The sequence below is a fragment of the Psammomys obesus genome, unplaced genomic scaffold (assembly GCF_907164565.1).
Source record: "Psammomys obesus unplaced genomic scaffold, mPsaObe1.curated_primary_1811, whole genome shotgun sequence".
NCBI classification, from domain to species: Eukaryota; Metazoa; Chordata; class Mammalia; order Rodentia; family Muridae; genus Psammomys; species Psammomys obesus.
The window spans coordinates 14,951,531-15,095,709 of NW_026596034.1; positions in this window are offsets into that span (position 1 = coordinate 14,951,531).

Consider the following 144,179-nt stretch of genomic DNA (forward strand, 5'->3'; position numbering starts at 1 on the left):
ATTAGAGGGGGATACAAAGTAAATAAAATGTAATTAAAAATAATAATAAAAAAGATCCACTTTCATCATTCAGGGGGTTCCCAGTTGAAGTTGCAAACATCCCCTTCACCATCTTTAAGTGTAAGCTGGGAACAGAGTGTGTTGAAATTGAGCATGGTTCTCCACACAGAGGAAGCTGCAACCTAGACTCTTTAACATAGCTTATTAATATTGTTTCTAGCAGGCATATTTTGGGGAAAGACTCTTTTTCTGTCTGTCTCTCTGTCTCTGTCTCTGTCTCTGTCTCTGTCTCTCTCTCTCTCTCTCTGGTGCAGGGATTGATTCAAGAAACTGCTGGATGCAAAGTACATTCTCTGCTATTAACCATGACCCACAGCTTCTGAAATAAATTGGTGATATTTCCAATTCTAAATTTAGGACATGTCTTTGCTTTTAGAGGATTTAAAGTCTTCCTTACTGTCTTCTTTTGTTTTGTCAAGTTAAATAATAAACTTAAAGCATGTCTAACATCAGATTTTATATTTTAATTATTTTATTTTTGAGGTAATATAGTCAAATTATTACCCCTTTCCTTTCCTTTCCTTTCCTTTCCTTTCCTTTCCTTTCCTTTCCTTTCCTTTCCTTTCCTTTCCTTTCCTTTCCTTTCCTTTCCTTTCCTTTCCAACACTCTCCTTTCCTTGCTCTCTATAAATTTCAAATACATAACAAAATTAAACAGGAATATTTATTATTTTTACTTTTGGAGTAGAATATAAAAAAGTTTGGTGTATTTTCTAAATAATTTTTTGCACCTGGGATTAGTTTGAATGTGTTTGATGTCTAATAAATCCCTCTGTATGTTAAATCATATTAATTAAGAATTCCACAGCCTTATCAAAAATTATATTTAACTCATTTTATACATTAAAGTAATTTAAGTACAATCATTATTAAATTAAAAATTAATGGACATATTAGTTGAAATAGCATGTTTATTATATTCATTTTCAAATAAAAGTGTTTTTTTCAGTTATTTTTTTATTATTTTTTATATTAATCACAGGTTATTTACTTTGTATCCCAGCTGTAGCCCACTCCCTCCCAATCCCACCCTCCCTCCCTCATCTTCTCCCTGCCCCTTTCCAAGTCTACTGATAGAGGAGGACCTCCTCCCCTTCCATCTGACCCAAGCTTATCAGGGCTCTTCAGGACTGGCTGCAATGTCCTCTTCTGTGGCCTAGCAAGGCTGCTCCTCCCTTGGTGGGAGGTGAGGGGGTTGTCGAAAAGCTCGCCATTGAGTTCATGTCAGAAATAGTCCCTGTTCCCCTTACTAAAGAACCCATTTGGATACTGAGCTACCATGGGCTATATCCGAGCAGGGGTTCTAGGTTATATCCATACATGGTCCTTGGTTAGAGAAACAGTCTCACGAAAACCCCTGTGCCCAGATACATTTGGTCCTTGTGGAGCTCCTGTCCTCTCCAGGTCTGACTAACTCCCTCTTCTTTCATATGATTCCCTGCACTCTGCCGATGGTTTGGTTATGAGACTTAGTATCTGCTTTGATACACTGCCAAGTAGAGTCTTTCAGAGGCCCTCTGTGGTAGGCTCCTGTCCTGTTACTTGTTTTCTCCTATATCCAATGTCCATCCCATTTGTCTTTCTAAGTGAAGATTGGTCATCTTACCCCAAGTCCTCTTTCTTGTTTATCTTCTTTAGGTGGATAGATTTCAGTATATTTATCCTATTTTATAGGTCTATATAAGTGAGTATATACCATGTGTGTCTTTCTGCTTTGGGGATACCTCACTCAGGATGATTGTTTCTAAGTCCCACCATTTGCCTGCAAATTTCATGATTTCCTTGTTTTTAATTGCTGAGTAGTATTCCATTGTGTAAAAGTACTACAATTTCTGTATCCATTCCTCAACTGAGGGATATCTGGGTTTTTTTATAAAATCTTGAAATTTATAAATTGAGTTTCTAATTCTGTGACATATTGCCTCCTGGAACCAATAATCTCAACTCATGCTCCAATGCCTGGAGAAAAAAAAAAAAAAAACATTAGGAAATAATATTATGAGTACTTGAGTTCTATAGATGGACTTAAATCCATATGTTATCATTAAATACATATATTTAATGTAAATATTAAATACATATATACACAATTTTATTATTTTACTTTTTTAATTAATTTATTTATTTATTACAGTTTATTTACTTTTTATCTCTGCTGTAGCCCCCTCGTTCATTTGTTCCCAATCCCACCCTCTCTCCCTTTTCTCCCATGTCCCTCCTCCAGTCCACTAATAGAGTAGGTCCTCCTTCCTTTCCATCTCTCCCTAGTTTATCAGGTCTCATCAAGACTGACTTGTATTGTCTTCCTCCGTGGCTTAGTAAGGCTGCACGCCCCTCAGTGCGAGGTGATCAAAGAGCTGACCACTGAGTTCATGGCAGAGACATGAACTAGGGGACCCACTTGGACACTGAGCTGCCATGGGCTACATCTGTACAGGACTTCTAGGTTTTCTCCATGAATGGTCCATGGTTGGAGTATCAGTCTTAGAAAGGACCCCTGTGCCCAGACTTTTCTTTTTCACTACTTATGGAACTTATGTCCCCTCCAGGTCTTCCATCTCCCCCTTCTTTCATAATATTCCTAGCACTCTGCCCAAAGATTGGCTATGAGTCTCAACATCTGTTTTCATACATTTCTGGGTAGGGTCTTTCTGAGGCCCTCTGTAGTAGGCTCCTGTCCTGTTCCATTTTCTTCCTCCTCTGATGTCTATCCTTTTTGTCTTTCTGAATGAGGATTGATCATCTTATCCAGGGTCTTCCTTCTTGCTTTGCTTCTTTAGGTGTAGAGATCTTACTAGGTTTATCCTATATTATAAAGGTAATGTCCACTTATAAGTGAGTATATACTCTGTGTGCCTTTCTGCTTCTGAAATACCTCACTAATTGCAGATAATATGATAGTATACATGAGTAACGCCTAAAATTCCACCAGGGAACTTCTACAGCTGATAAACATCTTCAACAAACTGACTGGATACAAAAAAACTCAAAAACCAACCAACCAAACAAACAAACAAACAAACAAAAAAAAACGTCAGCTCTCCTGTACACACACACAAAAAACAAATGGGCTGAGAAAGAAATTAGGGACACAACACCCTTCACAATAGCCACAAAGGACATAAAGTGCCTTGGTGTAACTCTATTCAAGCAAGTCAAAGACTTGTATGATAAAAATTTCCAGTCTCTGAAAAAAGAAATTGAAGAAGATATCAGAAGATGGAAAGATCTCCTATGTTCATGGCTTGGCAGGATTAACAGTAAAAATGGCCATCTTACCAAAAGCAATCTACAGATTCAATGCAATTCCCCTCAAATTAGCAATGCAATTCTTTACAGACCTTGAGAGAAAATTTTTCAATTTCATATGGAATAACAAGAAATCCAGAATTGTTAAAACATTTCTCTACAATAAAAGATCTTCAGGAGATATCTGCATCCCTGATCTCAAGCTGTACTATAGAGCAACAGTAATAAAACTCCATGATACTGGCATAGAAACAGGCTGGAGGATCGATGGAATCAAATTGAAGACCCAGAAATAAACTCACACACTTATGGACAGCTGATTTTTGACAAAGATGCCAAAACCATACAATGGAAAAAAGATAGCATCTTCAACAAATGGTGCTGGTCTCACTGGATAGCTACATGTACAAAAATGAAAATAGATCCACATTTATCACTCTGTATGAAACTAAAGTCCAAGTGGATCAAAGACCTCAACATAAAACCAAACACACTAAAGCTGTTAGAAGAAAAAGTAGGGAAGAGCCTTGAACTCATTGGCACAGGAGACAACCTCATGAAGAGAACACCAACAGCACAGGCTCTAAGACCAACAATCAATAAATGGGACATCATGAAACTGAATAACTTCTGCAAAGCAAAGGGAACAACTTATTCTTAAATGCATATATTCTCTCAAAAATTAAAGAAATAATAAAAATAGGGAATCTGATTTTAGATATTCTTTAACTTTATCCTTTTAATTTGAGAAATCGAAACAATACAGTAAGGAAAACTTTAAATTCACTGAAACCCACATATGATATAACCTATCCTATATTATAACTCATTGTCCCAAACAAGAAATGTGCCTCTGAGTTTCCATACTTAGCGATTCTATTATTTTAATGAATAATGGCTTGGGGAAAAAAAGTCCTTCATTTCTTCATTAGAGTGATTCTAAATGCCAACCTTTCCAGGAGAACATTGACAAGAACAACAAAATATCAGCAGTGAAGAAGGTCATACTTCCTCCAAGAAGATCATACGTACTAATGCTTAACAGTTCCACCAACTGTGAAACAATTATTCAAATATGCACTCATGGGGCCATTCTCATCCAAACTACAGTGCCTGTCATCTGTTATGAAATCCACATATCCATTCGGAACCACACAGTGGCATATACGTTTCATCTCAAACTGATATTAAAAATCTCAGAATACAACACTGCTTGATTTATGCTGCTGATAAAAAGTGGTACAAACGGAGGTATGAAACTGTTAAATGAGGCTTGGACTTTACACTGACTCTTAGTGCAAATGACCCCTCAACTACATGCTAGAGTTTTTTGAATATATAGAAGCAAATTTCTAGAATTACTTTATCCTTTATAATTTATCAGGGTTTCTTGGCATTTACATGCATTCTCCATCCTAACTAAAATATTTGCTCCCATTTCAAGAAATTATCTTAATTATATGTTTTTCATAAGAAAAGGAATATCTGACAGACTATTAAAATAAAACTAAGTCACACAAGAGTCAAAGAAAAGGATGTTTAGTGTTTGAAGGACCCCATAAAATGCAAGAAATATGAAAAGCAATTTTTGTATATGTGGAATTTGGAAATTTGAATGTAAATATTCTATTAGTCTACTATTTTATAGAAATTGACTATGACTTTCTAGATAGCCAACTGACAGATAAAACAACACCCTATTTTTTATTTATCATCTATCTTATAACCTCTCGACACTGATTTTTTTCTTGTAGCCTATGGTCTTCTTAACTATTTCTCATAGGCCTCTGCAAAGTTCTTAGAGTTATAAACTATGTTAATTTTTTTCTCTATTCAGTCACAGAAATAAAGGGCTCAAAACTGTAAAGTTGCCAGAAGTGATTAAGTATTCATTGTCTTACTTTTTTTTAACAAAGAGGAGATAATAAACTATGCACAGACATAGAAGGGCACATTCCATGTGTGTTACTACATGAAAGAAAGTACATGAAAGAACTGAGTTTGAAAAGAATACATGCTATAAGATTCTAGTTATGAAATATTCTAAGAACAAGCAATACTACAGAGACAGAAAACATCAATGCTTGCTAGGAGTTCAAATCGAGGGGAAATGACAGTTGAATAGTGAAAAACCAGGGGACATTTAATGCATAAAAATATGCTGTAGGAGAGCAAAATGAGGAATATATGATACCATGCTTTCTGAAAACTCAAATAACTTTAGGACAGAAAGAGAAAATCAAAATTAACATAATTTTAAAAGTCATTTTTTGATATGGAAATTTCAGGGGGAAATACAGATGGTTACAGCTGAATTGATTATATTAGCTTGCATGAAAAAGTCTCCCTGAAGTTGGTATAGACAGCTCATGTGCCTTAGTAACAATGGAGGTGAGTGAAATATTTCTGGCAAAAGAAACTAAACACCAACATTCTACTCTAAGATAGTGATTATATGCCTTGAATGGCAACATTCAGGAAGCTGAGGCAGTGGGATTTCTATGAAAGCATAACAAAGCCAGACTTTAGTGAGATAAAAATACCAGTAAATTAATTAAGCCATTAAGTTCTTTCCCCTGGAGGTATTGTCAATGACTCTGAAATTTAACACGTGAAGATGGAATTAAATAATTATATAAAAATATGTAATAATGTCATAACAGGTTCCACTTTGTTTTCATGGAACATTAGAAGAAAAAAATGGCAAAATGACCTTTGTGCAATAAGTATAGGACACCCTATGTACCTACCATTAGCCTAATATAGACAATGATGACTGTACATGGAAATAGAGGTGTGTGATTATAAGCAAGTAAGAACACACCACACCCATTTGTTACATTTATCTATCAATCATTGATGAAGCGTGGCTTCTCTTCAAGCCTATGAATTTTATTTTACTTTTTAATCTTGCCTTGGGTTTATTTTTAAAAACAGTATAGGACACTGATCGTCTGTAAATAGTGTGTAGGTAGGTGTGTCACACCAGTCCATCTGTCTTCATATTGGCAGAAGCCTTTCAAATGGGGCCTTCAGAGGGGCCTGGACACCTTTGGGAGCCTGAGCTGGAGCTGAATCCTCGGCTTTAGCTGGACCTGCGGACACTGCCTTGGGCTTTGGTTAGCAAAGCCTATGACCCTTGGCCATGTAGCTTCGAGTCCGCTTCCCAAGCTTGGGGTGAGCGATGAAAGGCAGATGGATGAGTTTGCGGCTGGGGCCCTTTGGCATCTTGGGTAATGGCTGTAGGCTTCCCAAGGGCCTTGATGGCCTCTGCTAGCACACTCACTGCCTTTGACTTGTTTGCCTACATCTTCTTCAGGCCTTTCTTGTTGTGCTTCTTGGAAAAACCCATGTTCCTTGAGAACCTGGGGTCAACCCCCTAAGATATTCATATCTTTGTGACCAGGGTTTCTTGATGCCATTTCTGTGCCATTTGCAGGACTGGTCATATGTGGTGTGGTTCCTGGACTTGGCTATGCCTGCATGGTAACTCACAGCCCCCGCAGTGTCTGAGACTGGAAGAGCAAACCCATAAATATTTAATCTATATGTTTTCAGTCAAAACAGGCACCATTTCTCTGTGTGTACATGATCTGATGTTGTTTATCGTACTTTCAAATACTTTCATCAGACACGTTCTGATGAGCTTTCTGTAGAATATCTGAGTGGAATCCTCTGCATATCCCAGATTTCTGCATTTTCTAAGAATTCTCATTAGCATTACTTGGCCACACTCCAGCTGTTCTATTCTCCCATACTGTGGTTCTGTCTGCTGAGCCCACGGAATCTGCTAAATCTTGTCAAACTCTCCTTTCACTGAAAACTAGGAACCACCTCAGTGCATTAAATAGGAAAACTATTAAGGCTTCTCTCATACACATTATGTCTTTCAGGGATTCACTGTTGCATGATTATCATGATATAGAGGGAGGTAGGCAAGGAAGGAAGGAGGCTACCTTACTGTGTGCACATGTGAGGGAGCAAGAGATCAACTTCAGGTGTCTAACTCTATTGCTCCCATCTTGTCTTTTGATGAAGGATCACAGTGAACCTTGAGATCACTCCCTTAGTGGAGTAGCTGACTGTTGAACTCTAGAGAGCCTCGTGCCTTCACTCAACCCAGACTGGGGTTACAGACAAATGCAACAGTGCCCTACCCCCTTTTAAGAGTAGATGCTGTGGATTTAATAGGGCCTCCTGATTCCACAGACAGCATGTTGCAAACTGAGCCTTCTACCTGGATACAATTCCTTGATATTTTGAAAGCTACTATCTCATGTTTATTTTTTTCTTTTAATTTTATTTATTTTTAGTTACTTGTGTTAAAAGCCATTCTAGTAAAATCACCACACATATATCAGACACACTTACATGTGTGTGTTGATGGTGGTGGTGGTGGTGGGGTGTGTGTGTGTGTGTGTGTGTGTGTGTGTGTGTGTGTGTGTGCTAATGGTTCCAATTTAATGGTGCCAAGGCCCTGTGGCTTGGTAGGTCATAGACCATAGGGGGGAAAATCTAATACTATTCTGCTAAGCAGACACAGTATTAGAACAATTACTAATAAGCTATTGTTATACAAATAGTTAAGTGTATAGCTCAACCCTCTTCAAAGAAGCTTCTTCCAGTAGATAGCAACTAGCATAGAAACCCTCAGTTGGTCAACTCACAGTGAATAATAAACTGTGGCGTGATTAGCCTTAAAAGAGGGTCACAAATCACATGTCAGCCTTCCACACACCCTGTACTGCTCAGAAGTCTTCATGAAAGGGGAGCTGGAAGATTACAAGAGATAGAAGTGGTAGTTATCATCAAGGTGACAGGGTTTTCAGGAGACAGCAGTACAACCTAATGTGAGAAATCACATCGATTGTGGCAGTATGCACAAGAGCTTTATCCAGAAAAATTCCAGCGTGGAGGGGAATGCGGGAGCGAAGTCCAACCTCTAGCTAGGAAGCTGTAGGCATTTTATGGATTCTTCAAGGGGAACAGTCTATTTTCCTTAATTGTGTGAACCCTGGTGGGTAGACCACACTCGAGTGCTGGCCTCAAACCAAGTAATAGTTAAACAACGTAAACTAGACTCAACAGAATTTTAAAAACCATTCCCAAATTTATAATTTTTATTTCATGCCTAAGATCTCTCTGGTATCTAAATGAATTTTTGAATACACACATGTTATTTTTCCTAAGTAGTAAGTAAAAAGTACCTCACATTAATGAGCTCATAAGGCATCAGACATAGAATAAAAAAAAACAGAGTAAAATCTCCATATGAAAAGAAAATCACTATTTCTTACAAGCAGTTCCTATTGGTATTCCACCCAGTCTTGTGGAAGAGTAACTTATTCATTTTAGCCAAACTTCTTAAAAAAATGTTTCATAGGTAGAATGGACAGAATTAAAATTTCTATGACCCTGTGTGAGACATTTCATGTTTCAGATAGGTTTAATACTTGAATTTGCTCAAGCATGGATCATCATAATTTAGCAAGTCAGGAGAAACATATTTGTGTCCTTAATCAACCAAAATTTAGTAGTAAATGTATTCAATGTCCCTAATTGATTACACTTGTACAAGTATATTAAAAAGCAACAAGCTACTCTACTCAAAGGCACAGCACAGTTTTATATGATGTGTATATGATTTAGAAGATCCACAGATACAACAATCCTCAAAGAGATGCTCCAAGCAGACTTACAAACTGACTGTTTGTTCCTGATCTTGTTATTTCAAAGTGACATCATGAATACCACTTTACGTACAGAGTTCATTAACTCTTTTGTGAGGCAAGTTGATGATAACCCTTCTCATCCTGTCCTTTTCCTTCTTGTTGGGATTTTAATCAGTAACTGACTAAGTATGCAGGACAAATGCCAGTTAAGGGAAGAACTGCAATCAACCCCTATTCCAGTTTCCGGGCTTTGTCTTTGTCAGTCTCTAACAACTCGTAAGTGGGCTAGATGCTGTGTGTCTCCTCAGAAGCTGTTAAAGGGAAGCAGTTGCGGATGTTTGATGAATTTGTATTACTGTGACTTCCTTTCTCCCAAATGTGTTGTACAGTCATGCAGTCAACAGTAAAATGTGTAAGTGCACATAAACGATCCTTGTATTGTGAAAATTGCAGAGAAAGACAAGCAATTATGCCAGGGAGTACATTAGGCAATGCTGTCTCACTTAGTTTCAGAGCCTCGGCTTTATTCTGTGTGTTGAACTCAATTTCCATATGACTCAGAAGACATTGATCATTACTAGCCTAAGTAAATATTCGTTTTGATTGTCTCAGCAGGCAATCTTCATGGTCATATTTTAACTCCTCCTGCAGGCAAAAGGGAAATTGATAGATATTTTGGCTAGTCTCTGCCATTATAAGACAGACCCAGCCAGGTGTGGAATAATAATAGCATGTGGGGAAAGGCTTTGTAAACACTAATTTACATGGCAGAAGTAATGCAATGGGTTCATCATGTATTACCAGACAAGGACTACATAGAGATAAAGTTGTTAAACCCATCCCAGGAGTGGGTAAACTGAAGTTCAGAGGGTAGAAGGCACAACCATATTCTAACAAAAATATCATCTGTGAGCTGAGAAGCATGATTTGTTTCCCTCACTGATAATCTGAACATGAAATAATTAATTAATTTAGTTTTATCCCCTCTCTGCCTCTCAGTCTGTCTGTCTATAACCCCTGTCCTCTTCCACTTTTTTTTTTATTTCATTTCAATAAAGGCTATTTATAACATAAGAACATTGAGACTTTCCTAGAATTTTATTTACAATTGTCTTCAGCCTAATGTTGAACCCCAGTTCTACTACAGTACACCTACCTACTCCTGTATACCTTCCTGACTGTCTAAATCCTCCAGAACACTGGAACATTTTCCAGATTGCTGCTTTGCCTATGAACACACCAGACTCTAGATTCCTTTAAATCCCATGTCTTGAAAACACCTTCTCTCTAACTGTACCCCATCCAAAGGCTTCTCCTAAGTCATCCAGATCATGTTGTCTTGTATAACTTTTCTAAGTATTCAAAACGACATACCTATATCTTCTAGTAAACTTTGAGATATTAACAGTCAGACAAGGACCTCATTATCTTTCTTCTTTTCTTTCCCTTAAATGTGTTTCAGGAAGCAGATTTCCTAATCCCGAATCTTCACAGATAAGGGTGTTAAAATCCTGCTTACTCTCAGTGTTACTACAGAATTTCAAAATCACTATGGATATTCATCATAAAAATGACATAGACACCAATTATTTCACACATAAATCAAATAAATGCAATTTACAGAACGTCCATTTTACAGATAGGAAAATCTAAGTCATTCTGCTTACATGCTTAATATTCATTGAAAATCAAAATTATGTAAAATACTTATTTAAATATTTTAATTAGTAAATGTAGTTTTCTTCTATACACAGCTTCAGTATTTATAAAAACTTTAAAACAGAAATACATGAGTCAATTTGTTCTGCTTTCTTGTTTCCATTAGCTATGGATGGCAATCAAAAAGCGAAGTCACTTAGTAAAGCCCACTCTCTTATTAAGTAGTGATGGAAGCAGAATCTAAATGAAGGCCTTTCTGAGTGTATGGCTTATAGTCATCTCAAACACCAAAATATAAATATAATATACAACTTGCAGGGCACAGTGTAAAATGTCTGCATGCCATCACATATCTCCAAACATGATAAATCTGTGTGTAACTGCATAGAGTGATAATTACTGGTTTTTTTTTATGGGTTTGGGGGAGATATGCCTTTAATTTGCTACCATTGCAAATTCGTACCTCTATCTCTTCAAATGATTTTTTTTTCTCTTCATTCTTCTCTGTTTGTACATAGTTTCCCAATTCCTATCAGGATTAGTGTCCGTTGATGAAATAATGTTCCTGGTGGTTCTATTCCATCATGAGTTATTATTCCTAGAGGCCATCCAAACAAGGCTACCAAGTATCACATTTTGTCTAAATGGATACTAAAGCCATTTAGCATAAGCTAATTAAAATTTGGATGTCCTTCATAAGCACACCACATGATGGATGGTGATGAGTTCTACCATCATTACAGAGCACATTACTTTTGTAGCTGTGCCTTATAGAACATTCCAGAACAATTTATTTTATCTTCATGAGCATGTAGAAACATACTTCTGTTAAGAGACAATGCTTTTAATAACAAAGCAAGGGATTTTTCATTTCCGCACTGAATTTGTTTTCAATGTTTCCGGTCCCCTGGGTCCTTTTTTATGTCCCCTGTCTTCTTGTTGTCAAAGCGGAATATAGGAATCAGAACAATTCCTGAGACTGTAATTATAACATCTGTCCGATCAAAGTCACTATATCTCAAAGACTAAAAACAGGCTTTAGAGGACAATCTCAATGATTACAACCTTGTCATTTTTTTTTTAGGAAGATTGTATTCATTACATTAATCTCTCAAAGACATCACAAATTGCTCATGCTATTTTTAACCACTGACTTTGGTTAGACATCATGTTAGTTACAGAGAGAGCTACAATTTTTAAAGCAGAAAATTCTCCCCTGAAGAGCGTTGGCTTTGGTCTCCCCACCGCTCTTTAAGTATATTACGGACTATGTGGGTTGAAGTGATGTCGATTTTGCTTGATGAGATAATATTCTTACAACTAGTGTGTTGATTCACCCCAGGGTCGTTGAATTACTCACTGTCATAGATGACCATGAACTAATAGCAGAGGCAAAATGACAAAGTATGGCTTTTGAAGTTGATGCACCTTTTCCTGGTGCTTGGGAAGTTATGGTGGAAGGATCACGTGCTGAGCAACTTGGTGGGGCATGAAAGTGGCTGCTGAGATGTTAAGAAATGCTCAAAGCAAGGGGACTTATTCCATTACTAGAATCCACAAAAGACATAAATGCTTGATAAGAGTGACACCTTACTCCAATTTAGAGATTTAAAAGGGTGTAGGTAGAAAGCTAATCACTTAGCTGTGAGAGTCAGGACACTTGCTTTACCTTTCAATATTTGACACTTTAATCTTTTAGCAATGCACTTGGTTGGGCTTTGATCAACTCTTCTTGCTTCTGACTCTTCTGAAATCTAAGTGTTGCAGTGTCCACTTAACAAGTCTCTAGTATTTCTTTGCTGCATGCTGTTTTTAATTTTTCATAGATACTTGTAGCTTGCTTACTTGTATATCTGATTACCTTTACACCGTTCTTAGCATGCTGCTGGGATTTAAACACCATTCTCACTACCAAAGAACACATACATGGGGATGCTGTTGGTGGAAATGTACCTACTGTAGGAAGATTGTGGAACATGAACCTGCAGGCCAAGGTCGCCTTTACGTAATCTGCTGTGAAGAAAGATAAAGCCAAAACATAATAAATCTATGAGCAACTCCAGATGAACGTAAACAAATCATACGCTGTTTCAAATGTATTGATACCAGCATGTCATCTTGTATATTGAGTTTAAACTGTGTCAACAATCTATACCATGCTCTAAATTTTTCTCTGCTGTAGTTTATAGTTTGAGTGTATTCATTAAAAGTTTATATAATACAAAATATGGCTCCTTTCATGAGGTCTGTGCTTTCTTCAAGCTGTTGTTTGTCTGTTTAACATAATTTAATAGTCCTTCATCAAGGCCTGTTAAGGAAAAATTTTCTGTAACCATGTATTTGACTGACTGACAAGATGCTGGATTCCTTTTTCCGAAGAATGAAAAAAAAAAAAGAAGCACATTGCTAAAATAATTTTCTAACAAGTAAACAAATGTAGAATGACACTAATATATTTAAGTAAACAGAAACTCTATTAATAGTTTTTCTTTCCATTATTAATATGTAGTAATTGGACTAAAGACAAGGTACTATGGTACTATATAATATTATTGTGTAAATATTGACATGAATTCTTTTTTAATTTGGCAAGGGAAGAAAACACATTCATCCATAAGTGGATTTGGAATTATTAAAGAGAGAAAAAATAACTTAAGCTCTAATTTATCTATTAGATAAAGAGAGTCAGCAATGAGAACAGAGAAGTGGCACTCTGAGTAGAAGTTTTGGTGAAAAAAACAAATCTCTGACTTTAAATCCACTATCAACAATGTTCATTTTAAAATGCCCTTAAATGGTGTGTTTAAAGCTCTGATTTGTATCAGGCCTTTTAATTCTCAACTTCTTTCTTCCACCTGTCATTCAGGAGAGATACTCATGTTGGAGAAAAGCAGGGTATGAGAAAACAACAACCTGGATTCTTAACACTGTAACCTGAGCTTCAGACACACAGCAATTCTCGGTTTGAGTGAAGACGGTGCTGACCTACGTGATGGGGCCCTGGGAACTATCAGGTGCTAAAGCTAGTTTCCACATAGCTCTGGGTTGGGAGGAGGTTGAACATGAAGATTCATCCTAGAGATAATTGCAGTACATGAGAGTTATACCTCCGAAGGAAGATCCTATCATCAGCATGGTGATTGACAGTAAATTATAGTGTGGTTGATGATAGATATGTAATTACATTACAAATATTTATCTCCAAAAAATATCCCCCCTGAGTCACTTCTCATATGATGTGCCTTCCCTGGCTTGCCTTTCCTTCAGGGAGATAGTTGTGATTGGAATCAAAATCTATGCTAAAATATCAACAAAATAAAAAGCTTAATTTTATTAAAGCTTGATAATAAGCTATCCCCTCAGCAGAAGGGATTTCTTCAAACTTCATAGTTTGCATATAAGTAAAGCAGCAATTCATAAAGATGTGTGTTTTTGCTGAAATTCAAAAGCACTGAAGAGGAATTGTATAGATAATTTTGCATTTAAACCTCACTTACCAAACATCTGCTGTTTGCCTCCATGATCTATCATACCTTTTATTTTTGGGTGCCAATACACTCAGCACCAAAGGACTTACTGAAGATATGTTCTTACATAACGAGGATGATGATGATGAAAAATTAAGTTCAATGAAATAATCTCTTAAACTGTATCAGCAACCTCCTAGATATACCTCTCTTTTTAAATCTAATCATGTTACCCTAACTGCATCTTTATAACTGTCTACCTAAATCATTGAAGCAGACTTTTGATGTTTGTGTCTCTAATTGACATGTTTTGCTATTATAGACCATTCCCCTATGGGCAAAGTATTTAGGTTCAAATCATAAAGTTGTATTTTCATTGTTTCTCTACCTGGTTTTCCCCAAATATTTGAATAGAATTTAATGAGCTTCAGTTTTGGTGTGATGTACAGAACAATGCCATATGAGGTTATGATTTTCAATCCAAGCTTATAAGTAAAAAAATCTTGTAATTGCTGGTTCTCACCTGGTACTTCATCTGTAAAATAGTATTATAAGTGGGAACAATTCTTATATTGAAGTCATAAATAAGAAAATTTTACAAAAAATTATCCTCAATCATATTCTTATAAACGTGCATACTGTTATTTAAATGCATTCCAATGTGATCCAAAAGTCCAGGTGTCATTTGTTGGAGTTGTTCACCCATCATACATCAGCTGTTTGAAAGAAAACTGAATATTAAACATAAACATGTTTTAGTGTGAGAAATTTATGGGCTTGTGACTGAAAAGGGAACGTAGCAGGAAACAAGCTGCTAATAGAAAGTAGCAGGCTGTGTCCTCAGTCAAGCGCATCATGCTGCTGCAAACTATCTCCTTCACCATTCTGCTCAGTTCTTGTATTTCTTCCAGGAAACCTATGCAACTGGTGACAGATCACAGAGATGACCTGGTAGGCAGGATATTCCTTCATGCTTTTTGTTGTTGTGGTTGCTTGCCTATTTGTTTCTTTTTTAACTATAATTTCCTTTCAGTGAACAAATTCAATGTATTTCTCAGACAGCTAGGGCACTAGGTTTGATAGTTACCTCTTATTCATTTAGAAATTAAGGACTTTTTGAAGAAAATGCCATTATAAATTTAGTGGTCACCTTGCCAGACTAAATTCTTTAAAATTAGAAACTAATGTGATTCCCTTTGAGATGGCATTTAGAGGTATTTATAGGTAAAGGAAGAGGGCCAACAGAGGAAGGTGGTACATTTACTTATCATTAATTTTTTTATTTACATTATCACCATCTCTAAAATCTGTTTACAGTTTCTATACTTCCCCTCTATTATGGAATAGAGGCACCATCCTCCTTTGAGTATTGGGACAATAGATATGATTATTTCACATATGTCTATCCTGGAGCATTCCATTGCAAACCTGAATATATGTTCTAGTGTCTGTGGGCAAAAATAAAAATTCTTCCCACCCACTAACATAAAAAATGCAGATTGTTTAAGAGTGCCAATTCAAATCTGGCTTACGGGTAATAACTTTTCCTTGGACTGTGCCTTTATGATGTGACATTGGGAATATATGGATAAGACTCAGAAAAAGCTCCACAGTTAGATCTATATGTCCTGCCAAAGTACTTACTATTTTCAGTTGCCTTTTTATACTCCTTATGGTACCTCACCACGTTCCAGCCTTCAAGTCTCACGACAGCTATTATAATAGCTTCCAAAATGGGCTCTTGCTTTTGGTTTTGCATTATAACAACAAGTTTTTCTCATGTCCACTGAAGTGCTGCTTTTAAAAACATAAATCGATGGTACTAGGTCTCTGTTGAGATTCCACTGGTTTTTCTGAATTAGTTACAAAATATGTGTGTGTATTATATGTACATGTGTATATATACATATATACATATATCACATTATGAAAGGAAGCTATTAAATTGCAACATCTGGCTCTGGGTCACCCCTCTAATCATGTTTCTTGCTTTGTATCCATTGTTGACAATCTGACCCTCTTTAGAGCAGAGTTTCTCTTTGGAGGTTTTTTTTTTTTAATAATATTTATTTGACTGAACTGTAAGGGAAATTAAGCAGGTCAGTTAAAAAAAATAGGGATTCTGCTATGGCAAATAATAGTTTCTCACTGAAGCGAAGTTTCAGTCATTTTACAGACAGTGAATTGTACCTTTGTCTGGAGAAGACCATCTTGCCAGGTCTCTATGGTGTAGACCGTTGCCTCCTGTAGTCTGTTGGCATCTTTCTTTCTGCCTGAGTCCTGGCTTCTCCCATGCGACATGTGGAGAAGCTGAGCTGCCAATACATGCAGAACCACAGCCTTTGGATTCTGTCACTGGAAATAGTTGTTGCCATACGATTTTATGCCAAAAACAAATTTAAAACACACAGAGAAAATTCTAAAAACTGATTCACCCAAATAACTCATATAACTATTTTAAATTAAGTGTAGTGTGGACATCTTCACCAGCCTGAGAGATACAGCTAAAAAATTGGGGCTGAAATGAAATGACAGGGCTTAGATGACAAAAGATGATGAACTAGGTAGAAGAGAAAGGAGTTTCTCTTCTGAACCTTAAACCACTATCCTTTCATTTGTCAAAATTCTAACCCTCAAACATCAACCTTTATATATTAATTTCCTATTTATTATTAACATTATTATTTTATTTTTACTATTTATTTTGCTTGTGGTTCAGTGGATGGAATGTCTTGTGGCCAGAGGATGAAGTGGCTGGCCACATGGTACTCAGTTAAGAAGCCAAGTGAGATGAATGCTGGCAGTTAGGTAGGTTTTTTGTTTTTGTTTTTGTTTTTGTTTTGTTTTGTTTTGTTTTGTTTTCCTTTTTCCTTGTTATTCAGTCAGGAACCCTCGTCCTGTAATTGTGCCACCCATTCAATATAAGCCTACCAATATTCATTAGGGATCTCCACTTCTCGGTAGCACCTTTCTAGAAATGATCTCAGCACCACAAGTGAGGGGAAGCATAGTGGGTGATTACTAAACTAGTTAAACCGACAATAAGGATTAACCATCACACTCTATAAAATAACTTTGGAAGTAATTTGGCTCTTACCCATAGCTTATTTGTCTCCTTTTCTATAGCTGATGATTTTGTAGTTTCTTATTACTTGTTGGGGTTACTTTTTCTATGTCAAAAACTGAATTAGAATGAAGAGTAGAAACAAATTGGATTAGAACATTTCTACTCTTAAAGTAAATTCTTAAATATATACTTATATGAATGAATGTTAAACATGTGTGTATATGTGTGTGTGCATATGCTTGTGTATGTGTGTGTATACATGTGTGTTTGTGTGTCTCTGTGTGTATTAGGACCTAATGTGGTGGATCAGTGGTTGAGAGACCATATTGCTCACATAGAGCACCCAAGCTTGGTTCTAGAATACATATCAATTGGATCCTAACTTCCTATTACTCCTGTTTGAAGTGATCAGAAGATCAAGTTTGGCTTTTAAAGACACCTGAGCTCCCTTTCACATTCCTACATATGTTATATGAAGACACAGAACATATAATTGATTAAAATATAATATATCTTTAATAAAATAAGAAATATATAAATCAATCATCCCTAAATGTTACACTTCCATTACTGTTTCAAGTTTGGTTTTAGTAGATTTTTTTTTTTTTATTAAATACACTTCATTCATTTTGTATCCCCCCTGTAAGCCTCTCCCTCCTCCCCTCCCAATCCCACCCTCCCTCTCTCTTCTTCATGCTTGCCCCTCCGCAAGTCCACTGATAGGGGAGGTCCTCCTCTCCTTCCTTCTGATCTTAGTCTATCAGTCTATCAGATCTTAGTCTATGTTAGTCTATCTTAGTCTATCTGTGTTCAAATTTTCTGGTTCTGTTGCTCTCCTTGTGGAGCTCCTGTCCTCTCCAGATCTTACTATTTCCCACTTCTTACATAAGATTCCATGCACTCTGCCCAACAGTTGGCCATAAGTCTCAGCATCTGCTTTGATAGTCTGCAGGGCAGAGCCTTTCAGAGACCCCCTGTGGCAAGTTCCTAGGTTGTTTCCTGTTTTCTTCTTCTGATGTTCATCCTCTTTGCCTTTCGGGAGGAGGATTGAGCGTTTTAGTTAGTGTCCTCTCTCTTGATTAGTTTCTTTAGATGTACAGATTTTAATAAGTTTATCCTATATTATATGTCTATATGAGTGAGTATATACCGTGTGTGTCTTTCTGCTTCTGAGACAGCTCACTCAGGATGATCAATAAACACTCATCAGTACAAATACTATCTATAGTTTTTATTTTGTTGGCATATACTCATTTATTTATCTGTATATATGAGTATGGGCATCATATCCCATGTCCTATTTGTAGAGGATCAACTTTCCAGAACTAATTCTGTCCTTTCAATGTATAGGTTACAGGGTTTGATCAAATTCAGGCCCTCAGCTTTGTCAAAAGGCACTTTTAAACAGTCAGAAATCTTGCCAGACCTACCAAAATACTAAAAGTCATTTGTACCTTGAATTATACCCTTATGAATTTATTGAGCATTACTGATGATCTAATTATCCACATGTGTGTATAAACCCTTCTAAAAATTTGAAAAAACTCTATTAACAGAAATATATTTAATGATAAGACAAAACATCAGTTTATCAAAACTGTTATACTAGAAATCATTTTACATGTTTGGAAGATAATATGGCATATTTTATCACTAGTTTTACATAGATTTATATTTTAAAAAGATTATAAATGTGTTTTATATAATATAAATATAATGTGATTTATATTTTAGAAGGATTATAAATGTGTTAACGTTACTTTTCTCATTCCTGTGATCAGTTCTCTGACAAGAAGCAACTTAAAGTAGGTAGGTTCACTTTTGGCTCGTGGTTTAGGGGTTACAGAATATCAATCATGGTGTGCATGGCATGATGGCCAGAGCATGAGGTAGCTGATCACATTGCATCTATTATCAGAAAGAAATAAACAGAAAGTGGAGTCCAGTTATCAAACTACAAGGCACACTTCAAGAGACTCACCTCCTCCAATGCAGCTCTACCCCCAAAATGTTTCACAACCTTCTAAAATTGCACCACCCACTAAGGGAAAAGTGTTCAAACATATATGTCTATGGAGAGATATCTAACATTCACAGTAAGCTACACAGGAAAGACTAGAAGGCAATAAATGAAGAAGGAAAATTTGGATCTTCACTCCCAACTTCAATTAGTCACTCATTTTTTCCACAACCAATCTCCCCTGATAGCCTCAAGAAATTATTCTAATTGATGACCTTTTTTGTTCCTGGCAGTTGTAGCACTACCTGATTCCCATGGTCGTAGCATTCCAAACCTCAAGTACAACAGAGAACTAATGGTAACTTGATCCATACATACTGTAGGTACCATAAATGGCCACAGGCCTTGGATGTATCATGAAGATTTTCTAAAGAGACTTTTAGAATCTCTTGTATTAGAATTCTACATCTATATTAACAAAGTAACACAAATCAGGTGATTTGCAACTAGCAAAAAATTATTACCTTACAGTTCTTGAGTGACTATTAAAATCAGGGTAACAAATAGGGATGCACTCTCTGAGATATGATTAAATCTCTTTCTTTCCCCCTCTTCCTGACTTTGGGTGCTGGCTGTTAATCTTTGGCAGTTATCAACTTGTACCTGCAGCACTTCAGTTATTTCTCTAATGTCACATGGCATTTTCTCCTGTTTATTCTGTCTTCATACAGACAGTTCCTTATCCCTTAAGAACCCCAGGGTCATATTAGGTCAAGGGCCACTCTCATGTCTTTCTTACATTGATTATACTTCTAAAGACTCCATTTCCAAGATAAAGCTAGTCTAACAAAACCCAGAAACTAGTAGTTGCCTGTTGTGGAGATGTACATTGACTCAAGACAACCCTCACTGTATAAGCACATGATTTTAGAGAATGTAGTTTCTTTAACTATGTTAACTTTGGCTTCAGAGAAATGAGAAGACACAGAGATGTAAAGATTGTGAAAAATTGCTGCCTGGTGATACCCACTACCCAGAGAATAGATCAAGTCTCAGTCATGGATCATACCCAGAGAAACACATACTGGAAAGGAAATGGGTGCAACAATGAACTAATAACAAAAAACCATGTCTAGGAACAACCAGAGAATTTTAAGTCACATTCTGTGCCTACAATGGTAGTGAGGAAAATTAACTATTTAGTGTGAATAGATGGCAATTAATTAGTCACTGCATTACAGAGTGTATAAAGTAGAGATTGATTTTTATTCACTTACTTATGTGAAGTAGAAGTTTCTGGTGTCTTTGAAGACTCAGTTGAGTTATGTGATGTTTTGCTCAAAGCTGTCTTGTGAGAGGGGATGTGAATTTCTGTTGGTAGCTGGCTTTTCAGAAGGCACATGTTTTGCTGTGAGCTGTCTTGTGTAAGGGTAGAGACTTTGGTCAGCTGAGAACATCCACTAATGGACTCTGAGGAGAGGAGCTATATTGAAGGCCATGGAGTGAGACACTGCTTTTTGGATAAACATTGCTGCACTTATCTTCATTCTTCAACACTTGACTTTGATAAAGAAACATTCTAGATAAATTCTTGCAGCTTTCACTGACTTGTTCAGATCTTCTGAATCGTGCTGATTTGTGTTGCGACTTGGTATTGGCCTTTGGACTGGACTGCTCGAATTAGGACAACGAAGAGTAAACTAATCATAAGGAAATACCAAAAACAGGTCTATAACACCTTTACCTAATAGTCTTTTTTCTCCCATACCTCTGGTCAGTGGATGAAAGGGAGGGATAAACATTTAAGAATGCTAAAAGAGTAGGTTAGGTGAAAAATCTAAGCCTTCACTTATGTGCCTTAGATTCCACATTATTAATTGTAGTAGTCTACCCGTACCTTTTAACATCTCTGAGTCTTGATTGTCATAGCTTTGAAATAGATTAGCTATGTGTTGTTTTGAAAGGCAATTGGGAAAGAATGGTACTTGGGGCAGACAAAGAAAACCTGAAGACAAACAACTTTTGCTTTGGAGTTCGTATGCTGCTCTAAAGGCCTTCTAAATATTTTCCTTTATTTGTTGACTATCTGAAGCAAGAGCCTTTGGTCTTTCTGAATCTGACATCCAGCTCAGTGCCTGAGATACACATGACACTAGGTTGGCATTAATTGGATGTGTTAAAGAAGTAAAGACTCAAAAAAACATTATCTCCACGGTTTCTTATTTAATAATAATAAAAAAAACCAAACTTTTAAACTGATCCAATATGTTCAAAATTATTTGCTCCCATTATTTCTGAAACAGAAATAGACAGAATGTAGAGCCATATATTTAAAAGGTGATGGCATAAGAGTAAAATTGAGGGAAAGAAAGCTAGTATGGTTAAAACTTTCTATCCACAAAGCAGTATAACGAAAACTCCCACAGCTGTCAAAATCTATGAATACTAAAGTCCTGTATACAACACTGTGTGTAGAATTTGTACATGACAGATGCACATCTTTCTGTGAAGTCTAAATCACTTTTAGATCACTGATGACATCTAATACACTGAAAACAGTTGTTATGAAAGGGTTAGACTAACTTTGTAACCTGTATGTCTTCTAAAGCCTATAGTTTTGAGTTTTAAGTTCAGGTTAAGCTAAAGCCTCTTAGTACCTTTCCAGAGAATGGAAAATTGTGACCCTATCTATGAGGACATATAGAAAAAAAGGCAAGCAAGCAATGACCTTCACTCAGCAAAAAGAAAAACTCCTGTCTTTGAGATAGCATTTCTTAGCAACAAACCTAGACTTCTTCTGAGTAGCTTTTGACCTCCAGCCAAAAGTCTGTAGCCCCTAATCTTCAAGGATGAGCTAACCACCCCCACCTTCAATTGCAGCTACATCCACACTTGGCAGGACTGGCCAAGCTTGAGCACCTAAGACTAACCAATTATCTTACTTTATAGCTTCCTCGTCCAATCCTAAATTGCCAAGACTGCAACTTCAAATCTCCCGCAATTTTTCTTTTAAAAACCTAAAGGCCTTTGTCTCCGGGTACCACTCTTTGCTGACCGGCAGGGGTGACCCCATTGCGCAATGGTTAATAAACCTCTTACTTTTGCAACAAGTCTTGGTCTGGGGGAGTTTCTGGGAAGGGCACGATCTTGAACTCCTGAGCTGTGAGACCCCAGGTCTTACAGTTACATTCTTCTCTTTATGGAACAATGACAGAGAGAAAACTTGTCTGTACATTCTGAAACAGGCTGTTATCCTTGTTTTCCATTCAAGGTTGGTTTTGAACTGAAATGCACGAAGCCACCTGTATGTGAGCTACAAAGAGATCCTTATAAAGACTCATAAATTAAATGGATATTCATGTAAAAGGGCACAGACGTAATGGAAGCTTGTTTCCTTCATTGCGCAGCTTTAGTTAGACAAGATGCCTACTTTCTGCTTCACCTGTTTCACCTGCTGCAGTATTTACAATGCCACTTGCTCTCTTTTCATAAATTTCTGCGCAGGTGAGCTCAGAAGAGGCATGGGGAGGTTATTAAGCAAGGCGGAATGAGAGTTTTCCAGTGTTCATTCCCTATACCCCAAACCCTTACTTTGAAAAGACTGTGGGAAATTGACAGTTATTAAACTGCAGAAGGGTCTGATGTGCCAGGTCAATGGAGGTCATTTGCCCATTGGGCCTGCCATAGGGGTCCCATGGTGGGGAAAATCAATACACTTAAGAACAACTGGAAGTTAAATGCTTTTCTGTGACCCAGTCTAATGGCTCTAGCTGGCTTTGCTCAAAAGATCATCTTTCCCTTTCACCTGACTTATCTACTTATTTTTTTTTTTTTAAGTCAGTATCAGAAAACAGCTTTCTAGGATGTTCATATAAGAGAAAATTTTGTTGCTAGGACAGGGTCAGATGGAATCATTGCCATCCTGAGACTTTCTCCTTGATACTCCCATCTCCTGAAGGACATGGTAAACAGGAAGAGCTATTCAGTGATGCAGGAGAAAGTGAATTGTTGCTGAGAGCTTTGAACAACTTTTTAGAGTTGTAAAATTACGTTATAGTTGTTACTTACATAGTCCTTGCATCAGTCCCACAAAGTAGATGTTCCAGTGTTTGCTTTGGAAACATGAACTTTGCTACAAAGCCTTGTTTTGAATTCTGTCTTTCTGCTGTGTCTATTATCCTGTGAAGAAACAACCTTCCTTCCCAAAGCAAAAATAAGAAAAAATAAAATAAAATGAAACCATCACTTGTTGCCTCCTGTGTGATTGCTAACTGTTGCTATTAGCAGCCAGGGAAATATAAATATACTAGCTACAAATTTTCTAGTCAGTTTTTGATCACAGCTAAAATACACAAAACAGACAACAGTGGTAAGTAACTAGGTGTACATAGCTCAATGTATTTGCAAGAGGAAAAATGTCCAAGGTCAGTAGAGCACTAAATTAGAAAATGCACATCAAAACAAAACAAAACAAACAAACAACAGCAACAACAAAACGTCTGACACATCTACCTAAGCTAAGGACTGATAACCACAGGCTGGGAGGAAGTATCAGGTTCCCAGAAGCCACAGCCTTGACTCTTGAGTACCAAAGAGGCTCTGCCAAGTAAGCTTTTGAAAAAGAATATAGAAATAAAGCTCCTTTCATCCTTTCATTGGGGTCTCTAAGAAAATCTTGGTTTGGTCTGACTTCCCACAGTTCTTGTGTGGGAACAACTCTTTTATAAGAGATTTGACTTGTAAGGTTGGCTAGAACAAAATGCTACAAATTGAATGGCTTGTAACAAGGGAAATGTATTTTCTCATGTTTCTGGAGACTAAAAATTCAATCTGGAAGTACCAGTAAGGCTATATGTTCTCTCCAAATTGTCTAGGGCATTCATCCTCCAAGGTTCCACAACTAAACTGCTGACAGAATGTTCATCTTTCTTGGATTATAGAAGTATCACTTTCATTTTTTTTTCCTTCTTTTCTATATCTTCACAGAGTCTTCTCCCCTGTGATATGTTATCTGTTTTTTTTTTTTATCTGCTTAAGACTTACCTTTATCTAGTCCTGGTTTGATCAAACCTAGAAAGACTTTGCTTTCAAAGGAGTTTATTTTCACAGTAGCAGTAAAGGGAGTGTGTGTGTGTGTGTGTGTGTGTGTGTGTGTGTGTGTATGTATGTGTGTGTGTGTGTGTGTTTGCATGTGCATAGGTGTGGTGCTAATTAATTCCAGTGCTACTACCATTGCCACTAGAGCAGTAATGAAGCAAGGATTTGAATTAAGTCACTGTGACCTAACTTTCATGTGACCTGGATGTATTGGGCTGCCTGTGTCCTGACTAATTGGAATTTAAGGTTTGCATACTTGTAATGTTTTAGCCTACCTCCTACTGCTTTCTGGCAGCTCCCACAGTAGATATGTAGCTTCCCATCCCCCAAGTCTCCCCTCCTGCTGCTCTAGTACTCACAGGTTTTTTTTTAATGGACACTAAATCCTCGCTGCCCTCCAGCCACTAAATCAGAATCTTAATAGCATCTTATTAATTGTGTAAAATATTTTTTGAAACAAACCATATAATTTTGGTAGGATTTTTTTTTTTGCATTTTAATTAAATTCCCATTGATTTGGAAAAACAGATTTATTGAGACCTTAACAACCATGCAACACACATAACTGAGTTGTTAAGTCTCAATAAATATTTTGGGGGAATCAATTGACTTTTGATTAACAACAAATATCTGCTTTAATAAATCTCAGTGAAATAAGCTGTTGAGTATAGATAGACATTTTAATTAAGCTGGGCTTTTATATTCTTATACCTAACTGCCTTGACCCAGAATTGCTTATCTAAGCCTTTTACTTGAGGGGGGGAAAAGTAAAAACAAAAGAAAGTCTGTTCCTTGGTTTTAACCCGGTAAGTGAATAAAGGTCATGCCCCTTGTGAATCTGCATGAAGACTGGATGAAAGCCTCTTAGGACTTGAGCCTCCTAGGATTTTCTTATTTTTAACAAGGTTTTCTGTGAACATCCTTCCAGGATTATTTTAGCAGTGCAGCTCATGTATGTTTTCTTTACTTATACAACTCCAAATCCTGTCATGTAATAGTGAGCTTTCTTTTATCTCAGAACAATAATCCAATCGTGATAGCTAATGAAAGAGAAGCATCATTCATGTCACCACCGTTGTGTTCTTGAATCAAGACCAGTACTTAGTATACATCTTTTTCCTTACTTAGTATATTTTTATTTAGTACGCAATACTCACATCATTGTTAACTTATAGATCTATTTTATTCATTTTATCAGTGCTGTCATGTCATGTCATATTCTACTTTACAGCTTGAACTTGAACACCACATCCCTTTCCAAGTTCAATACACATGGAATACTGATGATAGGCATGTCACTACAGACATTCTTAGGATTTTAACATTCAACCAGGAATAGATTCCTCCACTTTCATGTAACTATTTTTTTAAATATTAGTTACAGTTTATTAACTTTGTATCCCAGCTGCAGCCTGCTCCCTCATTCCTTCCTCCATTTACCTTGAGAATGCACAGCTGTATTTCCCAAAATCTTGATCTTTACCCTCATGTTGGATATTGATAAACTGGTGACACCTTGCTTCATTGGACATAAACAAAATGCACCCAATACATTAAAAAATTACAACCTTAGAGTCATTTGTACAATGTCAAAACTCCAAAAAAATGTTGCAGCAGTATCTACAGGAGAAGAAGAGAAGCTGAAAATGGCTGAAGCCATAGTCTGGAAACCTCCTGTGAGAAAGGCTAAGCACAGAGAAGAGGATGTTTGCTTGTCTTCACTCAAGTGAATAGGACTCAAGTTATTTAGCTTACAGGGAGTAACTATAATGTATTTATAAAGATATAAACATAAGTGACTATGTAAATGTGCACTGTATTTGAGTCTCTATGCTTAGCATTAGCAAAAATTTGAAGTTTTCTAATTGGTTACATAAAAGTAACACTTTAACTTAAATATTGCTTACAACTTTTGCATTAAGATTTAGATAGTGTACAGAACATATTTTAAGTCAAAAGAAATATTATGTTTAAGCAATAAAGTTTGGATCTTAGAATTTCTGACAATATGTAAAATATCTTTTAAAAATTCTTCTGATGAATGTTACAGTACTGAGTAGAATTGTAACAAGATTCTGGAATGGATAGATATTTATACAGCTGTATCAGTTCCATTGTCTAGACCAATCATTTAATATTTTGCTGGTAGAAACAAAATTCTTTAAATATCTTCACTGATATGTTTGGAATGTCTCTCCACCTCCTCCCATAATCACAGGTTCAGCCCTCTCACCCAGCCTTGAGATTGCAGACTCAGTATGCTTTGTATTGCCCAGCAAGCCTTGAGTGTATGGCCTTAAAAATTAAAAAAAAAAAAAAGAAAGAAAGAAAGAAAGAAAGAAAGAAAGAAAGAAAGAAAGAAAAGAAAAGAAAAGAAAAAAGACTGTCTCACAGCTGCTATCAAATGCTTATATCTCTTACCCACTGGTGGAATTTTGTTCCTATTTCCCCCTCTGTACTGGGATAGTTTAGGGCATGAGCTTAGGCAGATCTTGGGTATTCTTCCACAGTAACTGTGATTTCATATAATATGTCTGGAAACCACACCTCTTGGTGTTATTTAAAATCTCTTACTCTTAAAATCCTTACACCCTATCTTCTATGAAAGTCTATAAGCTTTTGGGGAGAAGGCTATGATATGTTTGTCCCATTTAGAGCTGAAAATTCCAGTTTCTTCTTCTTTGAATGTTGTCCAGTTAAGTATTTCTATATTAATTTCTATCTACTAAAAAAAAAAAAAAAGAAGCATCTGATGAGGATTGAGAGATACCCTGATCTATGAGTACAGAGCAATTTGTTTAATCTTTTATTATCATAATTATTTATTCATTCATTCATTTATTTATTCACTTTACATCCTTGTTCTAGCCCCATACTGCCTCCCCTCTCAACCCAGCCTTCCTTTTCCCACCCCCTTTTCTCAGAAAAGCAGAGCTCTCCTTTTTCCATCAAGCCAAGTTCATCAAGTTTCATCAAGACTGAGCATGTCCTCCTCAGCTGTGGCCTGGCAAGGCAGGCCTGCCAGGGGAAAGTGATCAAAAAGCTGCCAAGTGAGTCCCTGTCCAGTGCAGTCCCTACTTACCTTACTAAAGGATCCATAGGAGTCATTTTAGTGCTATGCTCATTTAGTAGAATAATATAGTATTGGGTTCTCCTCTAGAAACTATGTACTATCTAGCCACTGGTTCATTGCCCTTCTAATAATGTGTCACATGTGGGTTCCATCTCATAAAATAATGTTCCAACCTCCTCCATCCCCCCCCCCAAAAAAAAGGAGAGTGGTTGGTTACTCCCATAATATTCATGCCAGTAGTAAACAAGCAGGTATATCTTTTCAGTCCAGTCATTCTGTTAGGTTGCAAGACTTTCAGCTGGGTGAGATTGGTGATTGCTTTTTCTCTAGTAGCATTCAAAATACTATCCAAGCACTGTGAAAGTTAACACATAGACATGAAAATTCAAGGTGAGCACCATCTTGATTTCGTCATGTTCTGTGACTCAATTATCTTCAACAACAGGATCTTAAAAAGATCTAAAGGGCATGAGAGAGTACTGGCAATATCCTCTTTTTCTTGAGCTGTCTATACAACCTCATTGGCCAACAACTCAAAAAAGAGGTAGCCTATTCCATTGACCTAGGGAATAGTTAATATGAATTATTTAATTGGGATATTTTCCTCCTTATTTTGAGATTTTAACTTACCAAAGTCATTAGCAAACATTTAAAACACACACAGAGAGAAAGAGAGACAACAGATTATAGAGTAGGAGTGTAAAAAGAATAGATATCCACTGCTAGTGGGATTGCAAATTTGTACAACCACTCTAGAAATTACTGAGAAGTCTTCTCAAAAATCTAGAAATGGATCCAGTATCTGATCCTACTGTACTACTCTTGGGCATATATGCAAAGGACTACTTAGCTTAATACAGAGATGCTAGCTGTCCTATATTCATTCTTTTTTAATAATTTTTATTTTTATATTAATCACAGGTTATTTACTTTGTATCCCAGCCATAATCCCCTCCATCATTCCCTCCCAATTCTACCCTCCCTCCGCTATCGCCTTCCTGCCCCTTTCCAAGTACACTGCTACGGAAGGTCCTCCTCCCCTTCCATCTGACCCTAGCTTATCAGGTATCTTCAGGACTGGCTGCTCCTCCCTTAGGGGGAGGGAGGAGGCAGGTCAAAGAGCCAGCCATTGAGTTCGTGTCAGATTCATTCTTGCTCTATTAACAATAGATAGGCAATGGAAAGAGCCCTGTTGTCCATCAGTTGTTGAGTAGGTGATATGGTACATTTAAACAATATATTCTAATTCAGCTATTAAGAAAAGTGAAAAGTTGAAATTTGCAGTTAAGTGGATGAAAGAAGAAACAATCATTCTGTGTGAAGTAATGCATAAGTAGAAAGACAAATGTCACCTATGTGTTCTCATTTCTGGGTGTTAACTTTAAATCTTTAGTTATGTCTGTTGACCTTAGAATATATATCATTTTCAGGACTTTAGTAGATGTCACGGGGATGAGAGCAGTTTCAAGAGAGGGGAGATAGAACATCTGGATATGAAGAGTTAAACAAAAATAAAGGAGGAAGGTGGGAGAGGAGTGGACAGGATTAAACAGGAAAAGTGGGGGAAATAACTAACATTAAAGCCTTTTCTTGAAAAGGCCACATAGAAATTTACTATTATAGAAACTTCCTAAATAAGTATCATATATAAAATAATTTTAAAATGATCATTAAAGAGAAATTCTGTGAGAAGACTTTTTTTTCCCCAGAAGCTAAAGCAGGTAAAGATTGCCTTGTCTCCACTAACTGATATTCCAGGTAGTTGAGTCAGTTCTCCAAGGTCATACAACTAACATATAAACAGCCCAGGATATCATGGTAAGACTGACTGTGCAGAATTATCTTCTAAGTGCTATCCATTTATCTCAAGAGACATAGCCCATTTACCTAAAACCCCAGTCTCCATCCTTAGTCCCTTGAGTCGATAACTAGGATTGTCATTTGATTTTACTTTTTCCTGTGACATTTTTCTTCCTCATTCCCTTATCACTGCATCTCTTGATTGACAACCCCTAAAAGATTGTGGAAAAGTCTCCCCTTGAATTTGCTAGCACAATCTACTGCCTGCCTGATATATGTGTCTGTTCAAAACGTGGTGCAAATGTTTGGTTAAAGATAATGACCCAGTCTAAAAATGACTGTGATAAAAATGTCATGTAATTTTCCAGGGTGACTTTGAAGAAAGGCTTGCCATACAAATGTGGGGGGTTGGAGGAGTCAGCTATTATTCTCTTCTTTGATGAACATTAAATTACTGTCTTCCTAAGCTCCAACATTGCTAATTTCTTTTTTTTTTTTTTTTTCTTTTGCGGCAGGCCAAAGCAATTCTTGAGTCTTTCTTAAGAAAACAAGTCCCTGGAGCATAGTTTTCTCCCAATCTACTTTTTCAGAAAAGAATAATAGTTAGTGATAAAGAATGAACTCAAGTTGAATTATGTTGGAATATCAGTGTTATGTGTGTGTGTGTGTGTGTGTGTGTATTTAGAAATATTTGAGTTCATGCCCCTCAAAAAATATTAGATTTGTATAGTAAGAATTAAAAAAAACCCACAATTTCCAAATTACCTGTCATGAATAGTAATGCTTCTCAAATGTCAGTCTGAATGAGGACAGTAGTTTTGAAAACACAGAATGGGGGCTTGCCAAAATTCAAATTTAGTAAGTCTTGGTTAGCGCTTAGGAACCTATATTTCAAGAAAGATTTTTGGTTTGTTTTAAAGTAGATTAAGCATACCATGGTTTGAGAAACCCAGGCTACAAATAGACAAACTTAACAAGAGAACAGTCATTCATTGAGTGCTAAGTGCAAAGTGCTGTATTCCATTGTACTCTGCATTTGGCACAATCACTGCATTGTACTTGGTTGAGAGCATTGCTTTCCATGCCTCTAGCCTTTTTATTCCACTTCCTGAATTGTTTATAACTGTGGATAAACTGAATACCTTGTCCTCCAAGACTCTGTAATAAGCATTCCTGTTTTCTGGTGCAATAAGCCCAACAACAGGGTGCCAATTCTTCTGGAAAAAAGGTACTGAATTTTCCAAAGCAATTAGACCCAAACTCCTCACCTATGAATGACACAGACAGTCTCCAACACATTATAATCTGTATTTGTGTATGCTTTTTGTTAGCTTATTTCTACATTGTAATATTTGAGAAAGTATATTTTCTTCTTCCAACCCAGATGTCTCCAGCTTTCATAAAGATTGATTAGTTTTGACTCATGTTTGGGAAATCACTATGCAAATTTTAAAAAATGACTAAAGCCCCATTAATATTAATATACTATTATGAACATTATTATTGTTTTTTCCAGGGTCTTATTGAACACACAGGCAATGACTGAGTCAAAATTATACAGAAATCAAATGTTGTCTTTAAGTATCTTATTTATCCTTCCTGAGGGGTAATATTTGTTAGGAAATATACATGGTTGACTGCAGACACGAACAATGTTCTCTCTGAAGGTCAGCACATCTGATGAGTGGCTCAGTCTAATTAGGTTAAGCTTAAGGTGATAATGTGTGGATTGTCAGCAGTAAGAGCATTTATTCTTGCTTTCTTTCTTTTTTTTTTTTTTTTCTAAACCCGTGTCCTTGGAAACAGGCAATTAACATGCTGCAGGGAAGAGCAGCCTAGACAACTGGAGATTGAATTGAAAGGCTTTCCCTCCCCTGACAGAGCAGAAAGAGAGGCTGAGTACCTGACTCCCCCTACAAAGTCAGTGATCCCTGTAGCACTTTTGATTGGAAACTTGTGAACCTTTCCAATTGCTCATGTACATATAAATGGAAATGCTGAAAGAACTAGTTAAGAGTCTAGCTGAGAAAAACTGATGGAAGGTGCTCAGCTTCCATTGATTGTAATCAGCTGTCTCTAGAGTTTATGACTCCCACACTTTTATTTATAATATTTTTTAAAACAGTCGTCAGCAGTGTACTTATGTGAATGTACAAATGTACAAAGTTGAAGTTGTATTGAAAAATTAAGGTTTAAAAATAAAAGCAATTTCTATTATTTTTTTAGAATTGTTTTAGCACAGCGAGCTTTACAGGAAGCCTTACATAAAAATTGAAAAAAAAAAAAAAAAAAACCTCACAAAGTTAGTTTACATTAAAAGTGTTGAAGAGAAAAGGGAAAGTGAGGGCAGGGGAATCTCTGAGAAAACAAGCTGGAGGCCTGCCACAGGGTAGGCTACAAAGAGAGTATGGGATGTCTCTAGCTAAGCCTCCTAGCAGAAGGGGACATGGAGACTGACAAGGCCACAGTCTAGCCAAGCAGGACTTACAGTGGTGGAAGAGGAACACCAATCCACCTATAAAACCTTCAACCCAAAAGTTACTCTGCCTACAAGATATGCAGAGATAAAGATAGAGACTGAGGGATTGTCCAACCAGTGCCTGGTCAGCCTGGCACCCACTCCATTGCCCACTCCATGGGAGAGAGCCAACCACTGACACCATTAATGATACTCTGTTATGTTTATAGACAGGATCCTAGCATAATCATCCTCAGAGAGGCCCCACCCAGCAGCTGATTAAATCAGATACTGAGAATCACAGCCAAGACTTATAGTTAGGTGGAGTTCCTGGAGTACTGTGAAAAGTGGAGAGGGGCCAGGAGAACGGAAGGAACCCGAGGGGTCAAGGACTCTATAAGAGGACCAACAGAGTCAATTATCCTAGACCCAAGAGTGCTTGAGAAGATGGAAGCACTAACCAAGGAGCATGCATGAACTGGACTTGAGCTCCCTACACATGTGTAGCCAAAGGGCAGTTTAATCTTCCTGTGGGTCCCGTAGTGATTTGAGCTGGTACTTTTTATGGCATGGACTCTGTTACCAGCTTTCAATCACTCCCCACCTGGTGTGTTACCTTGCCTGGCCTCAGTGGATGAGGATGAACTCAGGCCTAATGCAACTTGATGTGCTGGAATGGGTTGGTGGGAGTCCTTTTCTAAGGAGAAGGGGAGGTGGGGTGGAGGGGAAGATGGTTGGAAGGAGGACTAGGAGGAGATGAGGAAGGGGGCTATGATCGGTATCTAAAGTGAATTTATAAAATTTTTAAAAGCTCTCAGTTACTAATAGTTATTATTTCTATATTGCTTGCCTATTTCTATATTCCTTCACAAAGGAATGCAGAATTAATAGTCTTTCCCAGGGAGGGACACAACAATTTCTTGTCAAGTACTGACTGATCAGCCCTGAAAATATACATACAATTAATACCATACAGACTGAGAAATTATATTTAAAATATATACATATACGTGAAACAACAGAAAAACATCTATGAATTTGAAAGTGGGCTAGAAGGGACATATGGGAAGGTTTGGAGGGAGGAGAGGGAAGGGGAAAGGTAATTATACTATATTCACACACACAAAAGTGTGTGATTTTTCTTTCTTAAAATACACAGGGGACATAAGGACTTGAATGGAGTAAAGGAACTCAAGAGACACCATCAGGCATAGGAACCTAGTCTCACTGGCTGAGACATTTATGTATTGAGATGTGGAAAATGGAATATTCATGGGAAGTCAGAAATAAATTAAAACTTAATTATGCGTCAGGCAAACTGCTAAAAAGGGGAACCAGCTCCATGGAAGAATAGAAGAAAATGTCCTGACCTAAACCGTTGAATACAGAAGAAGGTGCAAATCAAATACTCTGATATTTAAGATCTAACTTGGTTTATGAGACAGAGCACAGAATGGCACTGGAGACGTTTCAGTGTACTTGATCACTGATAAGCAGACAAAAATTGGATAAATCTAAGAAAACATAAAATTGGTATGGGGGAAATAGAGTTGAAGGAGGCGTTGGCTAGATTTTAAATTATATCTGTAAATCACTGAAATAACACTTGAGAAATTAGGTGTTTTTGTCCATGGCATTAGCTCATTTGCATTCTGCACAAATCTATCCACTTGAGGCCTGGAGACTATCTTAGAGTTCACAGTCCCATTGAACATTCACAGTCCCATTATATTCCTGATATAATAACCAAGTGATTTCTCCTTAAATTCTGTAGAAGCCATGGAGGCCATAGAACTGTGAAAACAATATTTAGTGCTTTATATCTCCTCAACATGAAACTAGACAAAAGAGAAATGATAATTTACTGAGATTTTTAGCTCTTTATCTCTACTTTTCAGGTTCTTTCACTTTAATTTCTGTAAACAAATTTATTTGCATATATACAAAAAATGAGAAGAGAGATTTTCTCCCTCCACCACAGAGATATACAATTTGGCTTCATAGTTAGACAGCAGAATATGTGTGTGTGCAATTATTTGCTTTGAGAACTAGTAACTTCTCTTAGGTAATAAAAGAAATGAGGACATGTCAAAACTTTCCTATTTCTAAAGTGATGCTATTCACTATTTTGCCAATCTTTTTTAAAAATCAAGAACTTGGCCTCTATCTACCGACATTGTATAATCACATATCAGCGCACTATACAATGTGCCTATAACTGTGATCTTTGTAGTAGGTTTATAGTGTCTTCAACTACTGGGCTCTTATTTCTCCAGTTGCTGGATATTGTCAAGACTGTACAGTCCTCAGGTCCATACATAGTCCTCAACTTTCCTTACCACAAATAACATTTTTCATTTTCTACGACATACCCGGCTATGTATTTCAGTCAGAAACACATACACACATTAATCGGCCATCACTGGAGAGTGAGAGCTCTCTTACTGAGAGCATGAGGCACTCTCTTATTGGTACCTGTCACGATATACTCCCTTGGATTTATTTTTTATCATTATTCTTTTTAGCAAAGAAAAAAAAATCAATGTCTAATTTCTTAATTAATGATTATGTGCTCAAGTTCTGGAAGGCAACTACTGTAGACCAATATTTAATCAATGCTAGAAAATATCAAGGGCATCAAAAATAGGTTCTGTGAAACTCATAACCTGATGCCTTGTGTAAGTTAAGCTTTCCATTTAATGGTCTTAAGGAGAGGAATAGGTCATCAATTGTTATTGCCACACTTGAGAAAATCAATGAAAATATTTTACCCACATAGAACTATGTGATTCATGACTTAAAATACTATACGAACCAAATGTGTTTAATAATTTAGGAGAGAAGAGATATTCTCATATTTTTAATCTGAATTTATATTCTAGTAAAATAGATTATAGTTTATTGGTAAAAATAACTACTGAAGAAAAACAGTAAGACTAGAAGTCATCACACTGGTCCTGATAAATTGCCTTGTGAGTGGAAGTGACAGTAATCAAAAGAGTATTAGAAGGGTCAAGGAAGACTTTTCAGAGGAAAATAAATTGGGCTTCAGTCTGAAAATACAGACAAAATTTAAATGGGCAAACAGAAGGGTATGCTTACAACACTTGTCTGTGTGTTATAATTACCTTCTTCTATGGATGGCAGATCATCTCGAATCCAGATTGAGATTCTCTCTCACACACATCATCATGTCAGTCCTACAAATGAGACTTCTGTAGCTGCCGGTGGGCCACAGACTGAGCTAATAATGGGAAGATTAGAAAAGACAGCAGTAAAAAAGTGTTTTCCTTATATATTTCAGAAAAGCATGAGATCTGAAGCCCTGAAGAAAAGATAGTTATGTGGTGAAGGCTTCACATAAAGCTGTATAATACTGGCCATTTCACTTCCCGCATTTGCATGACATTAGGAAATGCTTTCCAACAAACCTGATGACAAACATGAGCATCCTTCTTAGTCCCTTCTCCACATCTACTGTGACTCTTACTGCTGAATTCAGACAATTTTCCTTTCATTACTTTTACCATACAGGCTTAACCCCATGGGCATAATTGATGGCAAACTCCTTGTAATTATATCTTGATTTTAATCATTGATACATTTTATTATCTAGGTTATTTTCATTCATCACATCTCTGAATTTCTATTTCCTCATCAGCAACAGGAGAATTAAAAAAAAAAATTATCCATCCCACCAGAATAATTGAACCAGACTTCTCAAACTACAAAGTTTCCAGTAAAGTTTAAGTCCTGAGACTTACCCAGATGCTCTGATTTAATTTATTTTAGTTTGTAATAAGCATCAATATTTGTTTTACTTCCTCTCTTTCTTGTGGTTTTGGCTTTCAGAAATAAGAATAATTGAAAATTTTACATGGTAATAGAGGCATTTTGATGCATAACAAAAGTACGCTAGATAGATGATAGACAGACAGATAGATAGATAGATAGATAGATAGATAGATAGATAGATAGATAACGTACAAACCAATCTCATAAACTTGGTAGTAAGGCAGACAAGCCAATCAAATATGCTTAAAAATTTTGAAATGATATAGCAACATGAGTAAGTGAACTGTAGATAAAAAATAAGTCTTTGACATGAAACACAGAGTTAGTCATTGGAGAACTGTGAATGAAAACCTGGTGCCATATAAAATAGCTATGGGATTAAAGAGCATGTGTGCCAGATCTTTGTAAAAATGTGAAACATCTGGGATTTCCATACATTTTTTTTCGGTTAGAAAATAAAATGGTCTGACTCGTGTTGCTGGTTATGTCTCCGGTAATCAAAGATTTTCCAAACTAAGATACTGGCGCAAAAGAATGAGCAATGATTTCTAAATATATTCTTTGTCTAGTGATGTGTGAAGCAAACTTATCTGCAAAAAGACAGTATTCAGGCAAAGCAAATTTTTTCAAATTTATTTATTTATTTTATTTTATGATTGGAAAATCACAGCCCTCTTCCTCTTTTCATCCCAGTCCCACCTCTCTCTTTCTTTTTCCTTTTCCCTCCCCTACACATCAGAAAAGGGAAAGGATCCTTCCCCCACCAACTCACCCCAGCACATCAAGTCACATCAGGACTGTGTGTATCCTCTTCCTTGGTGGACTGGCAAGACAGCCACAGCACTGGGAAGGAATGAAAAAGCAGGCAACATAGTCCTTGTTTGAGATAGCCCCTGTTCCCCTTACTAGGATACCTATATGAAGACCAAGCTGCCAATTAGGTACATGTGTGTAGGGGGCCTAGGTCCAGTCCATGCATGGTCCTTGGTTGGTGCTTCAGTCTCCACAAGGCCCCCAGGGCTCAGATTATTTGTCTTTGTTGGTCTTCTTGTGGAGGTCCTGTCCCCTTGGGTCAAGCAAATTTTAATAAAAAAAAATTGTGTAAATCAAATTCCTGTAGGTTCTTTTATGAACTAAAATTTTTGACAAAATATCAACATTCTGAAATTAATAATATTGAAAAAGACAAACAAAATAGCACTTCTTCAAACAAGTCTATATAATACTTGATGAAACAGCATATAAATATAGATATTTAAATAATATATATGGAAATAATATTGGCTTGCTATGTACAAGGCAACAAAATAAAGATGAATGGAATTTAAATGGGTCATAAATTTTGGTACATAACAGATAACTCTTACTAATTATGGCAGACTTCCACATTTATGCATTTAATATCTGTAAAATTTAATAATATATGTCATACTTAAGATGGATATATTAATTATATTTCAGTAAACTTTATCTTTTTAAAAGGTATAATACATCGGTGGAAAAAGAACTGGGTTTGAAACAGGCTGAACCCAAACACTTACGTAACCTGATTAAATTGTAATGGTTTTCAAACTTGTTGTGATTTTATATTATTATTTTATTATTTTATTCTCTATAATATGGTGTGATGGTGCACATTTATTGAAAAACTTGCTATGAAAGAAATACCATACATGACCCTTCCTAGAGGGCCAAGAACCAGAGGATGGATAACACAGAGACCCAGGACAGAAAAAAAAAATTTCAATAATTCTACTGATATTTTGCTATACTCATAGGATCAGTGCCTAGCCCACTTCATCCAGCAACTGATGGGAGAAGATGAAGACACCCACACACCAGAGCCAAACATTGTGTGTGGAGCTTGGGGGAGTCCTGCAGAATTGGGGGGAGAAAACATTGTAAGAGCCAGAGGGGTCAAGGACACCACCAGAAAACCCAGAGAATCCACTATCCTGGGCTCACAGAGACTGGATCTATAATCAGGGAGCCTGTAGAGGAAACTAGGTCCTCTACATATATTTTATGGTTGTGTAGCTTGGTCTTTTGGGAGTCCAAACCGAGGGAGTGGGAGCAATCTCTGACGCTGCATGCTCTTGGGACACTTTTCCTACTACTAGGTTGCCTCATCCAGCCTTAACATGAGGAAGGAAACTAGCATTTTTAAATTTTTTTAATTTTATATTTTATATCAATTACAGTTTATTCACTTTGTATCCCAGCTATAGCCTCCTATCTTATTCCCTCACAATCCCACCCTCCACCGATCATCTCCTCCCATGCTCCTCTGCAAGTCCACTGATAGAGGAGATCCTCCTCCCCTTCCAACTAATCCTAGTCTATCAGGTCTCATCATATCTGGCTGCATTGTTTTCCTCTATGGCCCGGTAAGGTTGATTCTCCCTCAGAGGGAGGTGATCAAAGGGCCAGCCACTGATTTCATGTCAGACACAGTCCCTGATCTCCTTACTAGAGTACCTACTTGGAGACTGAGCTGCCATCTGTGCAGGGACTCTAGGTTATCTCCATGAATGGTCCTTGGTTGGAGTATCAGTCTCAGAAAAGGCTCCTAGGCCCAGATTTCCTGGTTCTGTTGCTTTCTTGGTGGAGCTACTGTCCCCTCCATGTCTTTCTATCTTCTCCTTCTTTCCTAAGATTCCCTGCACTCTGCCCAAAGTTTGGTAATGAACCTCAGCATCTGATTTGATACACTGCTGGGTATAGTTTTTTAGAGGCCCTCTGTGGTAGGCCCCTATCCTGTTTCTTGCTTTCTCCCTCTTCCTGTTTGCCTTTCTGAGTGAGGATTGATCTTACCCTGGGTCCTCCTCCTTGCTTAACTTCTTTAGGTGTATAGATTTTAGTATGTTTATCCTGTATTACATGTCTAATATCTAATATCTAATATCTACAACTTGATTTACCATGTTAGGTTGATATCTCTGGGAGTCCTGCTTTTTTCGAAAGGGAGAAAGGGGGGGAGTGGATCTGGGTGAGAGGTACTGGAAGAAGACTAGGGGTAGTAATGGGGAAGAAATTGTAGTCTGGATGAGAGAAGAATGAAAATCAAAAACAAAACAAACTTGTAATAGTGACCCAGCATGAGAAAAACTCTCAAGTTTAAGTATTGAAAATAATAGCATTATCTATGTAGATCTTAAAGATGAGTCTCAGATGACACATTTTTTATAGTCCCAAAGCACCATGCAAGAAGTCCAGCTGTACTAAGACTGTTTTGTTGGGAACAACATTGGGGATATTTTTTAAAGGCAGAGGAAAAGTGGCAAAGAAGCTGATGGAAACAGAGACAGACACCCACAGCTAAACTTAATAGAGAGCTAAGGAGTCCTTAAAGAAGAATTGAGGAAACAAGTGAGAGAGCCAGATTGGCCAAAGACTCCACAAGAAGACCTACAGAGTCAACTAACCTACAGAGACTGAACTACTAACTGATGATCATGGACTGGTCCTAGGACCCCTGTACATATGTAGAAGATGCATAGCTTGGTCTTCATGTGGATTCCCCAACAAATGGAATGGGGACCCTCACTGATTCTGATGCCTTCCTATGGGTCCTGTTCTCCTAACTACTAGGATGCCTTACCTGCCCTCAGTAGGAGAGGATATGCCTAGTCTTGCAGTGACTTAATGTGCCAGAGCAGGTTGATACCCAGGGAGACCGCCTTCCTTTATAAGGAGAGGAAAAGGGAGAAATGAGGGGAGGGGTACATGAGGTAGGAGACAGGAAAGAGGAGGGGGACTGAAATCAGGATATAAAGTGAATAAATAAATTTTAAAAAGAACAAAAGTACAGATATTATTCTATGTTCAATCGTAGGCCACAAACATTGTTTAAATAATAAAGTCAGAAGACACAACTTGCATTTTCAAAGGTTGTTCTGTTTTCCATAAGAAAAGTATTCAGTGTTGTGAGGAGGCTTCTGGGAATCCAGGCAAATGTGGATAGTTGAAAATGTAGACCCAGATGATATTAATGTAGATAAAATGAGTGGATAGGCTTAGTATATATTTTGGAGATTAAAAAAAAAAAAAACAACAATGCAGCCAGAAACTGATTTTTAAAAAAGAGCTAATGTAGAGCAAAGGAAGTTTCATAACTTTTTGTTTATATAAGATCTTCAAAGGGTCAAATCAGAATTTAAGTGTTTTATAACCATAAAGCTAAAAGGAATTACATTTCATGTCTGTCGAGGAAGCAAGCTTACTTGACTGTCTCCACTCTCCTCTACTGCACAATGCGTCGTGTCCAACAGTGTTAATGCCTATATGAATACCATATAATGCATCGCCTGCTTTATGGATGAACACTGACGATATCTAAATGGTATCTACATTTCCTTTGAATGCTGCAAACTGGTATTTGATCATTTCATTTTCCTCCACAAGATGAAACATTATGATTTTCAATAATCCATAAAGACAGGCATTTGTTTCCTTTGTGAAACTGTACCCTTCAATGATTATTCTCCACATTAATCATAGTAAAAGCCACACTGAAGGTAATCTCTTTCTTACTGCAGATAATAAATGCCGACTGTTGATGGAATAAAAGTGCAGAAAGGTGAAAGGCAGGGTGAGCATTGCATGTTTGTGAAATAAACAACTGTCACAATCCTGGGAGTGCTGTGATCACAAGAGGTCAAAGTTGACTTTTTACATAATGATGAAAATACAGCCTGAACTTTCTTTGACTGGTGATTCAGTTAACTTCACTGTGGATGCCTGCCTCCTAATTCCATTGAAGAATGTTAAGTTCATTAAATGCCTACAAATTCATACCTCATAATACAAAACAATAAACAATTCTAAAATTGCATTGTTTACTTCTTTTTTGATTCAAATATTTTAACATTGTTTTTTAATTTAATTTTATTTTATTGATTACACTTTATTCACTTTGTATCCCCCCATAAGCCCCTCCCTCCTCCCCTCCCAGTCCCACCCTCCCTCTCCCCTCTTCACGCATGCCCCTCCCCAAGTCCACTGATAAGGGAGGTCCTCCTCTCCTTCCTTCTGATCTTAGTCTATCATATCACATCAGGAGTGGCTGCATTGTCATCTTCTGTGGCCTGGTAAGGCTACTCCCCCCTCAGGGGGAGGTGATCAAAGAGCAGGCCAATCGGATTATGTCAGAGGCAGTCCCTCTTCCCATTACTATGTAACCCACTTGGACACTGAACTGCCATGGGCTACATCTCTGCAGGGGTTCTAGGTTATCTCCATGCCTGGTACTTGGCTGGAGTATGAAAATAATTTTGACTTACTAGTCTATTCTAATAGAAGATACCTTAGGTTCTTTATTATAAATCACTGAGTTTGTAGCCACATCTGAGTTATTGAGTTTAGTTTGGGGTAGAAATGATAAAATGTTACTAAAAGGAATGGAAAATAAAAATAATAAAAAGTATGACTAGTTCTGAGGTAACAATCCCGAGGACACACATCCGTGGGTACAAAAGACATTTAATTAATAAAGTCCACTTGGCCTGGCTTCTAAGTAATGAGAATGCTGGTGCTGGCATGTGTTTAACGATAATTGGACATTGAACTTTAGGAGTGGTGTTTGTAAATCGCTGCATTTATTTCTGATAAAATTCAAGCAGGTGTTCATTGCAAAGCCTGTTATGACATTATTTTTAATAATTAAACTTAACAGAGAGAAAATCTTAGTCATCCAAGTCATAGAATGTCTCAAAATTTTGTAAAATTTTGTAAATGTAGGCATAATTAGTTGCAAGCTCAATTTTTTTTTCTTTATGCCAAGTCATATCATGCATTGTGATTTCAATAAGTTTGCAAATGGTGTTTTAAGAAAGATTTTAACAATTTAAAAGATAATGTTTTTCTTTCCATATAACACATAAACCTCTAAATTTCCAAACCTAATGAGCATTTATGTTTATCACTTTTCTCTAAGGATCCATTCCATGTCAGAATAAAAGCTTCACATAGTTAAGACTCAGACCTTATGACCCAAATCAAAACATGTTACCTTCTGGGATAATATCCCTAAACATGGACAGAGGAGACTATAATTATTTCACAAACATACCTATTCACTACCACACACACACACACACACACACACACACACACACACACACACAGACTCACACACTCTCAAAAACACTGGATCAATTATAACAGTTACATGATGATCTATTTTCTCTTCAATTTTCCTGGGACAAGATTTACAAAAGTAATTTCATAGAACTCAAATTTGAATGATTAGTGCTTAGTAGGACACCTGACCCATATTGATTTAATTAGTCAATGAATAATGTGCACACCACAAATTCGGTGTTTGTTTCAAATCTGTTATACTGTTTATACCATATGATTTCTAATAGATAATTAAGTCAACTTGTTCAGAAAGAACTTTACTGAAAGTAATTACTCTAGGTAATAAGAAGTTTATATTAGTTATTATTTGTTTGTAACCAAAAAAATGTGACAAGAAAACAAGAAAGAAAATGATTATTTTTTCACAGAGTTTAGGGAATAAAGTTCAAAGTAATGAGGAAAGGATAATATAATGAGTTTGCTTGGTCACAGCCTGTACAATGTCTGGAAGTGTGATCAATGCTGATACTCAAATTACATTTCTTGTTTTCGTTTTTATTCTTAACTGTGTCCTCTACGTGACTCTGTGTCCACTCAAGTTGACAATGGAGACTAAGCACTATCTATTTGACCACTGAAACATTTTACCTCTTGTTTTCAAACATTCATGACCATCTTATGATACAAAGCTACCCAAATTCTCAAAGTATTATCAATTCCAACTCAGAAATTCACAAAAAAAAAGAAACTCAAGAGAATCTCTTGTGATCCCTTTGTAAAAACAAAATAAAAACAAACATAAAACAAGTACATAGTTCCACTGTAAAATGTCACTGAGTACACATTCTCATGCTGAAGAGGAGAAATAGGAGAATATCAATCAAATTCCATAATAAAGCAAGATTGAAACATGGCAGAGCCAACACCAAATTTACAATTCATTGTCTGGCACCTAGTATTCTTGGACTTATCTGGCCTGCAACAAAAATGGCAGTCCTGCCCTCTATCTCTAGAGACTCTTGAACATGTGACTTGTCTTCTGGGTTGACTACTTAGTGCTTACAAACTTTTCTAGTATACATCTCATTTTCTTGAATTTCCAATACCCTGGAGTCTCCATCATATCTTAGTCTTCACTTTTACCGTTTTTTGCACAACCTTCTCAGTAACTCAGAACAGGGAGTGTCACCCTGCTGCATATTGCATAGGTTTAGCATCCTTTTGCCTCAGTTTTGCAAGCCTCAAAATCTCCTCATCTTTGTAGCTTGAAGACCTGAAAAATCAGTAACTCCTGGATGAAGCTAAATATTACTATCAACAATAGATGTTCCTTAACACTGTTGGACTATAATGATAGCAACCTCCATGTACCTTCAGAGCAGAAATTGGGAGAACACTTCGCCAGACAGATATTTTAAATCATGGGATTTCAGTAGCAATGTCAGGCCAGGCTTTCCCTTTTCAAGTAAACTGGAACTTGCAGTGGGTGCTATTCCTCCCAGGGAACTTTCCTACCTTCCTACTGCAAAGGACATTTTTCTTTAACAACAAGAAACTTTAGAAACACTCAATCCATCCACGTTTTCTGAAACTTTAAGTATGTTCACACTTTTCTTTTTCTATAATAAACTAAGAGTTTTTCAGATTTTTATTATTTGAATTCTCATTATGAACCTCAATAGAGCCAGTGAGAATAATCTTGCCATGGTCTAAACGTTTCATTGCCTTTAAAGTTTTTCTGACAGTTTATTCTGTTATTTCTTAATTCAGCTTTGGTTTGTTTGTTTGTTTGGCTATGGATAATCGACATTTTCTCTCTAGAATATAAAGCTAAGGTTTCTATCTCAGTCACTGAGACAGCCTTGATACCTCCCTGAGACCTTATGAGCAGTTTCCATCATCTGCATAACTGTCAGCCCCAGTCTTCCAAATTCCCTACCAGAAAGTGCCATTCTTTCTGCTTACAGTGACTGAGGCTTCATTAGTCTACTGCTCCAAATTCTTTCACATTCTTCCAACAAACCCATTCCATAACAATGGAACTCTTACCAAATATCTGACAAGTACCAAGTAAATTGAGCAAAGGTTTATTCTATTTAAGAAATGTAGCCCTTGGTAGCTCAGTATCCAAGTGGGTACCCTAATAAGGGGAACAGGGACTGTTTCTGACATGAACTCAATGGTGGCCTCGTTGACCCTCCCCCCCCAGGGAGGGGCAGCCCTGCTAGGCCACAGAGGAGGACTTTTCAGCCACTCCTGAAGACACCTGATAAACCAGTATCAGATGGAAGGGGAGGAGGTCCTCCCCAATCAGTGGACTTGGAAAGAGGCAGGGAGGAGATGAGGAAGGGAGGGTGGGATTGGGAGTGAAAGAGGGAGTGGGATACAGCAGGGATACAAAGTTAACAAACTGTAACTAATATTAAAAAAATAAAAATTAAAAAAAAAAAGAAATAGGCAATTCAGTCCATAGTCTGGGGGTATCAAGGATCTTAGAAAATTAGGTGTGGTAACAAAACAGTGATAAATGCTAATGCACAGATGCATTTTTTTTTTTTTTACCTCTTTATTTAGCCAAAGATCTTAGCCCATGTAATGGTGAGGCTAGAACTCAGAGATTGTCATCCTTTCTCAGTTATTTCCCTCTGGAAATATCCTGATAGACACATCCAGAGGTGTACCTCCAAGGTGATTCTAATGCTAGTCAATATGACACTGCAAATTAACCTCCACAGAGTTCATATGCATTCTCTCTTTTTTATCACAGTGTTGTCATTAATAAGGTTGTCTACACACCATAGTGACATCTTAGAAATCTAACTTTGGTAGCCTTAATAGTCAGGATGCAAAGGCAGTGGTGAATTGGAAAGGAAGAAAAATAGATACTGCAAAAGGCCAGGTAAAGGTAATGAATGAATAAATGAATGAGTAAACAAATAAATACATAGGAAAACGATAAAGAACTGAAAGAGATCCACGTATTGGATAAAGTGAGACCACTTGAAGGGCTCCTTTTATCACGTAAGTTATGAATAATGATGTTTTAAATTAACATTTTAGTGTGTCTGGTTTTATATTAAGGTCTTTGATACACTTGGACTTTAGTTTTGTGCAGGGTGATAAGTATGGATCTATTTGCTTTTTTTTTCTACAGGTAGACATCCAGTTGGACCAGCACCATTTGTTGAAGATGCTGTCTTTTTTTCCATTGTATGTTTTTGGCATCTTTGTGAAAAATTAGGTGTCCATAACTGTGTGGGTTTATTTCTGAGTCTTCTATTCAGTTCCATTGATCCACTGCCAGTACCATGCAGTTTTTATTACTGTTGCTCTATAGTACAGCTTGAGATCAGGGATGGAGATACCTCCAGACTAAACCTGTTAGAAGAAAAAGTAGGGAAGAGCCTTGAACTCATTGGCAGAGAAGACAACTTCCTGAACAGAACACCAACAGCACAGGCTCTGGAGCAACATTCAAATAAATGGGACCTCCTGAAACTGAAAAGCTTCTGTAAAGCAAAGGAACCTGTCAACAGAACAAAACAACTGCTTACAGAGTGGGAAAGGATCTTCACCAACCCTATATCTGTCAGAGGGCTGATATCCAGCATATATATAAAGAACACAAGAAGTTAAACAGCAACAAACCAAGTAATCCAATTCAAAATTGGGGTACAGAGCTAAACAGAGAATTCTCAATGAAAGAATATCAAATGTTAGAGAAACACTTAAAGAAATGTTCAATGTCCTTAGTCATCAGGGAAAGGCAAATCAAAATGACCCTGAGATTTCACCTTACACCTATCAGAATGGCTAAGATGAATAACTTAAGTGACAACACATGCTGGAGAGGATGTGGAAAAGGGGAACCCTCCTCCACTGCTGGTGGGAATGTAAACTTGTACAACCACTTTGGAAATCAATCTGGTACTTTCTCAGACAGGCATATATCCAGAAGATGCACAAGTATACAACAAGGACACCTGATCAACCATGTTCGCAGCAGCTTTATTTGTAATAGCCAGAAGTTGGAAACAGCCCAGATGCCCCTCAGTTGAGGAATAGATACAGAAATTGTGGTACATCTATACAAATTTCTCAGCAATAAAAATAAAGGAAATCATGAAATTTGCAGGTAAATGGTAGGAACTGGAGAAGATCATCCTGAATGAGGTATCCCAGAAGCAGAAAGACACACAGGATATATACTCACTCATAAGTGCCTATAAGACATATAATATATGATAAACATTCTAAAATCTGTACACCTAAGGAGGCTAATCAGGAAGGAGGACTCTGGCTAAGACACTCAATCCCCATTCAGAAATGTAAAGAGGATGAACATTGGAAGAGGGAGAAAACAGGGAACAGGACAGGAGCCTGCCACAGAGGGCCTCTGAAAGGCTCTACCCTGCAGGGTATCAAAGCAGATGCTGAGACTCATAACCAAACTTTGGGCAGAGTGCAGGCAATCTTATGAAAGAAGTGGGAGATAGTAAGACCTGGAGAGGACAGAAACTCCACAAGGAGAGCAACAGATCCAAAAAGTCTGGGCATAGGGGTCTTTTCTGAAACAGATACTCCAGCTTAGGACCACTCATGAAGATGGCCTGGAACCCCTGCATGGAGGTAGCCTATGGCAGTTCAGTATCCACGTGGGTTCCATAGTAATGGGGACAGGGACTGCCTCTGACAGGAACTGATTGTCCTGCTCTTTGATTACCTCCCCCAGAGAGGAGAGCAGCGTTACCAGGCCAAAGAAGAAGACAATGCAGCCACTCTTGGTGAGACCTGATAGATTAGGATCAGAGGGAAGGAGAGGAAGATCTCCCCTATCAGTGGACTGTGAGAGAGACTTGGGTGGGGAAGAGGGAGGGTGGGATTTGGATGGTAGGAGGGAGGGAGATACAGGGGGGACTACAAAGTGAGTAATTTTAATTAATAAAAATAAAAATAAAAAAATAAATTAACTTTTTAATTAGCATAGGTTTCATTATAATATCCCCATACTTATATACCATTATGTTTTGATTTTAACTATTTCCCCTTTCACTTCTCCCTCCTTTCTTGCTGGTATCCCTTCAAATACTCCTTCCCACTTTCATGTTACACATGCTCATCTTACCCTCTTGTGTTTTCTTGTCCCCTCTCCATTTTAAACTGACATCCTCTTTCATAGTCCCCTTTGATCCCCCCCCCCACACACACACATTCATATCTAGTTTCCTGATGTGAGAGGAAACATGTAATGTTTGTTTTTCTGAGCTGGCCGAAGTTTGCCTTATTTAATCACCCTTTGGAAGTGTGTTTGGGGAAAGCACTATGTGCAGCATGTATCCTTAATTCTCACATGGGTGCTGTCCATCGTTACTGTTAGTGCTAGCTTAATGTATGAAATGGAGCACAAGTGAAAGGATCTTAGCATTTAGACCAAGTTGACAGGTAGAAACTCAACTTTGTTTTCTTGTGGATGTTTTGTTTGCCTGTTTGAGGTTGGGCCTTTTGAGGTAGCCCTGTTCAGTTCCTTTTATCTCTGTCTCCTGAATGCTGGCATTGCAGACATGCATCACTACACCCGGTTAAAGTTATTCTGATGATTATATATCATAGTCTTCTGAAGTTTGTTTTTGCTTAAAATCAGTATTCATGCTGTACCTCTACGCATTTAAATTGTCATAAGGAAAATCTTGAGCTTTTGTTTATTGCTCTGAAGATTATGCCAACAATTTCTATCCACTGGCTAGTATTCCCTCTCCTAAAAGCCTTTTAGTTCACCCTGTGTTTTAAAACAACCATATTGTTCTTTCAAATTAAAAAAAAAAGTATTCAAATCTAGATACTAAGCAAATACCTATCAAAATATAATGTAATGTTGAACAAACAGCACTCATAGGACCTTTACAGATTTCAAGGAGAAGAAGAGGAGAAAGTATAAGAAAAGTCTTGGCTTTCCGATCACAAAATAACCACAAGGAATAGTTTATATCAGATTTATTACTAGCTTTCTAAACCTTTCATTATATTGACAACAAACAGTCATGAAAAAAATAATTAAAAATCATACAGTTAAGTGAAATTATTATCTTTTTCTTTTCAAAACATATTTCATAATAAGGAATCCTATTTGCTTGATGAGGAGTTTTAGTGTGATTATTATTTCAAGGTCAAGGTGATTTTTGTGTCCCTACAATGAATAACTTTCTTAAAGGGGATACTATTGGTTTAAGTATGTTATTTGATGTGTAGAGATGTGCAAGATGCCTTTAAAATGAGACACTTTCTGCCATGCATTATGCAACAGACTAGGGCAGTAATTGAAAAGCTAAATCATTATGTTCATTTTTTTATAAAACATACAAACATACTTTACAGCTTTGACACTTCAGTCATCATTTAGAAAAAAAAATCTTGCACAAATCATAGGAGAAGATTGTTATCTAACACTATTAACAAATCTGACTCCTTTGGAAATAATCAACTCATAAATATTTAGCTAATATACATGCAGAGCAATGGCTTGTGCAAAATTAAATGCCTCATTGAAACAATTAATTTCAAATGATATGATTTATTGTGCATACTTTACTGGAAATTTAATAGAAATATGGACTTAAAGTAATTTGAGCGGAGGATGTTTGCACTGTCTTTGATTTCTGGCCAACATGTATTCTTTCTTACCCTACAGGTGAACCTCAAGAAAGACAGAATTTCCAGGAAAGCTCTCTAATTGAATGTGTGGGTCAGGGTTTGATGAGAGGAGGTGATGACCACAGATTGTAAAATGACTAAATAAATAAATAAATAAAATGAAGTAATCCTCCCATATTTCTCATGCCTTCTGCAGCAAAGCCCTAAGGGAAGAAAATACCACTTCAGTAAAAGCTGTTGTCATCATCTGTCCATTTCAAAAGCATACAGCTCATGCCTCTGAGAGCATCAATAACCAAATATATCCTCCAGGCATCTCTGAAACACTCAGTCCTGCAATTTCCTGTAAGCGGGCTTGTGCTGGTTCTTAAACAGAAATGTTTGCAGAGCAGTTGAAGGTGGAATGAGTGAGAGAGATGAGGTGAGGGTGAATCTGGAGTGGCTCTAATGAGTGGAAGTTATACAACAGCAGAGGGTAATGAGTCCTCACCTACCCAGTGCCTTAGGTTAATTCTGTCCATTTGGCTTGCGGCATAAAGACACACTGAAGTGGGACTCTGAAGAAAGGAATTCTAGTCCTTGCATTTTTTACTCTTTGAAGATTAATTTTTTAAATTATTTTAAGTTTACAGTGTTTTGTCTGTATTCATCTGTGTACCACATGCATGCCTGGTGGCTATGGAGGTATTGAGCCTCCATATGGGTGCTAGGAAATGAACCCACGACCTTTGAAACAAACACAAGGACTATTAAGCCCCAAGCTAAATCTCCAATCCCCTGGATTCTAGTTAAAATCAAGCTATGATTGACGTCAAGAAAGTCATTCTGCGGGACATGGGGTAAGATTATCAATCCTCGTTTTGAAAGACAGATGGGATACGCATTGAACATTGACAGGAGTTTACTGAGCGCATTGGAAAGACTCTAACTAGCAGTGTTTTCAAAGCAAAGACTCATGACCAAACCTTTGGCAGAGTACAGGGAATCTTAAGAAAGAAGGGGAGTTAGACTGATGAGGAAAGGATAGGAGCTCCACAAGGACCAAAAATATCTGGGCACAGGGTCTTTTCTGAGACTGACATGCAACCAAGGACCATGTATGAATGTAACCCAGAACCTCTGCTCAGATGTAGCCTGTGGTAGCTCAGTAACCAGTTGGTTTCCCATAGTGAGGGGAACAAGGACTGTTTCTAACAGGAACTCAATGACTGGCTCTTTGGCCTCCCCACCCCCCAAGGGAGGAGCAGTCCTGTTAGGCCACAGAGGAGAGCTTTGCAGCCAGTCCTGAAGATACCTGATAAAACAGGATCAGATGAATGGGGAGGAGGTCCCCCCTATCAGTGGACTTGGCAAGGGGCGCGGTGGAGAGGAGGGAGGGAGAGAGGGACTGGGAGGAATGAGGGATCGGGACACGGCTGGGGTACAGAGTTAATAAAATGTAACTGATAAGAAAAAAATAAAATACAAAAAAAAAAGTCATTCTGGTGCTTGTAAGACTCAATCTTCTCATCTGTGACATGAAATTAGATAAAATAGTATGATAAACTCTTAAGATTTTTTGCAAATTAGGGAGGCATTAACTAACTTTATTTTGTGGCTTATTTCTTTGATTTGCAAAAGTCATACATCTTGCACAAAATCTTTAGACTTAATAGCAGTTGATTTTTGATTGTGTGTTTTGTGTTTTTGTGATGTTATCAACACAAAACTCAGAATGTCTCTGAGTTCACAATCTTCTTACATCTGCCTCATAAGTGCAGGGATCATATGTATCCACCACCAAACCTCACCAAAACATCTGATTTTTAATTTCTAATATTAATTAATGATCAACCAAAAATTAAATGCAGCTTCTTGCTTTGAAATACTTTTCTTTTCTGTTCATCATTAAAACACTTCTGAAAGAAGCTCTGCCCTCTGGTGATAATCACCTCATAAATTCCAAAACATGTTAATTATCATTTTGAAATATGTTCACATATAAAAACATTCATTGAAAATATGTTGAATCTTATTTCAATCTAAACATTAACATCTTAGTTAAAGTGGATAGTGCTGACATTTGATATTTGCCCCACCAATTTCAATCATGTTAGATACGCCTTCATTTCTTAATAGCCCACTAACTAAAAGAGTCACCACTGATTATGATTCCAAAATCATAGTTCTGAATGTAGTAATTCCAAGTGTTTACTCCCTCAAGGACACATTTCTTGGTCTAAATTCAAGATTTCTAAGTTTCTATAAACCATAATTCTAAATGATTAAAATTTCAAATGTTGACATATCTTAAACCAAAACAACTCTAAATATCAATTCCCTTTTTGGTAAAAAAGAATATAATACAAGGGCAATAGCTGGAAGAGGGAAATCGTGATCATATAGTCAATTTTTTTTGCTTGTTTTTTTTGTTTTTTAGGTTTGTTTGTTTGTTTTTTAGATTTGTTTGTTTGCTTTGATCAAATATGAGGAACATGATATTTTCTCAAGGATTTCCTGTCAAATAAAATGTCTAATTCTATGTTTAACTTTTTGCTCAGTAAAACAGTGGCTGCTATCTCACTATTGCTGTGTATATTTAAAGAAAAAAGATAATTATAAAAGCAATCACCTTAAGATGTATTAGATAGCTTCTTCAATCTGATGAGATGTTTGTAGGTTTCTTTTATTCCATAAAAAGTTTAAGGGAAATCAATTTTGTTCAATGCAATCAGTAATCATTAGTTTCTCTCTATGGTAAAAATAAAACAAGCTTAAGCAGAAAACTTTACATGGACACTGTAAATCATTACACAGTTGCCATTATCCTTGTCCTGCTCATCATCTCTCTGTATCACTGGCAAGGTGCTTTGTTAAGTATATTTTTTTCAAAATCTACAAAAGAGTAATACTTACACTTTCCTGTAGAGGAATAATAGAATATTAAAGGAATATTACTCAAATTCCAATTCTCACTGATTCAATTAATATCTAAATGAAATACAAATTATGATTATATAGGATAGAAATGAGATCTAAAGCCAAAGGTTGATCTGGAGTTCCAAACAATGGCAGCCCAAGGATGATCTTCAAGGCTGCAAAGAGGGAGACAATAGTAAGCACTGATAAAGAAGATAAATAATTTCTAACATAGAAATTAAGAATGGCTTTGTAGTCTCATTTTTCTGGAACTAGTGTTTAAACTTAGTGCCTGGGGCCAGTAGGAATTCAATAAATACTCAGTTCATAAATGAGCAAAATAGCTGTCTTCTTTTTTTACTTATTGTGGTGATAAAATGCGCTAACTGAAGCAACATAATTGGGGAAAAGTTTATATTGGTTCCCAGTTCGAGGTTTCTTTCCATCCTGGTGATGAAGTCATTTTGTCAGAAGCCTGAGGTACTCAATCACATTACATCCACAGTCAAGACAGAGGGAAATGATGGATCAGTTCCATTTCTCTTTTTATTCATTCCAAGAACCCATCCCAGTGAATAGTGCTGCCTCAGACAGACAATGTAAGATAAATCCCCGAGATTCCCAGAGGCTTGTCTATGGTGATTCTAGATCCTGTTGAGTTGATAATATTAACTATCCCATAGCCTTTTAGTTAGTTTTGGCCATGTGTTTGAGACTGCAGAGAGTTTAAAAGCATTTGACAGGGTTTTATGGTGGTGACTGGGGTAAAGGCTTATATAGCACAATGATTGTTGGTAAGAAATTCCCTAGAGTGATGCTTCAGGATCATCTGGAATTTCAGAAGGCCACACCAAAGAGGCATGAAAGTAAGAAGAGACGTTAAGAAAAACCTTTCCAGAAGATAATGGGAAAAGAGGGGAACATGGATAGGGAAGAAAGACAAAATTTCATTATATAAGTATATATTACTATGAAACAATAAAGCAATTTAAACTTTTTGACACCACCAAAACCTGATAACTGAGAACTTCTAAGTTTGTACAGTCGAGTTTTACCAAGCTTCTTCAGTTATTCTGATGCTCATTATAATTTGAATGCTATTGGCTTAAAAGGTCCACGCTAGTTCAGATAACCTGGACTGTAGCATAAAGAAGAAAAATCTGTGAGTTCTAAAATTGTCCTAAACATTGAAGAAACAACTGGATGTTTCTGTTCAATATGTAGACTGACCACACAAAAGATTTCATCTTTCTTCTATTTTTACTTCACAGAGCAATTGATGTATTACACATAGACAAGTTCTTGCTTTAGCACAGATGTTTGTATACATACATTTGTAGATAAGGTCAAGAAATTTTGACCAGGGACAGAAAAAGATAAACATGAGTGGAAGCAATGATAGGCTCAAGGAAGTACAATGAACGGAACATGATTTATAAGGGAAAGCTAGGGGGTTCAGAAAGTAGGAAAAAGAAAGGCAGGAAACAAATATTAGCTCAAATTCAAAAGTCTGGAAGTGGTAGCCAAGGAAGGATGGAATGATGAGATGCTGCCATTCTGTAAGGATGGGAGCAAACGCCTTTAATTCCACACTCACATGCCAAGGATTCCTCTCTATGAGAAAATTCTTAATAAACACACCACAAATTCTTTAGTGAGGGGCAATTAAGCACCAGTTACCTTCACTTTGTATATAAATATAATTTTCTTATTTGTGTTGAATTCTGAATAAGTTTTTAAATACAAGTGATCAAAGTACAGTTCAAACAAACTGTCCCTCAACCTCAGCAGATGGCTGGAATTGAAACATTCCATACAACTTGGGAAGAAGTAATGGTATAGCTGAAAGCACCCAATACCATGCAGTTAAAATTCTGAGTTGTAGCTCCCATCAGGTCATTTATCTTGTGTAGTGTCCTAAGTTGGGAATGTGATACAAAGACTTAGCCTAGTGTGCTATGGGAAGACAGTGAGACCTTTAAGAGAGGGGACTCATGGGAGGAAATATGCCTTAGAGGAGAAATTGAAAACCTCTCCCTTTCCTGCTTCTCCCTTTGCTTCCTGTGCAGCATAGTACAAATAGATCTTCCTACTGTGTAGCCCTACATCTCTATAAGCTAAACAAAATGGAGTCATTCAACTATGGACCAAGTCTTGTAAAGCTAAAACGGTAATCTAAATGTACTTTTCCTCCCTTTAAGTATACTCTTTCAGTACTCTGTGCTAGTAACTAAAAGCTAAGTAAATCCATTATTTTAATGAATTATCTCCCTTAATATTGAGTGAAGCAGGTCTTTACCCACATCACAAACCTCTGTATGAAATAAGGATACTATTGAGAAAGGTATTTTGGCCAAAAGAAGACCAACAATGCCAAATAACTAGGGTCCAGAGGGAATTGCAGAGACTAAAGCACCAACTAAGGAGTATTCATGGACTGAACCTAGGCCCCCCTACACAGATGTAGCCAATGAACAGCTCAGGTTTCATGTGAGTTTCCTAGTAAGGGGAGCAGGCACTGTCTCTGAAATGGGCTTTGTTGCCTTCTTTTTGATCACTTCCCCCTGGTGAGGCTGCCTTGCTGGGCCACAGGTAAGAGGATGTACTCAGCTCTGATTTTTTTCTTTCCTATCTCTCTAGTCCTCTGATTATCCAAACTTTTAAAAAATTCATATTTCAGAAATATATATATATACACATTTCTAAATTATTGTCATTTGTTTTGGTGAGTCATTCCCTTAAACTATTTTACTGTAAATTTGTTAAAAATTTTCACACTACCAGAAACATTAATACCATAAAATAAGAGGAAAATTCTTTATCTTCTTGGAATAAATGTATGATTTATTGATAGCACTGCAGACTTTAAATTATTCATTTGTTCTTGTTTATTTACATGTTCTACGCATTTATTATTTATTGTAGAACAAATAACAGGAAGGGCATTGTTATCTTTGCTGTATAGTACTTGCCTTGAAGAAGTTGCAGAGTCTTTGTTTGGTTATCAATAAGAGCAAATTGTTTATCATAATGAAAGCTAATATTTATGAGCACCTGCTGTGCATACTTTCTTACATTTGTTAAAGTAGAATGTCTTTTCTTATTGATCTGATGGTTAGAATGGATATTTGAGATTGCCTGTATGTAGATTATCCAGATGTGTTTGAGCTGTTTACATTCCGTCAACATCCACTATTGGAATTAAACTCACCATTTTAGCTGCTAAGATACCCAACTATTGCTGTGAATGTAGAGCATGACTCCTGGTTATCGATGTGTCTGCTCCCTCCATCTTATTTCCATGAGAAGATTTTTCTATAGCATATCGTATGCATCAGAGTGTGCATTTCTACTAATTAGTTTTCTTTAAACAAACTACATTCCTCTGTGAAGAAGGAACTGAAATTGAGAGGATACCTCCATCAGGTTGGCCTGTAGACATGATTCGTCAGCACTCTCTTGATTAAATGATCAGTATGGGAAGCCTCAGCCCACTGTGAATGATGCCACCACTGAGAAGACAGTCCTGTGTTGTATAAGAAAGAAACCTGAGCGAGCCAAAGACAGGAGCCTCCTTCTGTGATTCCTGCCTCTTCTCATGTCTGAATCTCTGCCCTGATTTCCCTCAGTAATTGACTCTGATTAAAGTATCTAAGTAAACCTTTTTCCCCTCAAGGCTTGCTTTTAGAAAGCAAATGAGAACAACAAATGACTAGAGAGTAAGTGTAGTAAGAACTTACCAGGAAGTTTCACTGGGAAGTGGGTTGAATGATAGTGCGAAATTAGCAACCAGAAAATACGTAGTAATTCCAATGAAGGGAAGTGTTCGAGGAGAATATTAAAGAGAAAACTGATCATGACATAACAGGAAAGCTTATTCTCTTCACAATCCAGTTCATACAATGGCAATAACTACACCGAAAATAAATTAAGTGAAAAAATATAATATAGATACAGGCTAATCTAGGATCAGCACACATATTTGTATTGCTTGGATGGATTTTCATGCATTGCAAGAGATGTTTTACAGTTAGCAGAGACAGGAAAAGAAAAATAAAAACACAAAAGTGAACATTTATTAAGAATATTATGGTATTACACACAGAAGTAAGAAGTCCTTGGTAAGTAATCCTAGAACATATAAGTAACATGTCCTTGATAAGGAATCCCAGAACAAAGCTTGTCTTGGTGGCAGACACTTGTAATCTTAACACCCCAAAAACTGAAATAGCAGGATTGTGAATTTCCAGCAACCCTGGTCACACCTCTCCCTCTCTTTCCTCCTCTCCTTCTCCTTATCCCTTTAAAAACTCTCCCCTTTCTCTGCATGTGAGTTTATTTAAACATAAAAATTCTGCTAAAGGCATGACAGTCTTATAATTTGGATGTGAGTGATCCTGCTAGTGATGACATGAAGTGTCTTTTTAAATGATGAGAAAGGATGGGCTCATGAACAAGACAGCAGCCTCCGTGAATACAGAGAAACGGTGACACTAGAAGACAAGAACAAAATTGTTTCTAAAGGACATGGTTGGTCAAACAGCAAACTCTGGCCTTAAAGATACTGATGAAGCACGACTCAGGAAACTCCTTGGTTCACTTCCAAGGTAAAATTCGTGTTCTTTTGTTGGCTTATTAATTGTCTTTGTTCATGTCATAGCAGCATAAGACAACAGGAATTTTTAGACACTAAGATTCAGATCTGAGTACATAAGAGAAGTATCACTGATTCTAGCTTCAACAAGCTTTAAACACCTACTAAACATATTTAATTCAGAATTAATAAGAGGGTGGTATGGAAATTAAATTCCCAATGGTTGTCAGAGAAAACCACCTATTGAGGTATAAATATAGGAAAGATAAATCTACTTGCAGTGTAATTAATTCAAATCTGCAGTACCAATGTGTATGTGATGCTGTTCTTATTATATTACATTTTGAAGCATTCTCAGGAATTTAATTAGCATTTGCCCATACTACTGAAGAAAATGAGATATTAAGCATGCTACTTAATTAACTAGCTATAGATTTCTTGTTAAACAAATATTAAATGCATAAACACTTGAGAGCAGGCTGAACATGTGGCCCTAACTAAATACCCATTTACTTGTGAGTCTTACAAAAAAAGAGGTTAATTTCAATACTAAAAATACACAGAAGTTTCAGTACAGTCTGTGCATTTTGTCCCTAAGCAAACATAGACCACATTCTGATTACTTATCATGGCATAAAATACTCCTGGCTCTTATGTTGCTGTAAATTGTGGACATGTTAATTTTCTAGTATCACATGATGAAGACGTGTGGCTTACTCTCTCACTTGACAGCCTGTCACCTACAAATCAGGAACAAGGAACTCTTTGCAAATCAAATGTCACACCTCTGTTTAAAGCTTTCTAATAGTTTTATTTTGGGGTTTCTAAAGATACATACTCTTAACTTTTCCCCAATTTTGTATTCACCCTATGTTTGATTTCATCCACATGCTTCCTTTTCACTGAATTATCTTCTGTATTTTTTTATCTTTGCTGTTCCAGAGTCATTCTTGTTGAGCCACTCAATCAGAATATAAATGTTTTCTACAGCTACATAAACATGACCTTCTGAGGGAGCATTCACTCTCACTAGTTCTGTTTCTTTACAGTATCTTAACTTTTCTCTATTGGAAGATACACTATACATTCCTCACATTTAGTTACTATTTTATATTACCTTCATTTAAACACGAGGTCCACAATGAAAAATCTACAGTGTTCACTATGCTCTCCACAATATCAACACTAATAAATCCTGGTTTACAGGCTGCTGTTCAATCAATATACAAGGAGCTAAAAAAATTTCAATGGTCCAAAATAATCATATGCACATAATCAAATACTGTATATAATTAAATTGTAAAGAACTTGATGCTTATACTGTTTTCCTTACCATAGTTAAAATTTACTGTCATGTTTCATACATGCCTATACAAATACATATATCCATATATATTATACAATATACATATATTGTATATATATATATTATACAATACTATATACACATACTATATATACTCTCTATATACACATATTCAAATACTATATATACCATGTACACCAGATATATAATATCTATGCTGTACAGTATATATATTATTAGTATACATTATTACAAATACTATATACAATTACTACCTATTTGCATATATTATTTATATATGTATATTTATAATATAAAGCTTATATACATATTTGTTACATGTATAGTCATACTACATATAGTATTTATATATGTATATAGTATATACTGATCATGTTCACCCTTCACTCCCCCGGCAACCTCCTGGAGGATCCCTTATTAACATTATTTCCCAAATTCAGGTCTTCCTTTTGAAAACTACTTCTTTATTGAAACACTGTGATTGCAGTCAGCACTGCTAATAGGTATGGAATCAGCCATTTAGGCACGGTTAAACAACCAATGGCCATATCCTGAAGTAATAGTGATTTTCTTTCCACCAGAAGCTGTCAGTTTCTGGATTTCTTTTTTTTTTTTTTTTTTTTTTTTTTTTTTTTTTTTTTTTTTTTTTTTGCTCAGCCAGATACAATGCCTCAATAGACTTCACTCACTGCATGCTAGAATGTTTAACCAGCTAGATCTTGGAGAGGTAACTACAGCTACTATGAGCTCATGTGTGCAAAAGCTATGTCATTTTGAGATCATAGCATTTCATGGACCCCCAAACTCCAGCTCTTATATGTATTATTCCCCAAACTGGGGCAGGGACCAGAGTTGATACACGTACATTTAATCTACAACTAAGCATTGACTCTGACAGTCACTTGTTTTCAGTCACAATATCATAAAAAAAACCATTAATAACAAAAAATAAATCAAACCTTCTCTGATTGACTATGGTTGGGAGCAGCAGAAATCTATGGATAAACAGAAATGTTTAGAAAGCAGTATAGCAGCATGACTATATAACAGAATTTATTTATGAATTTCCTAACCATGAGTTTTGATAATGTTTACAGTACCAGGCAGGAAGTCTCTCCCAAGAAATAAGTCTCAAATGTAACCAAGAAAGCAGCTGGCTACCCCTATGAACAGTCTTGGAACCATTACACTGTTGCACACAGGTTCTCTGAGAAGTCACTCTATTTCAGAGTGAAGGTCCAGTACTGGAAAAGACCATTGATTTCTTTACTCTGTCAGGCCTCTGCATAACACTTTGTAACACTCTGAATGCTAGCCAGCAGGGAGAGATTTTACCTCAATTTAAGCTGGACTTTTCTGTATCATTTTTAATACTGCGTATTTAAAAATAGGATCTTTCCACCGAGTGATGGTGAGTGGCAAACACCATTGACAATGGGGTGTATTATTTTAGGTACCTCTGTGACCATTCACTTTTGTTGTTGTTGTTGTGAGACTGGATATTTTCTTTTTATTTTTATTATGAGTAACATTTTACTATCTCTGTATCCCAGCTGTATCCCGCTCCCTCATTTTCTCCCAACCCCACTCTCCCTCCCTCATCTCCTTGAGTTTAAAGCCACCCTGGTGTATATAGTGAGTTCCAGACAAGCCAGGGTTACATGATGAGATCCTATCTCAAAAAAACAAAAACAAGCTGGGTGTGGTGGTGCATGCCTGTGATCCCAGCACTCAGGGAGGCAGCGGCAGGCGGGTTGCTATGAGTTCGAGGTCAGTGTGGTCTACAAATCAGTCCAGGATAGGCAAGAAATCCATAGAAATCTTGTGTGGAAAAAACAAAACCAAAACAAAACAAACCAACTAACAAAAACCACAAAAAAAAAAAAAAACAAAAAATAGCAAGCCATCAGTCCTGGTGACCATTCACTTTTAGTGCTGTAACCCGTGCTTACCTCTGAGATTTTTCTTTAATAACCCATGTCTTCTGGTAACAGCATTGTCGCTAATGTGAGACACTTCCATTTAAACCCCCCTTTAAAAATTATATTTTAAATTAGCTTAGCAACTACTGGACTTTTGTAAAACTCCTACAAACATCCTTAGTTTTAGTTATTTTGTCTTGCTCATCTCCTTTTCTCCACCATCAGATCTGGGACCTATGTAGATCTTCAGTTCCTATGTTCCTTCCTTTCCACTTTTAAATATCACATGTTCAACTATCCTCTCTTTTCATATTCATTACTGGGATGGTGATCTCTCCATTGCGCGGTAGCTTCTTTAGGAACATTTTATTTAGGCTGAGCCTTCCTCTGGCCCTTCATCAAATCTGTAATATTTTATAGTTCATGTTGATCAATATTATATTTTGCACAGAAATGAGTTATGTAACATACTGCATAGAAAGATATGTTACCATTGCATTTCATTTTTTTTACCATCCCTGTCTACCTTTATACAACTCTCTCCCTGTCTATGATTTTTGTTTTATGAACTCACTGAGTATAACAAGATGGTCCAGGATCTTGCTAACTGCTTATTTCTTTTCTTGGCTCATAAACTCCTTCTTCATATTAATAATAAAATAAATGTGTGTTAAATATTTTGTGTGTATTTCACAAAATAATTTATGTAAATATTTAGCATCTAATCAATTATTGAATTTTTTTCTGATTTATTTTCTTAAATTCAAGAGAAATAAAATGCACCTAACTATTCCACTTATAATCTGAGATTGTACTATAATGAACATTATGATTCACGTAATTATCTCTCTATATAATTCTAAATTTCCAGCTGTGGAAATTTATCTTTCATGCATGCAATTATGCATGTGTTGTATTAAAGTGAGAGATTTAAATACTTGGTCACTAAGAAAACACACGGGAATGGATGGCTAACTCATGAAACATTATTTAAAACTATGAGTAATTGTAGATTATTGTCTAATATTTTAGTCTATTTGTTCACTGCACACTGGGGATGATTAATCCTCTGTGATAAAGAAGGCAAATGTCAAAAGAAACACAAGCTCTGTTTTGTTTGTTTGTTTGTTTTGTATCTCACTGCTGTGATAATCATTTTGGATGATAAAACAGGCAGGGAACAGGATATCTAGGGAGCTAGACTACCATGGGTATCCCAGAAGTTAAGAACATAAATTAACTCCCATAAAGGGAATTTCTGTAGTAACTCGATGGTCATGAATGGGGGTTTCCTCATTTCCAAGAGTCTGAGAATTTGACAAAAGACAAATTATCTCACACGATGCATATACAGAAAACACATATATCTGTATACAATATTTCAAGTATATAAATTAAAGTTAAAAATAAATATAAAAACAATAAAGACAAAAAGAATCAAAAAGTGCCGAGACAGTGGTCCCTCAGGTAAAACCATTAGACACACAAGCTTATTAACTGGAGGACAATTTTCAACCTACATTGAGATCATCAGAAGATCTGGTTCAAATCAGTAGCCCCAGTTCTCCTATGGGGAGATTCGAGGACAGACTTGAAAAATGGCTGGGTTCATAACTGTAGAAAGGAAAGAGATTTTTGCTCAAAAACAAGACAGGAGGGGAGAAACAGCTGAAAGCATTGACCTCTGACCTCACAAATGTACTGTAGCACTGACACATATGTAAGCACACACACACATACACTAAAATATTTTAAAAGGAATGTTGTACTTCCAACAAGCACACCGCCTTCTAAAAACACTGAAGAGATCACCAAGATGGAAAAATAACAAGAATTTTTAACTATGAGTAAGGGAAAACAGTGTGAGCATCAGGTTCTTTTCAATTTAACCATAACACATGGAACCAAAGACAGCATTGGAAGTGAACTTAGCATTCATGAGTGTCACAATTACAAACACAAATAAATTCTGAATTATGGTTCCTTCTGAAGTTAAAGTCAGATTTGTCCTCCTAATGTTTTATCTACCCAGCTTAAAAACTGAATGTAAGGATAAATGTGAATGTGCATATATACTGAATGAGAGTAGATAAAACCCGGAACGGTCACATGGCTGATATTTAACAGATATATGTAGGTGACAGGAATGGGCATACTTTTTTCCATTATTCTTCCAAATTTCCCTTTGAATTGCTTGATAACATTTTCAAAGTAATAGTTTTAAAAGGGTTTATTTAGAGGTGTCTTCTTAATAGTGAGGGGCATCAGGAACACTTGTTAATTATCTTCTTATGGATTGATTCATTTTATTTTATGTGTATGTGTGTGTCCTCGTGTGTGTGTGTGTGTGTGTGTGTGTGTCTATCACTTGCATGCAGTGCTCACAGAAGCCAGAAGACTTGCCTGAAATTTGAGTGACTATTGATTGTGAAACACTGTATGGTTGCTGAAAACTGTGCTCATGTTAACCATTAGGCAATATCTCTATTACCCTTAATTTATTTTTATAAAAACAAAGTAAACTTTAAATTACTAATTTCTCTTGGAAGAATCCTTAGGTATTTTTTCCCTCAAAACAAGACTTTGGCATTTCTTACATTTTTATGTATTTGAAACTCTTGAAAATCCTTAATTCAGAATTCTAGCTGACAACCACTTTTCTTCCTTAGTTCATATTTAAATAATGAACAATGCAAATATTGGTTGAAACTATAAAAATTTAATTAACTCATAGTTTTACCCTTGAAAAGAAGCCTATGCCAATGACAGAATAAATGTCATCTTTCTAACAGCATATAGAGATAACGAGTGCTAAGACATACTATTATTTGGTGTGACACCACCAGGACCTTCAACAGTTAAACTCCAGCTCAAGAAGATTAAGGTGAAGTTGGATTACCTTTCATTGTTTGATTATGGTATCCATCTCTTATCAGGCTGGATAACATGGATTGTTCGGAATTGTGCTCTGTGGAATTTTAGAGTAGATAAACAAACAAACAAACAAAAAACTATGGGAATAACAGTTTTCTAAACATTTGAAAAGAAGTTTTCATTTCCCAACAGTTGTTTAACTCATAAAAACTATCATGTCATTTTCATCTGAATTTGCCTTATGTTACAATTCTACAAAATTATGTCATGTACTCCAAAATTCACACTGAGTTTTGCTATAATATAGCTAGTAGTCTCTACATTACTTTTCTATCAATGCTCATTTTCTGTTCTAGAATGTCATCCAAGGTCTGTTGAATTCAGCTGTCACGACTTTAGTCTCCTCTGATCTATAAATGTCTTTCAGTTTTTCTTTTTTGTGGACTTAGCAGTTTTGTGACATATTTGTTGTTTTTTAAAATGCCCATCAAATTGGGTGACTGATGTGTTGTTATTATTTCCATGTGTCTATGCATTTTTTTTTTCTAAAGCAAGATATCAGAATATGGGGCAAGTGAAGAATTTATGATTAGCGATTTGGTGATTTTAGCTTTTATGGTTTGGTTCAGGTGCCAGAAGTTAACCTTGATTTTCAAAATGATAAAATCTGGAATCACGTAAAAGATGTAACTCTGGGAAGGTCAATGAGAGCATTTCTTAAAACAATGAACTGAGGTGGGAAAACACTTTCTAAGAGAGGGCAGCAGCATTATTCAAGGCCCTGACATAAAAAGCTCGAGTGGAAGAGAAGTGTTGCTTTTGTTCTGCCTGTCTCCATTTCTTGATGATCAGCAATTCTGCTTTGCTTCTGACAAAGCTGCCACTGTAGAAGCCAGCTTCTTCAAACTTCCAACTAGACCAAAGTGAAGCAACTCCCCAGGAATCTCCCAGGCCTTCAGTACCAGGCAAGCCTTGCTCAAGTAACCTGCCTCATGCAATAAGGAGCCTCTGAGATCTCAGCCTCTTCGGTGTATACCTAGCCACTATTGTGAAATTAGTGTAATAAATCTCCTTTGCAATGTGTATGTTCTCTATTTGTTCTACTGCTCCAGAACACCCTTAAAATATACATGTTATTTGACAGCCTCTGTACTACATGGTCGGTCTTTTTCATTCCCATACTCTTATCTTTGCTATCAAAATACTAACCACAAACCATTCTCAAAGCATATAACCTGCACATAATAGAAGAGACAGTCTCTTTATAGTTATTCGGTATTCTTCATTAAGAAGCACATGTCTCTTTCATTATATTTACTCATTTACTTATTATTTTGGTTATTTGTTAAGAGTAGGAACCTACAGAAATATATTGAAATTTTTGCATTATGTCTTCCTAGTTGATTTATTTGGGGGGTTATCTTGGAACTTGCCATTGGTGAGTTTTTCCGTGTGGTCCTCTGTCCTTGGGTAAGCCTCTGTCTTATGGCTGCTTAAGAATTTCATGGTTTCTTAGCTGTGCCCTTGCTTCTAGCTGCACCATTTAGTTGTTCCCATTCTAGAATCTGGCAATTTTGTCATTTTTTTTCCTACGGACTTCATCCTTTTCTTTTAAAATAGTACACTAAATTTAAAGGTCAAAATGAGACCCTACTGTATTATTTTTGTAATCTATTGAGTCTCATACATGATGGCTGACTGGATATAAACATTACGAGGGAGTTACGGCTTATCCTTGATCTCCTGGTGTGTTGCACCTTGAGCTCCCAGAAACTGCAGATCAGCTGAAGTATACTTTTCTTTAGATGCAGGAACTACACGGTTGCATAGAAGGACGCTGTTTTCCTCTCACCTGCACTCCAGAAGCCAGCCTTAGCCACAGGCTTCTTTGAGCCGTAACTACCCATACGAAGTTCAATACTTTCCAATTTCTTCTTCGCTTCTCCCACATTCCCCTCCATAATGCTTGTGGTAATGTTTAGGATAGAGAAGGAGCATGTCTAAATCTGTTTCATTAATATGACTAGATTTACAAACCGTTGACTGTCCTATTGGTTGTAGCGTATGTTATATTGTTAGTACTGAGCATAGAGAGGAAATACAGCTATTAACTCTGTCATATTCTGTCTTGTGAGTTTGGTGTTTGTGAAATATTTTAATGGAAACACATAATATAATGAGGTTGATTGGCTCCTTTCTAAGTGTATAAGAAAATTTAGAAGAAAAAAAAAACGATTATCTCTAAGATTCAAATTTTCAGAAAGTTTCCATATTTCTGTGTCTTCTATGGGAAATGGTTTAATACTTCCAGAAAATCCCATATAAAATTTAATCTTGTGAATAAGTTTTACAATTTAAACTGAAATCACAGAGGACCCAAGATGGAGGCACTGGCCGAGCAGGATATCTGAACAGCAGCTCAGCAGTGAGAGCAGTGACCGACAGACCATATTGTGGACCCCAAAACCCGGACACCTGTGTTTCTCAGGTGAGAGGAGAACCCAGGGGAAAAATGAGGCTCCATCTTCAGGCCACTGTGCTAATACTGTGAAAAATTCCCCAGCCTCCGTCTGGCATGGCCACAGCCCTAGGCCACCCGTCCAAGCCCACCATCTGAGGATACCTTCCTGGTCCTGGAGGCTAGCTCTCACTCCCACTGTCCCTGGAGTGGATACCTTCCAGTACCAGGGGTGAGGTTCCAAACCCAGGCGCTCACTCTCACCACCCCATGGACACCTTCTGGGTACCAGCTGCTCTTGGCCCTGATCTCGGGTATCTCCTCTCACCATCCTGTGAGTGGATACCGTCCAGTACCTGCTGGTCCAAGTTCCAAACTCGGGCACCTACTCACAAAATGCCTTAGAGAAAATACCTTCTAGTATCTGGTATGTGTGGTGCCAAACTCTGGGCCCACCATCGTCATCCCCAGGCCCATTGGTGGGCTTGCTGACATGCAGGACCCACAGAAGGAACCCCAGACACTGCTCCAAAGCTCAACCTGTCTCCCTAAGGAGACAAACAGGAACTCTGAGCTCCCAGGTTCTCTAAAAAGGCTGTGCCCAGCAAACACACTGTCTGAGCCCATTGTATGGGCTCATTTAACCTCAGAGCAAGAAAGCCAGTGGTGGGGCAGCTAACTCCAGAATTTCCCTCTGTGAAAGGAGGATCCCTGAGCTCCTGAGGAATCCATGTGGTCCCCATGATCAAACATCTAAGAAGACCAATGCGCAATTTCAAGAGAACCACCTGCCACTCTGAGAAAGGCCCTTGAAGGATCATCCAGCTTCCTGCCTAGGGCTCATCCCAAATTCCAAAGAACTCCAGTAGGGAACAGGATCTACCATCCGATGCCAGAAACAAACAAATAGCTAAAGATCAACATGAAAGCACAATTAACAAAAGCCAGATCAATATGGCATCCCGAGAACCCAGTCATCCAAAGGCAAACAGTCATGGATGCCCTAACACAAGTGAAACACAAGAAAATGACCTTAAATGTATGCTTATGAATATAATAACAGAGAAAAAACAAATAAAATCCCTAAAGAAATAATTAAATCCCTGAAAGAAATACAGGAAAGTGCAAACAAACAGGTGAAGGAATTAAATCATATAACCAAAGGTAAAAAAAATACAAACAAATAGGTAAAAGAAATCAACAAAATGGTTCAAGATCTGAAGATGAAAATAGAAACATTACAGAGAGCACAAACTGAAGAAAGGACATAAAAACAGAAGTAAGCAACACCAATAGAATATAAGATATGGAACAAAGAATCTCAGGTGTAGAAGAACAATGGGAGAAATGAATGCATCAATCAAATAAAAACGTTAAATCCAAAAATTTCCAGACATTAAATATTCAAGATATCAAGAATACTATGAACAGAAGAAACCTATGAATAATAAGAATAGAAGAAAAGAGAATATTCCTGGCTCCAAGGACCAGAAAATATTTTCAGCAAAATCATAAAAGAAAATTCTCTCAATCTTCAGAAAGAGGTGCATATAAGCATATAAGAGACTTACAGAACACCAAATAGATTAGGCCAGAAGAAAAATATCCTCCCTCCACATAATAAGCAAAACTTGAAATGTACAGAACAAAGAAAAAATATTAAAAGCTGCAAGGGAAAAAGGCCAAGTAACATGACAGCAAACCTATCAGAATCACACCTGACTTCTCAGCACAGACCATAAGAGACGGACATCTTGCAAACCTTAAGAGCCCACAAATGCCAATAACAGACTACTATACCCAGCAACACTTTCATTCAACAGAGATGGGAAAAACGAGATGTTCTATGAGAGAACCAGATTTAAACAATATCTATGCACAAACTCAGTCCTACAAAAGATACTAGAAGGAAAACTTCCATCCAAGGAAGCTAATTTACACCCCCTAAATATATATATACATATATATATATATATATATATATATATGATATAATTAATTGCACTACAGCAAAACCAAAAGTAGACCAGCACACTGCAGCAAAGAATATCAAAATGAAAGGAACTAACAGTCACTGGTCATTAATATCTCCCAACTTCAATGGACTCAAGTCACCAATAAAAATAAATAAACATAACAGGACTTGATGGTCTTTTCACTTTTCTTTATCCCAACCTTCTCTGCAGATCCACCAACCTTCGGTCTTAGCTGTTTCTCATTGGTTTTCTTTTGGTATCTAGAACTCTGGGGTGTTTTCTCGTATGGAGTGACTGAGTTTTCTCTTTTGTCTTCTTTTTCTTCTATTTTCCTGATGTTGCTAATCTGCTCTTCCACAGGTTCAACTTTGTTTGACATGATTCTCAGGTGTCTCTTCACAGGCTCAGGTGATACATGCCTCTTGCTGGGAGCAGCTCTCTGTGTCTTAGGTACAGGCTTCTCATCTGTTGCTTCCGGCTTTTGTGTCACAGAGTACAACATCCTGGCTCTTGAAAAATGAGAAGACCATCAAGTCCTCCCAGGAGAAAGAGCTGCAGATCCCAGATGATTGAGCCAAGAAGTCTACATCTAGGGGCAAAGTCAGTGGAAAAAGAACATGCTTGAGGTCTAGGGGACAGAGTGAGATTCCCCAGCCTTATGCTTCAGAGGAGAAAATACATGAGCCAGGTGCAAAAAATTGTGATAAAGACTCAGAAAGGAAGAGGAATCTCTGGACGTTCAGATGTTAGGTATTTGCTATTCAAAAAATCTGGAGCCACCCTGGACATTGAACCTAAGCCAAGAGTAACTCAAGGTGCCAAGAAAGATGCAAAAATTTCTAAGCAGGATGAAGACATCATTTAAACAGGAAATTAAAAACAGGAAGTCACCAGAATAGTGAAAATAAGTAGCAGAGACATTTAAGAAGGAAAGATAAATTGGCTTAGTGATTAATTCCAGTTTGAATCTCGCCTTCCACGTGAAGGTGAACTATAAATAATACTGCCCTTCTTTGAGGAAGGAAGCTGCTTTCCTGGTTATACTTTCTTTAATGGACATCATGAAGGGGATCACCAGGGATCTCAGCAACCACAGTTTAAAAATTAGGGGGAGGGTTGTGAGCAGGCAGAAGTGTTGCTGTCTGTCCTACAAAATAAAGCTTTAAAGTTCACTGTCAAAAAAAGGACATAACAGAATGGATACTTAAAAGGACCTATTGTTCTGCAATACAAGAAACACACCTCAGCCACAAAGACAGACATTACCTGAGAGTAAAGATCTGGAAAAAAAAATTTTCCAAGCAAATGGACCCAAGAAGCAGACTGGAATAGCCATTCTAATATCAAATATAGTAGACTTTTAACCAAAGTTAATCAAAAAAGATGAGGAAGGACAGCTCATACTCATCAAAGGAAGATTACCAGGAAGACATCTCAATTTTGAATATCTCTGCTCAAAATACAACGGAATCCACAATTTGCAAAAGAAGCATTTTTACTACTCACAGCTCTCCACTTGTTAATAATGGGAGACTTCAACACACTATGGGTAAACGAGACAGAAACTAATCAGAGAAATAATATTGCTAACAGATGCCATTATTCAAATGGACCTAATAGACACTTACAGAACATTTTACCCAAACACAGTAGAATATACCTTCTTTTCAGCTCCTCACAGAACCCTCTCCAAAAATAATTATATAGTTGGTCACAAAGCAAGCCTCAACACATACAAGAAGATTTAAATAATCCCTTTTATCCTATCAAACCACCATTTTGCACTTTTTTCTTTAAGGTGCACTTCGTTTCCTGGAATGTTCTTGGATCTGATTTCATGCTTCCTGTGACAAACATTTGCATTCAATTAATAAGACATATTTATTCCCGTTGGATGTCAGAACAGAGCTATAGAACCCAATCTGGCCAATGTATTCTGAATTTGGAGATAGACATCTTCAATGCTTTTGTGCTTTCCCAGATAAAAACTATAGTATGTGCCAGGCAATGGTGTTTAAATTGGTGTGTCCTCAGAAAACTTTGGGAAAGGCCTGGGTAATATTTAGAATAATTTTGCTAATATTTAGTATGTACTTACTGGAATTTATTTATGTGTATTTCTAATCAGGCTTTTTTGATCTCTAACAACCTTCCTTAAATCATTACTTTCATTTTTATATTCATGTACAAATGAACACTGACAGTGAAATAAGATTCTCTACAGAATCAGACCTTAGCCTGCCTCATTCTTTCATGTCCTCAGATCCCAGGTCTAGCAGCCATGATTTTCATAGGTCATCCAAAAAAAAAAAAAAATCAATACTCCACCACAAATGCAGCTATGGAAAAATGGAGTTCAGATACATTGATCATAAGCTAGCAGTGAAGAGGACAGACGATATAATAGTAATTTACAAATTTACAGTAAAGTGACCCAGAATGTGACAAATTTTCCCCTTGGCTAAAATAGTAGTAATGTTCTTGACCCTGTAGAAAGTAATATCCATGCCAGAGGCCAGAGATGCCAGAAGCGTTTAAGGCAAAGTATCTTTTGTTGTGCTCCATCCTCCTTCTAGGAAGACAGAAGGCATTGTCTGAATTTTTCTTCTCCCATTCCCATTAAAGGACTCTATCTTTTCTAAAAACAATACATGAGTATACGGTATGGCTGAGGTTGTGAGGCATCTGGACACCTAGAATGGAAACTTGCCTCATCCTCATCCTCAAGTGAGTGAGTCTCCTTTGGTACCCCACCCCTAGGGAACTCTCCTGCTATGTAGGAGCTTTCCCTTCCTTCATTCTCTTAATCTGTTTATAGTAAAACCATGCCTATTGAAACTCACCCTCTGTGGTCAGTGAATGTCATTCTTTGAACCTATGAGACAAGAAGCCAATGGTAATTGACTTGGTGGAAGTTTGTGTGACTATATTTGACACTCTAACACCTGAAGTACAAGCCTACCTGTATGTGTTAGGGTTACTATTGGTAATATAAACACCATGACTGAGGCAAGTTGGCGAGGAAATGGTTTATTTGGATTATACTCTACATCATAACCCATCGTGGAAGGGATTCAGGTCAGGAATTCATACAGATGGCATGAAATTCGAGGCAGGTGTTGATGCAGAGACCACAGAAGAATAATGCTTACAAGCTTGTTCTTTATGCCTTACTTAACCTGCTTTCTTACAGAACCCAGGACCACAGCCCAGGACTGTTCACATTTACAATGGCCTAGGTCCTTTCACATCAATCACTAATTAAGAAAATGCCTTCCAGGTTTACCTTCAGCCTGATATTATGGAGGCATTTTATCAATTGAGATTCCTGCCTCTCAGGTGACCATAGCCATGTGAAGTTTACATAAAAAATAGCTAGAACACTACTGAAGAGCCAAGGCAAGCTTTATTGCTTTAACTGAACCCCCCCCCCATTGCCATGTACTGGCAGCAGAGCTGGAGTCATCCAGGTAGGGTAACTTTGTAGGCATATATAAGGCAGGGATTATATAGGCTAGAGCCAAAGTTCCATAAAAAGCACAACGAGGCAAAGCAATATATTGTAAGGAAAGTCATGGAGAGGGACGTTATAACCCCAGATGTTTAAAGCTCTGACAGTGAAAGATAAATTGCAAGGGAATCAGTGTTGGACATGGCCATGACATTGAATGTCTGTGGAAGAAGGTTTCAAATACTAAGTGGAACCAGTCCAAGAGGAAGTCCCTGTGAGCTACGGGAAGCATGGATTTTGGAGTGGAGGTAGACAAACTCTTGAAGAGCATATAATATCACCACCCGCCCTCCATGTGTGATAAGCTGCTACTGCCCTCTTAGGTTCGGCCTTTTAGGTTTCTGTCTGGTTTAGGTGTGTTTCATAGATATCGCAGGTGGAGAGGACCATCTGTGTCTCGCAGAGACAGAAAAAGACAGAGAAATGTGGGGAAAAAAACAGAGAGGAGAATGACATGGGCTTTTGAAACCTTACATGTTACCCTTTGTGACACATCTCCTCCATCAAGGCCTGCTTGTCCTAAGTCTTCCCATTAAATAAAGTTATATCACTTGATTTGACAACGTTCATCACAAGAGACATAGACTGCTAGCCAAAAATAACATTACCAAGGATGAGAAAGCTCATTTTGAGTTGCTGGTCAGGGTAGTCCATGTGCTGTTGCCATGGTTCCTTCTCAAAAGTGGAAGTTAAGTCACCATTGCTGAAAAATTGCACACTTAGGACATAAAGCTCGGATGGTTTAGGCAGGATCTAACCTAGAAGTCTCCTTCCTGTGTGTAACTTTCATCCTACGAGAAAAATGCAATGCAAGCTTCCAAGGAAAGTTAACAATTAATAATCCCATCCATTGTGTTGTGTATGAACCGTCACCTTGACCAGCAAAACAAGACATCTCCTAATATAGAATACTACACTCATATCGTGATGGCTACCAACAGCTGTCTAATGGGACTTAAGTCCCACTCAGGAAAATCATACATAGTGTTTGAAATATTACCATATTCCTGGTGCTAGTGACATCATGAATCTTAGAAGATAACCTAACACCACTTTATTAGACCAGCATAATGGCTTACTACATTATAAATCTTTACTTACAGACATAGCTCTGGCTTCTCATCAGAGGAAATTCTCTTTACAGCAGCCATAAGAGCATTATGGAATACCGCAATTGGTCATAATGAAGAGATCAGCAGATAAAGGGAGTCATGTCTCAGTAATCTAGACAAGAAGGTGAAAGAATTATAGAAGCCAAAGGACCAAGAAGTTGGCTTAATCCCCTAGAAATAACTGTCTAAGCAAGACTTGAAGAGTGACAATATCAATAGACAGCTAATGCAGGAGAGGAAAATTCTCAAGGATCTCACCCTTAGACAGAGGGTTAGAGGTTACTATCTGTTCTAGTCAGTGTTCTATTGCTGTGAAGCATCAGGACCAAGGCAACTCTTACAAAGAAAAGCATTTATTTGGGGTTTGCTTACAGTTTTAAAAGATTGGTCCATATCATCATGGCAGTGAGTATGGTGAGGAGCATGGCAGCACGCGGGCAGATATGTAATGAAGTATTTGAGTGTCCTACGCCTGAATCTGCAGGCAGCAGGAAGAGAGAGACTGTTTGGGCTTTTGAAACCTGAAGCCCCCCCCCCCATGACACACTTCCTTCAACAAGACCACAAGTAAGTGGTCTTAACTTACTTAACTAAACAAGGCTACATCCGTGATTCTCTCCTAGTATTGCCACTACCTGATGACTAAGCATTCAAGTATATGAGCCAATGGAGGCCATTATTATTATTTAAACCACCACACTAACGATGGCAAGAGAAGCCAAACTAACCTCTGCCAGAGATGGGTACCATAACTGGTTATCTAATATAAAGTTGTCAGCCCTGAAAAAAATACCGCATGAGCTCAGTAAGTTATATTTACATTTTTGTAAGAATATATGTACCAATAACAATTTAAGAAAGTAGGCTCTCAATTTGATAAGGATATGAGATAAAGAGAAGGAAGGGAAGGAAAACGATATAATTACATTTTAATCAAAATATATCTAATAAAAGAATACACAAGCAAATAAATAAACCCAGAGAGAATAAGTCAGTAAGCAGCATCCCTCCAAAATCTCTGCTTCAGTTCCTGCCTTGATTTCCTGTTGTAGATTCTCTCAATGGCAGACTATGATTGTGACAGATAAACAAAATCAAGGCTTTTGCTCATAAACTGCTTTTGGTCACAGGGTTTGCCACATCAGTAGAAGCAATCATATGATAAACCATTTTTCATTTACAGGTTTCTTACCATGAAAACCTGGACTAACATAAACCCATCCTCCTTTGCTTTTTATGGTGTGCTATCAGAATTCTCAGGTATTCTCAGAGTAATGAGAAAAGTAACTAATGCTGATGCCAAATGCTGGCAATGCGTTTCTGGAATCCAGGTGGAGGAGATGTCCCTGAGTAGCAGTGATTGAGACATGACTCTTACCTTCAGACGCATGGTGAATGTAGTTGCCATGAAGCAATTAGCCCTGCAGTTGGTGAGAAGAAATGGGAATTGAATAATCACTATAAATATTAGACTTTCCACATAACCCCAAGATTTTATTTACTTTAGTTACTCAAGACCTCTGCAAATAGAAATGGGATGGCGCAGGATCCTAACATACAAAGCATACACCACAAGTTTCACTCTGGCTTTAACAAAGCATCTCCCGATTTCAAAGTATTTATGCTTCGGGAAAGAGAGACCGACCAGCACTTTCAGGGAAGGCTAATATTACTCTCAACTGTCACTTAGTTTGACTATATACACAAAATGCCTCTATAGACCAGCACTCAGACTATGAGGATTCAGAGGCCAAAGCACTAACAGAGTTTTAGTTCAGTTTCATTTCACAGCATATCTGGTGTGTTCCAGAACACCTTTCATGGCTATTTCCTTCAATTCTGAAATACTTAATAGTAGAAATGTAAAAGACACAGTCACTCTGCTGATCACTCTGAACAGAATAGAGTAGGAAAAGGAAAATTACAGTCTTTTCTACCTTAACAGTGAAGGAAAACCAAACATTCATTTCTAGAGGGACTGCAGAGATTAGAGACACAGTAACTCAGAAAGCTTAGGGGAAAAATCCCTATCACATCGACTGAAAACCTGCATTTGGCCTGTGTGGGATTTTCCTAAATCCTTTCAGGTTGTTACTCAAATTATACTTGATTCTAAAACCGTGGCTTCTCTCTGAGAATTCTCTTTCCTATACAATTCCATGTTTTAATCATAGGGGTTTACTTTGTCGTTACTATACCAAGTTCTCAAGTCAGTTCTGTGTACCAACTGTTCATCAGCTCTAGAATGTTGAGTTCCTTATGCTGCTATTTTTCAACTAAAAAAAAAAAAAAAAACTTTCCATTTAACTTTCCAGTTAAATGTCTTTATACCATCGAACATAACAGCTTTTTTCCCTTTAAGTTGAGGTGCTGTCTTTATGTTCATCGCTGCATATTCTACACATTTCTTACTGCTGCATTTCAGTTTTCCATTTAATCTATAAAATATGTATTATGCACTGATTTACCTGAGAAGAAGCAAAATAAAAAGAGATTCAAAACAAATAAAAATGTTGAAACCTTATCTCGGTTCACAGTAGTAATACCATACAATATTGTCTAAACACCAAATTAATGCTTTGAAGTGATTATCACTAACCTTGCTCTCAAGAGAATGGTGTGATACCAAGAGTGTAGGTAGGTTGGGTGTAATATCCTGCTATTGCTAATATATGTAGAATTCACTTGATGCTGAAGTCTTGCAAGCTTAACCCATTTTCTATCTTCCTTAACAACTTTGTAAGCTATCCAGTCTTTAGGTGATAAGAATCTTGCAAACAATTTTTCCTTGATCTATTATGTTTTAGTATATGTTAGTATGAATTCTTACAGGACTAAATCCTTGCTTTGAACTCTGATTACTACTTATAGAAAATAGATAGAATTTAATTTTTTTTCTCACTGCCCAAACCATCATTTTAAAAATGGTTATGAATATAAAGGTCTGTTTCAAGAGTAGAGAAAATAAAAGTAGGCATTTAAGCTACATCTTTGGCCACACTAGTTAAACTCTTAGGTTAGGATGCATTGGTTACTTTTGTCTTGGGATCATGACGCCTTACAGAGCAGCCTCAGGGAAGGAAGATGCATTTTAGCTCTAGGTTTTAGATGACCATGCCTGCCTGAACAGGTCAGTTTGTGGTGGCAGGTGTAAGTGCAGAGACTAATCTCACAGTAAACAGGGAAGCTGACAGTGAGTCCAGAACCAGGAGTTAGAATAAATGTCGAAAGCTAACCTCTAGCCCCCTACTAGAAGGGGCTAGCCTCTCTACCAGCTAGCCCCCACTTCCTGAAATTTTTAGTCTTCCACAAAAATTCTACCAGCTGGGCTACAGATACTGAAAGGACATGTCTGTATGGTTTCAAATTGAAACAATAACATATCAAAGTCAGAGTCCTTTTGTCTTGCCATTTTCACATCTGTGAAAATAATAGCCCTATTTCCTGCCAGAAAGAGAATCTTAACAGCTATTTCCCCATTTAAAATCATAAAGCAATGAAAAATACATCTTACATTGGAATAAAATATTCCAAGGTAAGAAAATAACTACAGAGTCAGATAGATCTCTTCATGCTAGGTCTCTAGCAGAATCATGCCCACTCACTGTGCACACACACTTGTACATGTGTGTGTGCACAGTATACACACATAAATACGCAACATGAACACATATCTTGGCGCATTGGAAAGGAGGTCTTTCATCCAAGGTAGAGTGGAAATATTGAAGAACCAGAGAAGTCAGAGGAGGCAGTCTTCAATTTTCACAAAGTACTATCATCACTTAATTTCATTTACTTTAGAAGCACTGATAAAAGTGGTATGGAGTTAGCCAATATGTCTTTGGGATGTCCACATTGCAACAAAATTATTTACAATGTCCTCATGTTGACTCATAGTTTGGTATTCCCTGTGCTTCCCTTAATATGGATGAAGCATATAGTATTTAGGTATTATTGTGGTTATATATGTACAACTTCCACAGTCTTAATTATATTTGGGCTTAGCCTCCGTAATATAGATGCTATCTAGTCATTGTCACTACTAGAAAGGATATGATAGAGATCATGGCACATATCGCAAATACCTAGCTCAATATTGGGAAAACATTTCAGATTTGTGTGTTATAAAAATCACTGCCCTTGTTTTATATGACTCCTTCTACCCACCATGGATAATGAATAATTCTGTTCTTATAACTGCTTTGATTCCCTAGATTCTTCTTTTTTAAATAAGGACTGTCAAGTAAGTTCCATGTCAGACTACCTGCCCATCACTGTATACTGAACATTTAATGAGAGGACTAAGGAGAGAATACTGTGAAGAGAGTAGTAAATCCTTGTTTGTCTGGAAGAAATACGTAGGAGAAATATGCATTGCCAAATGTTTAGAAATGACTCAAGAGTGAATAATCCTCACTGGCTGTGGCAATGAGGAAAGCTTTTCAAAGCAGGTGGCAGTGGGAATGAGCCTTGAAGAATAGAATGCGATGCTAACAATTTGTAACACTCAGGAAGATGGAAAAGATGCGAAACGAAACAGGTAGGTTTGTGCTTAGAAGGCCGCTTCAGTTCCCCTTTAAACAAATATTCTCACAAAATGCTGAGATTACCAGCCTGTTTGTCACTTGACTTCAGGGCTTTGCAAGTGGGTGTTTATAAAGTTAAATGCTGAAAATCAGAGAGCTGTCAGGAATGAGGCAGAGAAACAGTGACATCTCTCCTGACCCAGCCTAAACTAGAATGTACAGATGGGAGAAAGGACACGCCGATTGTTGGCTCGAATGCTGTGCAATGAACCAGAGAGGATGATCTGGTGTGACAGCCTGGAATGAGTTTGTGTGGGTTAGGGACAGAGGTCAAAGGTGGCCATGGAGTGCCTCGCCAGCTGACAGCTCCAGAGTGAAAGTCTCCAGCGAGTTCCCTGAAGATGCACAGAAGGCAGCGGGCTATGCAGGGTAGCCTGTGAGCTTGTGACTGCTTCAGCAGATGGGAAGGCCTTGGCAGTCAATTCCCAGATACATTTAGTGTGTTTGCCTGAGGGCAGAAGCAATCATACCAGAGGCTTTTGTCTGTTTGTTTTCTCATTTACTTTCTTTTCTCTTTCCTTTCCTTTCTTTTCCCTCCCTAACTTCTTCCTCTATCTTCCTTTCTCTCTCTTTCTTTCTGTCTATCTCTGTCTCTGTTTGTCTCTGTCTGTCTGTGTCTCTTTGTGTCTCTGTCTCTGTCACACACACACACACACACACACACACACACACACACACACACACACCATGTGCTTTATTAGCTAAACTCACTTTCAAATTAGAGAGCCACAGTCCTCACAAGGAAAGCTTGGTGTTCAATTGCATTCTTCAAAGTTGCTGATGGTTTCATCATCAATTCTTTACCTGCTAAGCTGTTTATAAGAAAATAGACACATATTGGTGGAGGAGGAAGTAAGAAGATAGGGAGGATATAGAATTTTTGCAGTTCTGGGGACAATAAATAATGAAAAATTTGGATGTGATCACAGCATCTTATCTATGTTTGGATGTTCTGCTCTGATTTGTCTTAATCTATTTCATGCTTTTGGTGCAGTGAAAATGCTCCCTTCAGAACCTGCAGCACCTGAAGGATTATATTTGTTCATCTCTTGCATCCCTCCTTACTTTCCTCTCTCAAGGAAAGTCTGAGGTGTGAAAACTAAAGCAAATCCATAAAAAAGTGAAGTGTGGTGTTCAGAAAGAAACAAACTTCCAGGTCACCAGCTCTAAGGACTTCTGCAGGCACAATGTATCCAGAGTTGTTAAGGTCACCTTCTTTCCAATTCAATTAGTCCTGATAGTAACTATTTCTGAAGAGTTTGTACTTACATTCTATATTTTTGAAGAAAGTACACTTTTTCTTTAGATTTGCTGTCTTAATAAAATAAAGACATTTAAGCTTGTCAATTAACTGCTGAATGTTCTTTAATTGTTAACAAAATTCTGAACGAACAGAACAAAATTGTGGGCTCTCACAGCTGCATCAATCTAGGCTTGGCCTACCATCCCTAGTATAGTAGCTAAAGAGATGGACAATGGTGAAAATCAGTTATTCCATGTGTTCACATTAACAAGAGGAATAAGTGAGAGGGACCAAAAACTCTAAATCTATGTGGGGAAAACTGATATGAATTTGGAGTTCAAACAGAAAAAGAACAGAATACATACAGTGTTATAATCTCCTTGGCCACTAATTTAGCACTGCCCAAATGAAGCAATCTGAACAAGTTCTCATTTCTTGAGAAAATAAATTGTTCTTGGGAGAAGATTGCTTCTATTTCAGGTTGCAGTCTTCATCTTCATGGAAAATTACCCCCAGCTAGAGTGGTGGTCTGTGCTGTAAGGTTTTGTTCTTCTTGGCATCTAAAATGACTGCAAACCTAGGACATATCGGTGTCTTCAGCCTTGTAGGGAAATGTTGAGATAGGTTAGAAAATACTGACTGTAGTTAGACGATGACCCGAAGTAGAGAAGACAGACACAAAGCGAAGGCACAAATACCATGCCATCACTGTTTGACTAACCTCGTGAGTTCAAGTGAGAAAACATTACTTTTAAAAAAAAATACTGGGAAGGGGAGGAGGACCTCCTGTATAAGTGGACTTGGAGAGGGGAATGGGAGGAGTTGAGGGAGGGAGCGTAGGATTGGGAGGTAACAGGGGAGGGGGCTAAACCTAGGATACAAAGTGAATAAACTGTAATTAATATTAAAAAAATTAAAATAAAAAAACAAAGAAAAATATACCCTAAGCATCTGTTTTACTAAGTGTTGGGTAACTGTTTTTAATGAGTTTGAGTTTACTCTTTGGTAATATAACAGAGATAGGTGATGATGTTAAATGTTTCTCATGGTTGACTAATTATAGATAGCAATGAATTTATGAAGGCCTTTTGTAAATATAGATGTACCTAATTTTCTCACATGTACATGAATTTACAAACTTTGATTGCTATAATAACCTCTCTATCCTTTATACCTTTTGCTTTGTTATGATTTGGAATAGAATATATAGAGATTTTTCTTTAAATACTCACCTCGTTTAATTCAAGATGTTTTGAAACCTGATTATATAAAATTAAAATGTCCATCTCTTAAAACACATTTTTGTTTCACCCAACTAGGTTTAAAACAAAACAAAGCAAATAAAAAGACAAAAACAATCACAGCAGCATTTGTAGTAGCGAAAAAGAGAGGAGGGAAACAGAGGGCTGCAGTTGGCTATGCAAAGATTGACATTTGATTAATGTGCTATGTGAGTGCATCACCATATTGCTCTTTGGCGATGTATCAGTTGCACACAAGGAAACTGAAATGAAGATAATTAACTTGAAACCACACATACATTTTCAAGATAACTGGGATTCAAGTCCCCACATCTGTGGTCCGATTATCTGATTACTGATCCCTGCCACTTTTCTTGCTTTTGAAAAAAGTTCTTGAGTTACTATGGGATTTAAAATTAGAGTACATTCCCGAGAGTTTTAATAGTTAGCAGATATAAAAATCACATTAACAGTTATCTGTTTCATATACCTTTATTAAAGGGTCTGACAAACGTAGCTACATGAAAAGTCAGATAACGTAATAACCACATTGAATGGAAAGTTATAGGAGAAAGGAAATGGATTTGGAAAGAAAACGAAAAAGAGAAGGATTTTTGAAGGGCTAAAAATTCATCCCTATTCTTTAGCCAATGTGAAGGTTATTCAGCAATATCAATGTGACTATACTTAGAATTACATTAGGAGTGTCAGAGAAAGCCTTTCTAGAGAGGTTTAACTAAGGAGGGAATACTCATGGTAAATGAGGGCTGCATAAATGGGGACAAGGAACAAACCCTGTAAGGTACCAGTGTGCATCTCATTTACATTCTGACTATTGTTATAATGTGACTATCCATCTTTCACTTCTGCCTGTTTCACTTACCTTCCCTGCCTTGATGGCCTATACTCTTAACTCATGAGCCAAAATGAATCTCCCCATTTGTTCTAGAAGTTGTTTTTTTTCAGGTGTTTGTTAACTAATATGCTGACACGGGCACAGACGTTCTACAGCTCTGCAGAGATGACTATTTCTCCCTCTGCTTGGCATCTCCTCTTTCTTATTTTGCCAAACTCCAACATAGTAAGTAAGCTCACAGAGCCCTACAGTGTGCTCCATACACAGCAGATTCCAGGAGAGAATGAAGCAAGCTACACACCAGGGAGCAGGGCTGGTTCAGAACTCAAGTGTATCTCTCTTGTATTGCGCTGTGAAGAGCATCAACAAGAGCTCGCATTTCCTACTTTTTATGTCGCTGGCACCATGTAAGCCCTAGTCTATAATGGATTATGTTACATATATCAAATTATGAAATGCACAATTCTTTTTAAATTTCTCTAAAGGGTGCCCTCTCATCATTTTTTTATGGATTTGAAGGCTATGCTAGATATAAATTTATCATTTGAAATTCAAATGGTTATAGTTATAAAGCTGCTGACTCGTAAAAACAGGAAATCTACCATATATCAGGATGTGAATGCAGTGCATGAATCGCTGAACTTTTATGATAATTTCAATAAATTATTGAATTAGTTCCGTAGTTTTACAAATATGCTTGAAAAAATGTTCAGTTCGTTCTAGCAATACATAACACTTTTTTTTTTTTTGGGTTTTCTCCCTACTCAGGAAATAAATTTCAGCTGACGCACAAGTTTGAGAGCTACTTGTCAAAGAACAATAAAATTCAATTATTTAAATTTTTGCAAGGTCCACTGGAAAAAAATAACTTAAACTCTCATTACCAATCTGGCGTATGCTGCTTTTCAATATTCAGAATGTTTATTGATCCAGGATTTTTTTCTATTGCCATAAAAAATCTTTAAGATTAAATCTAAACTTTATGCAAAGTAGTTCAGATTGATGGAATTTTAAAAGATTTCATCATGGCCATTGCAAGTAGGAATTGGAATGAGAGCCAGAGTTTTGCAATGAGAACTCAAGTAGAAATATCAAAGACTTCTTAATATTTTGCTGACATCTGCATCTTCTATTGATTCTATTTATGTAAATATGGACTAATTGGATCATCATACAACACTGAGTTGAATCCATCCATTGACTCTCATCTTTTGTAAGCAATTTGTTCTGTTTTGCTATTACTCTTAGAAATACAAGGCTCAGGATCTGTGCAGGGCATTTTTCCACCTAAAACTTCATATTTTCACCAGTTTAAAAACAAACAGCAGAAATAACAAAGCCCTGCTATTTCATCACTTTCGGGTTGAGAGGGGCTAGTTTTATGTGTTGATGGGTTATTACTTAACTGCTAATGTCTATAACACTAAACAGAAATCTTACTTTGAAAATGTTTCAATTTTATTTTTTAAGATGGGATCATGCTGTGAGACTCAATCTAGCCTATAGTTTACTACATATGCACCTTATAGTTTCAATCTTTCTTTCTGCCTTGGTCTCTGGAGTGCTGGATTTTCAAGGACACAATACCACGTGGGGACGATGAACTTATTTATTAATCTAACCCACATTATGAGTCACAACAGAAACAAAAACTCCATGAAAGTACCTATATTGCTCAAGGAACTTTGTTCAAAAGCAGAGTCTGGGCTTGGAGAGATGTCTCAGAGGCTAAGAAGAATGGCTGCTTTTCCAAAGGTCCTGAGTTAAATTCCCAGCAAGGACATGGTGGCTCATAATCATCTATAATGAGATCTGGTGCTCTCTTCTGGCTTTCTGGCTCACATATAGGCAGAATACTGTATAAATAATAAATAAATCTTAACAAAAATTAGTGTTCCTTAGAGATCTGTAATCAACTCTTATTTTACCATTAACAGCTAGTGAAGTATCTCTAATCATGTTTTATGTGTGTGCTAACACAAAGTATGTATTGTAGAGGCATTTCTTTAAATTAGGAAATTTTTTTAGTGGAAAAGAATCTTGAGGTGTAGGGCAAGAATTACTTACTGAGTATAAATTTCATAAGTTCAAAAGTTTTTATCAAGCTCTTGACACAGATAGCTGCAGTTGATCGGGGTTTTTACTTTTTTAAAAAAAATTCTGTGAGGTAAGCATGAAGTTTTCACTTGTCTATTTTTTTAAAAAAGATTTAGGAGGAAGATTTTATTTCTAATATCACATTTATCAAATAAAAACAGAATATGACTCTCAAATTTTGAATTTAATCTCATCAATTGATAGTAATAATATAAACATGCCACATTTGAATTGTATCTAGATCCTGTTCCCATTGTGGCAACATGGAACTCATCTTTTAAATCTGCTTCTCAGCATTTCTCATCACTTTAATTTGCATACTGGAGTCCCCATAACATTTTTCAGACTGAGTAGTGAGTGTTATTTTGAAAAGTTGAATGGAGACATGATATCTCACCAAGCTGATAGGAATGAACAATAAGCTGGGAACTGCATGGTTCTAAAGGCCATTCATGGGATCACAACTCTTTCACACATTTTGCTCAATCTTTCCCATGCTGAGTTATTAACTTATAAGCCTTGTCTAGTAGATATTAGGCAAACTGACTATCATAACAATAAATATAAAGGAAACTCAAAAATTTTCAGTTCCAACCCTATATTTATTTAATTCCAGTCTCTGATATTTTCTCACCCTAAACCCAGTACACTCTGAATAGAATTATTTCTCTCAGAAAGGGTGCCCACACTTACAACCCAGGGGAAATGTTTCATATTTAGAAGGTGTGAGCAACAGATTGTGTTTTCAATAAGCAGAGGCAAACCACAGAATGTGTGTTCTGTAGAAATCTGAGGTGTGGCTGTGACAACAATCACTCCTGCAGTGGCATTCAGAGAAGAAAGTACTTGCCTAGATCAAAATGCTAATCAGAGCATGCTGGGGAAGTTCGCTGTTGCCAGCTGCAGCCTTAGCATCAGGTTGCTTGAAGCAGCTGTACCGTAGATTACCATTTACTCCTAACTGCATTCCCTGTGCAAAGGATTAGCAAGCAGTCAGAAATAAAATCAAGGAAGTAGACATTGCATAAACATAAGAATTAACACAATTGGTCCCCAAAAGGTCTACATTCCCAGAAGGCACTCAGGTGTAATAAAGAGAGTTAGGAAGGAGCTCATCTAAACAGTTCAAACTTTAATAATAGTGTTCCCTCCATAAGTCTATGTAACTTCTATAAAATGAGAACCTCAACCCATGTAACAAACATTTATCGGGAAGTAGGTAGATTTCTGAGTTTTAGGCCAGCATGGTCTACAGAGTAAGTTCCAGAACAGCCAAGGCTACACACAGGAACCCTGTCTCGAAACAACAACAAACACCCAAATATTTATGAGAAGAAAATGAGAACATGAGCTGTTCACAGGACACTGTTATATAACACATTGCTCTAGTACTACAGTTTGAACCCAAACCTGTCTTTGTCTCATACACTTTATGAGCTTTTGAAATCTAGAAGCAGCGTAGCTGTGTCTTGGATTAGGATTTCTCATGAAGTTAGACAATTGGTTGGTGAGGGCTGTAGGCATCTAGGAGTTTGTTTTTTTTTAATTAATATTAATTACAGTTTATTTACTTTGTATCCCAGATGTAGACCCTTCCCTCATTCCCTTCCAATTCCACCCTCTCTCCCTCATCACCTCCCTGCCCCTCTCTAAATCCACTGATAGGGGGCTCCTCCTCCCCTTCCATCTGACCCTAGTTTATCAGGCGTCATCAGGACTGGCTGCAATGTCCTCTGTGGCTTAGCAAGGTTGCTCCTCCCTCAGGTGTGGGGGTAGAGAGTTAGACAAAGAGCCTGCCACTGAGTTCATGTCACACACAGTCCCTGTTCGCCTTACTAGGGAAACCCCCTTGGATGCTAAGTTGCCATGGGCTTTGTCTAACCAGGGGTTCTAGGTTATATTCATGCATGGTCCTTGGTTGGAGAATCAGTCTCAGAAAAGACTCCTGTGCCCAGATATATTTGGTCCTTGTGGTGCCCCTGTCCTCTCCATGTCTTACTAATTCCTCCTTTTTTCATATGATTCCCTGCACTCTGCCTAAGATTTGGTTATGTGTCTCAGTATCTGCTTTGATACACTGCTGGGTCGAGTCTTTCAGAGGCCCTCTATGGTAGGCTCCTGTCCTGTTTCTTGTTTCTAGGACTTGATTGGACCTACAGAACCTATTTCTAAGTTCAGCCCTATAGACAGTCATAGGAGACTTATTTCCTTACAACCTATCAGGAAACCCATCATCCGATTTATTCTTCATGTGGGTCTCCATGAAGCAACTCACAACAAGACAACTAGATTATCAAAGATTTAGTATTCTCAAGGAGAAAGAAAGAGAATGAGAACAGATACTAGGAGCCTATCCTAGGCAGAAAAATAAGTTTTTCTATATAAAAAACACGAAATGACCTAGTATTATGTATGTCGTATTGCATTTATTAAAAACATCAGTAACTCCAGATCTTATTTTTGGAGGGGATATGCAAAACTGAGGACTCCCTAGAGATAAGCAGACCATTAAATAGGAGCCTATCGTAAGGCAATATCCCTAACTATAAAGAATAATCCTTAAGAGTCAATTGAAACCTTAAGACATTTTACAAAAGTTTCAAAGCATAAAATAAGCATTATTGTTTTTATTTATATGTTTTAGTGTCTGAAAATTTTCTTTGTGGAATTTTGAATATTTTCATCAGATAGTTAATGAATGGCTTATCTCTTCATCTTTTCTACCTAAAACTTCAGGGCCCTTGGTCCTGAATACTATTGTAATGTGTTCTGAATTGGCAGCTGTGTAGCCAAGAGCCTTAACAATCCAGTTATTAGGACATCAAAAGATAAAACAAATATTTTTCTTTCCTTAAATCATCTTAAGAAAAGATGTGTTTCTAAGAAACAGATTTAAAGATGGAATTGTTTTGACAAAGTTTCCAAACTTATCATTCTTTTTTAAAATTTATTTTATTATTTTAATTAATTACACTTTATTCACTTTGTGTCCCCCCTAAGCCCTTCCCTCCTCCTCTCCCAATCCCCTTTCTTCACACATGCCCCTCCCTAAGTCCACTTATAGGGGGGTCTCCCTCTCTTTCCTTCTGATTTTAGTCTATCAAATCTCTTCAGGAGTGGCTGCATTGTCATGTTCTGTGGCCTGGTAAGGCTATTCCCCCATCGGGGGGGGGGGGTATCAAAGAGCAGGCCAATCAGATTATGTCAGAGGCAGTCCCTCTTCCCATTATTATGTAACCCACTTGGACACTAAACTGCCATGGGTTACATCTGTGCAGGGGTTCTAGGTTATCTCCATGCCTGGTACTTGGTTGGAGTATGAGTCTCTGAGAAGGCCCCTGTGGTCAAATTTCTGGTTCTGTTGCTCTCCTTGTGGAGTTCCTGTCCTCTCCAGATCTTCAGAAGAAGAAGAAAACAGGAAACAAGCTAGAAACCCACCGCGGAGGGCCTCTGAAAGGCTCTGCCCTGCAGACTACCAAAGCAGAGGCTGAGACTTATGGCCAACTGTTGGGCAGTGTGCATGGAATGTTATGTAAGAAGTGGGAAATAGTAAGATCTGGAGAGGACAGGAACTCCACAAATTTATCATTTTTAATCACATAAAAGATTTTTTGAATAAACATGTAAATGTAGAAATATAGTACATAATATATTTTTATAGTATTTTGTGGTTAAGACACATAGGGTAGATCTACTTTTTTTTTTTTTTTTTTTTTTTTTCCTTTGGAGGAAGAGTGGTTTTAGAGAAGATCCAGGCCTGATACTAGTGCTTTCTGCATTGGGGTCTTCAGTGTGACAATGCTCTTACACTCTTGCAACAATGTTGATCTTTATTTTAATGAAAAGCAGCACCATATTTTTTTCTGAATCACTCAGACCAGAATATGGAGTTACCTGGTTTGCCTTCCCAGTTTCATTTATGGAAACCCATCAATTACCATTTTGATTACTATAATGAAAACCTGAATCTACTTTCTCCTAAATCCATGATCTTAATCCTGCTGACTTAAAATATTAATACATTTTAAGACACCACTGGATGTAATCTCTATTTTTTAAAAAAATAATTAATGTATTCATTTTACATCCTGATTGTAATCTGTTCCTTTGTCTCCTTCCAGGCCCACCATCCCTCCCTCTTCTCCCTTATTCTCCTCCACTAGTCCTCAGAAAGGCAGAGCCCTCCTTCTTTACCAACTGACCTAGCCTATCAAGTCTCATCAGGTCTGCCTGCATCCTCGACTCTTTCTGGGAAGGTGATCAAAGAGCTGGCAAACAGTTCATTTCAGAGACAGATCCTGGTCCCCTTACTAGGTGACTGAGCTGCCTATGGGCAATAATCTGAGCAGGGGGCTTGGGTCCTCTCCATGCATGGTCCTTGGTCCATCAGTCTCCGGAGTATCCCCTGAGCACAAATTTGTTTCCTCTGTTATTCTTCGTACAGAGATTCTGTCCTCTCTGGGTCCTTTTGTCCCCCTATTCTTTCATAAGTCTCTTTGTGCTCTGCCCAACGTTTGTGTCTGAGTTTCAGCATCTGCTTCAATCCTCGGCTAGGTGTTTTTCAAAGGTCATTTATGATAAGCTCCCATCCTTTTCCCACTCTTCAACCATATCTAGTGTCTGTTCTATTGGCACTTCTGAATGAGAATTAAGCTTCCTCCCTACTTAGTTTCTTTGGGTTAACCTGTATTGTGTGGCTAATATCTGCTTATAAATGACTCTACACCATGGGTGTCTTTCTGGATCTGGGTTAGCACATTCAGGATGTTTTTTTTTTTTTTTTTTTCTAGATCCATCCATTAGCCTTCAAATTTCATGATGTTCTTGTTTTTAATAGCTGAATACTAATGCATTGTGTAGGTGTATCATAATTTCTTTATCCATTCTTTACTTGAGGGGCATCTGAGTTGATTCCAGCTTCTGGCTATTATGAATAAGGCCCTTATGAACATAGTTGTGCAAGTAAGGATCATATGGAACATTGTTTGGGTACATGCCCAGGAGTTGTTATAGCTTGGTTTTGTGGTAGAGCTGTTCCCAATTTTCTGAGGAAGCACCACATTTATTTCCAAAGTGGCTGTACAAGTTTGTACTCCCACCAGCAATGGAGAGGGGTTCCCCTTTCTCCATAACTTCACCAGCATGTTCTGTCACATTGAGTTTTTGAACTTAGCCATTCTGATAGATATAAGGTGGAATCTCAGAGTCATTTTGATTTGCATTTCTCTGATGACTGAGAACAATGAGCATTACTTTAAGTACTTCTCAGCCATTTGATATTCCTCTGTTGATAATTCTCTGTTTAGCTCTGTACCCCATTTTTTTTTATTTTTATTTATTTATTTTTTTTTGGTTTGTTGGTGTTTAATTTCTTGAATTCTTTATATATACTGGATATTAGCCCTCTGTCAGATGTAGAGTTGGTGAAGATCTTTTCCCAGTCTGTAGATATCATTTTGTTCTGTTGACAGTGTCCTTTGCCTTAAAAAACTTTTCAGTTTCATGAGGGCTTATTTATTAATTGTTGATATTAGTGCCTGAGCTGATGGTGTTCTGTTCAGGAAGTTGTCTCATGTGCCAACGAGGTAAAGGCTCTTCCCCACTTTTTCTTCTAGTAAATGTAGTGTGTCTGGTTTTATATTGAGACATTTGATCTAAGTGAACTATAGGTTAATGCAGGGTGAAAAATATGGGTCTATTTACATCTTTGTACATGTAGACATCCAGATAGATCAGCACCACCTGTTGAAGATAATATCATTTTTTTCATTGTATGGTTTTGGACTTTTTGTAAAAAAAAAAAAAAAAAAAAAACCCAAACAAACAAACAAACAAAAAACCAACTGTCCGTTGATATATGGGTTTATTTCTAAGTCTTTGATATAATTCCATTGATCTACCAGTCTGTTCTATACCAGTACCATTACTGTTGGTCTATAGTACAGCTAGAGATCAGGGATAGAAAAAATCTTTTGTTGTACAGGATTGTTTTAGCTATCCTGGTTTGTTTTGTTTTGTTTATCATATGAAGTTGAGAAATGTTCTTTCAAGATCTGTAAAGAGTTGTGTTTGTATTTTGATAGGGATTAATCAGTAGCCCTCCTCTATATAAAAGACAAGCAGGTTGAGAAAGAAATTAGGAAAACAACACCCTTTACAATAGCCACAAAACCATAAAGAATATTGGCATAACTCTAACCAAGGAAGTGAAAAAAATTTATGAAGAAAACTTCTTGTCGAGAAGAAGTAGACATTTGTGTGGTATCTCCTTAGGAAAAGTCTTGTCACATAACAGTGGATAACTGGAGTTCCCATGCTTTTTCTTCAAAACTCAGTTGTCATATTTTAAAGCTTTTTAATGTTTCTGGCGAGCCAGTCTGCATCCATCTTAGGCTTGAAAGCCATCTTATAATAAAGACAAACTAGGTTCATTCCATTTATGATTAAATCTGCTTCTCAATTATTGGGCTATGCCCCACCTGTAATCTTAACTGCAAACTGTTCTGTAGTGCCTTTTATAGGAAGCAGCAACCCTGTGTTTGTTGCAAAACCATGTTACAGCCCTATCTTCACTTCAAAAGTTTATTATGACTACCTCATTATGTCCACCTTTTGTTATGATTACCTTGTGCCCACATTGCGACCATGTCTTTTTTACAGAAGGTTATTATGACTAACTTGTTACACTTATGTTCTGCTCCTATAATCCTATCTAATTTTGTGCTAACCATCCCATTTTGTGACTCCCTAACCATGAACCATAAAAACCTGGTCTTCCTCACATCCAATACTTCCCGCTTGAACTCCACCTTACGAGGAAGTAACCCATGCACAAGTATAAAAAGCTTGTTTTAATTAATTGCTTGCTTTTATTAATTTGGCAAGGATGGTATGGTGTGGTGTTTTCTCCTCACATATTTGGGATTTTAAGTATTAACATATCTTCTCCAAACTGCACAGCCAATGACCGTTTTACACCAAATTTTTCCCTTTTTTTAATGATTGAGAATTTTATACCATATAAACATTATATGATTCCTATTTTAGGACTATTTTGTTGTAATGTATAATTTTTAGGACATTCTCTCAGAAAACAGACGTTTGAGGATTAATATTTATTTAATCTAACTTCAAAATTTAATTCACGGAAAGCCAACGCATATCAAAGTATTAGGTTGCTTCATGGAAAAGTACTGCCTTCATATTTATAAAGTAATTAATTATTGTAAAATTTCGATAACAGCATAATGCTTGATAAAAATAAAATACATACTTATGATTTGTAACTTGCAGAAAATAGGAAGCATTTTTGTGTAATGCCTTCAAGATATTTATTACACATAATATGACAATCTACAGAAAAAAATCTTGATTTGTTTTAAATAAAATTAACAAAGGAAAAATTATAGCATAGTACATTTCAATATATTCTAGAAAATACTTTTAAAATAATATGTATATTTAAAAATATTTCTTTAATGTAGTGACCTCAAAAAAAATGAATGAAATCTCAAAGATGTGATTTGTATGTGTGTACTCATACGTATATTCATAGATGGATTATTGACCTGTACCACATTTAACATGCAATTCACTGTTATAAGAATACATACAGTTGATTTTTATAATAAACGGGAGGGAAGTATAGTGTTATTTTTGTGAAAGTACTTAAAACAAGTCTAAAAATAATGGTATTGTTTTTCTTATCTGCCCCATGTGTGTGCCTTGTGCTTAAGGAATCCAGAAGAGGGTATAGAATCCTCAAAACTAGACCTCCAGATGATTCCAGTATATCCTGTCAAGTTGGCAACTGAACCCAGATGCCCTGCAAGAGCAGCAAGTATCTTTTTTTTTTTAAATCTTTTATTTTTTTTATTAATTACACTTTATTCATTTTGTATCCCCCCATAAGCCCCTCCCTCCTCCCCTGCCGATCCCACCCTCCCTCCCCTTTCTGCATGCATGCCACTCCCCAAGTCCACTGATAGGGGAGGTCCTCCTCTCCTTCTTTCTGATCTTAGTCTATCAGTTCTCATCAAAAGTGGCTGCATTGTCCTCTACTGTGGCCTGGTAAGGCTGCTCCCCCCTCAGGGGGAGGTGATCAAGGAGCAGGCCAATCAGATTATGTCAGAGGCAGTCCCTCTTCCCATTACTATGTAACCCACTTGGACACTGAACTGCCATGGGCTACACCTATGCAGGGGTTCCAGGTCATCTCCACAAATAGTCCTTGGTTGGAGTATGAGTCTCTGGGAAGTTCCCTGTGTTCAAATTATCTTGTTCTGTTGCTCGAGCAGCAAGTATCTTAACCACAGCGTCACCTCTTCATCCCAGAAACTGTTTTCTTTTTTCAAATTTTAAGTGATTGGAGTCATCACTTGAAGTGGGGGGGGGGGCAGGAAAACAAACAAACAAACACTCTGTCCAAGAATTGTAACACAACTTTAATCTCAGAACATAAGAAGCAGATGCCAGGAGACCTCTGTCAGTTCAGTGCCATCTTGGTCTACATAGTGAGTTCCAGGATAACCAGCACTACAAAGAGAGACTATCATAAAAAAAAAAAAAAAGGAAAGAAAAATCTGACATTTTAGTGGATATGGTTCCAAATAATTGCATAGAAATCCTCGGAAATATTACCTCTGGAATGCTGATTTCATGAACTTCAAAAGTGAATCTACATTGTTTTTAATGTAATTCATCATACTCTGAACACATACTAATATTATCTATGCTTTCATCTCTAGTTCTAGCTATTTCTAAATATTTACAAATTAACCTACATATTTCACATAAATAAAGTCTTAGTATTTGTATCTTTTCATCTAGAAATCAAGATACATATAAACTGGAAAATTAAGCCTTTGGAAAGCAGCCAAGTCCTGTCATATGGATGAGAAATTTTTTTTTTTTCTCCCCTGGGGAAAGTGGCCTTCTAAGTATTCCCTCTTATCTCATCAAGACATTTGGCTGTTCATCCATCCATAAACCGTCTGGCAGACAGACACTCCCTCCTCCATCCCTTCCAAAGGGACCCTCCTGCTGATCAAAATCATGTCCAAGATCTCAGCTCCTCCTTCCCTGCAGGAGTGTTTGTGTTTGACCAGGGACTCAAATCAATTTGTCTTTGCTGAAACCTTTAAGGAAGATGTCATAAAAGGAATCATTTTCCCTGTGCCTCAGTTTTTTTTTTTTTTTCAAATGTATGACATCAATTTATATTTTTGAAACTGAACCTCTTGTTTTACTCATGGTTTGTGAAAATTTAGAGTTATTCTTTTATATTAAACACATACACACACACACACACACACACACACACACACACACACACACACACACACACATATATATATATATATATATATATATATATATATATATATATATATATATATATATATATGTTTTTTGGGCAAGTGCTCTTGGATTCCTTCAAGCTCAAGAATCACATTGAGGCCAATGAGTAATACAATGTTTATTCAATAAACATTGAATGTTTAATATGTTTGTGGAAAGACATTAGCAGCTGCTAGCAACAATTGTAGAAAACACTGACTATGTGACCCATAGCCTTAGAAAGTTATATATGCCTAACTGTGACTTAGATTATTTATTAGTACTGTGACGTTCAGTAGCACCCTAATCAAGTAGTAATAAGGATTAACACCCAATAAATAAGCTAACGAAGTAATATAGTAAAGACAGCATCATTATATGGTAGAAACTCAGAAAACTGCTCTCCACATTCTTTGAAATGTCTCTATGTATTGAATTTGAACCTACCACGGAGTTAGCTTAACCACAAGTGTCAAGTCAGAAAAGGATTTTTATTATACTATTACTTTAAATATGATAAAAGTAGAGAACTGGAAAGCATCTGCTGCTATACTTGGGAAATGCTGAACAGACTGTGAGATTAGTGGAGGGGGAATATCAGTTTAACTGAGGGCAAATATACAATCAAGAGACAGAGACAGAGTGGGATTATACTTTGCAGTAATCATATTGCAAATCTTCTGATTTTAAGTAACTTCTTTCTATTTAATGACAAAAAATCAAGTTGAGAGATTGTTGAAAGCAAAATACGGCAGATGTAATTTCTGAGTCCACACAGAATGAATTCCATGCCATCATAAACACATAAGGTGAATGGGTCAGTCATTTGTTTTTTTATTTTATTTTCTAATTTGTTTTAGAGGTGGGAACATAATTTTTAAATTGCTTTTTACCTAAATAACAGACAAAAAAAATATATATATATATACTTGGTTGAATCTAAAATTGTAGCTCCTGAAAATCTGTTCTTAATTTGAAATGTAAATTGTTAATAAGAATTTAAAGCTATGAACAAGTTCTCTTAAAAATTCAGTGTAAGTGAAGATCTGCCACCTAATATTTGAATTTGAACAAGTCATGTTTTTTATCTGAGATTCTATTCCAAATATAAATTGATTTGCAACTACTCAGAAATCTATGATCCTGTGGTAAGATTAATTTGTAAAACAAAAAAGATATGATTATCTAGTCTCCTAATTTATTTTGAGTATCTGATCTCCCTAACCTTGTCAGTTAACTTGATCTGGGACTTACACATTTCGTAAGATTTGAGAAATATCTTAGTGACCTTATATCGCTAACGCTTCTCTAGCAAATAATGTACCAGAACTGATCACTGTACTCAAATAGGCTTACCTGTTAATCTTTGTCTTGCCTAAAATGTGGTTGTCAGTTCCATTCTCATCTTGTTAAAGGTAGGTACACCAATAGATTTGCTATTACCCTCTTTTTTTCATAAAAATATTTAATGCTTTGCAAAGCAAAATAAAACTAGAGATAAAGAGCCACATTGTTTGAGTATTCCATTGAGTTATGATCTTCCTCTTATCTTATACAAGGTCACCCTAGAAATTTGTTTATTTGTTTTACTATAAATTTTATTTTTAAAATTTTTTATTAATTACATTTTATTCACTTTGTATCCCCTCATAAACCCCTCCCTCTTTCCCTTCCCATTTCCACCTTCCCTCCCTCTTCTCCAAGCATGTCCCTCCCCATGTCCACTTTTTAGAGATCCCCCTCTCCTTCCTTCTGATTCTGGTCTATCAGATCTCATCAGTAGTGGCTGCATTGTCTTCTTCTGTGGCTTGGTAAGGCTGCTCCCCCCTCAGAGGGGAGGTGATCAAAGATCAGGCTAATCAGTTCAAGTCAGAATAAGTCCCTATTCCCATTACTATGGAACCCACTTGGATACTGAACTGTATGGGCTACATCTGTGCAAGGGTTAGAGATTATCTCCATGCATGGTACTTGGCTGAAGTATGAGTCTCAGGAAAGACACCTGTGCTTAAATTTTTTAGTTCTGTTTCTCTCCTTGTGGAGCTCCTGTACTCTCCAGATCTTACTATTTCCCTCTTCTTTCATAAGATTTCATACACTCTGCCCAAAGGTTGGACATAAGTCTCAGCATCTGATTTGAGAGTCTGCAGGACAGAGCCTTTCCATGTGTGTCTTTTTGCTTTTGGGATAGCTCACTCAGGATTATCTTTTCCAAATCCCACCATTTACCTGCAAATCTCATGATTTCCTTGTTTTTTTTTTTTTTTTTTTTTTTATTGCTGATTAATATTCTATTGTGCAGAAGTACCACAATTTCTGGATCCATTCTTCAGTTGAAGGGCGTCTGGATTGTTTCCAGGTTCTAGCTATTACAAATAAAGCTGCTACAAACATAGTTGAGCAAACGTCCTTATTGTGTACCTGAGCTTCTTTTGGATATATGCCTAGGAGTGGTATGGCTGGATCTTGAGGAAGCACTATTCCTAGTTGTCTGAGAAAGTGCCAGATTGATTTCCAGAGTGGTTGTACAAGTTTACATTCCTACCAGCAGTTCCCCTTTCTCCACAACCTCTCCAGCATTTTTGTCCCTTGAGTTTTTGATCTTGGCCATTCTGATGCGTGTAAGGTGAAATCTCAGGGTTGTTTTGATTTGCATTTCCCTGATGGCTAATGAGGATGAGCATTTCTTTAAGTGTTTCTCTGACATTCGCTATTCCTCTATCGAGAATTCTCTGTTTAGCTTGTTTCCCATTTTTTTAATTGGATTACTTGATTTGTTGCATTTCAACTTCTTTAGTTCTTTATATATACTGGATATTATCCCTCTGTCTGATAGAGGATTGGTGAAGATGCTTTCCCAATCTGTAGGCATTTGTTTTGTTTTAATGACAGTATCCTTTGCTTTACAGAAGCTTTTCAGTTTCATGAGGTCCCATTTACTGATTGTTGCTCTTAGAGCCTGTGCTGTTGGTGTTCTGTTCAGGAAGTTGTATCCTTTATTTTTATTAAATACAGTTTATTCACTTTGTATCCCATCTGTAGCTCCCTCCCACCTCCCCTCCCTTCACAATCCCACCCTCCTTCCTTGTTCTCCATCCATGCCCTTCTCCCAGTCCATTGATAGGGGAGGTCGTCCTCTCCTTCTTTCTGATCCTAGTCTGTCAGGTCTCATCATGAGTGGCTGCATTGTCTTCCTTTGTGGTTTGGTAAGGCTGCTCCCCTCCTCTGAGCGGGAGGTGATCAAAGAGCAGGCCAATAAGTTCATGTCAGAGACAGTCTCTGTTACCCTTACTAGGGTACCACTTGGATACTGAGCTGCTATGGGCTATGGGGTACATCTGAGCAGGGTTTCTAGGTTATCTCCATGAATGGTCCTTAGTTGGAGTATCAGTCTCACCAAGTAGGCTTTATCCCAGGTATGCAGTGGTAGTTCAATATACAGAAATCCATCAATGTAATCCACCATATGAATAAACTGAAAGAAAAAAAACACGTCATTATCTCCTTAGATGCTGAAAAAGCATTTGATAAAAATCTAACACCCATTCATGTTTAAAGTCTTAGAGAGATCGGAGATACAAGGCACATACCTAAACATGTTATTACCCTCTTAAAATATTTATGTATTGCAGAAACACCTGTCCTTGAGCAAAACCATGCAAATGGTGTCTAAGTCATATCACTGAACAAAAAATATACACAGAAACACACACACAACAATCAAAAAATGGGACCTCATGAAACGGAAAAGCTTCTATAAAGCAAAGGACACTGTCATCAGAACAAAACGACTGCCTACAGATTGGGAAAGCATCTTCACCAACCCTATATCTGACAGAGGGTTAATATCCAGAATATATAAAGAACTAAAGAAGTCAAACAGTAACAAATCAAGTAATCCAATTAAAAATAGGGTACAGAGCTCAACAGAAAATTCTCAATAGAGGAACATCAAATGGCAGAAAAACAATTAATGGCATGGTCAGTGTCCTTAGTCGTCAAGGAAATGCAAATCAAAACCACCCTGAGATGGTTTAAACCCATCAGAATAGCTAGGATAAAAAACTCAAGTAACAACACATGCTGGAGAGGATGTGGAGAAAAATTAATCCTCTTCCATTGCTGGTGAGAATGTAAACTTGTACAACCACTTTGGAAATAGAGGAAATTTGCAGGCAAATGGTGGGAACTAGAAAAGATCGTCCTGAGTGAGGTATTCCAGAAGCAGAAAGACACACATGGTATATACTCACTTTTAAGTGGATATTAGACATATTATAAAGGATAAACAAACTTAAATCTGTGTACCTAAAGAAGCTAATCAAGAAGGAGGACCCTGGGTAAGATGACCAATCCTCATTCAGAAAAGCAAATGTAATGGACATCAGAAGAGGGAGAAAACAGGGAACAGGACAGGATCCTACCACAGAGGGCCTCTGAAAGACTCCACCTAGAAGGGTATCAAAGCAGATGCTTAGATTCATAGCCATGCTTTGGGCAGAGTGCTGGGAATCTTATGAAAGAGGGGGGAAATGAAAGACCTGGAGGAGACTGGAGCTCCACAAAGAGGACAAAAGAACCAAGAAATATGGACCCACTGGTCTTTTCTGAGATTTATACTCCAACCAAGGACCATGCATGGAGATAACCTAGAACCTTGCATAGATGTAGCCTATGGCAGCTCAGTACTCAAGTGGTGCCCTAGTAAGGGGAACAGGGACTGTCTTTGACATGAAATCAGTAGCCTGCTCTTTGATCACCTCCCTCTGAGGGGGGAAAGGCCTTACTAGTCTACAGAGGAAGATGATGCAGCCAGTCTTGATGAGACCTGATAGGCTGGGGTCAGATGGAAGGGGAGGAGGACTCCCATCAGTGGACTAAGGGAGGGCCATAGAAGGAGAAAAGGTAGTGAGGGTGGGATTGGGAGGGGAGGAATGAGGGGACTACAGCTAGGTTACAAAGTGGATTATTTGTAATTAATAAAGAATAAATTAATTTAAAATAAATACATAAATTTTTAAAAAGTGTTGCCTGATATTACAAAAAGAAAACATATTCATTTTTCCTCAGAGTCTAACAGTCATAGTTATGAATTCAGGCTAAAATCCATCCCATTTTCAATGATTCAAAGATATCAAGTAATCTTTAACTTAATGATCATACATGCAATCATCCATTAACAGAGACATTCATGGTGTGAGATTTTCAGATACCTCAGCCCCAATTTATCTACCTCATATTGTTAATCTTCCAGACTTGTCTATGTGATAGCTGTGATTTCAGCCTCAGGCTTCAAATATTTCTTGTGGATGACTTACAAGATGAAATTAGATGGACCATTTGAACCTTGTCTATATCTGAGACAGCAGATCTCTTATGGATACAATTTAGGTATCTAAGAGATGGGGATAAGGATAGAAGTGGACGATTCAGGGGAAAAAACTATTAAGTCTGTTCTCCCAGACTTCTATGCTCTTTTGGATACCTTGCCAACTGCTGGACTTTTCCGAGTGAAGGTAGTAGCAGTTATCTAAGAAAACATGTCCAGAGAAACAGTAATCTTCTGCCATTTATGAGGGGAAGAGTTATCTATCCAGCAGTTTGGTTGCTTGACACTACGGAAGTTCTGTTTTCAATTTTTCTGAGGTTTAGCCATGCTAAACATAAAAACTCTTTTCAGTGATGCCACCAGGGCCGCTCCTCTGTTGGTTTTCCTGTGGTGCACAGGGCACCTTGAAGTTCCCCTTTTTGGCATAATATGTAGTACTTGGAGGAAATAAAAGACAAGGTTGCTTTCTAAGAAGACTTAGCTGTTCTGGCAATGTGTTCAGTACCAAAGACCTGCTTTGAATGGTGAAAAGACTGTTAATTTGTGGCATCATTATAAGTGACAACAAAAACCTTCTGTGGGATGACAGAAATGCAATTAGATTGTCACGGACTGTCAGTTGTCCTATCGGGGTGTGATTCCTGATGCAGTCTTCACATGTGGTCCTGATTCTAGGAATAACAGAAGCGGGACTTGCTATTCCCTTTTAAGGACTGGATGTTCATTTATTCCTATCTTACACTCATATGTGGGAGTTGCAACAAGAAAGGCACAGAAGCAAAGGGAACACAGCAATGGTGGCATGCTTCTTTAATACGTGTGGGACACACCTTTACATATCGGGGCCACAAATTCAATCCCCAGCACCAAAACAAAGAAATAAACAAAAATGAAAACAAAACAAAACTCCAAACTCATCATCTGAATTAAAACAAAATTTCAAATTTTCTAAGAGCTAGGGCTTTGCTATTAAACTTTCATTATCACTGGCCTAGGAATCGTGTGTGAAGGCAAGTATTCCAAAATCTTTTACTTTGTTCTCCAAAGAGACTAAAAACATCGCAGAGGCTGTAACAACCCAGACATTCTTAGCATCAACCATTAGCATGGTTCCACTGTGCTGAGAATCTCTGTGAAGTAAGCACGTGTCCCTCAGGCTATCTTTTCTTAGCAGAGTTCGGAAAAGCTGTCTTGCCAGGTTTTTGGTGATGTTATTTGGCAATAAGCAACATTCATTTCTCATGGTTTCCTAAATAGGATCCCAGATGCTACCTTTAGTAATTGCTGATATTTACAAAAACCGGAGAATCATTTAAATATGGATTTCAGGATACTTCTTGCGATGGTGGAATTGGCCTGTTTACATGAAGTATCTCATGGAACTTACTGGGGAACAGGCATATTCTGAACCAGAACATGGCCTGGCAGTGGTCTCTGCCTCATGTAGAGTTTAGAAAATACTTTGATTAGTAGAAGAGAGCAAATTGAATTTCTGCAGTATTCACAGGAACATGTGAAATTCACAATGTGCTAACAGCTCAGTGTTTACTAATCTTCATTCCTGAGTATTACTCATGCAGCTAATTACAGGCAAATATCACTGATTATCAAGAAAGTGTATTTCTCTAGTGACTAAGACTCCTGTTAAAGTCCTGTATCTTTTATGACTGCCTTCCTTGATGAACTCTAAACTTAGTCATCCAGGAGGAATGGGGAATAAAATAGTTATCATAAAATCAATATATGTAAGCAGCATCGATTTCTATTCTCCAAGCACCTTCTTCCCTCCGTCTATGGCCAATAAACATCCTGCCAAACTGCTCAAATGGTAGTGCCAAGGTAATGTTTTTCTTATTTTCTTTTTCTTTTTCCTTCCTTTCTTCCTTCTTTCCTTCCTTCCTTCCTTCCTTCCTTCCTTCCTTCCTTCCTTCCTTCCTCCTTCCTTCCTTCCTTCCTTTCTTCCTCCCTCCCTCCTTCCCTCCCTCCCTCCCTCTTTCTTTCTTTCTTTCTTTCTTTCTTTCTTTCTTTCTTTCTTTCTATCTCCGTCCTTTCTTCTTTCTTTTCTTCCTTCCTTATTCTCTCTCTTCTTTCTTTCCCTCTTTAATGTTAATGTGATGAGCCTCTCTTATCTCTTTGCAGAAACAGTGTGATGCATATGCTTGAGTCACTAGAAAGTAGAAAGGACATGTTTCTTATGCGTTAGGCTCATTAACCTTTAAAACCTTTCACTGAGCAACAATCATTTGCTACCACATAGTTTTGAGATCTGAACCACTTCAATATTAATGCTAATTCCCCTTCTTTCTCTTCATGTTTTGCCAAAAGCCATTGAACCCATCCTAGATTAGATGAAATCATCAAATGTAAGGGTTTTTTTTTTTTTTGGGGGGGGGAATACCCTATGTTAGATTTTTATTATAAAATCTGACTCTAAGCAATAGGTGAAATGTCTTCTTATCACCGAATTAATTCATGTACAGAATCTCCCACTCTACTTATCTCACAGATGTACCTCTGCCTCTGCTTGCTAGTCCTCTGCCCAATTTTTTGTATGTCTCTCTGACTTCTTCACAATATTCAGATTCAGATAATGTAAATCCAATCAAAGCTATACTCCCTCCCCCCATTATTGCAGTACCTGTCTATTTACATTTTGTAGTGGTTACACTAGAAGATCATTCAATGTATACAATACCTGTTCCAAAGTTAATATAAATTCAATGTGAATAAGGAAAAAAAAACATGTTTAGAGTTTATTCTATCTCTAGAATCTAAAACACAGACAAGTGTATAGTAAATGTGCATTAAATGCTTATTGGCTTTATGAGTGAAGGGGTCCTTGGCAGGACTACTCTTTGATTCACCAATGAGATGTGTCATTATGACTCGGAGACCTTGTCTTTTCTCCTCTTTGAATGGCATTGCACTTCCTATATAGAGCAGGAATTACTGCTGAGCTTTCAGAGACACAGCTCACACTAAATGCAGATCCTGTACTCCGTGGTTTCACAATAGCTCTCCAGGGTACATTTAAAGACTTCCTCTCAAGTCACCTCACAAATTAATTTGCTACTTTTAAATCTTTATTAATGCAAATTGACTGGATACCGTAAACACACACAGATGAGTGCTCAGGTTTCCCATTGTTCTCAGTATACACAGAAGTAATGTTTAAAAGAAGATTTACAAATAGACACAACATCAGTAAAGAACATTTTAAAATACCTTTTATAAGGTGAATGTTCAACCCACATTTTTTACATTATACTTACACCTCTTTTTAAAAGTTGATATTAATATTCTCTGTACACAGTTATTTTCCATCAAGTGATCAGTTGAGATGCCTAAAGCAATCCAGAAACAGAGAAACACACAGCATACATTGGCAATAAGAAAATTTTGAGTGTGATTTTAATAGTAATCAGCAGGAGTAGAAAAGGGTCCCAACCTATTTGCATATTATCACCAAATACAAAAAAAAAAAAAAAAAAAAAAAAAAAAAAAAAAAAAAAAAAAAAAAAGAGAGAGAAGCTTATCCAGGAAACTGCAGAGTCTGCACCACAGATGTGTTTTGGGACCTCAAATATTCACCTGGCTTCCCAGTTAAGGATGTCCATCTGAAGGAAAATCAAGGACAAAGACAAAAGGTCATGCAGCTTTTCCTCCATTTCCCAATGGGAAAGCTGAGTCCGCTGTAATGGTATTTCCATATACAGAAGCACTGTGTGGTACTGTTACACCAAATCCACATCAGAAATAACACCTGCCACTCAGGTGTTATTTCTGCAAGAAGTCATCATTTTCTTATAATTTAATGCAAATGGAGAGGAAAAAATGGGAGTATCTCCTGAATTTGAAGGGAAACATTTTTAAATGTTGTCCATTCCAGTTATTGTTGTCATCTCTGGAAGAGACTTTTTTTCCTCTCTCAGCATTCCTTTGTTGCCTGTAGTTCTTTGATGACTTGTGGACTTTCCAATATATTTTGCCATGTCTACTATTGTTGTAGAGCTCATTTAAGGCAGCCCTGTGAGTCAGACATTATGGGTGTAGCTTCTGATATTACTGGGACACACAGCCCCACCAAGATGGCCAGCCCTGGGAAAATGCATACAGGTAACTTTATACAGACTGAGTAGGTTGGGTTCATGCACTTAGCAATGCATATACACCTAAGTAACAAAAATTAATGAAAATAAGTCGGCATGAATTTGAAAGAGAGCAAGTAGGGTAATAAAGAAATGTTTGAAGGGAGAAAAGGGAAGCAGATAATGATGCAATTGTATTATAATTCCAAAAAATAAAAGAAATATTTTTTAGCAAACAAAAAAAAAATCCTGTCCATTAATTGTTAGACACCTGGGTTGAAGAGAATTCAAGCTGCTCTTCTACGTACTGATTGCTTTTAAGTTATGCGCCCAGTGTTGGGATTGCTTAACAAAGTAAATGACCGTATGCATACGCGCATCTTCAGGAAGAAAAATGAACACAGGAAAACAATTTAACAATGTATGGCTTCACTGACACGTATAGTATAAAAGAGTCGATTACATGTAATAAAAGTAAGAATGTTTATCGTTGACTAGGAAGGTAGAAAGAAGAGAAAAAAAAAAACAGATTGGATTATTTATGGTATGGATAGACTGTTTCAAGTTCTAACACACAGTTAACCCAGCAGCGTCTATAGCTAACAGTAGCATATTATATTTTGAAAGTAGTAAACAGAGAGGAATTTAGATGTGAAGCAATGGTAAATGTTTAAGATAACCGGGATAATTACTCTGATTTGATTATTTTATAATACATAAATGTATTGAAATGTATTACTATAACTCCTTAATAAATATAATTGCTTCGTTACAAAATAAAATCAAACTAAAAATGGTAAAACATATATGGAGTCATTTTGAGTTCAGTCTTTAATCTTTCATTTACTTTTTTTTTTCTTTTTGAAACTATAATAAAATTATATTTCTCCCTTTACTTAAAGGCTGTTCACTTGGAATTGGATAACTGACTGGTATGTTCTTGCCTGAGGAAGACTGTCTGACACTCAATATTGTTTAATTACTTGTAGTTCCTTGTGTAGGGTTAAAGGCCTTGTAAGCTTTCCCTGGTTCACTTTAATATGATTAGTGTTGTCATCCGTGTTCAACTCATGTTTGGGCAGTCATGTGGGTCAGAGTTTATGGGTATAGCTTCTAATATTACTAAGATACAGAATCTCACAGCAAACACCCTAATCTTTTGGCTTCTACAATCTTTTCACTCTCTCTTCTACAAATTTACTTGAAGGCTACATGCGGCAGCCAGTTTAAAAATAATAATACTATTATTATTAATATGATTATTACATGGTCATACCACTTGGTATAGATGATAAAATTTCAAATAATTGTGTTTGAATAATGAACAAAAATAAATATATGTGCAAGACACACATCTTTTCCTTCAGTAGTCATGTCAGATCATAACGATCATGATTTATAAATGAAAAAGTTGAGGACCAGAAAAAATGTTGGCATTAGATAACCCTGCCAAGTTATTTAAATTTTTAAACATAAACTGAACAAACATTTCACATATTTTACTATTTTTCTAGTTGTTTTAAAATTATTTATATTTTAATTAATTGTAAAAAGCTTATGTAATTCGCCATTATCAGTGTTAAACAAATTCTAGTAAAAGTAGTCACAGAGCCCCAGAGGTATTTAATATTGCTTACTTGACAGTTTATTTTTAATTAATGATCTAAACATGGCCTTAGTTAATTCTATAGCTACATCAGGTTGTCTTTAAAACTAATATTTAGCCAGTTTACTGTCCAAGGTTGGAATATGAATGAATGACTTATGTTTTTCATAATGAGAATTTAAATATCTAGGGAGCAATATCATGAAGAATAGATGCACAAAATCTGTGTATATTCAAGATTAACTACTTTAGCCAAGTTTCATGGACTGAATTGAAGCATAATTATTATTTTATGGACATGACAATGAAAACCATTCATTAAAAAATTCTTGTGAAATATATTATAAAAGCATTATAGTTTGTTATCAAATTTAGAAATGGTTATTTTGTTTTGTTTTGTTTTGTTTCCCCTCCATTGAGCTTCTTTCATTTAAACCTGTTTGTTGGCCAACTCAGTCAACGAGGACCATGTACGGCATTTTGCTCTATGTTTCTGTGGTGATCTTCATAAGGTAAGTAGCACAAGATAATATTCTCCGTAAAAGACATGAAACTTCATACACACTGAACTGTTTATTTGGAGAACATGCACTTCGTTAAAAATTTGTATATGAAGTCTTAGAATGCTTACATTGATAGTTGTCAGTATTGTTCACATCTTCTGACATAAATATCAGTTGACCTTCCTCTTAAATATATCCTTTAATAATTGTCCAGAAAGCTTCGGGAGCTAGCCAGCATCCAGTAGTAGAATTCGTGATGAATTCATACTAATTAACTGAAACCAACCAGGAGAGATTTCCTCCGTAGAATGGCGAAAGGGATACACTATTAAAATTGTCTCTAAAATTGCATGCATACTCTAGTCTGTGGCAACCGTCTTCCAGGTAATTGCTCAATAGAGTTCCTGTCTTCATGTGTATCTGTGCTACACTTAGATGCTGACAGCAATCTCCCAGGGGAAGGATAGTGTGCCCCTGTTTCATGTGGACCACATGCATTTTGAGACCATATTAGGTCACTTAAGTGATTGTAGAGGATTACACACACACCCCACACACAAATATTGACAATTATAAAGTTTTCTAAGGACATAATGATCCAAAAAAAATTTAATTTGAAATTAATGGATAATGAATGTGAGGCATTAGTGTCAGCACGAACTACTGTCTCTGTGTGTAACCTTGCTACAGTGTGGCTCAGAACATACAGATGTATACTTCACACAAAATATGCTATGACACACAACCAGAATTTTCCCAGAAACCCTAGCTCAGATATGGAAGTACGGTATCTTACAAATTTCAGGTTTCTTTTACTGTATATGCAACGACTTCTGTTCTTAGAAAAACATAGTTACTTAGCTTTTCTAGAGTCATTCCCTAGCATACACATTAAAATGTAGTATGTCTCTGTATTACATTTTGTTAGAACATTTGAGAATGCAAATTGCTGTTTGGGTGCTGACTTGAGTTTTATAATAAAAATTATTAAGAGACATTTGGCTTGTGGTCAGGACAAAATTTCCAAGTTCCCGAAATGGCCCTAAACATCCTTCTGCCATTTTTGTGCTGTTTTCTACAAAACAATTTCTATGTACTGATAATTACAAAATCAAAATGTTGATCAACTCTGTTGGCTTGCATTCTGCAATGTACAACATTCTACCAATATTGAACATATTGAAGGTTAGCAGATTTGCTTCTGGTTTTAATACATGATAAATTGTATGTTATGCACAAGGATTGTCTGAAAATAGAATCCTTTATCACTTAATATCTGTACATATTTTATTTATATATTTATTTTATGTATCCATATTCTCAGAAATTTGTGAACTTTTCTCAGATAAAAAGCGGTCTCAAATGGAAACAGTTAAAGAAGTGTCAAAATGGGATACTTTATGCACATAAGGGCAAATAACAATGCACAGCTTTTATGCCAAATATTATCAAGCTAAATTTAACAAAGAGAGGGCCAGCAGGATACCTCAACAGGGAAAGGATTTTCCCTCAATTCCGGTATTCCCTTATTCCCAGTATTTCCCTCGATTTCCCTTCATTTCCCAGGAACCAAACAGTGAAAGGAGAGAAATGACCCTTACTAGATGCATGCTGTGTGAAAGTGTACGCGCGAGCACACACACACACACACACACACACACACACACACACAATCAGTAAATAAACATAATGTTTACAAAGCTATTTAAGCAAAAACAAGGCTTCAGAAAAGTTAAATATATTTGATCATTTCAAAAGAAGGCTAAAGCAGGTCTTCTCAGCACTTTTGGCAAAAGGATTTGAGGTCAAAGGAGAACTTCCTATGCAGGGAAAAAAAGGAAAATCTTTTGCTTTCTGTGGGAAATATAGAAGAGAATTTTTTTTTTTACCTAAATAGATCAAATCTATTCTCGAATGGGAAATATAGATTTTTCCTGAGCTTTTATGGAAGAAAAATTGAAAGAGTAAATGAGGAGCCAGAGTCCTTACAAATAAGGAGATATTTCACTTGGAAGGTGTTAATGGAAATAAAATGCAGAAAATATACCAGAAATCGTTCTGCAGAGGAAAAAACACAGTTGACAAAATATAGGCAAATGCCCATTAAAGTGACAAATATTAAAAGTGTTGGAAAAAAAATACTAATCAGCGAACCAAGGTGTTTTTCAGACATTGAAATGAAAGCTGAGTGCCACTTGCAACACAAAACCATCTCTTAAATATTGTCAGAGTGAAGAATGTTCTTCTTAATAAAAATACAGTTTGCCTGGAATATTGGCTTTGCAGCTCGCACACATTCTTGAAAGTCTGTAAGTTTCATTTTTTTTTTTAAATTAAGGTTTGGATATACCCTAGACTATCCTCGTTATACAGTTAATTTGTGTTTATTTCTATTCATTCATTTGTTGAACAATTGTTTATATGGCAGTCAATTTGTATGTGCATTGCTGACAGAAAATATATAATTAAAACACTACAGTTTTGAAATTTGCCTTACATTTTACCTATTTTATGGAAACACACACACACACTCGCACACATACATACACACACATGGAGACAAAACAATGGTTCTATGGATAAAGTACTTGATTCCAAGTCTGATGACCTGAGTTTGATCCCTGGACCAAAGAAGAAGGAATTGAAGAAGATACCTGATTCCCACAAGTTGTCTTTTGACTTCTACACATACATTGTGATACGTATGTATGAGACCTGATAGGCTAGGTCAGATGGAAGGGGAGGAGGACCTCCCCTATCAGCAAACTTGGAGAGGGGCATGAGAGGGGATAAGGGAGGGTGGGTGTGATTGGAAGGGAATGTGGGAGGAGGCTACATCTGGGATGCAAAGTGAAAAAAACTGTAATTAATAAAAAAAATAAAATAAAAACATTTAAATGCATATAATAAAACTTAGTAGCACAATTAGTTCTTTTATTCTCATTGTTGTGATAATATGAATGTGTTCATGACATGTATAAAAACCTTGGAGTTTAGGAAAGAATGGGCAGCTGAGCTTCAAAATCTTATTGAAAGTATGAATGAAGAAAACCTGTGGGAATATAAACTGTAAGTTCTTAGGCAGTTTTAAGTTAAAAGCAGAATCAGTGTGGTGTAAAAATCCTAGATTAGGAAGGAATTGGGTATTTATGAGGATTTAAAGAAATACAATCTGAACTAAGACACAAAGAAGGGATGCCAGGGAGATAGAGGAAAAGAAAAGGCAAAAATAGAGTTTATGACGATAAATGTTGTGCTGTGCACAATGAAATTAGATAGAGTATGCAAGATATTGAATGAAGGATATAAAATTTATCCAATAATAATAATCAACAAGTATTGAGTACTTATTAAATTACGCTGCATGCATTATATAATGTAATGCACTGGCTCAATGGGGAAGAAAGAGTAAATCCTCTCCTCAAAATCTCAGCTCCTCAAAATCTTAGAGAAAAAGTCAGTCCTAGGAAGCTGTATAAGTCATGGAACCCTTCCTTCACATACCCATAAGTGTACTCACAAACATCTAAAAGGCATGCGCTAACGCATGTGCAGGATGGCTTCATATGTGTGAACCCAGTACCTTTCATCATATTATATGGATGAACCCGGGAATTTGCAGTAATTCCTTTTTAAGAACGTGCTCAACAGGTATTCCACCACGGAGCCACATTCCCCAAACCTTCAAGAGCTGGTAAAAAAACAAGTAAAATTGATATATGATATTTTGTATTCATTAATAAGTATTGTTTACCTGGAGATGATCAGTAATAAAACAATAGCAAAATTTAAAATAACAACTAGAAAGCAATAACTTTATGTTTCAAATATATCTAAAATGTTGTATGTTGCTTTTCAAGGTTTTTACAAGCATGATCATTCCCCTACCCTAAGTATTAGAATAACAAGACTGGAATGCAAATTTCTGCATGGAATATTTTGATAAGCTTATGTATTCAGAATCAAAAGTTCTTGGAGCTCATTTACGTAAGTGACTGTTTATTTTAAATCTTTTCGCAAAAGCATACGGTGGTTTGCAGATGGTTCTAATGCCTGAAACCTTCACGCAGGCAGAGGGACAAACCTCTGCCAGTGCTCTGGCTACAGCCTCACAATTGCTTTGTCGTCTATTGAGTTCCATGACCCATTGATTTTAGTTCCAGGATTCTCTTGAGGAGAAATTCTATCCACTCTGCCAAATGTATCTAGCTGTTTGGAATTCTGCAAGCACACATGGCTTCCAGCCTCATTGGACCCATTTGAGAAGTAAAATTCATTGCTCCTTAAGGAATCCACAAGAGCACTAATTTACTGTGGTTTCTTGGGCTTCTGGCACAACCCAGATTCTCATGAGTGATCACCTTAAATTATGTTGTGAAGGGACTTGTGATTAAATGAATGAGCACCGGAGTTTGACAACAGTAAATCAGCAAATAATCACAAGCATGGAAGAATATATGAGTGCAATTTCACAATGCCTCATATATCTGCATTCGCCTTGGCAGGCTTCGATACTCCCTGCATCAAACTACAAGTCATCTTTTATGCCTAGTCATGGGGACAAGAATATTCAACTATGTTTATTCTTGTTTCCACTTATGCCAACCATAGTATCCATGCCTTCCCACTTCAAATACTTCTGATTTGCTCTGTGACACTACTTAATTTGTGTAAGGTTCTGTTTAATGGCATTTTGGCTGAATTTTCAATACTAAGATCACATTTTGCAGATGCATTTCAAACATGTGGTTTTTGAGATGCATATATTTCCTTTAGAAAGATTTATTTGTTCCTTAGACGGGCTAAATTACCTTTAACATGGCTTTAGGGCTAAATTATATGTGTAGAATAGCATTGCTATGGGGATGGTGTCCACAGATGACATCAGTTCCATTTAGTTAATATTTAAGCATTCCATTCTACCATGCCATGATAGAAAGTTTGAAGACATATGCTAACGCCAGAACTGCGAGGCCAGTTCACCAATAATAACCAGGTGTCATTACTCACAAGAGTATAATTTGGTGAACCCATGGACATTTTCAGGTTCGTTATGTCCCTGAATAAACGGAATTTAAGCTAGTTCTAAATGACGGTTGTGACTATACTTAAAATTACATGAGAATATCACCAAGGCAGTGTTTGCTTTGAAAGCCAATTCCATATTTAAAAAGAATGTGTAAGGAAGTCTACTCAGATCCCTAAGATTTCCTTCTAGAGTTCAGTGTTATTGAGACATATTAATGAGAAAATTACAAACCATTCTCTTAGTCATGATAGGGTTTTTTGTAATTATTTTTTTTATTAATTACAGTTTATTCACTTGGTATCCCCCTGTAACTGAGAGGGTTTTTTATAAGCTTAATTCGTGCTAAGTTTTGATATGAAACATATTTTCTACCACCTCCCAGCTCAAAAGCATATGTGTTTAAGTTTTATTTCCCAGATGACAGTACTTTCACGACTTGTGAATTTAGAGGACACCAACCTCAGGAGTGAGTCCAGACATTGATGAGTTCATAGTAAAATGGTATACCATGAGATAGAACCTTTCGGGAGAAGTATCTCACTGGAACAACCTATTGATAGGTATATTTTAACCTCGACATTCTCTCTTTTCCTCACTACTGTGAATGAAGTGTAAAGGTTCCTCTAAACCATGCTGCTCCAAACAAGGCCTGGCCCATAACAGGCCTATAACAATGGATTCAGACACCAATTAATTGCACCATGTTACAAGTAGTTTGTTTCAACAATAAAAATCAAAGACACCTATCTTCCAAAAACTCCTTAAAATCACTTTCTTCTTACAATGGCAACTATTCTCTTCAGACATGATTTTGAAATAATTCTTTGTAATATATTTAAAACACATATTCTTTATACTCTCTAATACCACCACCAAAAAACAAGCATACTTTGTTTTTTATCTTAGAGTCCTGAAGTCTCGATTCTGTTTTAAGACAAATAAACACCATTAAAATAATTGAAGAAGACTTTATATGATTATGATAGCATGCACAAGTCCTGTACATGCTCATTCCAGACAAGGTCCCAGCATAAGGAGTACATAGAGTCCCACACCTAGTCAAGGAGATATTGGCATTTGATTGTTGGTAGAAGGTATGACACTAGCAACATCCACCCTACAAACAATCTGGCACACCCTAGAAACAATCCCACACATAGACATATTGAATAACAAAAATGGGAATCCATGAGGTTACGAGAAAGAGAAGGATTTGAGAGAAGGACATGGGTATGATTGGAATTTATTGTAAGGAATTTTCAAAGAATTAAAATATGAAAATAAATAAAATAATTTCAAAAGTGTTAATCGTATGTATGACATGAGTACAGGCAATTTCACCAATGAATTTAGATGGATTTTTTTTTTTTTGTATTTGAATTCATTCAGTTTTCTTTTATTGTTGGCTCTTTATTTTAAAAGCAGTATTTTTAAAATTTGTACTGCATATAATTTTAGATTCAGTTAAATGTGGAAAAATATAATGCTATACTATATTTTGTATGTCCCTCACAATTGTTCCAGGATGCTCAATGTATGAGAAACTGCTAAAAATAGAATGTGTTTCCATAAGACCTATGTAACTATTATAGAAGTCCATAACATAGGATGTGTGTGTGTGTGTGTGTGTGTGTGTGTTCTGTATAATACAAAGGATGAAATTGAAAATAAGAAAATTTTAAGAAAAATTAGAACTGGATTAATAGGTAGTAATATTAGACATAATTCATATCTTCAGGATTTTGTGTGTGTGTGTGTGTGTGTGATTTAAAATGTCAGCTGACACTAGAGCACGTAGTGGGGAAGTAGTGGAGATATAAAAGAAGGTTAACATCGTTATGTCAAGCGAGATAAAATTACTAGAGTAGCTAAAATATATGAAAAAGAAAACCATGTGGTAGTACTTGTTTGACATTAGTTAAGATGCATATAAAAGAGAGTTCTAGCTTCAGATTCAACCTCTAAAGGATTTGGAAGTTGTCCTTCCTGAACTTACAGCCAGAAAAGGATCGACAAATTGAAAGCCAACTCATTATCTTGCACTTATCATACTTTGAAATTTTTCAGGGCAAACTACAAATCTCAAATCTGGAAAAATGAGTAGATCCAGAGACATAGTTGAAATTCAATACTCTTTAGAAGAAAATTTCAGGTTCATAAATTGTTATGCATACTTACTCTGCAATGCTCAAAAATTGTTGCAGTGTGAATGAGGATTCTATTGAGAAAAAAAAAAAAAACTACTATTAAAATTGGGAGTTTTGCCCTTTTAAAATCAGCCATTGCAAAATCAGCTCCCCACAGTGAAGATTTACAGAGGATCTCATGATTTTGCTGTGATGGCAATGTGGAAGAGTAGAAGCTTGGGCTGAATCCTTATGCAAAAATCTCTCATCCAGTCAAATATCTACTCTTGGCTGTAGATGAGAGCACTTTATTGCAGCATTATCTAAGATAGATGAAATCAACTTTTCTCATCTCTGTTTTCTGCTTTCTTCTTTGCTCAGCCAAAATGAAACATGCAAAAATAATCAACAAGTTAAAATATGTCAACAAAATAGATTGGAAATTCTGTTGCCAGAGACATCAATTCAAGAAGTGATAGTCTTTAATTGTATAAAATGTTGATAAGACCATGCTCCTAATATATTTATACATAAAACACAGAGATTTAAGTAGATATTTTTATAATGTGGCCCAAGTTTAACACCTTATAATCACAGATAGGAAGTCATTAAACAAACAATATATTAAAATGAAATAACTATAAGACATACATATTCATACATATTCTTTTTAGGACAAGAAAGTAGGGTAGGGGAGGGGCATGAAAGGAGATGAGAGAGGGAGGGTGGGATTTGGAGGGGACAAGCGAGGTGGCTACAACTGATATACAAAGTGAATAAGCTATAATTAATAATTAATTAATTAATTAATTACTTTTAAAAAAGAAAGTCTAGATAAACAGAGGTCATGACCGAGCAAACATCTTGAGAAATATGAAGCTTTAGGCCTTCCACAAAATGGCATTTGCATTCTACCTCCTAGATTAACATAATAATCTTTTGTTGTTGTTGCTATTTAAAGTCCTTTAAAGCTATCATTAAAAGTTCACAAAACATTTTTTTTTTTTCTTAACTTGTTAGAGACATCAAAAGAAGTCTTTTAAAAGTCAAGGACAGTTTATGTTTCTGAGGGTGTAATAGAAGATTCCAAACTGGTATTTTCTGGTAAAGTCTGGATTTGCCTCACAAATTTTCCTAGTAACAAAAGCCACATTGCAAACATGATAATGTCACTGGAGCCTCATTCAGAGCATTACTCACTGTTTCTGTTGCTTTGCTACTTCAACACTTGGGAAAGTTTGAATTTCCCAGTAGTGTGACCATGCTACTATATTTTATATTTGTATGTTTTTTATTTTTATTATTAGTTACACTTTATTAACTCGGTATCCCAGCTATATCCCGCACCTTAATTCCCTCCCAACCCCACCCTCTAACGCCCAGGTACCCAGTTGCAGGCACTGAATGCAACCTGTTGCATTTCAAAAGGTGTGTTTAAACACCAGCCAAAGCCAAGAGAAGATAATAGCTTAGCTGACACAAAGAATCATTAGAATTAAGTCTAGATTTGATAAAATTTGTGAAGATGTCAAGACAAGACGAGGTGTAATACATACATTTGAAATAAAGAGCCAAAATTGAGAACTATGCAAGTTCAAGACCAACCTAATATATATAAAGAGTTCCAGGCCAGCCAAGGCTGCACAATAAGAACCTGTCTCACACTGTCGTTAGACAAAATGACAGCCTACAGATTGGGAAAGGATCTTCACCAACCCAACATCTGACAGAGGGCTGATATCCAGAATATATAAAGAACTAAAGAAGTTAAAAGTAACCCAATTAAAAAATGGGGTATGGAGCTAAACAGAGAATTCTCTGTAGAAGAATATAGAAAGGCAGAGAGACACATAAGGAGATGTTCAACATCTCTAGCCACCAGAGAGATGCAAATCAAAATGACTATGAGATTTCACCTTACACCAATCAGAATGGCTAAGATAAAAAACTCAAGAGATAATGCATACTGGAGAGGCTGTGGAGAAAGGGAAACACTCCTCCATTGCTGGTGGGAATGTAAACTGGTACAAACACTATGGAAATCAATCTGGTGCTTTCTCAGACAATTAAGAATAGTGCTACCTCAAGATCCAGCTATACCACTCCTAGGCATATATCCAAAAGAGGCTCAAGTACACAAGGACATTTGCTCAACCATGTTTGTAGCAACTTTATTCACAATAGCCAGAACCTGGAAACAACCCAGATGTCCATCAATGGAGGAATAGATACAGAAATTGTGGTACTTTTACACAATGGAATACTACTCAGCAATTAAAAAAAACACATGGAAATCCTGAATTTTGCAGGCAAATGGTGGGATCTAGAAAAAATCATCCTGAGTGAGGTATCCCAAAAGCAGAAAGACACACATGGTATATCCTCACTTATATAGACCTATAAGATAAGAAAAACATACTAAAATATGTACACCTAAAGAAGATAAACAAGAAATTGGTCTATGGGTAAGATGATCAATCCTCATCTACAAAGACAAAGGGGATGGACATTGGAAGTAGGAGAAAACAAGTAACAGGACAGTAGCCTATCACAGAAGGCACCTGAAAGACTCTACCTAGCAGTGTATCAAAGCAGGTTCTGAGACCCATAACCAAACCTTCGGCAGAGTGTAAGGAATCATATGAAGGAAGGAGGAATTAGTATATCCTAGAGGGGACAGGGAGCCCCACAAAGTCCAAATATATCTGAGCACAGGTGTCTTCTATGAGACTGTTTATCCAACCAAGGACCATGCATGGATATAACCTACAACCCCTGCTCCGACATAGCCTATGGTAGCTCAGTATCCAAGTGGGTTCCCTAGTAAGGAGTACAGGAATTGTTTTGGACATAAACTCATGAGCTTCCCCTCCCCCCCTGAGGGAGGAGCTGCCTTGCTAGGCCACAGATAAGGACATTGCAGCCATCTTGAAGATACCTGATAAGCTAGGGCCAGACAGAAGGAGAGGAGGACACCCCCTCTCAGTGGACTCGGAAGGGGGCAGGGAGGAGATGAGGGAGAGAGGAGAGGATTGGGAGGGAAAGAGGAAGAGGGCTACAGCTGGGATACAAGTGAATGTATAAAATTATTTAAAAATAAAAAAATATTAAAAAAAGAACCTGTCTCATGAAGGAAAGAAAAAAAAAAAAAGAGACAATTTTAAAACTCAGCCACAAGAAAACAATTACCCAATTTTAAAATGTGCAAACCTATGAATAAGCATCTAAAGAAAGCAAGTTGAAGATAGAATTACATGTAAAGATATTAAATATCATATTGTGGAAATCATTGGAGAATGATAATGATATATTACAATAGACATTCATGAGGTTTTGTATGGCAGAGAATATGGGACATAGACATACTCATACACTAATAAGGGGCTATACCATGGCACAACATTTTTGACATAGTTCAGAAGTTTCTTTAAAAAATATATGTCCTAGTCAATCTAGTAGTCACATACATAGGTTTGTGTTCATTGTTTTTGGAGAAAATATATATGCACAAAGCTTGAATGTGAATTTTTAGTACCCTTTCTCTAACTGTCAGAAAATGTAAGCAATAAGATATCATTCAATGGGTGAGTGAATTAATAACTTTTGGTGTATGCATAAAGTAAGATAACATTCAATGATAAAAAGTAATGAGCCACACAACGATATAAATGAATTGAGTTACATATTTCTTTTGATAAAAGCCAATTTAACTTCATGCTATACGGATCCATTTTACATAATAACAAGTAGCAGAGACACAAAACATGTCACTTGTTGCCAAGGATGAGGGAGGTTTTGGACTGGTAAAATAAAGGCTAATGTTTGTATGTTAAAATTAATATGTATTATATTGTGATGATATTAACATTCTGCAGCACTTTATCAATGATATGAAAGGCCAAAGGACTGCAATTTAAAATGTTGAATATCAAATATATGTATACATATGTATATAATTGTACACATTTTAGCCTCCTCCATCTCACAGAAGGGACTGCTTAAAAAGTTGCTTAAGTACTTTTGTAAATGAATGTAGTCTGTACATTTAAAGAGCAGAGAAACTTTCTTCTGCCTTCACTTGAACTGTGAATTAGTTGATAAAGTCTATGGGTTAATAATAATGAAGTTAAAATACTCACAAATTAAAATTGAACAGTAGGCGAATGTCCTTATTGTGTACTTGAGCCTCTTTTGGGTATATGCCTAGGAATGGTATAGCTGGATCATGAGGAAGTGCTATTCCTAGTTTGTAGCAGCCTTATTTGTAATAGCCAGAATCTGGAAACAATCCAGACGTCCTTCAACTGAAGAATGGATACAGAAATTGTGGTACATCTACACAATGGAATATTACTCAGCAATAAAAAACAAGGAAATCATGAAATTTGCAGGTAAATGGTAGGATCTGGAAAAGATCATCCTGAGTGAGCTATCCCAGAAGCAAAAAGACACACACGGTATATACTCACTCATATAGACATATAATATAGGATAAACCTACTAAAATCTGTACACCTAAAGAAACTAATCAAGAGGGAGGACTGTTGCTAAAATGCTCAATCCGTATCCAGAAAAGCAAAGAGGATGGACATCAGAAGAAGGAGAAAAGAGGGAACAAGTCAGGAGCCTGACACAAAAGACTTCTGAAAGGCTCTGTCCTGCAGACTATCAATGCAGATGCTGAGACTTATGGGCAACCTTTGGGCAGAGTGCAGGGAATCTTATGAAAGAAGGGAGAAACAGTAAGATCTGGAGAGGACAGGAACTCCACAAGGAGAACAACAGAACCAAAAAATTTGAGCACAGGGGTCTTTCCTGAGACTGATACTTCAACAAAGGACCATGCATGGACATAACCTAAGAACCCTGCACAGATGTAGCCCATGGCAGTTCCTTGTCCAAGTGGGTTCCATAGTAATGGGAACAGGGACTTCCTCTGACATAATCTGATTAGCCTGCTCTTTGATCACCTCCCCCTGAGGGGAGAACAGTCTTACCAGGCCACAGAAGAAGACAATACTCCTGATGATACCTAATTGACTAGGATCAGAAAGAAGGAAAAGAAGACCTCCTCTATCAATGGACTTGGGGAGCGTCATGCATGCAGAGGGGAAAGGAAGGGAGGGATTGGGACAGAGGGAACCACAGGGGGAATACAAAGTGAAAAAGTGTAATTAATAAAGAATTTTAAAAAAGAAAACAAATGAACAGTACCTAAATTGGCATGAAATCATTGGTGCCAGATTTCTCAATGTTGAGTGCGAGGTGGAAAATACAGCAACTGTGGAGCTTATCCTTGCAATGAATTTCAGTTGGATATATGACAATGATCTCCATTTTAAGTAGTACAGATTCACAGAATTAAATTAAGGCAGGTTTGCATACATGTATACATAAATGTGTCAGTTTTCATCATGTGTATTATGTGTATTCATGTGTATTATGCATGGACAAGTCCACTTAGTTCCAGAGTGCTGTTTGCTACTCTTGCTTTTTGCCTAAAAAAAAAAAAAAACAAAAAAACTTCTCTTAAAATACAGAGCCCAGATAATGAGCAGGGGCTTTACAAGAGTACTTAGAGCATCTTTTAATGGCAGGAAGAAGAAAACTACTTAAAAACTGCAGATATGTTGTCATTGTCTTAAAGATAATATAAAAATCACTAAAAGACCTTCCCATGGCCTGAGGTGATACAGTTTACAAATTGACTTAGATTAGATTATAAGCCAATCATGTATTGATCAACCCAATCAAAGACAGCATCAAATATATATGATTAAATATGAAAAAATATAAAAATATCCATGTATAGAATAAATATACCCAAATAAAGTAAGAGATGAAATAAATGAACATACACAGAAGATTAATCCAAGAAAAATAATTTTAAGTAATTTATAAAGTACACCATTAAGGAGAAACAGCATGACCATTTTTTTTTTTTTGCATGTGGATTATACAGGGTGAATTGCTCCCAGATAGCTACATATTGTTTAATAAAGATATTCTTCTCAATGCAATTCTTCTTCCTGGACAGAGGGGGAGCATAGATGATGCAAGAAGCTAACAGCACTTGTAAATTCTGGAAGCTTAGGGAGGCAGAGGCCTCACAAGGTCTCTTTTTGATATTTTGTGGGCATTAAACTGCTTGTTTGTTTAGGCAGTGTGCTCTGAGAGTGAGATATCATGCATAGCCATACAAGGGGTTTTGGTTATTAGAATTAACTGTAAGGAACTTACTGGTTTATCAAGGAAGACTTGGATTGACTGGTTTTTGTTGTTGTTTGTTTGTTTGGGGTTTGTTGGTTTGTTTGCTTTGGCTGTTGTCATGCCCTCCCTGGAATTGTTTGAGGTGTACTCATGTTCTCCAACCCCCAATCATACCATAACCATAAAAAAGAAAAAAAATTGTAAATGTTTTGTGAAGAAGCCAATAAATTCTTCCTTAGTCAGTTGAACAAAGTTATCACCAGCGTTATGTCCTCTCTTGATGATGTGTGTTCTGCACGTGACATGCAACAGATGTTCTTTACAGTATGGATTTGTTCCCATAATCTTTTAACTAACATCAACTTGAGAGAGAGCTATCATATTTTTCCAGTCAAGGGATTGTTTTTCTAACCGGTCTCCTCCAAACAAAGATGATGACCCCAAAAGCAAGGAAAATCTTAAAAAACAAACAAACAAACACTTAAATTGTTTTGCAACATTCTAAATGAGACTTGTTACAGGAGAAGGATATGGAAAAAAATCAAGAGTCCAAGTAGAAAGGATGACCTTTATTTAGGAAAAACGTATCTGTGTTAATTTACTAACTTGACAAATGATTGTGTTACTATTAGGTATTGATCATAGAAGAACTGGACATTGGAAATATTTTTTTTTGTCTTAGAATTTTTTCTGTTTTATTTTCTGTAAATCTAAATTATTATAAAGTAATAACATAGGCAAGGGGTTGACAGAATTTACATATTGGAAGCTTCTTAGGATGTTTTGCAGTACTGAGAATAGTCAAGAAAACATCCTAAGAAGACAGTAAGAAAAAGACACTGAATCAAAACCTGAAGGAAAATTAACATGTTTGGGGAAAATTATTGATTAAAAATTGCCATCAAGTAAGAAAACGCTTATGAGGACCAAAGTTTTCCACAAAGCTGGTAAGAAGGACTGTTTTCCTGGTGAGCAAAACACAAGTTAAAGATGCTGAGACAAATTAATAACAAATTCCTGTTGCTACCGTCCTGCGTGTTGCTTTTAAGCACTCTCAATGCACTGGATTATTGATTTCTTGGAAGGCAAGCAAGGTTCACCCGTGTGAATTCGTATGGGTGTCTCACGGAGGAGCCACTTCCACTGCTGGGGGGAAAGACAGCGCAGCCTGTGCTTTCCAGCTGGCAGGATCTGCAGGAACCGAAGAAGGGATTGCTGGCAGCTCACACGGCAAACCCCTGCCAAAGCTTCAGTTGCACAGTTGAAAACTCCATGTGTTTCCCATCACACAGCAATATTTCCACACCTTTTGTGCCATTAATTAAGCTCTCTTTATCCTCAGACTTCTGAGAAGGGACTCGCATCTTCCAATGTAGTGATCCATTTTTAATGGGGGCAAGTATGGGATATTTTCCATTGGATGGTTTTCCCGTGTTCCTTTCGCATAGTGGATGTGTGAAAACCCTCCTTTCGCATAGTGGAGGTGTGAAAACCCTCATATATTTCCTATAGAAGTTGACCTTGCCATGGAACTAAATCTTTGGAGAATACTCATTCAGATCATTGAAGATTGGGTTATAAATTGCATAGTTTTATCCATAGAATTTTATTCAGTAGCATTACTGTTATCTGAATAGATATTAACAGACTGTGACCTGAATAAATGAGTATTACAAGATGTCAACAGCATTGGAGAATTTCAAAATTATAGCCGGCATATACAGACATATAGTAACTTAATTTATGGTCAGTCTTGACATTGTAATCATCATGTAAATAGGTTAAATAGAAGTTCCCAACAAGAACATTTATTTTATATTTTTTCCTTTAAAACCTCATTTTTCTTACAATGCTTTGACTTCTTCCTCTGAAGTAATTACTGATTCACAGAAAGAGGTGAGAAATCAAAAATTAAAAAAAAAGGGTCTCCAGTACCCTTTCCCAAGTAGACATATTTCAAAATATAATATGTAAACCGCCACAAACGTTAGCAAAATTTTTATTTTATTTTATTTCATCTACTTTACATGTACTTTTCTTTGATCTGTTTCTCGTGTGTGTGTGTGTGTGTGTGTGTGTGTGTGTGTGTGTGTGTGCAAGCATATCCACGCTGGCCTATGGTGATGCTTCTCTTTTTTAATTAGTTCCTTGAGAACTTCATAAAATATTTTGATCATTTTCACCCCCTACTTTGATGGTCCCAGATGTACACCCACTATCATAACCATGAGACTCTGTATTTTCATTTTTATAACCTATCAAACCCAGTTTGTATTGTCCACATATTCATGGAAGTATAGAGTTCCAATGCAGCATTGCCAATTTTTAGAAGGTAACCTTTTCTTTAAAAAATCCCATTATTAATAATAGACTTTTCCCTCACATATTGCAAGTCCTCCATTCTCATTGATCTGCTAGGTGTTTAGGAGGCGCCTAGTTATATTACAACTTGATATGTTTGGCTAATATCCCTGGGAGCCCTGCCCTTGCCTCTGGGGAAATAGAGGAGGAGGAGATGGGAAAAGTAGATGGGATTGAGGTAGGAGGAGGGGGAGGGAAGAGAGGAGGGAAAACTGGCTGTGTTTGGGATGTTATATATGAAAATAAATTAATGAAAGTAACATATAAACAGTTCCCATTCCTTTTAATCCCCCCAGTTCCCACCACAATTCCTCTGTTCCAGATCAACCCAATTTCTGTATTTCAATTAACAATAAAAGACTTCTAAGAGATAATAATATAAGATAATACGAGCTAACATGAAACAAAAACTAACACATTGGAATAAGCAAAAAAATAGAAATAAAAAAATAAACAAAAACATGCACAAAAGACAGATGTAGTTGCACAGACTGACCTGTTTACACACTGAAGAATCTCATGTAAACAATAACCTGGAAGCCAAGGTATCAAGCCACCAAAGGACCTACAAAATAAAAAGACTTTTTTAAAAAATTATGTAAATAAAATAAAAATAAACAGAAATATTTTAAAAAAGAAGAAGAAAGCTCTGAATAGTCATAATGAGAGGAGGACCCTCCAATGACGCCACTGAGTTCATTTTCTGTTGACTGTTCACTGCGGGGCAGGCAGCCTACCCTTCAGTGTTTCCCAGGCAAGAACCCCTTGGAGCCATTACACTTTCATTTGCATTCGGTTAAAATTGGAGAAAGCTTCTTTCTTAAGGATGGAAGCGTGCTCTAGCAAGGACTTCAAGAACAGTGTTGAACTAAATCCCCACACTTATGGACACCTGATTTTTGACAAAGATTCCAAAACCATTCAGTGGAAAAAAGACAGCATCTTCAACAAATGGTGCTGGTCTAACTGGATGTCTACATGTAGAAAAATGCAAATAGATCCATACTTATCACCCTACACAAAACTAAAGTCCAAGCGGATCAAAGACCTCAACATAAAATCAGACACACTAAACCACTTAGAAGAAAAAGTGGGGAAGAGCCTTGAACTCATTGGCACAGGGGACAACATCCTGAACAGAACACCAACAGCACAGGCTCTAAGAGCAACAATCAATAAATGAGACCTCATGAAACTGAAAAGCTTCTGTAAAGCAAAGGACACTGTTGTCAGAACAAAACGACTGCCTACAGATTGGTAAGGATCTTTACCAACCCTATATCTGACAGAGGACTAATATCCAGTATATATAAAGAATTCAAGAAGTTAAACAGCAACAAATCAAGTAATCCAATTGAAAAATGGAGTACAGAGCTAAACAGAGAATTCTCAATAGAGGAATATAGAATGGCAGAGAAACACTTAAAGAAATGTTCAACGTCCTTAGTCATAAGGGAAATGCAAATCAAAACAACCCTTGGAAATCAATCTGGCACTTCCTCAGACAACTAGGAATAGCGCTTCCTCAAGATGCAGCTATTCCAATCCTAGGCATATACCCAAAAGAGGCTCAAGTACACAATAAGGACATTAGCTCAACCATGTTTGTAGCAGCTTTATTTGTAATAGCCAGAAAATTGTTAATATTTCTACCTCAAATCCTGAAGATATCTGATAAGGTAGGGTCAGATGGAAGGGGAGGAGGACCTCCCGTATCATTAGACTTGGAAAGAAGCAGGGAGGAGATGAGGGAAGAAGGGTGGGGTTGGAAGGGAATGAGGGAGCAGGCTACAGCTGGGATAAAAGTTAATAAACTGTAATATTAAAAAAGGAAAAATTAAAAAAAAAACCTAGGTATATCACTCCCAGGCACATAACCCAAAACATGTTCCACCACACCCCAAGGACACTTTCCACAAATTTTAGCTGTTGGACACTCCAGACATTAGCATTAATGATAGAAACAGCCCTATTCAAGTTTTCTTACATATAGGTGAGCTAAAATAACATCTACTTGGGTTGTGCTAAAGTGTCTCTCTTTTCTTGTTACCCGTTTCAGGTTTACAACTCTGCCAATTTCTTGAGTAAGGGTCAAGTGTTCATTAACACATTGAAACACTCTTTTGAATTTAGTTAATTAGTTTATAGATTACTTTGAGACCCTATGTTGTCATGTCAAAGGGAAGATATTTATTGACAAGGATAGGAAACAATATACACAAGGAGAATTTCAGTATTAAGTGTGCTACAAAGACTTGCTCTGAACGGTTCCCCACAGGGACAATATCTTAAGGTATACCCTAGAATTCTGCTGCCTGGTAAACATGATCACAATTGCCATTGCTCTTTACGAGAATAGGAGTGCATAATTTTATGAGTCTGCTTCCTTGCATCATTAATTTTAATGGAGTTTTGCATAGGGAAATGTTTTTCAGATATTGTATAATGCATAACAAAGCCTATGAATCTTAAGTAATATAGCTGATATTATTCCTCCTATGAGGGTTAATAAAAAATTCTGACTTACAATTTTGGCTCTGTAGTTGGTATCAAAACTCAGTCCTCAACCATAACCAAGAGCTTTGCTATCAGCCAAGCCCAGTTCTCATACTACAAAATACATATTCTGTTTTTGCCTTAAAGAAAATACTGTAGAGAACCAATGGACTAATGAAAATTATTCATTTCCAGATATTTACACATAAGTTTTATGCAATTAGTAATTTTGCAGCTGAGAAAGTTAGTCAACATTAAAAAGGATTACCGACCTGACTTTTTAGAAAGATAAGAATTGCAACTTATCCATAGAAAATATTACATAAGATGAGAGTGTAGACAAGAAATAAAAAATAAGACTATATGATGCATCACAGTAAATTCTCCAAATTCTCTGCTTAATCTATGCATTACACAGTAAGATCAGCTCTAGCGATGGGTCATGTTTGCAGGTTTCAGGAACGTGTTAATATTCCATCCCTGCAGATGGGGGCTCATGTTTAATTTGATGCTTCATGTTCAGAAAAGCACTGCATATTGACTTTTGACCACATCTGTCAAGATTTTAGATGGAAAAATTGAAAGTTATTGGTTTTATTCATGAATAGTTTAGCACTTAAAATGCTTTCATCTCGTCCATTTTTAGTGCTTCAAATTTGAAGACACATTGGTTTTCAGGTGTGTGTGTGTGAGAGACAGTTTGTATGTTTACATGTATTTGGCATATGTATGTCAAATATATACATGTATATCAAGTATATAATACTTGTATTAAATTCCATGCTAGTCTTTTTTTCAAAATCATCTCATTATTGTGTAGCCTAAGGTGACCTCAACTTACAATATTTTTTCTTATACCCCTGAATGAATATTATGCTTTTTATTTTTAAATTAATTTGTCATATTTCCACTAAAGTTTTATTTAAAGTATGTGAAAATTATTTCGTGGTTATTTATGTTAGAGCACCTATTTGTATTGCTTTCTTCATAAACTGCATTTCATGACATTGATTTAAAAATGGCTTATTTTCTGTGTAATTTCAGATGCCAAAAGTAGAAAATCAGGAAGCTGCAACATTTAAGACAGATTACGTAAATTACATAGAGACAATCATTCTTTCTGCTCTTCTAATTAATGCCTTCAATATCTCATTATCAACATTATTTTAACTGGTAATAAAAGTTAAATAAATATAAGCCTCTAATTTAAATTGTCCTTGACACGTCTTGATACATTACTATACTTACTCTTCATATAGCTACATATGTGTAAAATTGGTATTTTTGTTTTTTAACATTCTACATGGTTTTGTGTAGTGTCTTTCCATATAGATTCTGAGCCAAGACTTACTATTTGCTTGACACTTAGATAGTGTCTCTACCTAAGGTTCTATTAGAAGAGCTGGACCATGTTACATTGTACAGCTGCACTACCCACTCTGCCTGCTACTACTTTGCTGCAGTGATCAATACCTAGTTCGAGTAGCTTATTAGAAGAATGTTTTATTTTTGGCTTGCAGCTTAAGCACCTACGGCTTATGAAGGCAGGAAAGACATGGTGGCAGAAACATGAGGTGTGTGACCACACTGTGTGCCCACTCAGGAAACGGTGAGATGAATCAGATTGTTTTGTATTGTTGTTGTTGTTTCTGCTTTGCTTTGCTTTGCTTTGGTTTGTTTGTCTTCCCTCTTTATTCAGTTGAAGGTCCCAGCCTACTTTCTAAGGAGTCTTCCTTCTTCAGCTGGCCTCCTCTGTAAATTCATCTTTCTTTATTAAGGCTAGACAAGACAGCCCAGTTAGGGGAAAGGGATCCAAAGGCAGACAACAGAGCCAGATATAGAGCCTATTCCAGTTATTAGGTGACCCACATGGAAACCAAATTGCACATCTGTTACATATGTGTAGGGGCTTATGTCCATCCCATGCATGTGGTTTGGTGGTTCGGGTTCGGTGAGCAGCTATTGGCCCAGGTTCATTGATTCTGTAGGTTTTCTTGTGGTGTCTCTGACATCTCTGCCTTCTTTGATCCTTTGTCCTCTTCTTCTACAAGATTCCCTTTGTCCCACATAAAGTTTCGCTGTACATTTCTGAATGTTCTTCCTCAGCTGTTGATTGACACCTCACAGAGGGCAGTTATGTTAGGCTCCTATACGCAGGTATAGCAGACATCATTCACACTTTCAGGAAATGGCTGTCTCTCATGAGATAGGTCTCAAGTTGGGCCAGTTGTTGGTTGGCCTTTCCCTCAATCTCTGCTCCATCTTTATCCCTGTGCCTCTTATAGTCAGGAAAAGTTTGGGGTAAAATTTATTGTGGATTGTTGTTTTCCCTATCCCTCCAATGGAAGTCTTGCCAGGTTACAGGAGGTGGCCATTCAGGTTCCATATCCACTGTTGCTAGGAGTCTTAGTTATGGTCAACCTCCTAGCTTTCTGGGAGGTTTCCCTTGCCCCAGGTTTCTGGCTCATCCCAGAGATGCCCCACCACACCAATTTCAGGTCACTTTCCCAGTTCTCTTTCCCTCAGTTCTCCCCACACTTGATCTCCCTTCTTACTCTTCCTACCGCCTCTCCCAAGCAGTTCCCTCCCTCTATCTATTGTCTATTTTATTTCCCCTTGTGACTGAGATTTAAGAATGTGAAGAATATATGATGTTTAATAGATATTATAGTCACAGTGAGAATATTAAGGTATTGAAGACAATATCTCTGTTCTCATGATGATAAAGACTGAAGCCCAAATTAATCAGTGTTTACTTTTGCAGAGCACTTGCTATTTAAAACCTGTATCAGAGAGAGATGGACATAAAATTTCATGGGATTTTAAAATTTGGAAGTTTTTCCAAAATTTTGAAATCTATATTTATAAGAACATAAGTATAATAATGCAATGAAACACAATCATGTGACAGTTCTGTATAAAGCAGGAAACTCCCAGATATTATTAAGGTAGATGTTTATAATTTTTGACAAAATAAATGGAGACGCATGGGGGACAGAGACATTTAACTCTTTCAAAATTATAGAGTGTGTGATAAAAATAGCACTCCAGAGCTCTTTTTATCCATCAGAGGTGATTTTGAAGTATCAATGAATTACATAAGACATCTAAATGCTCGTCGCAAAAGTAACACAGTGAGATTAGACAGTCTGACCAGACACTAATACTAAGTACGTTTCTACTAGCAAATGTAAAGACATAAAGAAGAATGTGACTCAGAGGACATACAAGTGTCCCAAGTAAAAATGTTATTATTAACATAAGTTTTACAGACATAGGCAAATAATTTAAATATAATTGTAATATTTATAATGCTTATGAATGAACAAAAATTCCCTTTCAGAGTATAAATTCCTTTACTCACAGTGTACTTCTACTAAGCACTACATTATGGGATAGCACTGGAGAAAGAATAATATTCGTAATTAGCCCACTCGTACAGTGACTGGTAAAAAGATTCCAGTGTCATTGTGCCTAGTTCATTTTCTGATAGCGATTGTTATATTGGGAAGAATGTAGGTACACAACAGTTCAGAATCTTTGCATTTCGTTATTCAGTTTCCAAATATCCAAGCTGTATCATTCCACTATAATAATTATTTCTGTATTTAAAAGGTACTAAATGTATAAAGATATATAACCATAGTATAGCATATGCATAAAATGTAGCTTTACTGTACTTCATGGTTAGTTTGCATTGACAACCTGAATGGATTAGGATCACTATGGAAGTATACTCCTGTACCTAGGAGAGTTCTTCTTGAAAGAGTTAACTGAAGTAAATGGTCCAACCTAAATGTGGATAATCATCCCACAGAGTGAGATTTTACTTGAATAGAAATGTGACACTGACTAGAGGATCAGCATTATTCCACCTTTTTCCTCTCTGCCTTCTCTGCTTCCTGATTTCAGACTTAAAGCAATGAGTCACCTTAAGCTCCAGCTGCCATTCCTTCTTTGCCATGATGCAATGTATCTTTGATCTGCAAGCCATAATAAGCCCTTACTCTACTAAGTTTCTTTGATCAGGTATTGATCACAGCAATGAAAAAACTAACAGATACATAAAACAAGTACAAAAAAGTGAAGTGATTTTTGTAATCAACCTGCCAAAGTGGCTACTAGGTCCTTGGGACAAATTGTGGAAAGAAAATAGAAAAATTTGCATCTTTGGGCTAGAAAACTTGCAGAAGAAAGTCAGCATATCTTATTTGGTATTTGGAATAAGAATGACTTACACAGGCTCATATGTTTGAATGCTTAGTCACCAGCGACTTGCACTATTTGAAAGGTTTAGGAGTGAGAGGTGTGATCTTGTTGATGGAACTGTATCACTAACCATGGGCTTTGAGGATTCAATAGCTCATGCCAAGCCTATCATTCCCTCATTCGTTCTTCTCCAGTGCCATGTCTTTCTGAATGCTGCTATGCTCCCTGCCATGAAGAAAATGGACTAAACCTCTGAAAGCATAGCTAAAACCACAATTATATGTTTTCTTTTATAAGAGTTGCTTTGGTCATGGTGACTCTTTTAAGCAATAGAACAGTGATTATGATATCTTATTAAGTTGTTCTGGTGTGAGCTTGGAACTACCTGAGTGCTGAGAAAAATGTCAATATTGGAAATAGAGTTTAACGTTTCAGAGCAGGTGAAGGACTTGGAAAGTATTACTACTTCATAATTACCGTATAAGTGGAATCCTGTTTTTATGTGGTCCCAGTTCTAATTACTATGATGTTCTCCCCATTAATTCACATTCACAAATGAAGCATTTTTCTTTTAAATTCACACAATATTTTCTGTGTTTCTTGCAGAAGTTCTAGAACCACTGATCTGTTGATGGCAGTTGAGATTGCTTCTGTCATTTTCAAAATGTATTTATTTATTCACTTTACATCACAATTGTAGACCCTTTCGCCTCTCCTTCCATTCATCTTCCATCCCTTTTCTCCCCTCCTGTATTCCTCAGAAAAGGGCAGCTCCCCCACCACCACCCCACTCCAGAACATCAAGTCACATCAGGACAGAGCATATCCTCTTCCTAGGTGGCCTGGCGAGGCAGCCCTACCAGGGAAAAGTGATTGAAAAGCATGCAACAGAGTCCTTGTTACAGACATCCCATGCTCCCATTACTAGGGAACCCACATAAAGACCAACTTGCCCATAAGGTACATATATGTAGGGGCCCTAGGTCCAGTCCATGCATAGTTCTTGGTTAATGCTTCAGTCTTCACAAGCTCCCAGGGGCCCAAGTCAGTTGGCTCTGTTGGTCTTCTTGGGGAGTTCCTGTCTTCTTCAGGTCCTTTCCCCCCACTCTTCGACAAGGCTTCCTACACCCCACTCAATGTTTGGCTCTGAGTCTCAACATCTATTTAAATCCATTGCTTCGTGGAGCCCCTCAGAGGACAGCTATGCTCTGCTCCCATCTGCAAGCATAGCGGAGTGTTGTTAGTAGGGTCAGGAGTTGGTTCTTTCACATGTGGGTCTCAGGTTGGACCTGGCATTGGTTGGCAGTTTCCTCAATTGCTACTCTAGCTTTATTTGGCTCTTGTTTTTGTGGATAGTTTGGTGCTCCCTGCCCTCTACTAGGAGCCCTGTCTGGTTAGAAGGTACCCTCTTCAGTATCCATGACCCCTGCTACTAGAGGTTTCAGTTAGAAGCACCCCCATATCCTCCCAGGAGCCTACAAAGTCATAAGTCTACAGCTTGTATCAGAGATGCCCCTGTCCAAGGATTCTGTTTTCTCTACAAGCCCTCTGCCCTCCAATCCCTGCTATCCCCACATCTGACCCTCACCTCATTTTCCTCAGAACTCCCTCTTCTATATTGTTCCATCTCTTCACCCACTCTTTCTGTCTATTCTATTTCCATTTCTGAGCAAGATACAAACATCCTTTTTGGGGGCCTTCTTGTTACTTAGCTTCCTTAGGTCTCATCAACTGCGACAACAAGACAATAACCATATGCAATAGCTCTTTGAGGTCTTGGTATTAAATGCTTTGTGTATGTGATGTTAAATATAATTTTTATTTTATAATATGAACATTATAATTTATAATATAATTTTATATTAGCTACTTAAGAGTGCTTTGAAAGTCTCATATTTTTCTGCTCTGGTCTGCTTCTTTTGTTCTGGTAAAGTTTGTTTTGTACATTTGATGCCTTGATGCTGTTCTGGTAAAGTTTGTTTTGTACATTTGATGCCTTGATGCTGATTGCATATAATTTTTAGTGACTATTATAGGTTTTATTTTTACATTTTCCCTTCATACCTTCTGGCTACATTAACATAAATTTCTAGTTATAGTTATTTTATATTTCATTAAATTCTATTTTATTTTCTTAGGTTGTATTTTGTTTTTAAAATACAATCAAAAATGACTTATTAACTAACATTACAATACTGTAGTCATCTTTGTTTGTTCATTCATTTATGTTTAACAACAACTTTTACTTGAGATGCTATTATGTTGCTAACATGTACCCTCTCATTCCGTCTTGAATCCATTTCTTTCATACTTTGGGGTAAGGCGTTGTAATAAAGACACACTTCTGAAGATTTGTTTCAGAAAATGTTCCTCTCTATTTCTTTTATCTTTAAATGGCTGTTTTATCCACATGCATCTTTGTTTGACAGTTATTCTTTTCCTTTGATACTCACTGTGGTACTTTTCCCATTTTAACCTGCAAGATTTCTGAAATGGATTCTTTTTTTTCTGATCATTTTGTGGAAGCACCATTGCAAAAATTGAGTTTTTTTTCTCTTGATTTATCTTTAACGTCTTGGTAATAGTGTTTCAATCATGCTTCATCATATGAAAGCTTGGTTGTAGTGTTTGTCACTGTAGACTTATTGGGCTCCATCCTATTGGGATGTGTTTATCTTCATGACTCTCTTGTCCATTTTATTTTTCATCCTTGGAAAGTTTGTACCATATTTCATTAGAAAGGTTCTTTGTCCCATTATGCTTTTTATTTTTAGTTAGTCATTTCAAATTGCAGTTCTCAAAATTAACTAATTTTGTGTGAGCTAATGTACTTTTAGATGTTCCTCAAGTCTTTCTAGTTTGTTCACCTTATTTTTTAGCTTCAAATTTTGTATTTTCTTCTTTTATGACAGTTCCTGTGCCTTTTTGGTATTTCTAGTTTCTTTGTGATTTTTTTTGATGTGTTTAAGACTAGCTTTGCCTATTCTCTGTGCCTTGATGAAATGCTTTAAATATATTAATTTGCACTTTTTTATCATTAAGTCATGAACCTCCATTATCTTACAGCTACTTTTTGCAGATTTGTTTGGTTGTATTGAATAGATTACTGTTGCTGATTAGTGTCCTTTGCCTTAGTGTTGATACCTATGCAGCTGATGAACCAGCATCAGTGCCCAGTCTCTAGTTACTAACTTGGAACATGAAAGTCCTGTATCTACTGACCAGTCAAGGTATTGTTGGAGGCTCTACAACCACTTCCTTCTTCATATTATTTCATAAGAAAATTATTTTTCTTGATTTTCTTTAATTTTCATTTATAAGTATTTGTTGTTCATTTATTTACCTAACTTTTGTTATGTCTCCATAAATCCCAAATCTCTTGTTCCTGCTGACTCTGATCATGCTATGGACCAAAGCACTTGGACAACATTCTCATTCTCTTCTTTTTTTCATTGGAGGAAAACTAGAGTATCTAGGTCTGTAATCCACTTTCCCCTTCTTTATTTTGTTTATTGTTTCATTCATTCCTCCATCCAGGTATTTGAACTGCCACATTCATTACTGTTACATGTGAGATGAGGCAGAATCTTATGTATTATGACAAAATGTTGTGGGTATAACACACATGCTCAACTCATTCTTTGCTCTGAGAAGGGGAAGTCACTGGCCAGGTTTCTATCTCTTCTTTCAACACTGTCTGCTTGAGGGAGTGTCTGACACAGGTTAAAAAAATAATAATAAAGTTGCCATTTTTACTCATTGAATTGTTGCTATTTTAATTTTCACATTTATTTGGAAATTTCAACTTCTTACCTGGAAAACAGATCATTAATAAAATCATTTACACGTATGTGTCGTTGGTACATGACTATTGTATGAGGTGACAAGACTAGGACTCCTTATATGGCCATTGTACTTAGACACAGAGAATCTCCAGCCAGAGAATGCTCAGCTGGTAAAGGCAACTTCTGACAAACTTGACAATCCAAATTTGAACTTTGGTACCAATAGTGTGAAAAAAGAGATCCACGTTCCCTAGGTTGTTCCCTGACTTCTGCATGTATGCTGTAGAATGTGTACCAACACACACACACACAAACACACACACAACAAATGAGTAAAATGTGATTAAAAATCATTTCCTGTCTATAGGGAAATATTATTCTTATCCAGTTAAATACATGATAAATGACTCATTTTACAGTTAACCACCCATTTGATTTATTGATTTTGAGCTTTAATTTCTTTACTCATAAAATGTAAAAAAAATAATAATATGCATGCATAATAGTCATAGGTGATTCTGTGTGTGATAAGTGTTTGTGGCAATTAATTCATGCATTTTCCCATCTTGATCTCACTTTTACAAACCCAAAGTTATCATTTTGTCTTTTGCCTTATCATACAGATATATGCATATATTTTATTTGTATATTTAATATATGTGTGGTATATACAAATAATAGTATAATCTTCTGAAAATAGCATTAAATCCATGTGCACAATTGTTTCATATTCAAATAACAAAATAATAGGTTATATGTAGATTTTACGTAAATTGTCAAAATTTGCCTATAATATGGATATTTGAAGCCAATACTATGCTGGATCAAATACTAAGAGGATCAAGTACTATGATCATCTTATCAGACTGACTCTTCCATCATGTAGAGTATATTATGAAAAGGCCTACATTTTCAGATTCTATGCTGAGTATTTGTTGGGCTATGTATTTTTTGCTATTTTCATATTTTGAATTATGGCCCACACCTTTTTTTAAAATAGCTTTTAGAATATTTCACATTATTCATAAACCATCCACTACACACTCCCCTTACAGAATGGTCACCAAAGGGTCACCAAAGGATCTCTATGCCAAGAGAAACAGGGAAAAAGCACTTTCTTTGTTAAGTAACTTTCTAAGAATAACAATTACAGTGTTAAACTGTGATCCTAGAGACACATTTGAAGATGTGGCTTCAATTTTGCTCAAGAACCTCAGGATGCCAAAAGCTAAGATATCATAGTGATTTTTACATCAGAACAATGGGCATGATAGATATGGTGCAATCTCGCATTGGCACGTGAGGAGATATAGTTATACATTGAAACCAGAATGTGGCTCACTGGGAATGTCCTTTGATTTTGATGACTATGAAACACTATAGTTAGTACAAGATCAGGAAAATTTTATGATTATATATATATACATATATCTCCTATTGTGAAAATGGCATAGCTGTTAGCTTAGTATTTTTTGGGGACTCCTAATAGTGTGAGAGAGTGTCTCTCAGTCTTTTACCAACTCTTGGGATTCTTTTCCTTCTATTGGGTGCCTTGTTCAGTCTCAACATGAAGGTTTTGCCTTGTCTTATTATACCTTGTTTTGTCCTGTTAGGTTGTTGTCTCTTGGAAGCCTGTTCTTTTCTGAAGGTAAATAGAGGGGAAGTGAATCTGGGAGAAAAATAAAATCAGGATTGGGGAGGGGATTTGGGAGGAGCGGGGGGGGGGAGGTGGAAGGGAATCTGTCCTCAGGATGTATTGTATGAGAGAAGAATCAATTTTCTAACATATTTAGTGTGTCAGGTTTTATGTTGAGATCTTTGATCCACTTGGACTTTAGTTTTGTGTAGGCTGATAAATCTGGATCTACTTGCATTTTTCTACATGTACACATCCAGTTAGAATAGCACCATTTGTTGAAGATGCTGTCTTTTTTTCCATTGTGTGGTTTTGGCTTCTTTGTCAAAAATCAAGTATTGGTAGGTTTGTGGAATTATTTCTGGGTCTTCTAGTCAATTTCATTGAGCAAGGAAAAAAAGGCAAAGTAACATATAAAGGTAGACCTATCAGAATAACACCATATTTCTCAACAGAAACTATGAAAGCCAGAAGAGCCAGGACAGATGTCATGCAGATGTCTCTAGGTGACCACAGATGCCAACCCAGACTACTATACTCACTAGAGCTTTCAATTTTCAATAAAACAAAAGAAAAAGAAAAAAAAAAGCTGTTGTAATAAAGAATTCTGCTTTGCTAGGGAACCCACATGGACTGTCTCTGACATGAATTCAGTGACTGGTTCTTTTATCACCTCCACGTGATTGAGGAGCAGCCTTATCAGGCCACAGAGGAATATAACACAGCCAGTCCTGATGAGACCTGATAAACTAGGGGAGGAGAGAAGAGGAGGAGGACCTCCCCTATCAGTGAACTTGAGGAGAGGCATGGAAGAAAATGATGGAGGGAGGGTAGGACTGGGAGGAGATGAGGCATGGAGCTATAGCTGAAATACAAAGTGAATAAACTGTAATTAATAAAAATAAATTAATTAATTTCAAAAGTGGTTATACAAGTTTGCATCCTCACCAGCGGTGGAGGAGGGTTCTCCTTTCTCCACATCCTCTCCAGCACGGCCATTCTGATGGGTGTAAGGTGAAATCTCAGGGTCGTTTTGATTTGCATTTCCCTAATGGCTAATGAGGTTGAGCATTTCTTTAAGTGTTTCTCTGCCATTTGATATTCCTCTATTGAGAATTATCTGTTTTGCTCTGTGCCCCATTTTAAAATTGGATTACTTCTTTTTTATCATTATTATTATTATTATTATTATTATTATTGTTGTTGTTGTTGTTGTTCCTTGAGCTCTTTATACATTCTGGATATTAGCCCTCTGTCAAGACATAGAGTTGCTTAAGATCCTTTCCCAATCCGTAGGAGGTTGTTTTGTTCTGACGACAGTATGCTTTGCTTTACAGAAACTTTTCAGTTTCATGAGGTACCATTTATTGACTGTTGATCTTAGAGCCTGTGTTGTTGGTGTTCTGTTCAGGAAGTGGTCTCTTGTGCTAATGATCTCAAGGCTTTTCCCCACTTTTTCTTCTAACAGGATTAGTGTGTCTGGTTTTATGTTGCAGTCTTTGATCCACTTGGACTTTAGTTTTCTGCAGGGTGATAAGTATGGACCTATTTGCAGACTCTTTCTCAGACAATTAGGAACAGTGCTACCTCAAGATACAGCTATACTTCTCCTAGGCATATATCCAAAAGATGCTCAAGTATACAACACGGACATTTGTTCAATCATGTTCATAGCAACTTTATTCGTAATAGCCAGAATCTGGAAACAACGCAGATGTCCCTCAACTAAGGAATGGATGTAGAAATTGAATGGAATACTCCTCAGCAATTAATAACAAGGAAATCATGAAATTTGCAGGTAAATGGTGGGAACTAGAGAAGATGATCCTGAGTGAGGTATCCCAGAAACAGAAAGACACACATGGTATATACTCAATTATAATTGGATATTAGACATATAATATAGGATAATCACTTTAAAATTTGTACACCTTAAAGAAGCTAAGCAAGAAGAAGGACCCCAGTAAGATGCTCAATCTTCATTGAGAAAGGCAAATGGGATAGACATCGGAAGAACTTGAAAATAAGGAAAAAGATCAAAGGGCCACTGAAAGACTCTACCCAGCAGGGCATTAATGCAGATGCTGAGACTCATAGCCAAACTTTGGGCAAAGTGCAGGGAATCTCGTGAAAAAAAGGGGGAGATAGAAAGACCTGGCAGGGTCTGGAGCTCCACAAGGAGAACAAGAGAAAAAAATATCTGGGCCCATGGGTCTTTTCTGAGATTGATACTCCAACCAAAGATCATGCATGAATATAACCTACATAACCTAGAACCCCTGCACAGATGTAGCTCATGCAGCTCAGTCTCCAAATGGGCTCCCTAACAAGGGGAGTAGAGACTGTCTATGACATGAACTCAGTGGCTGGGACTAGCAGCCTAACCAGGCCACAGAGTAAGACTATGAAAGACAGTCCTGATGAAACCTGATAGGCTAGGGTCAGATAGTCAGTGGGGTGGAGAAGTGGCATGGGAGGAGATGAGGAAGGGAGGAAGGGTAGGATTAGGAAAGGACAAGGGTGGGGATACCCCTGGAATACAAAGTGAATAAATTGTAATAAATAAAAATTAAATTGAATTAATTAATTAAAGAAAAAAATCTGTTTTAAAATCAGCAGCACAGATCTTGAGATAAACTATATGCTCAGTCTATTTGTTGAATAAACAAACAAATAATATAAACATGGAACTTAGTAATTAACTAAAAATAGTTAATTTTAATTAAAACTATGATAAATTCATTCATCTAATCCTAAAATATTTTCAAATATAATTATGTCCACTGCAAGCCTCTGACTAATTAAATTATAAAGGCATGATGGTATCTAAGCATTTTTCTGTTGTACAAATGTTGCATTAATGTCTACTTTCATCTAGCTTATATTCATTATACTAGATCACATATTCATTTATTTACTCACTAATTCAACAACACTGTTCTTTTTAATAATCATTTAACATAGTCTGTCTTATTTCTGGAGCAGGTTGAGGAGTAGAGATAGACATGATGAGTATTCCCATATATGTTCAAGGATTTGAGGATGACTCACTTAAGCAATTAGTCACAAAAGTACAAAGTTATAAAAGTATTTGTTGCAAGTAAAGGCTTCACAACATACTGATTTTAAGTAAGATACTGTAATATCATGTAAACATCAATAGATTTCATTTTGAATGAGTAACTGAACTGAATCTATAATAGTAGAACAGAGAGTCTAGGCAGAGATGTTTATAACACAAATATCTATGATGTAGTTAAGAGTAGAGACTGATAGTATCTGTCGTCAGAAAGAATGAAACAGTGAAGCATGAGTGCAGATGCATAAACAAGGTCTAGAGTACATAACCTTGCCACGCAACTGAACATTACCAAGTTCACCTTTGATGGGGTGGCAATTAGCTCTAAGAGTTTATGGAAGTTAATGACGTGATCAGGTTCCTGCTTTAAAACAAGCAATCGCTAGATCACCCACTCCTAAATAGAAACTAATTAATGTTTAGGATCTTTAACTGTAATTATCTTTGATTTCCTTTTTACCCCTATGAGGAAGAATTTAGAATTATCTTCACTGATGCTGTAATCACTTGAGAACTGTTTTACTTGATCAATGCTCAGATATTCTTTCAATGGTGTATCTATTACAATAACAAGAAATTCCCAGATGTTCATTCTTGTATTCTTGGAACAAATTTTATAATAATTAAATAAATTTAAAATCCAGGTTTCGTTTACCAAACCTGAAAGGTGGTTTTAAAAATATTTCACCAACAATGAAAAGTTACAATGAGATCATTAATTAAATTACTTAATAGTAAAATTTAGGAATCAATTAAAAAAATAGTTAAAACAATGAGACTAGCAACATTTAGAACACAATGTAAGGAGAGCAATTGTGTGAAATGGCAATAGTCCCTGAACACACTTAATAATTGCAAACACTTAAATGCCTTATTGGCTCCCAAATGGCCCCTTGTGGAAGAGAGAGGAGAAAACAAATCCTTCCAGATAGCATCCTGAATTAGTCTCCAGAATTTGTCATATATATTAACTCATAAAAATATTTGATTCATATCAATGAATATATTGTTTTACAATGTAAAATTACCAATTTAATTTTTAAATGTAGTTAATTTCTTGGTCATTAATTGTAAATGGAATATATACACTGAATTGATTGAATGATAATCATAATTTGAAGACTTCTTTCTTTTTGTGAATAAAAAGATGTGTTTTGTACTGAACTTGAGAAATATCATAAAGACTTGTGTTTTGGTGTGCGTCAGACAAGTACTGAACAAGAATTTAACAAATTTTATGTCTATCCAAACTTTTAGCATAGACTTGATTTTTTAAAATTAACTAAAACAGATAACATATTTGTTTTCTCAATTTTAAGGAGTAGAAATAGCAGTTTATTTTAAAGTGGCAAAATGTATTTGTAAATTTTATGTGAGCAAAGATTAAATTCACAAAAGAGAAAGAAATAGGAGCCAACAGCAGCAACGCAGAGGTGGGTATGACTTCCTGACCTGGTAGTTACTTCTGAGGTATTGCTTCCTGTCTGGGTAGTTACTTTTGAGGTATTGCTTCCTGTCTGGGTAGCCACAGCTGAGGTATTGCTCCTGTGTGGGTAGTTACATCAGAGATATTTTTTCCTGTATGAGTGGATACATCTGAGTTCTTTGTTAAAAAAGCAAAGGCTAGGGTCAGGTGGAAGGGGAGGAGGACCTCCCCACCTGTGGACCAACGAAGAGACATGGGAGGAGAAGACGGAGACAGGGTGGGATTGAGAAAACAAGGAAGGGGGCTACAGCTGGGATACAAAGTGAATAAATCTTAATTAATAAAAAGAACTATTGAACTTATCCCATACTCTAGAAAGTAATTTTAAAGAATTGATAAGGATATAAATTTATACAATATTTCATCATTTACTGTAGCATTTAACTTTTTTTTTTTTTTTTAACATCTTGGGGCTGGAGAGATGGCTCAGAGATTAAAAACACTGGCTGTTCTTCCAAAGGTCCTGAGTTCAATTCCCACCAACCAAATGGTGGCTCAAAACCATCTATAGTGTGATATGGCACCTTCTTCTGGTGTGTAGGCACACATGTAGTCCGAAGACTGTATAAATAATAAATAAATCTTTAAAAAATTTCCTCTTTATATACTCTGGATATTAGCCCTCTGCCAGATAAAGGGTTGGTGAAAATCCTTTCCCAATCGGTAGACATTCGTTTTGTTTTGATGACGCTGTCCTTTGCTTTACGAAAGCTTTTCCATTTCATGAGATCCCATTTATTGATTGATGCTCTTAGAGTCTGTGCTGTTGGGTTTCTGTTCAGGAAGTTGTCTCCTGTACCAATGAGTTCTAGGGTCTTCCCCAATTATTCTTCTAACAGATTTAATGTGTATGTTTTTTTTTCTTTTTTTATTATTATTATTAGTTACACTTTATTCATTTTGTATCCCCCCATAAGCCCCCCTTCTCCCCTCCCGATTCCACCCTACCTCCCCTTTCTGCATGCATGCTCCTCCCCACGTCCACTGATAGGGGAGGTCCTCCTCTCCTTCCTTCTGATCTTAGTCTATCAGATCACATCAGGAATGGATGAATTGTCTTCTTCTGTGGCCTGGTAAGGCTGCTCCCCCCTCAGGGGGAGGTGATCAACAAGCAGGCCAATCAGATTATGTCAGAGGCAGTCCCTCTTCCCATTAGTATGTAACCCACTTGGACACTAAACTGCCATGGGCTACATCTGTGCAAGGGTTCTAGGTTATCTCCATGCCTGGTACTTGGTTGGAGTATGAGTCTTTGGGAAGTTCCCTGTATTCAAATTTTCTTGTTCTGTTGCTCTCCTTGTGGAGTTCCTGTCCTCTCCAGCTTTTGCTATTTCCCACTTCTTACATAAAATTCCATTCACTCTGCTGGACAGTTGGCCATCAGGCTCAGCATCTGTTTTGATAGTCTGCAGGGCAGAGGCTTTCAGATGCCCTCTGTGGCAGGTTCCTAGGTTGTTTCCTGTTTTCTTCTTCTTCTGATGTCCATCCTCTTTGCCTTTCAGTATGGGGATTGAGCTTTTTAGTTAGGGTCCTCTCTTTTGCTTAGTTTGTTTAGATGTACCGATTTTAGTGGGTTTATCCTATGTTGTATGTTTATATGAGTGAGTATATACAGTGTGTGTCTTTTTGCTTCTGGGACAACTCACGCAGGATGATTCTTTCCAGGTCCCACCATGTACATGCAAATTTCATGGTTTCTTTATTTTTCATATCTGAGTAATACTCCATTGTATAGAGTATAGAGATGCAGAAATTTTTGTACAATTCTTCTACATTCTTCAGTTGAGGGTCATCTACGCTGTTTCCAGCTTCTGGCTTACAAATAAAGCACCTAAAAACATGGTTGGACAAATGTCCTTTTTGTGTACTTGAGCCTCTTTTGGATATATGCCTAGGAGTGGTATGGCTGGATCTTGAGGAAGTGCTATTCCTAGTTGTCTGAGAAAGTGCCAGATTGATTTCCAGAGTGGTTGTACAAGTTTACATTCCCACCAGCAGTGAAGGAGGGTTCCCCTTTCTCCACAACCTCTCCAGCATGTGTTGTCCCTTGAGTTTTTCATCTTGGCCATTCTGATGGGTGTAAGGTGAAATCTCAGGGTTGTTTTGATTTGCATTTCCCTAATGGCTAATGAGGTTGAGCATTTCTTTAAGTGCTTCTCTGTCATTCGATATTCCTCTACAGAGAATTCTCTCTTTAGCTCTGTTCCTCATTTTTTAAGTGGATTACTTGGTTTGCTGCTTTTCAGCTTCTTTAGTTCTTTATATATACTGGATATGAGTCCTCTGTCAGATAAAGTGTTGGTGAAGATTCTTTACCAATCGCTTTGTTTTGATGACAGTATCGTTTGCTTTACAGAAGCTTTTCAGTTTCAGGAGGTCCCATTTATTGATTGTTGCTCTCAGAGCATGTGCTGTTGGTGTTCTGTTCAGGAAGTCCTCTCTTGTACCAATGAGTTCTAGGGTATTCCCCACTTTTTTTCTAGTTGATTTAATGTGTCTGGTTTTATGTTGAGGTCTTTGATCCACTTGGACTTCAGTTTTGTGCAGGGTGATATGTATGGATCTATTTGCATTTTTCTACATGTAGACATCCAGTTACACCAGCACCATTTGTTGAAGATGCTACCTTTTTTCCATTGTATGGTTTTGGCACCTTTGTCAAAAATCAGGTATCCATAAGTATGTGGGTTTATTTCTGGGTCTTCTGTTCAGTTCCATTGATCCACCATTCTGTTTCTATGCCAGTACCATGCAGTTTTTATAAATGTTGCTCTATAGTACAGCTTGAGATCAGGGATGGAGATACCTCCAGATGATCTTTTATTGTAGAGGATTGTTTTAGCAATTCTCGGTTTCTTGTTATTCCATACAAAATTGAGAATTTTTCTTTCCAGGTCTGTAAAGAATTGTGTTGGCAATTTGATGGGAATTGCATTAAATCTGTAGATTGCTTTTGATAAGATGGCCATTTTTACTATGTTAATCCTGCCAAGCTATGAGCATGGGAGATCTTTCCATCTTCTCATATCTTCTTCTAATTCTTTCTTCAGAGACTTGAAATTTTTTTCATACAAGTCTTTGACTTGCTTGGTTAGGGTTACACCAAGGTACTTTATGTCATTTATGGCTATTGTGAAGGGTGTTGTTTCCCTAATTTCTTTCTCAGTCCTTTTGTCTTTTGTATACAGGAAGGCTACTCATTTTTTTTAGTTAATTTTGTATCCAGCCACTTTGCTGAAGGTTGTTTATCAGCTGTAGGAGTTCCCTGGTAGAGTTTTTGGGGTCATTCGTGTATACTATCATATCATCTGTAAATAGTGATAATTTGACTTCTTCCTTTCCCATCTGTATCCCCATTGATCTCCTTCAACTGTCTTATTGCTCTAGCAAGGACTTCCAGCACTATGTTGAAGAGATATGGAGAGAGTGGGCAGCCTTGTCTTGTCCCTGATTTCAGTGGGATTGTTTTAAGTTTCTCTCCATTCAGTTTGATGTTGGCTATAGCCTTGCTGTATATCGCCTTTACTATGTTTAGATATGTGCCTTGTATCCCTGATCTCTCCAGTACTTTAAACATGAATGGATGTTGAATTTTGTCAAATGCTTTTCAGCATCTAGGGAGATTATCATGTGGTTTCTTTCTTTCAGTTTGTTAATATGGTGGATCACATTGATGGATTTCCGTATATTGAACCACCCCTGCATACCTGGGATGAAGCCTACTTGGTCATAGTGGATAATATCTTTGATGTGTTCTTGGATTCGGCTTGCAAGTATTTTGTTAAGTATTTTTGCATCAATGTTCATAAGGGAGATTGCCCTGAAATTCTCTTTCTCTGTTGAGTCTTTGTGAGGTTTAGGTACCAAGGTGACTGTGGCTTCATAGAATGAGTTTGGTAATGTTCCTTCTGTTTCTATTTTGTTGAATAGTTTGAAGAAAATTGGTGTTAGCTCTTCTTTGAAGGTCTGGTAGAATTCTGCTCTGAAGCCATCTGGTCCTGGGCTCTTTTTGGATGGGAGACTTTTCATGACCACTTCTATTTCTTTGGGGGATATAGGACTACTTAGTTGATTTACCTGGTCCTGATTCAGCTTTGGTAAGTCAAATCGATGAAGAAAATTGTCCATTTCATTTAGATTTTCAAATTTTGTGGCATATAGACTTTTGAAGTAAGTCCTAATGATTGTTTGGATTTCCTCAGTGTCTGTAGTTATGTCCCCCTTTTCATTTCTGATTTTGTTGATTTGGGTGGTGTCTCTCTGCCTTTCAGTTAGCTTGGCTAAGGGTTTGTCGATGTTGTTGATTTTCTCAAAGAACCAGCTCTTGGTTTCATTGATTCTTTGAATTGTTTTATTTGTTTCTAACTGATTGATTTCAGTCCGGAGTTTAATTATTTCCAGCCATCTACTCCTTTTTGGTGTGTCTGCTTCTTCTTTTTCTAGGGTTTTTAAGTGGGCCATTAAGTTGCTTGAATAAGCTATCTCAAATTTCTTCTTGAAGGCACTTAGTGCTATGAACTTTCCTCTTAGCACTGCTTTCATTGTGTCCCACAAGTTTGAGTATTTTGTGTCTTCATTTTCATTGATTTCTAGAAAGACTTTAATTTCTTTCTTTATTTCTTCCCTGACTCAGCTGTCATTTAGTAACAAGTTGTTCAGTTTCCATGTGTGTGTAGGCTTTTTGCTATTTCTGTTATTGTTGAGGTCCAGCTTTATTCCATGGTGATCAGACAAGATACAAGGGATTATTTCAATCTTCTTCTATCTGTTGAGGCTTGCTTTGTGACCAACTATATGGCCTATTTTGGAGAAGGTTCCATGAGGTGCTGAGAAGAAGGTAAGTTCTTTTTTGTTAGTGTGTAAAGTTCTGTAAATGTCTGTTAGGTCCATTTGATTCATGACCTGTGTCAGAGACATTGTTTCTTTGTTTAATTTCTGTTTTGTTGAACTGTCCTTTGTTGAGAGTGGGGTGTTGAAGTCTCCCACTATTAATGTGTGGGGATTTATATATGGTTTAAATTTTATCAATGTTTCTTTAACAAATGTGGGTGCTCTTGTATTTGGGGCATAGATGTTCAGGATTGTGAAGTCTTCCTGGTAAAATTTTCCTTTGATGAGTATGAAGTGTCCTTCCCCATCTCTTTTTATTAATTTTGGTTGAAAGTCTATTTTATCAGATATTGGAATGGCTACTCCTGCTTGTTTCTTGGGTCCATTTGCTTGGAAAGTCGTCTTCCAACCTTTTACCCTCAGGTAATGTCTATCTTTGTGACTTAGGTGTTTTTCTTGTATGCAACACATTGCTGGGTGTTGTTTACGTGTCCACTCTATTAATCTGTGTCTTTTTATTGGAGAGTTGAGTCCATTGATGTTGAGAGAGATTAATGAGCAGTGGCTGTTAGATCCCTTGATTTTGGTGTTGGCTGTGTTCATAAGGTTGTGTGCTTGGTTGCTTTTTGTTTTACTGTAGTGAGGTTAATTATTTCCTGTGTTTTCTTGAAAGAAGCTAATTTTTTGGGGTTGTATTTTCCCTTCCAGTGTCTTCTGTAATGCTGGATTTGTTTGTAGGTATTGCTGAAATTTGTTTTTGTCATTGAATATCTTGTTTTCTCTGTCTATGAGGACTGAGAGTTTTGCGGGGTATAGTAGCCTGGGCTGACATCTGTGTTCTCTTAGGGTCTGCATGATATCCGTCCAGGCCCTTCTGGCTTTCATAGTCTCTGTTGAAAAGTCAGGTGTGATTCTAATGGGTTTGCCATTATATGTTACTTGGCCTTTTTCCCTTGCAGCTTTTAGTATTTTTTCTTTGTTCTGTATACTTACTGTTTTGATTATTATGTGGCAGGAGGATTTTCTTTTCTGGTCAAATTTGTTGGGTGTTCTGTAGGCCTCATATATTCTTATTGGCCTCTCCTTTAACTTGGGGAAATTTTTTTCAATGATTTTGTTGAAAATATTTTCTGGCCCTTGGAGAAGGGAGTCTTCTTTTTCCTCTATACCTATTATTCTTAGGTTTTGTCTTTTCATATTGTCTTGTATTTCTTGGACGGTCTGTGTCAGGAATTTTTTGGATTTAACATTTTCTTTGACAGATACATCGATTTCTTCCATTGTATCTTCTACCCCTGAGATTCTTTCTTCCATTTCTTGTAGTCTGTTGGTTATGCTTACCTCTGTAGTTCCTGTTTTCTTCCCTAGATTATTCTTCTCCATTATTTCCTCCATTTGTGTTTTCTTTAATTTTTCCAATTCTATCTTCAGGTCTTGAGTTGTTTTGTTTACTTCCTTTACCTGTCTAATTGTACTGTCTTGTTTTTCTTTCAGTTCCTTCAACTCTGTTTCTTTTATTTCATTCAGTGCTTTAAGTATTTCTTTTCTAAAGGCCATAAACTGTTTGGCTGTAGCTTCCTCTATTTCTTTACGGATGGCAATATTCTGTTTGAGTTTATTTTCCTCTATGTCTTTATGTATCTTATTTGTTTTCTCTGTTATCATCTTCATGAGCATAGTTGTTAGGTCATCTTCTTGGATTTCAGTTATGTTGGGGTGTCCAGGGCTACTTGCCCTTGTGTAAGTGGGTTCTGTAGATGTCATATTGCTCTGTCTTTTGTTGCTTGAGCTTTTACTCTGGCCTCTACCCATTGTGCTATCTTAGGTGTTTGGGGTTATTTTCTGGTGGTTCCTGGGGATCCTGTGGTGGAAAGAATCCCCTTTGCAGAAAGCTGGTATTTCCTGAAGGATGTCTTCTCAGCTTTTTGGGTGTAGTCCCTGGATGGCTGGCGTTTTTTTCAGGAGTTGCTGCTGTTCACCTCAGGGATAGAGACCTGAGTGGTAACTGTGGTCTTTTTTAGTCGAGAGGGTTCTCCTCTCACCCAGGGAAGTCCTGAGGACAGCTGCTCTGTTTCTGGGTTTCTTGCTGTAAATTTAATGATCAGCTGCTGTGACCCAGTTGGACATCTGGTGTGCAGCCACTGTTTGTGCCTGTGTCTGGAGCACAGCTGAATGATGGCGGCTTGGCCCCACTGGTCTGCTAGACTTTTTCCAGGGAAGGATTGGGTGATTTAAGTCAGTACAGTTTCCTTCCTTCCCTGTGGATTCTCTGGAGACAGGGACTCCCAGTCTCTTTTTTTGCCCTGGTGCGCACTGCTCAGTCTCCGCCAGCTGGCTGGCCGCAGAAACTGCCTGTGTCTGGAGCACAGCTGAGTGATGGCGGCTCAGTCTCCGCCAGCTGTCTGGTGCGCAAAAACTGCCTGTGCCTGCCTTTCCGGCCTTTGGGAGCCTGGGTGTCTGCCTAAACTGGGTAATTTTCCTGAGACCTTTTCGGGGTGGGGGTTTCAGCTGAGTATTCTGAGATCAGATCAACCGTTTCCCTCCCTGTGTGTTTGCACCGGACAGTGAAACTCATTCGCTGGTGCCCTGGTGCCCACAGTTCTATCTCAGGTGGTGAATCAGGCGTGCAGGCAGCAGGGCTCTGTGCGGGAGCCTGGGTCCCCGGCTCTGGCTCCAGGTTGGCTCCTGGGGTGCCTGTGGAACCTGAGTCTTTTCCAGGGGATGTCTGGGTGACCTAAGGTCGGTCCCAATCGTTTTCTGTACCATGGGGTTATCTCTCGACTGAAAATTCAAGTCTCTGATAGTGTGATGCGCACAGTTCAGTCTAGGATCTTGACCAGAGACACTGGCTTGTGGCTCTGGGCTGGGGCTGGGGCTGGCAGCTGGCAGCCAAGCGTCTGGTGGAACCAAGATCTCTTCCGCTGTTTAGCCGGGTGAGTTAAAAGCTGATTGAATCCCCCACCGTGGGGTATCCTCTCACCTGTGAAACACAATCACTTGTGTTTTATGGCTGCGAGGTCTGATTGCTGGTCACGGTGACAATCCTGCTGTGCTGCTCCTCAGAATGAGAGTCCTCCTGGTGCCGCCTTCTTCCCCTGCCTCAATGTGTCTGGTTTTATGTTGAGGCCTTTGATCCACTTGGACTTTAGTTTTGTGCAAGGTGATAAATATGGATCTATTTGCATTTTTCTACATGTAGATATCCAGTTAGATCAGCACCATTTCTTAAAGATACTATCTTTTTCCATTGTATGGTTTAGGCAGCTTTGTCAAAGATCAGGTGTCCATAAGTGCTTGGGTTTATTTCTGGGTCTTCAGTTCAGTTCCATTGATCTACCATTCTGTTTCTATGCCAGTACCATGGAGTTTTCATAACTGTTGCTCTATAGTACAGCTTGAGATGAGGGATGGAGATACCTGAGGAAGATCTTTTATTGTAGAGGATCATTTTAGCAATACTGGGTTTCTTGTTATTCCATGTGAAGTCGAGAATTTTTCTTTCAAGTTCTGTAAAGCATTGTGTTGGTAATTTGATGGGAATTGCATTGAATCTGTAGATTTCTTTTGGTAAGATGGCCATTTTTACTATGTTAATCCTGCCAAGCTCTGAGCATGGGAGATCTTTCCATCTTCTGATAATATCTTTTAATTCTTTCTTTAGAGACTTGAAATTTTTTTTTTTATACAAGTCTTTAACTTGCTTGGTTAGGGTTACACCAAGGTACTTTATGTTATTTGTGGCTATTGTGAAGGGTGTTGTTTCCCTAATTTCTTTCTCAGCCCTTTTGTCTTTTGTATACAGGAGTGCTACTGATTTTTTTTTGAGTTAATTTTGTATCCAGCCACTTTGCTGAAGGTGTTTATCAGCTATAGGAGTTTGCTTCCTCTCTCTCAAGCCCTTGATCCTTTTTTTTCCTGTGTTTACGTTTGGTTAAACATTTCCATATTAAACTTTGGCTTGACTTCTACAAACAAGGAGTGTGTGTATTATGTACATCAAATCGAGGATGTTCCAGATCAAGAAAGGTGGTATTCAACTTCCCCCAAAGAATGATGCATCTTCTCATCCTCTGACTTTCAGAACACACCAACTCTCTCTCTTACTTACACACACACACACACACACACACACCAAGAGAAATAATATAGATATTTAATAAAATAAGTTCTTTCAGATTGAAAAAATAGTTTTTCACTTTTATCAAATGATAATGTTTTCTTTTGAGTTAAAAGCTCAAAAATTTAGAACAGTGAAATAATAGGAACTTACTCTGATAACGATTTCACCAAATTATTAGGTAAGACAAAAGGAATGGTCTTTTAAAATAAAGATGTGACCGGATTAGAAACCAATGAAGATCATCAGAAGTTTGAAGGAAAAGAATATTTTTCCCCTCTCAGTTAGCAATTAGACAGCTGTATTTTGCACAAGCTAAAATTGATACCAGGAATACTGTGCTAGAGTTGCTTGAGCTAGAAATAGAACTGAATGTAACTTAGGGTGAAAAAAGTCTCCCCAGATGCCCACAAGACTATACAACCTATATCTGTCTCATTTCCTACTGACAGATAAGTGGACTTTATTTTATTTAATCAGTGTGTTTGAATTCCCCTTCTTCCCTTCCTTTCTTCCTTGCAGGCATATTTCCTTTCTTCCTTCCTTATTCCCTTCCTTTCTTCTTCCTTCTTTACTTTCTTCTTTCTTCCTTGCCTTCCTGACTTTCTTTTGTCCTATCTCTGTTCATGTTTCTTCACATTTCCGTATCTTCCATCCTTTCATTTTCCCCTTTTTTCATACTTTTCTTTTGACCTTCATTTTGTTCTTTTATTTAACTTTTTTCTTTACCAGGATAGATTAAAATAGGTAACATTTAAACAAGCTGCCAGCCCTGATGAGACCTGATAGGCTAGGTCAGATAGAAGGGAAGAAGAACCTCCTATATCAGTGGGCTAGGGAAGAACCATAACAGGAGAAGAGGGAGAAAGGGTGGATTTGAGAGGAGATAGGGGAGGCAACTACATCTGGGATACAAAGTGAATAAATTGTAATAAATAAAAATATGATAAAATAACATTTTATCATATTTAAAAAAACTCACCAAGCTGTTTAATTCAATACATATAACTAGGAAAATGCACATGAAGTTGGTAAAAAGAACTCCAGAATCTGAATTTATCATCATTTCTCCCATACCTACCTGGGCCTCTAGTTCTTTTCATCTATTAATATACACACTTTCCCTAATGATATTTATAAAGACCGAGTTAATTTCAATAGTTATATTC